The following is a 111,574-nucleotide window of genomic DNA, read 5'->3' as shown; positions in this document are numbered from 1 at the left end:
ATTTTTAATCATGAGTTTGTATCAATCCAACATCACAGGTTCTTATTTACCTTCCATCACCCTTTATTTATATCTCTCTTGTGACACAGTAAAACACCAGCTCCCATCAATACATGTATTCAATCCTACAATGCATACAAAATAGCTTCCAAATCATTACACCTATGTTACTGTGAAGACAATTTCTAAATTAGTTCAGAAGTTGCTTGCAGTTTTTTGGTTTTTGTCTTTATACATTATCTGATATATACAAGGTTGTAAATATTCTCTGCCTGTCATTTGTCTTTTCCCTTTGCTTATGGTGTATTTTGCTGTACAAAAATGCTTTAGTTTTACATTCTCAATGGTAGCAGTCCTTTAAGTCTGGATTTTTCATCCTAACTAGAAAGTCTTTTCACACATCCAGGCTACAGATGAATTCAACTCTTCAGTACGCTTCTGGTACTTGTATGAATTTAGACCTGTGATCAATTTGGAGTTTATTCTTTTGCATGATGTGAAGTATGAATCCAATTTTGCTTTTTTGTAAACGACTAACCAGGTATTCCTCAAGGTTATTCATTAAAAAGTCCATTTTTACCCCAGTGATTTGCCAACTATTATACACTACATTTCCCTCTGTATTTGGTAGTATTTCCGACTTTCTATTTTCTTCTGCTGTCTGACAATTCAAGAGCCAATACCAGAAAGTTATAATCATGGAAGCTTTTAAAAAAATTTTTAGTATAATTAACAGTGTTACATTAGTTGCAGCTGTACAATATAGTGATTCAACAATCACTCAAAAGTGTTCATCAATGAAAGTGTAGTCTTAACCTCCTTTATCTATTTTGCCCATCACCCCACCCACCTCCCCTCAGGTAACCATCAGTTTGTTCTATATATTTAAGAAGAGTCTTTTTTTCATTGTTTGTTTGTTAAATACCACATATGAGTGAAATCATATGGTATTTGTCTTTCACTTAGCATTATATCCTCCCTCCAGATCCATCCTTGTTGTCGCAAATGGCAAGGTCTAATTCTTTTTTTAATGGCTGAGTAATATTCCATTGCTGTACATATACCACATCTTCTTTACCCATTCATCTAAATTATGCAAACTTTTTAGAATGCTTTATTTTTAAATTTTTTAAGAGTTTATTTTTAAGTAATTTCTACACTCAACGTGGGGCTCGAACTTACCATCCCGAGATCGAGAATCGCATGCTTCACTGACTAAGCCAGCCAGGCACCCCTAGAATGCTTTACTATCTGGTAGGGTTAGCACACCCTCACAGTTTTTCTTTTTCAGAGCACTCCTAGGCATCCTGGCATGTTTATTTTTTTTCATTTGGACACTACTATCAACTTATGTATTTCCAAGAGGGAAAACAGTATCAGTATTTTTATTGGGTTTAAGCTGAATTTCTAAATTAGAGGAGCGGACACCCTTGAAATGTGCAACAACGCAGACATGGTCAAATCTCAGACAAAATGCTTCAAAGACAATGACACACAAGACATAGTAAGGGAAACAGGACCAATTCGAGAAACAGGAGCTCTGGACTCCCGGCTGGCTCAAGGTCAACATGGGCAGGGAAGGATTCCTCACTCAGGGTCCACGCCTCACAGGGCCTGACCAGCAGCCAGGGCATGGGAAGTTACACCACGCGGGACCACGCGGGCTCGGGTTGTGCAAAGTCCAGGGGCTTCTCACGCTTTTGCACACTGAAGTCGAACTTGTGGTGCCAGAGGACTTGGCCCAGAGCTGTCACCCCACAACAGGAAACTCCTTGACATCTCCTTTAAAACATTTTTGTGGGTCTCCTGGCTGATCTAGTGGGAAGAGCATGCGACTTTTGACCTTCAGGTCATGAGTTCAAGCCCCATATTGGGTGTAGAGATTACTAAAATAAATAAATTTTAAAAACCCTTTAAGATATTTTTGCTCATCCTGCACTCTCCTTCCAAAACTACATTTACTTCAAAATAGATAATAACGTTTAAAATTAGTTATTGGATAAACTCGGGCTTTTTCCTCCCTCCGAACCTTCTGGTAAACTGTTCCGCGGAAATGATGATTTAATAAATGAGAAACATTTTCACAGACCCTGCGACCGTCTCACACGAGCGTTTACCCAGAGCGGACCGGTCCCAGTCATCGTCCCCGCCCCACAGCGCACCCGCGGCGCAGAGCGTCCAGGGAGACCCCCAGACTCCAAGCGCTCCCTCGAGCACTACCAGCCACCGCACGCGAGCACGCCCGGGCCCCGCCCACCCCGAAAGATCGTGAGATCTGGCCCTTGAGGCTGGGCTATGCCTTTGCGCCTAGAGACTACGTTTCCCAGAAGAGACCGCGGCGACGGTCCGCTCGCGAGGCCGCCTCGGCGGTGCTTTGTGCGCCTGCGCCATCTTCCGGCTCCAGGCGGCGGGTCCGCCGATACCGAGGAGGAAACGCACCCCGGGCTGCGGAGAGCGCGGCCACGGTGGCACCTGAACCGGAGGAGGCGGCAGGTGAGGGGCTTTGGAGCTTGCCAGGCGCACCGGGGTCCCTGCGGGAGCGGGCGTCACGGCCGGGCGGATCTCCGGCCTGGGAAGAACCGGAACGTCTCGCCCCAGCGCCGGTCTGCGGCTTTCCGGGCTCTGGACTACATTTCCCATCGGCCTCCGCGGCGCGCGCTCCGTGAGCGCCCCCTTCCCGCGTCCAGGCTCATAGCCCCGGTCTATGGACCCCTTAGGTGGGTGTGAAGGGGTCCCCAACACCCAGAAATGCTGGTGGATGTTTTACACTCCTTCCTACGCGTGCTTTTTTTTTTTTTTTTTTGGGACAAAGTCTTGTTTCATAAGATTCTCAAAGACCTCAAAATATTTAGCACTACTAGTTCAGAAGCAGAGACTTAAATTTGAGAACATTTTAGATGATCTTGTAAAAGATCTGCGTCCAACAATGGGCAAATGGTTGAGTAAATCATGGGCCGCTCATGTAATAAAATATCATAAAGCTATTAAAGATAATGCTAAGGCAGTGGTCATAATAAAAACAATTCTGTTACATGTTAAAGAACGATCAATGGCTTCATTTACACATTACTTAGAATTAAATATTTGTAACATGCCAGACATTGTTCTAAGTTCCTTTACAGAATACTGCTCGTTTAATGGTGAAGTCACAAAGTTGTTAAACGATATCATTCTTAATTCTTCGATGTTTTGTTTTTCCATTTTTTTTAAGCCCATGTGCCAGTAGGTGGGTGGTTTGACCTCTTCTGCAGAATGTTCTCATGTTGTATAAACCGACCACTTATGAATATCCTTTTTTGTCAGTTAATGTTGCCCCACATCATTTTTGATAGTTGTTTGGTGTCCGTCATATGGCTGTGCCAGCAGTGATTCAACCACTTGCCTACTTGTGGACTCTTATGTACTAATTTTTGTTCTATTTTTCAGTGAATTTTGTGCACACAGCTTTGCTCACTGTTATGTCTCTGTGCAGGGGCACATTTATGTGATGATAATGGAGCCATCTAATTTGCCCGTTGCAACCACACCCCATTTGTTGACTCAAGGCAGGGTCCACAGAGTGGTGTCCACGAGGCCTTAGGTAGGGCTGTAAGGTTCTTTGTGAATTTGGAAGTTGAATAAGGAGCCAGGGAGGTGTTACATTATGGGCATGAGAGGGTTAAACGGTCTGTTTCTGAGAAGGCTTCACTCTGGTCTGGGCTGATGCCCATGGGGCAGGCTGTGCTCCCTGGCCTGAGGACAGCCTATCTTGTCCTTGGGTCACGATGTGGTCTTAGTCACTGGACCAGGACTGAGCATCCCCATCACGATCTGCATCAATAACCAGGTGGAATTCTCTGGATATTTGGGGGATGTGGGAGAGAAAGGGCCACTGGTTCCCTGTCTCGTTGCAGCAGCCAAACTATGTTTCCTAGAGTTGGGTAAGGGCCACAGTGTTCCAACTCTAGTTTTTGTGGGCAGTAGGGATAAAAAGGTGGGGAGTTGTAACCATGGTATTCTGGGAGCTGTAAGGCAAGTTTGGCCTCTCATGTTTGCTCTTTCCTCCCCTAGCGCTGCCATCTCAGGACTCTGCCCTTCCCCAAGAGAGGAACCAGGAGGAGGACCCATCAGCCCATGAAATTCTAAAAGTCATGTCCCTTGTGAGTTTTAAAATCATGTAAATATTTGCTTTGTTTATCTTGAAGCCTCCCACCTGGGTTTCATCCAAGAATCTGGTTCTCAGAGGTTCCCATTTTAGGGACTAAAAAGACCAGGCAGGTGGTACCCTCTCCCACTGCCCCGTCCACTCTGACCAATGCCCATGGGTTCATTCTGTATAGCATTCCATATCTTCTGATGGTGTGGTATTCTGCCAAGAGGCTAGATAGAGCAGAAATCCATTTCCTTGTAGAAAATGAAAACCAAGGTTTGATGAAATGGAGATGAATACTTATGAGGGATATGACATGGAAAAGCGCAGGAACAGGTGGTGGTTGGTCTCAATTTCAGTGTGAGGCACGATCTCTTGCATTGGGAGGGATCGGTGATTGGCTGTGTAATTGAGGTTTAGCTGGGTATCTGTGAGAGATTAGATGCCACAGTTAAGGTCGGGTTTGAGGTGGAACAGAGCATTTGAATGTGGGTCATCCTACAGGGGCTAATTCAACTTGAGAGCGAGAGAAGTGCAGAGGTGAGGGGTTTGTGAAGCACTAACCAGATGGATGGATTTTTCAGAATCTGGATAGTCAGAGCTTGGAAGAGCCTTCAGAGATCTGATCCAACCTCTGCATCCAAAATAAGAGAATGGTTGAGTCATTTTTTCACTTGATAGAAAATTGTACAGCCAATAAGAGTAATTTTCATTTAAGATTTTTCTCATAAGGAAGAATGCTTTGATGTGTTCTGACATAATGATGAACCCATGTCTTCAACTAATTCTCAGTGTATGTGAAAATCATATTTTCTAAGATAGAAAACATTTCTTTAATAAAACATTTGAAGATAAGTCTTATCGAAAATTGTTGGTTTTTTGTTGTTGTTGTTGTTGTTATTGTACAAAAGTAGAAATTATAGGTCTCTTGTTGCGAATTTATCATTTGCCAAGGATGGAGTAGGCAACGTGCTTTATTATACTGCTTGTCACAACTGGGGAAACTCCACTCGGCTGAATTTTAATTTTCCTCCCAGATCTATGGACAGAGCTTGGGTTTGTAGTAAAAAGGAATGTTCAAGAACATTTCGACACTGTTTTACTCACGCCCACCCTCTCTTGTCACCTGCTCACACTGGAGGCCTCCAGCCCCAGCCTTCTTTTTCACCAGAGCACGCCATTCCTGCAAAGACCTCCTTCGTCTCCTCTCATCCCACCAAGAAACGTTTCCTTGAAATATGCCGATAACATACCTGCCTGTTGTTTTAGGAGTCAGACTTGTTCAGGGATGTGGCCATAGTCTTCTCCCAAGAAGAATGGGAACAGCTGACACCTGCTCAGAGGGATTTGTACAGAGACGTGATGTTGGAAACCTATAGCAACCTGGTCTCACTGGGTAAGACGACCTGGTATATTAATCTGTGTGTTACCCTGGGCATATCTGTTCCTTTTCCATTTCCGGGTTCCTTTTGAGTGGTCAAAGAGCAGCTCCATGGGCTGACACTGCATCTCCCCCAACCCTCAGGTGACTGTCACATCTTTCTCTGGTCTCTCCTGCTCACTGACCAGGTCCTGGATCTGAATTCTGGGGCCCCACACCATAACCGGGTGGCGTGTTTTTTTCCACATGTCCAGGTCTTGCCATCTCCAAACCTGATGTGATCTCCTTCCTGGAGCAAGGCATGGAGCCCTGGATGGTAGAGAAAGCGGCGAGAGGAGGCCTGTGCCCAGGTGAGTGAGGCCTGTGTGGGAAGACAGAAGCCACCACAGAGAACCGTCTCGTGCATGGACGAGAAAACAGGACCTTTGAGGTAGAAAATTTTCCCTCCAAGATGCCAAACTCAGAGGTCAGGTCCCAGTTACCATCTTTCATAGCTTATCAGCAGCATTTCACAAAAGTGGTTGTTTCTTTCTTCCTGAGACATTTCTGTGTATTTGGGTCAGCACCGCCTCCTCCTTAAGCCATCTTCCGCCTCCTTTGATGGGATTTGCTCACTGTCTTTAAATGTTGGAGCCCTCCAGGGCTCAGTCTTGGGTTTCATCTTTCCCATTTTCACCCCCTAGGACCGCCTTAAGTACTCTTTGTACCTGTGTTGTCCGGTACGGAGCCACTGGCCCCATGTGGCCATTGTAATTTAAATTAGTTACAATTAAATACATTAAAAAGATCAGTAGCTCAGTTGCACTTGCCACATTTCAGAAGTTCAGTGGCCACTCTGTGGCTCGTGCCTCCTGTACTGGGCAGTGCAGGTGCCGAACATTTCCATCACCTTCCGCTTTTCCTTTAAACTCCAGATACTGATATCCAGCTGCCTTCTCATCCTGTCCACTTCAGTTCACTGGCGACTTCGAACTTAACAAGTCCAGAAAGGAGTCCTTGATCCTCCCTAACAATTTGCTCTTCCCTCTTTCTTCCACACGGGGAGCCTGCTTCTCCCTCTGCTGCTCCCCCTGCTTGTGCGCTCACTCTCTCTCTCTGACAAAAAATAAATAAAATCTTTAAAAAAAAATAAAAGGAGAGAAGATAAGTGCTGCTGTGTAGCCCAGAGTCTTCACAGGTTCTGGGGATAAGGACATGGGCGTCTTTGGGAGCCCGTTATTCTGCCAGCCACGCCCGTGATGTCATTTTTGCTTTTGTTTTTGTCCTTTTAGTCTGACAGCCTCTGTTTGTTTGTTGGAGGGGCTGAGTTTTATTTACTTCTTAGATGTGTGGGTTTACATCATAATCAAGATGACCTCCCCCTTTGACATCATAAATGAGTCTCCTGTGATTTTTTCCGAGTATATTTATGGTGCTGTTTGCGATCCCTGTGGAGTTTATCCTGAGTGCAAGATGTGATTTTACACTATTTCCAGGTGGTTATCCATTTATTCAAACAGCATCTGTTCACTAATTTTATCTTTTCTCCGCCGATCTGCAATAGGCACCTTTACCATCTACTCTGTTGCCTCTGCATCTGTTTTGGACTCTTGGTTCTGTCTCATTAATCTCTTTGTCTAACTCTGTGTCCGACACCATACTGTTTTAATTATTGAAGGTTTTAAATATCTGGTAGACTAGTTCCTCCTCATTCTTGTTTTTCAGAATTTTCCTGGCTATACTCATTTATTTGTCCATCTGAGCTTTAAAATGAGAATATCTGGTTTAAAAAAAATCATGTAATTATTTTTACTTGAGACCACAACAAATTTTCAGACTGAGGAGAAAACTTATTTTTTTATTGATTTTTATCTACTTAAGAAAATGATAGGCTTTTCCCTTCATTTATGTCTACCCCCTTTTATTTATGTGGATCTTGTACATTTCTTATTAGGTTTATTCTTAGATATTATATATTTATTGCTGTCATTGAAAATGGGGCCTTTTTCATCCCTATTATATCCCAACCCTTGTTTTTCATATATGGCAAAAGCCATTCATATCTTGAGATTTAATTTTGTAGTTAACCCAGCTTACTGAATTTTCTTATTATTTATAACAGTTTTTTATGTAATACTCTTGAGCTTTCCAAGTAGTCGTATCATCTGCAAGTGGTGATAATCTTTTTGCATTTTTATAGCTCTTGGGTTTTTTTCCTTTTGCCTGATTAGGAAACTGATTATGTAGTACCCCGAACAACATTAACGGGGGTAGTTTACCTCCTAATCTTGTTCTTGGCCTGAATAGGAATGTTTTTTGTGTCTTCTCAGGAAGCATAATTTCACATTTAGGAATGAAATAGAGATATTTTATTTGGTTAAAGCAGCAACCACGTTTTCATATTAAGTTTCCTTTTTGTAGTCTATGAAGTCTGGTATGAATAGATTTCCTAATGCTGAACTCCTAATACTGAATACAGAATCTAAACATTCAGATGTTGCATTTCTCAAGTCAGTTGTGGTAATTTGTATTTTTCCTGGAAAAATGCTCTTTTTAATTAAAAAAAAATCACTGTAAGATATACATAACAAAATTCACCTTTTTAGCCATTTTAGTGTTTCGTAAATTGGCATTTAGTATGTTCACAGTGTTGTGCAATATTACCATTATCTAGTTTCAGAATATTGTTATCACTGTGTGGTTTTTCACCCCTGTTTTCTGGCATACTGCTCTTCAAACCCTTGGAGTCCCTGAGGTAATAAGTCTTGTATGCTGATGCGATGACTGTGGCTGGGGGCTGCTGGATAGCTTCAGGATGGGGGCTGGTGGAGAGAGAAACCAATTACGAATTTAGAGGGTTGGAACTCTCAGCTCCATCCCCCAAACTCTGGAGGGACTGGCGGTTGACTGAATCACCAAAGGGCAGTGACTTAATCAATCTTGCCTGTGTAATGAAGCTTCCATAAAAAAAATCCCTCAAGTACAGGGTTTGGAGAGTTTCTGGGTTGGCGAACACGTGGAGGTGCTGGGAGGGTGGTGTTCCTGGAGAGGGTGTAGCATCTCCACACCCCTCCCCCTACATCTTGTCCTCTGCATTTCTTTCGTCTGACTGATACTGATATATCCTCTGTAGTAAACTGGTAATCTAGTAAGTAGACCGTTTTCCTGAATTCTGTAAGCCATTCTGTCAAATGATTGAACCCCAGAAGGGATTGTGGGAACCTCCAGTTTATTGGGGTGGGGGGTGAAGGGAGCAGAGGTAGTCTGTGGCCTGAGCCCTTAACCTGTGGGATCTGATGCTGTCTGCAGAAAGACATTATGAAAATTGACTTAAATCTGTAGGACACCCAATCAGTATCCAACAGAGTTGGAAAATTGCTTGGTGTGAGGGAGAAACCAACACACATTTTGTCACCAGAAGGGTCAGAAGGGAAGTAGGGATAGTGGAGTTTTGTTGAGAGGTGTGTTTAGTGTGTTTTTCCTAAGCACACCCCAGAGGAGAGCCCATACTCATTCAGTAGTCACTCCTCATGGCCCTCTCCCCCCAGCCCCTGGCAGCTGGTAATCTGCTTTCTGTCTCCGTGGAATTGCTTACTATGGCTATTTCACATAAATGGAATCATATAATATGTGGCCTTTGGAGTCTGGCTTCTTTCACTTAGCATGATGTCCTTAAGGTTAATCCATGTTGTAACATGTGACAGGATTTCCTTCCATTTTAAGGCACACAATTTTTTTATCCATTCATCTGTCAGTGGACATTTGGGTGGTTTCCACCTCTTGGCTATTGTGAATAAAGTTGCAGGAAACATGGGTGTGCGGGTGTCTCTTTCAGATTCTTCCAGTTCTTTGGGATATATAATCAAGTGGAATTGCTTTACCATATGGTAATTCTATTTTTAATTTTTTTAGAACTCTCCATACTGGGTTTTGTTGTTGTTTTGTTTTGTTTTTTAGTAATCTACACCTAACATGGGGCTTGAACTCATGACCCTGAGATCAAGTGTTGCATGCTCTTCCAAGTGAGCCAGCTAGGTGCCCCTGCATACTGTTTTCTTTCTTTCTTTCTTCCTTCCTTTTTTTTTTTTTTTTTTTTTTAACATTTATTTATTTATTTTTAGAGAGAGAAAGCTCATGTGAGAGCTGGTGGGAGGGGCAGAGTGAGACTCTTTCAAGCAGACTCCCTGCTGAGCAAGGAACCTCATGCAGGGCTTGATCTCGCAGCCCATGAGATCACGACCTGAGCCAAAATCCAAGAGTTGGACGCTTAACCAACTGAGCCACCCAGGCGCCCCTCCATACTGTGTCTGTAGTGATTGCACCATTTTACATTCCCACCATCAGGGCACAATGGTTCCAGTTTCTCCAAATCCTCATCAACACCTGTTGTTTTCTGTTTTGTTTTGTTTTGATAGTGGCCAACTTAATGGCTTTGCAGCATTATCTCATTAGAAGTTTGCTTTGCATTTCTCTAATGATTAGTGATGTTGAGGGTGTTTTCATATGCTTCTTGGCCATTTGTATACCTTCTTTGGAGAAATGTCTATTCAAGTCCTTTGCCAATTTTTTAATAAGGTAGTTTTTTTGTTGTTGAATTATAGGAGTTCTTTATATATCCTGGATAGTAACCCCTTATCAGATATATGATTTAGAAATATTTTCTCCTATTCTGAAGGTTTACTTTTTTTTCTTTTTTTACACTTTTTTGATTGTTTCCTTTGATGCACAAAAGTTTTTAAGTTTAACGTAGTCTCGTTTGTCAGTTTTTGCTTTTGTTGCCTGGGCCTTTAATGCCATATCTAAGAAATCATCGCCAAATGCAACGTCATGAAGTTTTCCCCCTGTGCTTTCTTCTAGGAACATAACATTTTTAGGTCTTACATTTAGGTCTTTAATCCATTTTGAGTTAATTTTTGTATATGGTGTAAGGTAAGGGTCCTGCTTCATTCTTTCGGATATCCAGTTTCTTCAGAACCATTTGTTAAAGCGACTGGCCTTTCCTCATTGTGTTATCTTGGCACCCTGTTGAATGCGTGGGGGTTATTTCTGGGCTCTCTGTTCTGTTCCAGTTGTCATAGGTCTGCCTTCCTGCCACTACCACACTGTTTTGATTACTGGGGCTTTGCAGCATGTTTTGAAATCGGGAAGTGTGAGACCTCCAACTTTGTTCTTTGTTTTCAAGATTATTTTGGCTGTTGGGATCCCTTGAGGCCCATATGAGGAAATAAAATATCTTGATGCTAAGACTATATGTAAGATTTTTAGACCTATTTCTTCGGTTATCCAAAGCAGTGACTTCTAATGCTAAATAATTAACTTTAAAATACTCTGCCAGTCCCTGGCAGGAAAACATTGAGTTAATACAGAAGACATCACTATTCTTGTTGCTATTTTGCAACTTTATAGGGAGTTGAACGGAAGCCAGAAGTCAGAAAATTACGCCTGTCAGTACCATTTCTGGATGCTTACAACACAGCGTATAATTAGGGGTGGCTTAATTTAGATGCGTGTAAAAGGGCTCGTGTAATAAACAATACTATACTGTGCCATAAATCAGTACAACTGTGTCAGGTGTCTGTGCGAGAGAAATGGAACAAGTGGTGGTCTGGAGAGAGGAGTGTTTTTAGTGGCATGTCCTTAGAGGCAGCCAGGGTTCTTCCCACATTGCCCAAAAAGCAAGTAATGTGCCTTACTACCAAATTTCCATTTGGGCAGAGTAAACTGTTCCCAAACTAGCCTTCTCTTTCTGCCAAGCTGGCTTTAAGTTCCATGTTCCACTGCAGTCTTTTGGTTGTCCTTTACAGGACGGCAGGCAGGTGTTGCTAACCGTTGAGTAGGTCAACCACCAGTTCACAGGTTGCCATCATGATGGCTGTATTTGGAATCTGGCTTACCAGAATGGACAGACCACAGTGAAGAGACCCAAAACCTTCCTTCTGAACAACCAAACATGGTGTCTGAAACAATGTCTGTACTTTGCGTCCTCTTCACGTAGTCTTGTTTTACAGCTTCATGTGGACGCACTGTGGTTCCACTACAAGGTTTTGAGATGACAGCGGCCTCATTCCCACAAAATCTGGTATTTCTTTCATAGACTCTTCATCATATTTTGTTGTCAAACTAATCTTTTATTCTAGTAGTTTGTGCTTAATACTTTCACAAATAACCAAGTGAATCATGTTGTGTGATATGCCACCATATGAAGCGGACCTGCTCCGGTAAGGTCTTCTTTGGTCATGTTTGCTACCCTTTTTTTTTTTTTTAAAAGATTTTATTTATTTATTTGTTTGTCAGAGAAAGAGTGAGCACAAGTGGGGTGGGGGGCAGCAGGCAGAGGAAGAAGCAGGCTCCCTCCTGAGCAAGGAGCCTGATGCAGGACTCAATCCTAGGACTCTGGGATCATGACCGGAGCCGAAGGCAGATGCTTAACTGACTGAGCCACTCAGGCACCCCCCGTCTACTACACTTTATAACCACATTCAGAAGCACCCATTTGCTTTCCCCATAGTTCTTTGCATTAAGCTGTAACCAATTCTTTATTAGTCAAATGGGATTGGTGGCTGTGGTTACAATAAAACAGGCCACTGCAACTGAAATCGTGTACTAAGTAAAATCAGGATCAAATACACCGCTCGACTTTTCCTTGCAGTTTGAATAGGCAGCAAAGAATGTTGCTCTCAAGAAGCCGCCCTCATTAAGTTGGGGCCCAATCCTCTAAACAAGGAACAGGGCCCTTCTTTTTCCAAGGTCACATTTAGGCAACGGAAAGTTCCAGGAGAGACTGGCTTAGTAGACACTGGGTCTAAGTCATGGTATTCAGTTGCACTTCAGAGCTAGAAAGCATCACAACAGAACAGCACAGCTGTGTTATTAAAACTTCCAGTGGACAGGTGAGACCAGCGCCTCCGTCCCACCACCTCCCCTGGCAAGCAGGTGCACCATCCTGTGCCTCTGGTCAGATGAAGATCCAGCCACCCTTCCCCATCGTTTTTAAAAATCCGCTTTATTGAGGCAGGATTTGTATTCAATAAAATGCGTGCATTTTAAGTACAATATTTTGATGAGTACGGACAAATGTATACACTTGTGTAACCATCGCCACAGACTAGAGAACATTTTCATCACCCTGAAAAGTTCCCTTATGCTCCTTCCCACACAATTGTTCATATACCCAGCCCCAGGCAACCAATGATTCCTTCTGTCACTCTAGATTATATTTGTGTTTTCTAGGGGTTCATAGAAACACTCATTTTTAAAAAACATGGTTCAGAGGTGATTCTGATCCACACTAACATTTTAGAACTACTCTTATAACCTCCCTCTGACTACTTCATCTCAATGTACGGTATTTCCACTGTCTGTTGTACTTACCCATTTTCTAATTGCCTAGCTGCATTCAAGAGCTTATAGGTGTAATCATGAGTCTAAGTTTTCTGGTTTTCATTATAGAAGTTCCTTTTTCTGGAAAAGGAAAAAAACACGTACTTGCTTTATTTCCCCCCAGTATTGGAGTCCAGGTGTGATACCAACGTACCGTCTCCAGAGCAGCACACTTATGAAATACAGTCGCCACGGTGGGAGATAATGGAAGGACTTACTAGTTGCGGTCTTGAGTGCTCAAGGTTCCAAGATGATTGGGAATGCAGAAGCCAGTTTGACAGACAGCAGGGAAATCCAGAGGGACATTTGAGTCAAGTGATCATCAGTCATGAAGAAATACCCACTTTAAACCAACAAGCATCATTTCCTTTTTATCAGAAGATTCATCCTGGAGAAAAACCCTATGAATATAACGAATGTAGAAAAGACTTCTGGCAGGAGGACTTCCTTATTAATCATCGAGGAATTCATGCCAATGAGAAACCCTATAAATGTAAGGAATGTGGCAAGGCCTTTAAATATGGCTCACGACTAATTCAACATGAGAATATTCATTCTGGCAAGAAACCCTATGAGTGTAATGAATGTGGAAAGGCCTTCAATTCCGGTTCAAATTTCATACAACATCAGAGAGTTCATACTGGTGAGAAACCTTACGAATGTAAGGATTGTGCAAAGGCCTTTAGTCGAAGCTCACAGCTGATCGAACATCAACGAATTCACACTGGTGAGAAACCCTATCAATGTAAGGAATGTGGCAAGGCCTTCAATAGGATCTCACATCTTAAAGTACATTATAGAATTCATACTGGTGAAAAACCCTATGCGTGCAAGGAATGTGGGAAGACCTTTAGTCATCGGTCCCAGCTGATTCAACATCAGACTATTCACACAGGCAAGAAACTCTATGAATGTAAGGAATGTGGGAAGGCCTTTAATCAAGGCTCAACTCTTATTAGACATCAGAGAATCCATACTGGTGAGAAACCCTATGAATGCAAGGCATGTGGGAAGGCCTTTAGGGTGAGCTCACAACTTAAGCAACACCAGAGAATTCACACTGGAGAGAAACCCTACCAATGTAGGGTATGCGGTAGGGCTTTCAAACGGGTCTCACATCTTACTGTACATTACAGAATTCATACGGGCGAGAAGCCATATGAGTGTAAGGAATGTGGGAAGGCCTTCAGTCATTGCTCACAACTGATTCAACATCAGGTAATTCATGCTGAGGAAAAGCCCTGTGAATATAAGGAATGTGGGAGGACTTTACGTCATGATTCAACTACTGTTCAACATCAGAGAATGCATAATAGAGAAACACAAGTGAATATAGTCAATGTGGAAAAGCCTTCCATCAGCACTTATCCTTTACTAATCATCAGAGAATTTATGTTAGCAAGCAACCGTCTGAATGGAAGTAATGGGGAGAGCCCATTAGCCTAGGCTAGTCACAACTTAGTCCTCCTATTTTGGAGAAAGACTTGAAGAATGTAATGCAAATGGGAACGCCTTCATTCAAGCTATTCTTTATCCTGAGTCATAAGATTCATAATGAAAAATGTTACGGATATAAATTGTTTAGACCATGATTATCAAAAAGGCAAGAAAAGAATTTTGTCTCTAACACATTACGGGATCCCATTTTCTAACCACACCATGACAATTTTAACAACAGCCAAAAGTTTTAATTTTCTTGGCAATCAAAAAGAAAACCCAACCAGATTACTCTTGGTTTCAACTTTTTTTTTTTTTTAAGTAGGCACCACGCCCAATGTGGGCCTCAAACTCACAACCTTGAGGTCAAGAGTCACATGCTCTACCAACTGAGCCAGCCGGGCACCCCATTGTTCTTGGGTTAATAAAGAAATAAATCCTGCAATTTATCATGCATGGTAATGAAAAAGAATGACGAGAGATTTACGTTCCAGGAGTTGTAGGATGTGGCTGAAGTTACTCAGAAGAATTTTTATGGCTTTTAAATGCATGCAGAGCATGAAAACCATAAAGATGATTCTCAAATGTATTAAATGTACTATTCAAGAAGCCAGAAAAGACAATACCAAACACGGAAGTGATGAAAGAACAAATTGATACAAAATAAAAAGAGAAAATAACGAAATTAGAAAGTGGTTATCTTACAATAATCTCAGCTTTTATTTCTTCCTGACCCAAGAATAAACAAAATTTAAGATAATGCTGCTCAATTTCCATGTTGTTTTAGATTATCTTTCATCACTTCTGTCACAAACAGAAGGGGCTGGTTGCCTACATAGCGGCCATACCTGATTCCCCTTCCTACTGGCAGCGTCTGTGTCTTGCCTTAGACTCTGAAGATGATCAGATGCTAACTTTGCAGCCTCTTCCGCAGCTCAGGGTGGCTCACATGTTCCAGGGTAAGGCCAGTATGTTCCGGGGATCTGCAGGGGCTTCTGGGAAAGATTTTCCTCATTCAGAAGAGAGAGATCTATTAGGAAGACTCCCTCTCCTCTCATCTGCTTTTAAACATTCTCCTATGAGAACATAATGCCTGGAGCTGTTGTGGCCATGTTGGAACCAAAAGGAGAACACCAAGGACCTCAGAGAAGCTGACCCAGAGCTACCAAGCCAATTCTGGAACTGTCTCTGTGAAGCCTCGTTATGTAAGAAAAATAAACCTTTATTGCTGAAATTACTTTTAGTTGGATATTTTGTAAACTTGTAGCCAAAATCATCCTAAATTATGTAACTTCAAATCTTATTTTACTATGATTGGTAAATGTCACCTGAAAAATAACTTTTTTGAATTTGACATTTCTCTTGGTGGCTAAATACAGGATTGATTTTTGTATATATTCTGTAATGTTGAAAAAGAATATATATTCTGCTTTTCTTGGGTACAAGAGTCTGTTTAAGCCAGTGGATTTTAATGATAAAATTCTCCAGGTTCTTATATAATTTGGCACACTGGATCAGAATTTCCTAAAACGAATTTTTTAAACCAAAATCTTGAATTTTCAGAGATTTTTACTTTTTAATTTACATTGCTTGATTTTCAAAGACCTACAACTTAACCCCTGTTGATCATACTTTTTATCGTTATATAATATCCTATTGTGCCAGGTGTAGGGGTTGACAAACTAAATCTGGCCTGCTGCCTGTTTTATAAATAAAGCTTTATTGGAACACAGCCATGCTCATTTATTTACACATCGTCTACTGCTTTTGCACTACAACAGCAGAACTGAGTGTTTGCAACAAAAACTATATCCATAAAGTCTATATTGACTGGCCCTTTAGATAAAAGGTTTGCCAACCCTGGCCTAGTGTAATCCTTTTGGCATTTTATTTCCATACTGGGTAACGCTACTAACGACTTGTCTTTGTTTACCTGGTATATTTTTGTTCATCCCTTTATTCTCAACCACCGTCATTTCAGTTATTTCTTAAAACTGAAAGAAAACATAGAGCTGATTTTTAAAGATTCAAAATACGAAATTTTTATAAAATTCACATTTTGGCATAATTCAGCTTCATCTCTTTCGTTTTACATTGTATGTCCTATTTGTGGTGTTTTGGTCTTTCCCTTTCCTTATGTTGGCTGATCATGTCCCCTTTTGCTAAATTGGAACTTCCGACTGTGCTTAGGGTAGTGGTTATCTCCCCGTTCGTAATCATTATTTGGGCAGAATGAGAGCAGTATTTTACTTTCTCATCCACCATTGATTTCCTTTGCCAGTCTCCTCCAAGAAGAGAGCACTCGTGCTTTCTCTTTCCTGCACAGCTTATTCTTTCACATTTCCTCCATTTCACTAACGTAATATAAACTTAATCCAAAGCTTTTAGTTTCGCCCTTACTTCATTTATTTGATGCTTAGATTACTTAGTGCCAGACCCACTGAGGATTTCCATTTAGGGGCGCCTGGGTGGCACAGCGGTTAAGCGTCTGCCTTCGGCTCAGGGCGTGATCCCAGCGTTATGGGATCAAGCCCCGCATCAGGCTCCTCTGCTATGAGCCTGCTTCTTCCTCTCCCACTCCCCCTGCTTGTGTTCCCTCTCTCGCTGGCTGTCTCTGTCTCTGTCGAATAAATAAATAAAATCTTAAAAAAAAAAAGATTTCCATTTAAATTTAAATATACTCATGTAGGGGAGCCTGGGTGGCTCAGTCAGTTAAGCATCTGCCTTCAGCTTAGGTCACGATCTCAGGGTCCTGGGACCAAGCCCCACATCGGGCTCCCTGCTCAGCGGGGAGTCTGCTTCTCCCTCTCTGCAAGCTCTCAAATAAAATCTTTAAAAAATTTTTTAAAAATACTCAGGGAAAGTAACATTCATTGCTGGCCGCTGTTTTCGTCTTTTTTTCTCTGTCTTGTGGTGACAGTTTTATTTCAAATGCTATTTGGTTAGACTATTTTATTGAGTAGTTCTAATTCTCAACAAATGGTATATACATGGTATTCTCTGAATCCTTATATGTCCAGAAAGATTTCTTAGACCCTCACAAATTATACTTCTGTTTGGTAGAACCTTCTTGGATTACAGTTTTGTCTCAGTAATCTGATTTTTCTTACCTCATGTAGGTGTATTTGTTTCCTTTTGCTGCAGTAACAAGTTAATAAAAACAACACATTTATCGTTGGGAGGTCAGAAGTCTGAAATAGGTCTCACTGGGCCAAAACCAAGGTGTTGATGGGGACGTGTTCTCTTCTGGAGACTGGGAGGGAACCACTTTTTTAGCTTCTAGAGGCTGCCTGCACTCCTCGGTGTGGCCCCTTTCCGTCCTCAATGCTGCCATAGCTTGTTGACTCTTTCTCACGTTGCATCGTTCTGATACTGATTCTTTGGCCTCTTTCACCTTTAAGGATCCTTGTGATTATACTGGGCTCCTGTGGACAATCCAGGATAATCTTAAATTCAGCTAATTAACAATCCTAAATCTACCTGCAACCTAATTCCCCTTTGCTACTAACAACAGGTTCCTGGGGTTAGGACAGAGACATCTTTGGGGGGGTGTCATTCTGCCTACCATAGTAACTGCTTCTGTCCTGGCATTTGGCAAGAGTTTCTAGCCTTAGGATTCAGGAACTTAAGTAGATATGCTTAGATAGTCCCATGTCTTTTTTCTTTAGCTCAAGAAAATTTTCTTCTAAATATTAATTAGGACTTCTCAATTCTTCTATTTAATTCCTATTTTGAAACATAAAAATTAATTAATTAATTAATTTATTTATTTAAGAGTGCAAGCCTGCACACAAAGTGCAAGCAGGGGAAGGAGGAGGGGAGGGAAAAGATGCAGGGGTCAATCTCATGACCCTGAGATCATGACCTGAGCTAAAGATGCTTAACCGACTGAGCCACCCAGGTGTCTCAATTAAAATTATAATCATGCAGGGCATGTAACATGGGAGGAGCAGAATTTGGGGGTGGGGGACATTTCAGAAGTCTGTCCATATTGCTCAGTATTTTCATGAACACTGGAAGGCTGGCACAAGATGAGGGAAGAAGAGAATTGCGACCTGTCCTTCCAGGAGGCAAGCCTGACCTTTCATATTTTTTTCTTCCCTCCTTGGTTCTGCCTTCTCAGGACTCACCCTTCCCCAGGAGAGGAACCTGGAGGAGGATTCAATGGTCCTTGCTATTCTGAAAGCCATGGCCTAGGTGAGTCATGCTTTCTTTCTCCTTCCTCAAATTGTGCTCATTTTATGTGAATGTAGGAAAATTTCCTGGGATTTCCTGCCCAAGTCTCCCCCATGCACAAAAGGCTCAAACAGCCCTAAGCTCTTGCTAAGAATCCCTCTCTCTCTGACCTGGGTTCATGTGTTCACATCTCCTATGGACTCAGTTTTCCAGGAGCAAGAAATGCGTTGCTTCAGTGAAACATGAAAGACCTATGTGAAATATGATTGAATGGACTAATCAGTGTTTAAAGGAACCACACATAATAATGCTTTAATGGTCATCTACAGACCAGGGTTTCCCAGCTAGACAAGATGGGCAGTGGTGGTGGTTGGTCTCTGCTGTGGTCTGAATGTGTTCCCCCAATTCATATGTGATGGTATTTGGAGGTGGGACCTTTACCTAAGTGACTAGGTCAGGATGAATGGGATTAGTGTCCCTATAAGAGTCTCCGGAGCCATCCCTTACCCTCTTCCACCACATGAGGATGTAATGTGAAGTTGGCCATCTGCAACCTGTGAGAGGGCCTTCACCAAAGCCCAGTCACGCTGCCACCTTGATCTTGGACTTCCAGCCTCCATAAACTGTAAGAAACAAACTGCTGTTGTAAATAAGCCACCCAAACTAGGGTACTTTGTTACAGCAAACAGAACAGATGAAGATGGGTCTCAGCCTCAGGATGTAATGATAGTGCTTTTTCAGACCTTTTGAATTGGGGGTGGCGTTGGGAATTTGGTTATAGAATCTGAGACATTGCCCAGCAGTCCCTCCAGATGGATGACCCAAGGTCATATCTGATGGTGAGCCACATGTGTGGGTAGAGGGCCACATCTGTGTGAGCCTGGATTATCCCCCATCAGCATTCTGTTGCTCTGGAACAAGGAAAAATCACACCTGGGGATGGGCTGGGTGAGAGTAGCCAGAGTGCATGAGGGGCCGAAAATCATAAACCAGCAGAGCTAGGAATGTCCCTAAAGATACCTCAAGTGACCCAAAGTAAGAGAAAGGTAGAGTCACTTAGTGCAGTGTCACGGGAAAGTGTGCAGCTAATAAAAGTCAATCTGTATTACGGAAGTTGACGTAGTGAGGAAAGGTGACATTCAGACAGTGATGAACACAACTCTCAGAATTCCTAACAGAGGCTCTCTTAACCATTTTGCAATGATTCCAGGAAAAAGAAAAGTCTCTAGCTCAGGATTTCTCAAGCTCACTACTGGTATTTTAGGCTTAGAATTCTTCGTTGTGCTGTCTTATACGTTGGTGAACGGTGAGCAGCATCTCTGGTCTCTGCCCACTAGGGGCTAGTAGCATCCCCTCTCCCAGGGGTGCTAACCAGAATGTCTGCAGGTGTCGCCAGCTGTCTTCCGGGGGTGCTGAATTGCCCCTAAGAACCATTTCTCTCGTTTGAATTTTCCTGAAACATTATGAAAGCATTCACACACTTAAAAAATATATCACTGTTTCCATAGTCACTGCCTAATTTCTGAACAGAAGGAATAAAGGCAATTCAGACATACTAAGAAGTTGTACATTGAACTTCCACAGTTTAATTTATTGGGAAACCACTGAACTTGAGTTCTTTTTGTTCCTTGAAGTATCTTTTGATGGACATGTCTCCCTTTATGAAGGAAGTTGTGCTGCTCTCAATAGAAATATCAAGTCCGGCCCTTCCCTTGAATTGCCACAATTTCCTTGCCATGCTCGCTGGCTTCAGCTCTGCAACGTCCTTTTCATCCTTCTGTTTTTCTAGTCCTAAATACTTACTTCAATGGCACACACTCTCAGTTTGTTGTTTCAAGGGTCAGTGATGTTTAGGGATGTGGCGAGTCTTCTCAGGTTGAGTGGGGCAGGCCGGACCCTGCTAGGATTTGTGCAGAGATGGAATGCTGGAGAACTTGAGCAGCTTCATCTCTAGGTAGGATGTTAGTGCCCCTGGAAGGCTGAAATGTGGCCACTGGAGTACCTGCTGCCTTCGGTGTGAATTTCTGAGGCGCCTTTCAAGACTCTTGAGGGGGTGTCTCCGATATGAATTCTGCATGAATTTGTGACTCTGCTGCATTTCTTCTTGGGTACACAGGTTTTTCAGTTTCCAAACCAAATGTGATCTCCTTACTGGAACAAGGGAAGGAACCCCGGTTGGCAGAAAGAGATGTGACAGGAAGCCCGTGTGAGGTGAGTGAAGGATGATTAAGAAGGGCAGCGGCGCTGTAGGTAATGGCCCAGAAGGTCCCATCAGAGTCCCTAATGGTCACAACAGGGCAGTACTCCCATCAGCGTGAGCTCCTGGAGGGGCCTCTCCCGTACTCACACACAGCACTCCCTGTGCCTGTCTCCATTCAAAGAGGAAGGCGCTTTCTTTGAAGGACAACTTTACCTACCCAGGGAACATTATTTCTTCCCAGTTTCTCCCCCATTCTTTTTTTAATAGTAGGATCATTATTTCCATCCAAAACTGTTTCTAAAAATAGTTTATTTTGGTTACTGCCCAGTCATTTTTCCTTTGACGTGTTTTTCCAGATTCAGCTTTTGTACATTCTTTTTGGGGCCCTTTCCTTTTTTAGAGAGGGACGGGAAGGGGCAGAGAGAGAGAGAGAGAGAGAGAATCTTAAGCAGGCTCCATGCCCAGGGTAGAGCCTGACACAGGGCTCGATCTCACCACCCTGAGATCATGACCTGGGCTGAAACTAAGAGTTGGATGTTAACCGACTGAGCCACCCAAGTGCCCCCACTCTCCTCTTTTCAGCCTCATCCCCACTGCCTCTGTAGTTTACCAATCTCGTTATTTTCCATTCTTTTTCTTCCAGTATTTCTTGTGTACAAATGAGCAGATACCTGTATATTTTCTTATATATCCTTTCTTATAGAAAAAGGGCCACATATTCTATATATTCTTTTGCACTTAGCTTTTTTCACCCAAGAATATATCTTGGAAATTCCTTATAATTTCAAGATTTTCTTTGCATTCTCGTATGCAGCTGCATAACACTCTGTGTCGACGTACCCTAGTTTATTGAACCACTCTCCTATATGTGGGTGTTTAGACTGTTGTCAGTAGTTTAGAATTATGGTCATGCTGTAACGAATAGTCTTGTGCATATGTATTTTCACGTTGTTGGAAGTATATCATCAGGATAGATTCCTAGATGTGGGATTTTGGTAGGCAAGACTCATGCTTTGTAAATATCATACTAGGAAATTGCCTAACAAGTATTCCCAAGGGCTGTTTCATTTTCTAGAGGATTTGTACCCTTGTTTGACTTACTGTACACTATTAATTAGGACTTAGACTCATGCAGTTAGCTTGTTAACTTGGACATTGCTGGCCAGCAGAAAAAATAGCAGAAAATGCTGATTTTCAGACTCAGTATGACATTAACCAGCTTTTGATGTATTTCAGCATCTCTTTGTGCTTGTGCGTTCATTTATCGACTTCTCCTTTGAAGCAGCTTTGCTGTCATGCCGGTTCTTTATTAAGGAGTTAAATAATTCTGACCAACCCTATGAATGCAAGCAATATGGGAAGGCCTTCCATCACTGTCCTGATCTTCCTCAACATCATAGAATTCACACGGGGAAAGACCCTATGCATGTGAAGAATGTGGAAAGGCCTTTAGTCCTGTTTCACTCTTTACCCAACATCAGAGAATTCATACTGGTGAGAAAACTTGCGAATATAAGGATTGTTAAAAAAAAAAAAAAGCTGTAATTGGCTCTCAAAACTTAATGTACATCATAGAGCTCATAGTGGGGGGGGGGGAATTCTATCAATATACTGAATGTGCAAAAGCTTTTAGTCACTTCTCATGAATTATTCAACATGAGAGAATTCATACTGGAGAAAAACCCTGACTGTAAGGAATACAGAAAGGCCTTTACAGGTATCCCACAACTTAATGAACATCAAATTATCCATACCAGTGAGAAGTCATATAAATGTAATGAACATGGAAAGGCCTTCAGTCATCATTCATATCTCCCTCAAATCAGAGGATCCATACTGGTGAGACACCTTATAAATATAAGGTTTGTAGGAAGGCCTTTATAAGCAGGGCTCACAACTTCATCATCACCAGAGAATTCAGACTAGTGAGAAACCATATAAATGTAATGAAAGTAATGAAAACTTTTAGTTGTATTTCACAATTTAATGAATATATTACCAACTATACTGGTGAGAACCCATATCAATGTACTGAATGTGGAAGAGCTTTTAGTCGCTTAACACTAGTTATTCAATGTCAGAAAGTTCATACTGGTGAAAAGCCCTATGTATGTAAGGAACGTGAGAAAGCCTTTGGTCAGTGTTCACAACTTAGTCAGCATCATTCTTTAGGTATGGAAGGCCTTCAGATACTTTCATCTTCCTCAACCTTACGGAATTCATGCTACAGAAAATTCCTATAAATAAGTGAAGGAAAGACTTCACTAGTTTTGTCTCTCAAGGAATGTTAAATAATTTATAATTATGTATAACCTTGTACAATGTGGAAATGCTTTTGGTTCAACTCATGTTACATTTAACAGTGGATTCAGACCATCACATTCATCACTAAAGGCCACATTAAAATGGTAATGTAGAGAAGTTCCCCGATACCACCTATCAATTATTATTTATTGGAAAATTCACACTGGAAAGCAACCATGTAAGTGGAGAAATTTTGGAAACCCATTACCTTAAGCTAACTCTAATTTACATAAAAGGATGCACATGGGAAAGTAACCCTTTAAATGCCATATATGTGGGAATTTCTTTAGGCGTGAGGATCCTTTATTATTTTTAAAGATTTTATTTATTTGACAGCACAAGCAGGGAAAGTGCCAGGGGGAGAGCAGGAAGCAGACCCCCGCTGCTGAGCAGGGAGCCCAATGGGGGGCTCGATCCCAGGACCCCAGGACCATGACCCGAGACAAAGGCAGCTTAACCGACTGAGCCACCCAGGTACCCCTAATTGTGAATAATTATGTGTGAAAGAGATTTCTAATACATGAACATTATTCCTTCCCAGTGTCATATTTTTATATTAATATACACTTTGACATGCTTACAAATGGTATACTAATTTAGTGTTTTTCAGTATTTATTCAATATTGTAATATAGTCCTTCCTTACAATTTTATGGATGCTAATGGGTATCATGGTATCTCATTGTGGTTTTAATCTGCATTTCCTTAATGACTAATGATACTGAGCGTGTTTTCATGGGCCTATTTGCCATTACTTAATCTTTAGTGAACTATCTGCTCAAATCTGTTACCCATTTATAAATTGGTTTGTCTGCCTTCTTTTGAGTTTTGAGTGTTCTGTATATATTCCAATACAAGTACCTATTTGCATATGCGATATGTAAATAATTTTCTCTAGGCTGTTGTCTTTTCATTATCTTAGTTGTGTTTTTTGAGGGGTAGAAATTCTTAATGTTTTTAAATAGGCTCCACACCCAGTGCAGAGCCTAACATGGGGCCTGAACCTGTGACCCTGAGATCAAGACCTGAACTGAGATCAAGAGTCAGACACTCAGCCAACTGAGCCACTCAGGCACCCCAGAAATCCTGAATTTTGATGAGGTTATATTTACATTTTTACAGTTTATGGTGAAATATCAAAGAAATCTTTGCCTAACCGAAGGTCACAAATACTTTCTCCTGGAAGTTTTGTAGTTTTAGGTTTTACATTTAGCTCTATTTAGGAGTTAATTTTTATATATGGTGCAAGAGAGAGATCAAAGTTGTTGTTTTCATATAAATATCCTGTTGTTCCAGCACTAATTGAAAAAACACTTTTCGTTCTCTAATGAATTGCCCTTCCTTTTTTCCCCCAAATCAGTGGACATGCATGTACTGATTTATTTCTGGACTCTGTCTCATTAATCTCTTTTTCTGTCTCTATGCCAATAATTGTCTTGGTTACTGTAGCTTTTGCATTTCCCTGTGAATTGTGGAATCAGCTTGTTGAATTCTATTTTAAAGCCTACAGGGATTTTGATTGAGATGGTGCTGAACATATAAATGAATTTTGGTGAGAAGTGATGTCTTAATAATGAGATTTCCAATGCATGAACGTAACATATCTATTTCTTCAATATTTCTCTCAACTGTGTTTTGTAGTTCTTAGTGTACAGATTAAGTACTTCATATTTTTGGTGCTATTAGTGGTATTTTAGTATCAATTTTGAATTTTTCAGTGCTAGTATATAGAAATGTGATTGGTTTTTATATACTCATAATGTTCAACCTTGCCAAACTCACTTAGCTCTAAAGTAACTTTCTGTATAATACATAGGACTTTCTACATGATCATGCCATCTACAAATAGTTTTACTGCTTCCTTTCCAATCTGCCTTCTGTTTTTTCCTCACCTTATTGCACTGGTGAAAACCTCCAGGACAATGTTTAATACAAGCAGTGAGAGCAGACTTCCTTGTCTTTTTCTTAATCTTAGGAGATAAGCATCCACAAATATGATGTTGGCTATACACTGTTTTAGTCGGCTTGAGCTGACTATAACAACATGCCTGACTGAGTGGCTTAAAAAACAAACGTTTCTCACAGTTGTGGAGTTGGTAAGTCCAAGATCAAGGTGCCAGCAGATGTGGTGTCTGATGAGCCAGGTCCTACGCTCTTTTGCTGTCTAAATCCATCTCCTCTTGTAGTAGGCCTTGGAGTTGTACATATGACTTTCTTGTTTCTCCTCCTATCAGCTAATCCATCCTGGATTCTCTGCTATCCATAGGCAATCCATTTCTCCCGTTCCTAGGGCTCTATCACCAGAGTATGTGGTGTGTATGTATATATGGGAATGAAATACACATTCATCTCAGGTCCTGAGTTTCATCTACTGAAACCCGGTTACACATTTCCAGCTTATGGTTCAAGCTACAGCTCAACTCTAAATGATTCCTTAATAAATGCATCACAAATGTGCTTCATTTCCTCTCTTTCTATCAACTTAAGTATCACCAAGATTCAAAACTAAAACTATATTCACTCTTAGACATCAAAACAACCAATTTAGGTCCTTCTAATGAAACTTTCTGGTTTGCGCAGATAATGGAAGCAAGTCTTAGTTCCTGCACTCAAAAGTAAAACTGAAAGTTTCTATACTTTTATTTTTTAAAAAGATTTTATTTGAGAGAGCGAGCATGCGAGAGAGCACAATCGGGGGAGCAGCAGAGGGAGAGGGAGAAGCAGGTTACCTGATGAGCAGGGAGCCCGACGTGGGGCTCGGTCCCCTGAGCCAAGGGCAGGTGCTTAATGACTGAGCCACCCAGGTGCCCCAAAAGTTTCTATACTTTTAAACAAACTCAGGAAAGAATTAACATAGCAAGCCTGGGAATGCTCTCCTTAGAAAGTCCTGCTTACAAAGTTGGCCCTCGATGTTCTCTAGCAACTTGGTTTTGGGGAGAATTCCTGCCATTCCTAGACTAAAAGTGTCTCCCTGCACCTACATTATTTGTGTGAATGTAGCTTATGCAAAATACCTATCATATAAGACTCTGGAATTTTAGCATGTGCTAAAATAGGCAGAGAGAACCTTTGTGACCAGCTTCCAATAAAACCCTTGGGCAGTGAATCTCTATTGCTGTCCAGCCAACATCTCATACATATGTTACAACTTTTGCCTATTAGAATTCAGCACATCCTGTGTGACGCTTGTACCTAGTTTCCTCCAGACTTTGCCCCATGAGCCTTTTCTCTTTGCCGATTTTGCTTTTTATCCTTTGCTAAAATAAATCTTAGCTGTTGTGCAGTAAAGAGTTTAATCTTTCCCAAAGAGATCTAGCCCTAGCCCTCGGCTCCTGGGAGGTAATCTGACTCCTTGAAATGTCATGCCTGATAAAAGTATCTCTGTTTGTGTAGGAAACTTGATCCACAGAGATAGTCAAACAATGTGATTGATTGGGGCTTTGTATCATCACATCAGTGTGACCTCCATAGGGCCTAGAGACTGAGGTGAGCCACATAAGCAACCCACCATATCTTTGACAGTGCCCCAATAAAGAGTGGATGCCTGAGGTCAGGTAACCTTCTCTGGATGGCCATATTCTGCATATCATCACATGCTGTTACTGGGAGGAATTTATACTTTCCATGACTCCACTGTTGTAGGACAAGTGGAAGCCTTGCATCTACAATTCTCCTGAACTCTGCCCCATCAGTCTCTTCACTTGGCTGATTTTAATATGTATCCTTTCATAAACGATAACCATGAGTAGAAGGTTTTTTAAATTAAGTTCTGAGTCCTTCTAGTGAATTATCAAACCTGAGGGTGATCTTGGGGATCCCTGAATGTACAATTTGTACCAGAAATGAGGGTGCTCTTCGGGACTACTCCCTAACTTTGCAGATGTGAGTGTAACTTTATGCTGAGTCCTGTGATGACTACTAGTGAGTCATCAAACCTGGAGGTCATCTTGGGGACCTGTAACACTTGGCCAGTTTTTAAAGAAGAATAAATGTTTGTTAGTGAATAACTGATCAATTAATACATCCATTTGGACAATCAGACAACTATACAGGTCATTTTACAATAAAGAAAAAGTAGTAGCAAAGAGTATGTTTCATAAAAATATAGAGCCTTATACAAGACCAAAGAAATAAGGATGAGCTGGTCAGGAACAGGATCAGGAGTTAAAAAGAACCTTACCAAAGATTAATGAAGAAAGACACACCTATAGTTTCTGAGGCTGTAGGCATTTATAAAGGTCGATATGAACGTTGGGTAATCGCAGAAGATGGCTAGTATTCCTGTAAGAACTCAAATTCAAGAAGCCTCAATTTCTGCATATGCTTCAAACATCTGAAAAGAGCATCTTTCATATCCTAAAGGGGCTGCCCTCTACAATCAGCTGGCCTGTGGTATTCATGGCTTACCCCTACCTGGTTCCTCTTATGCTTCTGGCATTGGGCCTCTCATCTCTTCTTTCCCTATCATGCAGGGCAGTTTCCCATCTAATAGTGAAACTACATCAGACTGATAAATGAAAGACCTATGAAAATAGTGAGAAAGAATTGGCCATGCTGTTGTTACTTAAGTGTTTTGACACAGCCACATTGTAATAAGGACAGAGGCCATTATAAAACAAGAAAAGTCTTGGTAAATATCTGGCAGATGGGATAAAGAAAGCTGCTCACCAGAGCCTCACCAAAGATTCCCAGTAGAACAGGAAGACACATCCAAGATCAGATGCTGAATTAAGGATTGGATGCACTTACCCACCCAAATCAAATACTGATAATTCTCCAACATCACAGTAACGTACAAGTCTCTTTGAGCAGGGTTCAGTAATGCCCATTCTTCCTTGGAGAAGCCAATGACCACATCTTTGAACTTCACTGATCCCTGAAATGACACACACTTTCTTAAAAGAGCCTAATTAAATAACAGGAAATTGGGAGGCATGGAAAGGTGATCAGAAATCTGTGTCTCTTAAGAGCAGCTTAGCTAAATCACTAAAGGGCAATACTGTGACATACTATCTGTTCATTAAAATTCGGGTGCAGAAAAATATTTAATGATAAGGGAAAAGTTCAAGATAAACAGGGTGATTAAAAAGAACTGAATACCTACCACAGTTGTTTCTAGAATCCTACATATGCATAATATGAACACACCCAGACTCTGCTGAAAGCCACTTGTGATCAATTCTACTTTAGGCAATCTAAAGCGGATTATGTTTAGTGGATCCCCAGGAAGACTATCAGGTTAATTTACTCTTTTTGCCAAAATGAAATGCAGTCTCCCTTTCCTTGAATCTGGGTTGGGCTTCCAACTTGCTTTAATCAACAGAATGTGACAGAAGCGACACCGTGCCAGCTCCAGGTCAGAAACTAAGAAGGCTGTTTTACCCTCATGGAAGCTCAGGGAAGGAGTCCAGCCATCCCACTGGAAAGGCCAGTAAGAGGCCAAATTAAGAGGGACAGGTTCTGAGACTACACAAAATAAAGAGATGGCCTGAAAGTCTTCCTTTCCAACAGTCCGTAGATACCGACGGACATATAGGACTTCCCGTTAGGTACCACACTTTGAATGAAGAGGCCATCTAGAGTATTCCAAGCCAGCAGGTATCAAATAACAGGTAAATCATTCCTATCCTGCCCAGTTTGAACTCCTCAGCCCCAGAAACATATGAAATAATAAAACGGTCCTTGCTCTAGCAACTACTACATTTTAGGTAGAGTTTGTTATGTAGCAACAAACGTTGAAGACATTTAAAAAGAAAACCTCTGGCCCCAAATGGTGTCACTTAGGCTAAGTCACCAAATCGGGGCTTAATAACTAACTTAAATGCACTTTCCTCCTCTCCCAGAAATGTAGTCTTGACCTGTCAGGCAGGAACTTTCTGGTCACCACCAGTAATCTGTCACATGGGCCCTCTATCCCCCAAAGGAAGAAGAGATAATCCACCTAATAAGACCTCCTGCCCTTCCCCCAAAGGAGGATGACCCTGCCTGGAACAACCCTTTCTTTTCCTTTGCTAATAACTTTCTCAACCCACCCCCCCTTCCAATAAAAACCTTCCATATTGTAGCGCTCCTCAGTGCTCCCTGTACTCGCTCGCTAGTTTGCTGCCAGATTCATGAATCGTTTAACAAGGTCAATTAGATCTTCAATCTCCTCGGTTGAATTTTGTTTTTCAACAGTGCCTCCGAAACTGGAGCGGACGTGTCCCCTCATCCGCCTCCATCCGAGCCTGCCACAGGAGCAAGGAGTTCCGTTCCACCTTCCGCTGCTTACGGAGAACGAGTCAGGGAAGGGCAGAGGATGCCGAGCTTATAGCTTAGTCTTCCTTTCCAACAGTCCGAGGCTTCGTTAAATCCTCACAACGATGGTTCACCGTGGTTTCAATCAGCTGTAACTGCCCCGCACGGTCCTCTCCACGTACACGTCCACCGCACCGTCTGCTTGGACCAGTATCACAGAAAGTCAACACTTAGGACATTTTACGGTACTGAACATGGAATGAAAGGATCTGAGCCCCGGCCGCCCCGCCCAAGCTTCATACCGGTCCTGGCAACACGCGGGGGTGGTGAAACCACCACCAAGCGAGGAGAAGTCATGCACCCCACCAAGGTCTCCCAGGTTCCGGGCCGACCGGAAGTATCCCTTCACAACCTGGCAACGCCCTCGTGCCGCGGTGGCTTCTGGGTGTCCTCTAAGCCGCGGTGTGCGCATGCGTGTTTCCACGGCCGTGGTCCCTGACTCAGGAACGCGCCGCGGTTCTGGCCAGCCAGAGGCTGACCTTCAGTAGTGAGGGGCTGATGTAGAGCCGGGAATGCCTGGGCTGGTAAACGAGCCAGAAGTCCTTATCCAAAAAAAGCGTGGTCTCCTCTCCCCGTGTCTCGGGGCTGGCATGGGTGGAAAGAAAAGTTTTCGCGGAGGAGAACGCGCGTGCGTACTGGCGACAGCAGAGGCGGGGCCTCGGGTCACTGCGTCTCCGGGGTGTGCGCTGGGAGGGAACACGCATGCGTGCGGTAGTGGGGTGGTGCGGGGGGTGTTGCTGCGCAGGCGGTGTTGCTGCGCAGGCGGTCGGAGTACCACGCAGTTGCTCGCAGGAGTGGTAGAGGAGTTCTGGAGTCGCAGGTAGGGCCTTCGGCGGCTGTGGGGCAGGCACTCTGGGGGACCGTCGGGGTGACGGGTACGGGTGGTTGCTGAGGGGTGTGGGACCGGGGGTCCACGCGCTGGGTGGCTCTCCGTGTGGCCGCGGAGGCGCCAGTGTGGGTGTTGCGGGGACCACTTTTGGAGCTCCAGAGACGCTGTGTCGCTCACCGTTCATCTTTCGGAGCTCCGGCTTGCTCCAGCGTAAGACGGGACACTAAATAGTGTCGTGAGGATTGAGTGCCTGAAACGGAACCTAGCCCCAAATAAGCAGGGGCCTGGTTGGAGTGGAATGGTTTCTTTTCTTTTTTTTTTTTTTTCCCCAGCCAGAGCTGGGTTTTCGGAATCAACCCTGGCGCTTCAATCTGTCGGATGAGGAAAACTAAATCTCTGTTTTATAGCAGTTGTGCTGGTTAAAGAGATGGCATGCGGAGGGCGCACTTTGGTTATGATAGTACGGCTGTTACTGTTACTAAAGGTGGGATAGACAGAGCCATGGGCGGGTGAAGCACGCGCCTGAACACCTGTGGAATGTGCGAGTTGTTGTCCTTGCAGCCACTGGAGCTCGCCGCTCCGTCAGATTCTGCCCCAGAGCTCCCTTCCGAATTTGGTATCAGGCCTAGACCCAGATTAGGTTGATCCTGTTTCTTTTTCTGACTTTCATGGGCCGGTTATACCAAAGTCCCTCAGTCATTAGTGTGTGGGTAATCATGTGTGGCCGTGCCTGTCTGTTCTGTCCCCAAGGATAGACGGTTTTATTTTTTAAAATGCTTTATTAAAATATGTGCAAACTAAGTGTATATCGTAATACGTCATTTTTTAAAGAAGCAAATTTAATTTTAATATTCTGATATATTACTTGCCTAATGTTAACCTTAAAAACAAAAATCAGTTATTTTACGGGCATTAAAAAAATTTTTTTTGTATGTTCCAGAAATAGCAAATACTCGCAATTAGGGATGTGCAAGCTAGGGCAAAATCACAGGCAAGTGATTTTCTCAAATTCTTTCATTAGCAATATCACAAGTTCATGTGGTAAGATGCCTGTTCCTTACACTTGGTTCAAAAAATCCTGCAGCAGAATAATGACCTTGGGAAAAGTGCCATTACCCTGCAGGTCCTGTCTCTCCTCAATATATTACTTGCCCTCCCTGGAGATTTTTTTTTCTCCAGCCCAGAAACTCTTCAGCAGTTCATACTCTTATGCCATGTCTAGCTTTACTGGTGGACTCTGGGTAGGCAGGCCAGTTTGCATTGTTGCCTAAAGTGTCCCGTGCCCTTCTTGAGCATTCATTATACCTTCAGAAAAGTTTCTTCAGCAAATCAAGTGGATACATTACTTATTAATTGAAAATAATTTGTGTACCTAATTTCTGTAAGGAAAATTGCTGTGAGAAACTTTTTTATACCTGGCTCAATCACTCTTTCATCCATATCTTTTTTTACTTTGATCGTTCCACTTCTCTAGAATAGAGGATAGAAGCAAAGGATAAAAAATGTGAAGACAAGAAGTACTAAAGAATTGAAATGGTTAAAAGACAAGATGAAAATGACTATCCCAGTGAACCTGGAGTCATTTCCTTGCAATAATGTAGGCTCAGTGATGCCAGGTGGGAGTGGTACCACGGCTGGGAGACACATCTGGCAGACTCTAAGGATTCTACCTTTTCCATTACCTCATGGTATTTAGTTGAAAGTTCATAGTCCTCCTGTGTCCTGTAATGACTAGACTACCACAGGATTGAATTTGATACTGGAAGCAGCATTTTATGAAGGACTTTGATACAAACTAAGCCTATACTAAGGTGGGAGGCCAGGATGATGGAGAGTCTAGAAATTATGTCTCATGAGAAGGGGTAGAAAAACCTGTGTATGTTTGCCTGGAGAGGAGAGAGTTGCAGAGCTATGTGGAAGTATGTCTCTGGTAAAAAGGAATTTAAATTGCTGTATTCTTCTATGAACTCTAGAAATAGAACCAGGTAGAAATAATAGAGTAGGGGGCGCCTGGGTGGCACAGTTGTTAAGCGTCTGCCTTCGGCTCAGGGCGTGATCCCAGCGTTCTGGGATTGAGCCCCACATAAGGCTTCTCCGCTAGGAGCCTGCTTCTTCCTCTCCCGCTCTCCCTGCTTGTGTTCCCTCTCTCGCTGGCTGTCTCTGTCTCTCAAATAAATAAATAAAATCTTTAAAAAGAAAAGAAATAATAGGGTAGCAAATTCTAACTAAAACACTTTTTTTTTTAGGGGCACCTGGGTGGCTCAGTCAGTTAATCATCTGCCTTCAGCTTAGGTTATGATCTCAGGGTCCTGGGATTGAGCCCTGAGTCAGGCTCCCTGCTCAGCGGGGATTCAGCCTCTCCTTCTGCCCCTCCCCCTGCTCATGCTTGCATGCTCGCTCTCAAACAAATAAATAAAATCTTTTAAAAAATGCTTTTTAAAATTAGTTAAAATTTTAAAATCAAGGTATAGTTGACAAACAATGTTATATTAGTTTTAGGTGTACAACATGGTAATTAAACAATTCTGTATGTCTGTAATGTTCACTACAATACGTATAGTTACCATCTGTTCATCATGCAAAGTTATTAGAATATTATTAACTATATTCCCTCTGCTGTACTTTTCATAGCTGACTAAAGTACTTTTAACAAATGGCAATCACAAAATTTTTAAATATTTTGAACTAAATGAAAATAAAACACAACTTTGGGGCACCTGGGTGGCTCAGTCGGTTAAGTGTCTGGCCTTTGGCTCAGGTCATGATCCCAGGGTCCTGGCATCAAGCCCCGCATCAGGCTCCCTGCTCAATGGAGAGCCTGCTTCTCCCTCTCTCTCTCTGAGAGCAAAGTAATCATCATCATTATAGCCATGTAATAACCTCATTGGGAGGCTTATTCAGTTTTGTGATTGCCATTTGTTAAAAGTACTTTAGTTATTTTTTTTAACCATTTGAAAGTTGCTGACATGATGCTCCTTTACCTAACCTAAGTATTTCAGTGTGAATTTCTTACATAACTACAGTGAAGTTATCAGGATCAGTTAATTCCCACTGATGTAGGGTCACCTGGGTGGCTCAGTCAGTTAAGCATCTGCCTTTGGCTCATGTCATGATCTCAGGGTCCTGTGATTGAGCCCCACATCAGACTCCCTGCTCGTTGGGGAGCCTGCTTCTCCCTCTCCCGGCCCTCCACCCCTGCTCATGCTCTCTCTCTCTCGCTATCTCTCTCAAATAAATAAATCTTTGAAAAAGCATTCACACTGATATAATTCTGTCCTCTAATCCTAGGTTGGTTATCCTCGTGATGTCTTTTATAACAAAAGAAAATTGAGTGTCATACATTGCATTGAAGTGTCATGTCTCTTTAGTCTTCTTTAATCTGAAACTGACATTTCCTCAGCCTTTGTATTTCATGACATCCCTCTTTTAAAAATGTTATTATGATGGGGCGCCTGGGTGGCTCTGTCAGTTGGGCATCCAACTCTTAATTTTTGCTCATGTCATGATCTTGGGGTTGTGGAATCAAGCCCCGCCTAGGGCTCTGTGCTCAGCGCAGAGTCTGCTTCTTCCTCTCCCTCTGCTCCTCCTCCTGCTTCCTCATATTCTCTCTCAAATAAAGAAATAAATAAAATGTTATTATGAAATAATTTTGAACTTAGAGAAAAGTTGCAAAAATGGTACAAAGCTCCCACATTCCCTTCATCCCGCTGCACCTGAAGTTAACATCTTGCATAACCATCACAAAACCATGAAGTTAACATTGATAAAATACTATTACTTCATCTCTGTCTCTTTTTTTTATTTTTTTATTTGTATTTATTTTTTTTTAAACTCTTTTTTTTTTTTTTTTTAAGATTTTATTTATTTATTTGACAGAGATAGAGACAGCCAGCGAGAGAGGGAACACAAGCAGGGGGAGTGGGAGAGGAAGAAGCAGGCTCATAGCGGAAGAGCCTGATGTGGGGCTTGATCCCATAACGCCGGGATCATGCCCTGAGCCGAAGGCAGACGCTTAACCGCTGTGCCACCCAGGCGCCCCTACTACTTCATCTCTTGACCTTATTCTCATTTGGCCAGCTTTCCCTGCTCCTGTATTTTGTTATTGTTGTTGTTCCAGGATCCAATCCACATTGCATTTAGTTGGTATGTCTCCCAAGTCTCCTCCAACTGATGACAGTGCCTTAGATCTTCTTTGTCTTTCATGACCTTGACACTTTTGGGAGTCTAGGCTAGTTATTTAATAAGAAGACTTTCAACTTTGGTATGTCTGATGTTTTCTCATGATTAGATTGAGGTGGTTCATTTTGGAAATGAATACCACAGAAGTCACGTGCCCTCCTGAGAGCATATCTGTCAGGCAGTACATGATGTCAACTGGGAGTGATTACTTTGATACCAGGGTTGAGGGGATGTCTGACAGGTTTCTCCATTGTGAAGTCATTATTTTAGTCCCTGTAATTAACAAGTATCTTGAGAGGAAGTACTCATAATTACTTGTTTTGCTCAAGGTGTCCCTGGTTTTGCTGCTAGGAGCACCCTCTCTTTGGTTCCTGTATGTTTTAGACATGCCCTGTTACTTATGAGTACTTTCTTACTTTCTGGCACCGTGAGATGATACAGGCACATTTTGTACTGACCTAGCCCTGGAGTCTCTATTTCTCATGGCATCCTAGGGTGTGTTTTATTTCCCTCCCTTCCTTCCTTCCTTCCTTCCTTCCTTCCTTCCTTCCTTCCTTCCTTGCTTCCCTCTTTCCCTTCCCTTTTTTTCCCTTCCTTCCCTTCCCTTGTTCCTTTGTTCCTTCATTCCTTGAGACTGGTGCTTAGAAACCAAAGGGTGGGGCTGAGTGTGCTTATTACTGCTTGCATGTTATTGTTTCTAGGCCCTATTAGGGGACAGATGAGATATCCTATCCTAAGGAATATCCTAATGTATACATTCATAGGCACAACTTTTTTTTTTTTTTTTTTGAGATTTGATGTCTGATCTTATTTATCTGTTACTCTTAGAAAATCTCATTATGGACGGGACTTAGAGATAGCCTCTGTCTCTTGGCAATCTGTTCCTGGTGTTTTTGTTTGGCTTCTTTCATTCTCTTGGCCAAAAGTTTAGCACATTCTGCAGCCTCTTCCTTTTTTCTTAGTATGCTGTTTCTTCAGAGCAACACACCAGCATTTGTTTTGCAGGACACATGGAGCAACAAGATGATGAATCTTGGGTGCTTTGATTCTAGGTTTCTTTCTTTCTTTCAGTGACATGCTGTAAAAAGAAAAAAATTATCGTATTCAGTGACATGCTGTAAAAAGAAAAAAATTATCTCCTTGTGTTTTTATTCTCACTATCCTAGAGGACCAGTGGTAATAATATAGTAGGCATACATTGACATTTTTATCCATGCTAATACACAACACACACACACACACACACACACACACACCCAGGGAGCATCTTTTTATTTCTTGCTCTTACAGAATAGATAGGTTTCTACAGTTGTTACTCTGCAGCTTGGTCTTGTCAGTCAGCTTTATCTCTTTCAGTCAATATAACGGAAACTCATTATTTTTATTTTTATTTTTATTTTTTTATTTTTTTATTTTTTTTTAAAGATTTTATTTATTTATTTGACAGAGATAGAGACAGCCAGCGAGAGAGGGAACACAAGCAGGGGGAGTGGGAGAGGAAGAAGCAGGCTCATAGCGGAGGAGCCTGATGTGGGGCTCGATCCCGTAACGCCGGGATCACGCCCTGAGCCGAAGGCAGACGCTTTAACCGCTGTGCCACCCAGGCGCCCCGGAAACTCATTATTTTTAATAGTTTCGTAAATGAGCTGGACTGTTGGACATAATGTCATCAACTCAAACAGACACTTTTATCGGTTGCTTCCAGCCAAATAGTTTGACAGTCAATGTCCTTGTACATGTGTATTTTTAAGTACTAGAGTCTTTAAGCCAAGATTGTCAACAGTGGGAGTATGTATGTTTAGTCACATTAATATATTTGTATGTTTATTTTCAGAGAGTGACTCAATATGGGAGAGCAAGGAATTATCTCTAAGGAAGGGTATAAAAGAGGAAACATTTCAACATGAAATAGTGATGAAAAGAACAAGCAATGCATGTAAAGAATATGCCAAACCTTCCTGCGCCAGTACGCGCCTTTTCATCCATCAGAAGATTCTTGAGGAGGAGTGCTGCCAGTGCCACGAGTGTGGGAAATCCTTTAGCCGTCGATCAACTCTCGTTCAACATCAGAGAATCCACACAGGAGAGAGACCCTATATATGTAGTAAGTGTGGTAAAACTTTCAATCAGAGGGCACACCTTAAGCAACATGAGAGGATTCACACAGGTGAGAGACCGTGTGAATGTCAGGAATGTAGGAAGACCTTCAGCCAGATGACTCATCTCACTCAGCACCAGAGTACACATACTAGAGAAAAGTCCCACGAGTGCCGTGCAGGTGGAAAGGCCTTCAGCCGTTCCTCAGCTCTGATTGATCACCAGAGAATTCATAGTGGGGAAAAACCCTACAAATGTAAGGACCGTGGCAGGGCCTTCACTCAAAGTGCACAGCTCATCAGACATCAGAAAATTCATTCCGGAGACAAACCCTACGAATGTAGTAAGTGTAAGAAGTCCTGCGTACGTCTCTCTTCCCTGATTGAGCATCGGAGAGTTCACACTGGAGAAAAACCGTATCAGTGCAAGGACTGCAAAAAGACCTTTTGCCGTATCATGCAACTTACCCTACACAGGAGAATTCACACTGGCGAGAAACCCTATGAATGTAAGGAATGTGGAAAAGCCTTTACCTGTAGGTCCCATTACGTCATTCATAGGAGGAGTCACACAGGAGAAAGACGTTACGAATGTCATGTGTGTGGGAAAACTTTTAGTAACCACTCTTGACTTGTCACGCACGATAGGACACATAGTGGAGTGAAGCCCTTTGGGTGCCATGCTTGTGGGAAGGCCTTTACTACTTCCTCATCACTTTGTCAGCATAAGAGGATTCATACTGGCGAGAAGCCCTCTGATTGCCCTGAATGTGGGAAGTCCTTTAGATGCAGATCTCAGCTTACTCGACATCAGCGAATCCATGTTGAGGAATATTAGTGAAAACTAACTGGGCTTGGAAATGTGAATATCTAGTTATTTAACAATCAGTCAAGATCTTGGTAACAAGTAGAATAAATGATGCGGATTCTCTTAAAAAAGTTTATTCACAGTGTCTCAAGTTCTCATTGTATGGATGGAATAGCAGTGAACCCACTTATGAAATTGTAGAGGAACAAAGGAAATCCATTTTAAGAGCAGGAAGTGAAACCACTACCCCATAACCTGGGCAGCTCTGGCCTCATGCCCCCACACAAGGCCTCCATTGTGCCATCAGTAATGAGCAGTAGTGCTGTATGAATGAAACTTCACTGGTCCTCAGTCTCTGTCACGTCACATCAAGTATTTTGAAACCAAGATCACAGTGCTTGTGTCCTAACTGCCAAAGAATAGGCAAGGAGACCATCTCTTGGCTTGCTTCTCTCCTAACAAGAAAGACATTATATCCTACCTACCACATTTACATGCAATGGGGAGCTCCCCTCAAATGGGAGGACGTTAGACATCACATAATATGAAAGAACAAGCAGCTAACACTTGATGCTTTGTATCCTAAAAATGGTGCCCAAATATGGTTCCAAATGTAGGTTTGGATTACCTAACCGTGGTGTCACTTGAACTTTCTCCCACACTTCCTGCAATTGCTGCATTTTAACGAGCTTGTCACTGTTTTCATTGCCCATGAACAAGAACAGAGAGAGGCAGAGACAGACACAGGGGCGTCCCCAGGGCTAGCTGTAAGAGGCGTCACAAGTAGATGTTAGGGATAAATATTCCTGAAGTGAACACACATGGGTTTTCTTTTCTTGAATTTCTCTCAACTGCATCTATAAAAACATTTGTAAATTACATGTGCCAATTTCAAGAAGAGTCAATACTCAATGGACTCACCAACCAAGCTAACGAGAGTATTGCCAGTAACTCAGAATCCACTGAGTGTCCTTGAAAGGCCATTCCTTTTTTAGCCTCAGTACCTCAGGTGACTAATTTACAAAGTTAGGTTACAGTTCTCTGGCTTTTCATTATTGTCTTATTACCTGTTAATGTAATCCTAAATGAAATGTTCTGGTTTTGAACTTGAAAGGGAATCATGCTCTGCATTCTTCTGTGACTTGAATCTGAAACTGATTTTGAGATTTACGTATGCATTAAATGAGGTTCCCCTTTTCCACAGCAGAGCCAGCCTGTACCAATGCACCAGCCATTGGCTCCATTCCTCTGTTGCTGAATACCTGGGTTGGTTGTTTCTCAGTCTTTGCTGTTCCAAAAAATCCACCGATAATCTCCATGTCTTCTGGGCCCATTTACAAGACCGTCTCCAGAGTAGAGTTCTGATAGTGGACTTCCGCATTCACCAAGTTTTCCAGGTCCTTGTGCTGCTATAGATGCTGTGTTCTTGGCAGTATTTCTGCAGTGGAAAGAGTTCCCAGGAATGGGTACATTCTAAGTCCATGTGGCCTCAGGTGACTGTAAGGCCTAGATGAAACCCAGCATGTTTTGTGGGCTGGTGCTCACTGTCCTCCTCAGATCTTTCTTAGACATTGCCTCACGTGCCATGAAAATAGATTAGTGAGTTACTACGTAACACCCTCAGTCTCATGATTTCAGTATCATGACACTGCCTTACTTTTTCTTAATGACAGGACTCTAAAATACCATGTGAGAGGGCACCTGGATGGCACAGTTGGTTGAGCATCTGACTCTTGGTTTCAGCTCAGGTTTGATCTCAGGGTCGTGAGATCGAGTCCTGCATTGGGCTTTGAGTTCAACGTGGAGTCTTCTTGGGTTTCTCTCTCTCCCTCTGCCCCTCTCCTCCATGCTTTCTATCTCTCAAATCTTCAAAAAAAAAATGCAAGTTATCAGGTGGTAGTCTAATTTAAATCTGTGTGACAGATAATTAGGTTTTACAGAATTCAAATTGCATATACAATTCCACAGTGTAGTGTGCAAAGTGGTACAAGAAAATGAAAGCTGTCTAGAGTTAACATCAAGAGGGGAGTAAGATCGATATTGAATGGTTTTGAAATCCAGAAAGGTTCTCAGAGAAATGTCACATGGGCTAGACTTTTAAAAATGAACAGGTGTTTTCAAAGACGAGTTGAGTAAATGCATTCAAGTCAGAGGGGAAAGGCCTGCAAACTCACTGGGCTTGTGAAAGTCAAGACCTGAGTTCTACTCTCCCAGTAAAAGTTAGATGTTACGTTCAACCGTGTCCGGCAGTGTGCCCTGCTTCCCTGCCTGCATTATTTTTCTCTCTAACCCTTATTTTACTCATTAAACCATTTAATATTTGTGTATCACTTAGTGCCAGAATGTAATCTCCATGAGGACAGGAAAGGTGACTTAGATGTTGTAGGTCATTAGTAGGTGAATAAATGAATGGAAGGCCTGGATTCATGACTGGATTCATTGACTTGATCTCTAGGTTTTATGCAGATCTGTTGAAACAGTCTCCTATTGCTATAAGCTTTAGGACTGTAATTGCTGTCAAACACATTCACACAGTGGTCCCATCTGCACTAATAATTTGGATTATCTTGGTAGCTTGTGTGATGTTCAGAGCATTCAGTGAAAAAGACTGAGATCATTGTTGTTGGAATAAGTACATCTGTCAGGATTCAGAGGGCCTAGAGAGCTTTCAGCCACAATGTGTAAAACTGGTCCTCATGGAGAAGCCCCACCTCTCTTAGGCCACCTCGTTGTTAGCCTGGCTAGTATCCCGAATATAGTTCTAATACTGCCCAGAGTTTGAGTTGTGGAAGGATAATAGGAAAGATATGATTGAGACTCAAGAATCATTAAAAGCATTCACTAGGACTTCTCATCCTAAGCAAGCAAGGAAATGTTTGTGGACATAGATTTGGAGGAGTTCACCCAAAGAAAGGAGATCAGACTTTTGGCTTACCAAAATATATTGACATGGATTAAATCAGGAGAGGTCATTACAGGTTCTGGAGTGACTGGTGTAGACATGTACTAGATAATATATGGGATAGTGAATGACATGACACATCCATTTCCATACTATCCTGACAGGACTTGAAAGGGTTCAGTGAATTACAGTGCTGGAGTGGGTGATCCAGGAAGATTTCTGTGGACCTTTGCATGAGGCAACCCTAGCAGACTCTTGAAAAAGCATGTTCACAGAGAATGGCACTGTTCTTGAGAGATCTTTGATCCCAGGAACTCCTTGGGTAACTTCACTACACAGGTATGATGCATGTTGGTGATGGATTTCACCCACGTAACAAATATAACCCCATCGCGCTCATACCTCCATGCTCAGGGAAGGCCGCTTTGCTGTTTTTTCCTTCTACATGCAATCAAGCACTGTGGGGGTTTTGTTTGTTTTGTTTTCTTTGGCCTCCTTCACTCAGTATTTTGAGAGGCATTGATTTTGTGTCTTTCAGCATTTATTCTTTGCTGAGTAGTAGTCTGTTCTGTTAATATAATTTGTTTATCCATTCTCCTGTTGGCAGACATTTGGGTAGTTTCTGGATGTTTTAATTATAAAGTTCTTGTGAACATTTTTTAAAGATTTTATTTGAGAGCGAGAGCGAGCACCAGTAAGTATATGGCATTTTATAAAGAGAATTGAAATTGGAACATGGAAGCTCCTTTCTCTTTCCCAGGGAAAAAACAGTAGAGATTCTCCATTTCTCACACTTGGTCATGAGGCTGAATCTCATACTTAAGACCTCTTCAGCATGAATGCATGCACTGCCTTAAATTTGAAGAAAAATTTACATACACAGCAGAAAGGGCAGAAATTGTAGGTGCACAACTTAATGAATGTCCACAAGGCAATCTATCCATGCAAGCAGCACTCTGAATAAAAACCAGAACATACCAGCACCCTTCAAATGTCCCCAGAACCCCTTCCAGACACCATCACCTCCCCTGGTGTAACCACTATCCCCCTGCTTCTCAATCATTATAAAATGCCATATACTGGCGAGAACTTTGACAGGACAAGTACATAACAAAACAAAGGTTATCTGTAATCTCATAACTCAGGGAGCTACTTTTCACATTTTAATTTAAAACTTAGATACATTTTTACCCCCTCATGTCTTTCACATTGTGTGAGCATGGAATTTGCAAAACTGGTGATCTATGTATATACACTCATTTAAACCTGATTTTTAAAAATAGTAATAAAAGGTGATTTTTAAAATAACATTTTGAAAAATGTGAAAGTATATATTTCTGCAACCATGAAGCACCTTGATGTTCGTTGGGTTGACGCAGCAGAAAAAAGTGTTCCGTGTGTTGGAGTTTGGTAAGCTTTCCAGATGGAGGCAGATGAGGTGGAATAGCACCTTTCTGTGGTTTTCAGAATCATGTTGTCTTGACTTTTTTGCTGCTTACCGCACTACCCCAAACCGTAGGAGCTAGAGCAGGAACCGTTTTTTATAAATTTCTCATGATTCTGTATGTGAAGCATTCATATTTTACTTGGGGGATGGGTATCTAACCTTTGGTCTATGTGGTTCCTGCCAGGAAGATGGCTTCTTCATTCACATGTCTGACACCAAGCCGGAGTGGTGAGATCATAATTATGGGGCTCCTAATTGCACCATCAGCTGCTGCTTCGGTCCTCTCCATGAAGTCCCAGCCCCTACCCTCACTGGCTTCTTCCTGTGGTCTGGACAGAACAGCTGGATTCCTTACAGGGTAGATCAGAGCTCCCAAGAGTGCAAAACAGAACTTGCCAGGCCTTTAATTGATCTAAACAGTGTTTTGTAGTTAACAGTTAATAGAGCTTGCATAACCTTTATCACATTATTCCCTACATATTTCATATTTTTAAATCCTATTTGCTTTTTTCCCACTCAGAAAACAGGGCAACAGCCTTTATATATATTTCTACTACACACGAGGCTCATTTTTTTTTTTTTAAGATTTTATTTATTTATTTAACACAGAGACAGCCAGTGAGAGGGGGAACACAAGCAGGGGGAGTGGGAGAGGAAGAAGCAGGCTCATAGCGGAGGAGGCTGATGCAGGGCTGGATCCCAGAACGCCGGGATCACGCCCTGAGCCGAAGGCAGACGCTTAACCGCTGTGCCACCCAGGCGCCCCACGAGGCTCATTTTTTAAAATTTAAATTCAATTAGCCAACATATAGTACATCATTAGTTTCAGATGTAGTGGTCAATAATTCATCAGTTGCGTACAACACCCAGTGCTCATCACATCATGTACCCTCCTTAATGCCCAACACCCAATTACCCTGTCCCCCCACCAACCTCCCCTCCAGCAGCCCTCAGTTTGTTTCCTATAGTTAAGAGTCTCATGGTCTGTCTTCCTCTCTGATTTCTTCCCATTCAGTTTTCCCTCCCTTCTTCTATGATCCTCTGTGCTGTTTCTTATATTCCGCATATGAGTGAAACCATTTGATAATTACCTTTCTCTGATTGACTTATTTTGCTCAGCATAATTCCCTCCAATTCCAGCCACGTCAACGTAAATGGTAAGTATTCATCCTTTCTGATGGCTGAGTAATATTCCATTGTATATATGGACCACATCTCCATCCATTCATCTGTTGATGGACATCTCCGCTCTTTCTATAGTTTGGCTGTTGTGGACATTGCTGCTATAAACATTGGGGTGCAGGTGCCCCTTTGGATCATTATATTTGTGTCTTTGGGATAAATACCTAGTAGTGCAATTGCTGGGTCGTAGGGTAGCTCTATTTTTAGCCAGAAGAATGTTGAAAAAGAAAACTAAAGCTGGTGGCATCACAATGCCGGACTCCAAGCTCTAATCATCAAGACAGTCTGGTACTGGCACAAGAACAGACACGTAGATCAATAATTCTATTTGTCTTTTCTAAATTTCAATTTCTGATCGTTCATTGCTATGGTACAGACACACAGTGGATGTTTGTATATTCCGTCTGTATCTTGCAATCGTGCTAAACTCAGTTGGTCTAGTTTGTTTTGGTTTTTGAACATTGGATAGGTTGTTCAACCTAAGATGATCCTGTGTTCTTCAAATAAAGGCATTTTTACTTTTTCTTGCCCATCTGGATGTCTTATTTTTCCTAGCCTTATTGCACCGGCTGAAACCTCTAGTACGGAAGTAAGTAGACGTGAGGGCAGACATCCTTGCTTTGCTCCTGATTTTAGGGGAAAAGCATCCAGGTTTTTTATCATTCTGTATCAAATTCGCTGGTTTTGAAAATGGTTTTTATCAAGTTGAGTAAGTTCTTTCTTGGTTTGCTCAGAGTCTTTATCTGGATTGGATGTTACATTTTGTGAAAAGCTTTTCTGCATCTATTGAAGTAATCATGGTTTTTAATTTTTTGAGTTTTTTTAACATGGTAAATTATTTTGCTTGATTTTCAGATATTTAAACAACCTTGCATTCCTTGGAGAAACCTTATGTGGTTGTGCTGTAAGGGTATGTACTTAATGTTACTGAATTGTACACCTAAAAATGACTAAAATGGTTAATATTATGTATATTTTACCACACACAAAAAAACCCCAAGCCCACTCCCCACCCCCCCACCCCCAAAAAAGAAGAGAAATCACACCTGCATTTGGTACCTCAGCAAGCCAAACAGAATCTCTTTCCTCGAGGGAAAATCTGCAGACCCAGCTGTTAGGGGGAAAGGAGCACATGTTCCTTCATGTTATGGGAAAGCCAGGTAAGCAATGAGTGGGCACCTTACACCAGGTAGCCTAGTTTTGAAGTGTCACCTTTTACTTTCCTTTTTTTTTTTTTTAAAGGATTTTATGTATGTATTTGACAGAGAGAGAGAGCAAATGGGGGAGGGGCAGAGGGAGAAGCCGACTCCCCACTGAGCAGGGAGCCTGACCTGAGCATGACCTGAGTCAAAGGCAGCTGCTTAGCCAACTGAGCCACCCAGGCACCCTGTGATTTTTAAATTATGAAAAATTACAATAAGATTAGTTGCCGTTTCTTCTCTCCTGTCTGGGTAGTAAGTAGGCCACTGCGCCTCCAGATTCTTAGTGTTTCATAAAGTCTGGTCCTTAGAGTGTTGTCTAAGGCGAGGCTGATGGCGTGTCCGTTAGCCCCACCTGACCTTACTGCATCCGTGTGGGTAGCTGCCACCATCGACAGATGCCGTCAGCCTTCACTTGGCTGAAACGTCAATGAATTGCACCCAGGCACTTCAGGGGAACCTCTGTAATTCAAAATCTCCGCTGAGCTAGTGGCTCTTTAGGGAAGGATAAAACTTCCCTGAAAAGGTGTCTGCCGTTCCTCCGAGTAAAACATGACGCCATGGGGGCGCCTGGGTGGCTCAGTCGTTAAGCGTCTGCCTTCGGCTCAGGGCGTGATCCCAGCGTTCTGGGATTGAGCCCCACATCAGGCTCCTGCGCTGGGAGCCTGCTTCTTCCTCTCCCACTCCCCCTGCTTGTGTTCTCTCTCTGGCTGTCTCTCTGGCTGTCAAATAAATAAAATCTTTAAACAAACAAACAAAAACCCAAAAAAACATGATGCCATGGGGACACCTGGGTGGCTCAGTCGTTAAGCGTCTGCCTTCGGCTCAGGGCGTGATCCCAGCGTTCTGGGATCGAGCCCCACATCAGGCTCCTCCACTGGGAGCCTGCTTCTTCCTCTCCCACTCCCCCTGCTGTGTTCCCTCTCTCTCTGGCTGTCTCTCTGGCTGTCAAATAAATAAAATCTTTAAAAAAACAAACAAAAAAAACCCAAAAAAACATGACGCCATGGCGAGGTTGGCTACACCCCTAAATAGAGTATTTCATTCAGCCAGCGAAGTCTTGCTTGCCAGTCATTCAGTCTAAATTGACTTGGAATGGGGACGTCAGGGAAAGAACCCCCAGGCCTGCCTGCCAGAACCTCAGCTTCCAGGGGAGCTGTTGTACGTGCTGCCCGTGTCCAGCAGGTGGCGATGTTGTACTGCAAAACAGCCACTGAGCGCTTCCTTTTAGCTAATGCGTTCTTTTTTCTTTCATTCTGGGGTTTCATTTTATTTTCTTTAGATCTCCGGGGAAGGGACAAAAATCATATCTCAGCGTGGGACAAGCTTTTTTGGTCCTTTGTGGGTATTTAGAGAATACACATAGAACACATAGATTTTTATTATTTTTTATTATTTCTTTTTCTTTCGAGTTTTTATTTAAATTCTAGTCAGTTAACATATAGTGTAATACTAGTTTCAGGAGTAGAAGTTAGTGATTCATCACTTACCTGTAACACCCAGTGCTCATCACAACACATGCTCTCCTTAATACCCATCGCCCATTTGATGTGGTTTTGGAATATAGGTGAGGTTCAGTGGGGTGGAGTCCGGAGGCCACAACCAAGAAAGAATTCTTGAGATGTCTTTGGTGCAAAATGGTGATTTACGAAAGCACGGGGACAGGACCTGTGGGCAGAAAGAGCTGCTGCTCTTTCTCAGAGGGGTGGCTGATGGTATACTAGGGGGTTGGGGGAAGTAAGGAAAAGGGAGGTTTCAGAAGGATTTTCACATGTTAAAGAAGACTCACAGGATGCCAGAGGCCTTGCCATTGTCAAGTTAAGGTTGTTCTTCCCTCTAGCAAGACATTGACAGTCGGGAACTTCCTGGAGGAACATCATGCTCTGCCCACTTCAAGTATCTGTCAATGGGCTGCAGGTTATAAAGACATTAAATTCTATTTACATTCCCTTCTGGAAGCTATTGCTAAGGCTTTTGTAAGTAAACTGAGGGGAGACTCTTGTCTTGTAGGATTGTGATCTCTATTAGTTAACTATTTGTTTTTCCTTTGCTGAGTTTTAGGGCAGCCCGGAGTGCCTGAGGAATGTCACATATATCCCATGGGGGGGGGGGGCGGGTGTCCACTTCTGCTTTGTCCTCAGCTTGCCTTCTGTTCCCTCATCACTTTTAGCCCATCATCCCCCGCCCACCTCTCCTCTAGCAACCCTCAGTTTGTTCTCTATAGTTGAGTTTGTTTTATAGTTTGCCTCTCTCTCTTCTTATTTTCCCCAATGTTCATCTGTTTTGTTTCTTAAATTTCACATAAGTGAAATCATGTGGTATTTATCTTTCTCTGACTGACTTATTTCACTTAGCATAGTACACTCTACCTCCATCCATGTCCTTGCAGATGGCAAGATTTCTTTCTTTTTGATGGCTGAGTTAATATTCCATGGTGTATATATACACCACATCTTCTTTATCCGTTCTTCAGCTGACGCATATTTGGGCTCTTTCTGATGAGGGAACGGAAGGCGAGCTGAGGACAAAGCAGAAGCTGATACCCTGCAACCCCCCCCCATGTATGCAACATTCCTCGGGCACTCCTGGCTGCCCTAAAGGACAAAGAAACAGTTAACCTATAGATACCACAATCTTGCAAGACTTGAGTCTCCTTCAGTTTACAAATGTCTTAGCAGTTTACAAGAACAAAGCTATCAGTAACCTAGCTTCCAGAAGGGAATGTATGTAGACACTTAAATTTCCTTACTACCTACAGCCCATTGACAAGTCCTTGAAAGAGGCACGGTGACATTCCTCTAGGAACTCAGCGGCCTCCGTGTTAATACTTTGCTAAGGGCAAAAGGCAGTCCTAGCCTGACCCCCTCCCCTCCCCCAAGATCCTGTAAATCTACTTTAATGGATAAAAATTCCTTTGGAAACTTCCTTTATCTCTAACCCCCCCCCCCCCGCCCAAGATACGTGTTTGCAATCATCCCCCAAGCATGTGGCCCACCGATATACATCTGAAGGGTCTCATGACTAAGGTTTTACTAGACAGTAATAAATGACCTTTTCCCAACAATAGCTAGCCCCCTCAAGGTCCTGGAAACCTTGCTTCCAAAATTCCTTAGAGACTCACGCTATCCCTAACCCCCTCCCAACTTGAGGGTATATAATGGGCCACTCCTCATGACCCCGGTGCAGCTCATTTTGCCCACGGGTCTTGTCCCCTTGTCCCCGTGCTTCAATAAAACCACCTTTTGCACCAAAGTCGTCTCAAGAATTCTTTCTTGGTCGTCGGCTCCGGACTCCACCCCACTGAACCTCACCTATATTCCACAACCTCATCATTTCCATAATCTGACTACTGTTGAGAACGCTGCAATAAACATCAGGGTGCATGTCCCCCTTCGAATTAGTTATTTTGCATCCTTTGGGTAAATACCTAGTAGTGCATTTGCTGGGCTGCAGGGTAGTTCTATTTTTAACTTTTTGAGGACCCTCCACACTGTTTTCCAGAGTGGCTCCACCAGTTTGCATTCCCACCAACAGTGTAAGAGGATTCCATTCCCCTTTCTCCTCATCTTTGCCAACATCTGTTGTTTCCTGTGTTAGAACACATCAATTTTTAAAATTCATCCATTCAACATCTATTTATTGAGTACCCAATTTGTCCCAGGAAGTGTTCTAAATAGAAATAAAACAAACACTGGAGCATACACTTAGCAAGAGTTAGACAATAAACAGATAAATTAGTCAATATATAACCTAACAAGTATAATGGCATTCCCAAAGCACGATGATAGGACATTATGCTAGATAGTGCTATTTTCTCATTATATACTAAAGCAAGATCACTTTAGCTGTCAATCCCCATTGCAAACATTGCTTACATCTTATCAGCTGAATTTGGGGACTTTTTCCTACAGAAATGCAGATCCAAGGAGTTTAACATGCATGCTGGGGTTTGGAGTAGCTGCCAGATTAGCTGTTCTTTGATGGGAGCTTGAAAAAGGGCAAGGAGTAAGGGTAAGAGAGAGTAGTCTGGATGGTGGAAGAAATGAGGAGGCATTTTTTTCTCCATTTCCAATACCCAGCACTGCCTCCTGCCGTGGGGCCACAGAAGAGGGCTTCTGAATCCAACCCAACTGTAAAAGTTTGGGTCCCTCCTCTGCCTAAGATTCCCCAGGACGCTCAACTTTTTGAATTTGCAGTTTTATACTTTCATCAAATTGAGAAAATTTTGGTCATTATTTCTTCAGTTTCTTTCTCCTCTGGTAACTCTCTGGTACTTTCAGGTAACTGTTTTTCATATTTTGTGCAGAGTTTCTATTTTAATCTGTAGAGTTGGCCCAGATAGTTCTAGTGAAAGATGCTAGAAGCTCTGGAGGGTAGACCAACATGTTGGGGAAGGAGAATGTAATGAATTCCAACCCAAATGCTTTGTGTAGTTCTCCAGTAACAAATGACAGTATACAATTCTCTGTGGTTCACATAGCCTCACGAATCTGAGACTCTCTGACCGCAGAAGTGAATGGCACTTACTTACCAGGCATCCACACTGCACCAACAGGAGGGTCAGTTGGCCAAGACTTGAGATAGAAGCATACTAAGAATTTGCTCAGTATTCAGGATTTTGAGCCCAACAACAGCACTTTTGTTCAAATTACTTGTGGCAATCAATAATTTTGACATTGCAATTATTTAAAAATTGACTAAAGAATGCTTTTTGACACAGACAGATGATCATATAATAGAGAAAAATGTTATGGAGATTGTATACTATATACTCCCATTTTTCTAAATTGTTTATTTAGGTATACAAATCTCAACCAGGGTGTGAAAGGAAAATAAATTTTTTAAAGATTTTGTTTATTTGAGAGAGAGAGAGAGAGAGAGAGCACAAGCAAGGGGAGGGGCAGAGGCCAAGGGAGAAGCAGGCTTCCCGCTGAGCAGGGAGCCTAATGCCGGACTTGATCCCAGGACCCTGGGGTCATGACCTGAGCTGAAGGCAGATGCTTAACAGACTGAGCCACCCAGGCGCCCCAGGAAAATATGTTTTTAGTGACATGCTACAAATGTTAATAGTGTTAGCAGCAGTTCTGAGTTGTGGGATTATGGATGGTATCTTTTCTCTATTTTTGATGAGGGAACAGAAGGCAAGCTGAGGACAAAGCAGAAGCTGACATCCCACAACCCCCCCCCCCCATGGGTTATATGTGACATTCCTCAGGCACTCCGGGCTGCCCTAAAACTCAGCAAAGGAAAAACAAATAGTTAACTAATAGAGATCACAATCCTACAAGACAAGAGTCTCCCCTCAGTTTACTTACAAAAGCCTTAGCAATAGCTTCCAGAAGGGAATGTAAATAGAATTAAATGTCTTTATAACCTGCAGCCCATTGACAGATACTTGAAGTGGGCAGAGCATGATGTTCCTCCAGGAAGTTCCCGACTGTCAATGTCTTGCTAGAGGGAAGAACAACCTTAACTTGACAATGGCAAGGCCTCTGGCATCCTGTGAGTCTTCTTTAACATGTGAAAATCCTTCTGAAACCTCCCTTTTCCTTACTTCCCCCAACCCCCTAGTATACCATCAGCCACCCCTCTGAGAAAGAGCAGCAGCTCTTTCTGCCCACAGGTCCTGTCCCTGTGTTTTCGTAAATCACCATTTTGCACCAAAGACATCTCAAGAATTCTTTCTTGGTCGTGGGCTCCGGACTTCACTCCCCTAAACCTCACCGATATTCCAAAACCACTCATTTTCACTCTTTTCTTCATTTCTCCAAAGCAAACCTCATTTCCTCCACTCTCTATTCCTCTGCCCTGGTTTGTTTCTCCATAGTCTTTTCCACCATTCCATACACTATTTATTTTACTCATTCATTTGTGTTCTCCATCCACTTAAAAGTCAGATCTCAAGACGCTAGGGAATTTTGTCTGTTTTTTTTTCCCTTTTGTATCCCTCTGCATGACTTTTTCTTCCAGTGCAGGCCTAATTCTACTGTTTTCTTAGTCCCCCATAGCAGGGACCGTTTCCACTGTCGGGGAGCAGGACGGTGTTCAAGCCCAGCAGTCTGGTTGCAGAGACGTCGTCTCATTCACTGCCTCTCAACAGTAAGGATAATGATGACGCGCCCGTTTGGCAGGAGAGTCATTTACTAATTTGCTGTCGTCACTTTGGGGATAGGACACGATCGGGATTCCCGAGCGCTGTTCTTACTGTCGCAAAACTTAGCGCAGGAAGAAAACCACGATCCCACTGCCAGCCTCGAAGGCCGCACTCGGAGCCACTCCACGCTCACACGGACACAGCATCGCCTCGAAAATCCGCACCTGAGCGCGCCCAGGGAGCAGGCGCAGCGCGGCCTTCAGGCAGCACCTGCCGCCAGGTAACTAGGGACGCTTCCGGTCTCCAGGCGAGGGGAGGCGGAGTGCGCTTTCTAGGCGCCTGCGCACACTGCCGCCCAGCTCTGCCACGCCCCTAACCCCTGGGCCACGCCCCTGAGTGCCGCGCTGTTCAATCGCAGGCACGCACGCTCCCGCGCTCGGGTTCCTCCCCCGGTCTTCTACAGCCCAAGGACACGCCCCCTCCATTAAGCCACTCCCCACCCCACCCCTCGTCCCTCGGGCTCCTCCCCCTTACACCGCCCCTCTCGGGAGATTCCTCGCCTGCGCGCTCGGAGCCCGGGCGTTGGCCCTTGCGGCCCTTCGGGTGAGAGCGGTGGTTTTCTGGCGGGGGCCGGTGGACTGTTCCCGCGGGTCGGCAGTCGGAGCCTGGGGGCCGGGCCGGGTAGGCGAGGCGGGCCGCCGTGACCCCGGCGGTGTAGTCCCCGATCGGACGCTGCCGCGGAGCCTTCCCTGAGCGGACTACATTTCCCAGAGGTCCGCGCGGCGCGGCGAGATCCTGAGGTTCGAGGGATCGCTGCGCGGAGCCGCAGCTTTTGCCTGCGGGGAGCCGCAGCTTTTGCCTGCGGGGTTGGGGGGCGGCCGGGGCGGGGCGAGTGCGGGGAGTGGGTGTGTGCGACAGGCTGGACCCGAGAGGCCTGCGAGCGAGCAGGGTATGTTGGCGGGAGTGTGAGAGAGTGAGAGAAGTGGTGTGCCTGTGCGTGGAAGGTGAGCTCGTGTGAGACGCTCCAGGAGAGACTGAGTGGAAGGTGTGTGTGTGAGTGTGAGATACCAGACATGTTGAAGGTGTGTGAGAAAGTGTGAGATGCCAGAGGTGGTGGGAGGTGTGTGTGTGTGAGAGAAAGTGTGAGCTGCCAGAGATATGGGATGTGTGTGTAAGATGTGGGACCTGTGTGTGTGAGAGAAAGTGTGAGATGCCAGAGGTGGTGGGAGGTGAGTGTGTGTGAGAGAAAGTGTGAGCTGCCAGAGATATGGGATGTGTGTGTAAGATGTGGGACCTGTGTGTGTGAGAGAAAGTGTGAGATGCCAGAGGTGGTGGGAGGTGAGTGTGTGTGAGAGAAAGTGTGAGCTGCCAGAGATAAGGGACGTGTGTGTGAGATGTGGGACCTGTGTGTGTGAGAGAAAGTGTGAGATGCCAGAGGTGGTGGGAGGTGTGTGTGTGTGAGAGAAAGTGTGAGCTGCCAGAGATATGGGATGTGTGTGTAAGATGTGGGACCTGTGTGTGTGAGAGAAAGTGTGAGATGCCAGAGATGGTGGGAGGTGTGTGTGTGTGAGAGAAAGTGTGAGCTTCCAGGGATGGTGGGAGGTGTATGTGCGTGAGAGAAAGTGTGAGATGCCAGAGATGTAGGAGGTGTGTGTGAGAGTGTGAGCTGCCAGAGACGGTGGGAGGTGTGTGTGTGAGAGACAGATGTCAGGAGCATGTTGGTGTGAGAATGGCAGACTGCAGTATGTATGTGTGTCCTATGAGGTGTCTGAGTGTGAGAGAGGGCACTTTGTATTTGGTGTGTGCGAGGCGTGGGGGAAGGGGGCGCAGCTACAATGTAAGACACCAGGATGTGTTTGTGTGGTGGTAAAAAAAACAAAAAACAAAAAAACCCAAACCCAGGCCCAATTTGGCACCGTTTAGGCCAAGTCCTCAGACAGGCAGTTAATACCCATCCTAAATGCAGTTTCAACCTACCCCGGAAATGGAGTTTTAACTGTCCAGTCAAGAATTTTCTCGAGGGCACCAATGAGGTAATCTCGTTGTCACATGGGCCTTCTCCATCCCCCAAAGGGAAGCTGAGGTCATCTGCATAAGACCCCTTACATTCCCACTAAGGGAAAGTTACCTTGTGTGAAACAGTCCTTTCCTTTCTTTTGCTAGTAACTTCTTGCCCCACCCTCCTTCCTGTAAAAATGTCTGGTACAACTTGGAGCGCCCCTCTACCTGCAGGATGGGATGTAGCCCTCTTCTTGAATTGATGACTAGACCCAGTTAGATCTTTAAATTTTCCTCTGTTGAATTTTGTTCTTGAACGATATCTATGTGTGACAGAAATCCAGGTGTCTTTGAAAGTGTCTGTTGAGAATGTGTGTGTGTGTATGTAGTGTGAGAGATCATCATGTTTGTGTGTGTGAGAAAGAGGAAAGCTAGTGACGTGGTTGTGTGTGAGACCAGAGTGAGCAGGACCGAGATCATGTGAACTGCAGATTGTCCCTTGAAGGCTTGCAGATACAGCTTCTGTTAGGTTGCGGAATGTGCTCGCCTGAGCAAGGCAGAGATGAGGGCACAGTGAGCCGTGTTATGTGTGAGAGAATAAGATTGGGGGTGTATGTGTGGTGTTTGTGTATCACCATGTGTGTTTGTATACAGGCCTCTCTGCGACCATAGTGTATGTGACTGCAGATGATGTGGCTTCCTTTGAGTGCTTGGGATTGTGTCCTCTGTGGTCAGGAAGCCGGTGAGATCTTGTGTCAGTGATCACGTGTCACGCTGCGTGCTTGTATCTGGCCCAGAGTGACTGATGTGTATGGGGAGACTACTTGGAAGGTTGATAACACTAGCTACTTGATGTGTGTTGGTTTTTGGTATTGTGTGTTGCAGAGGTCAGAATCCTAGAGTAGAATTCCCTGTTCCCAGTTCAAGAATTCCAGTAAAAAGCAATAGGTGGGGTGACTGACTAGAGCCCCTGACTGGAGCAGGAGATACCTTCAGTTCTGGGTGACAAAAGGGAGGGGAAATGAAGGGACTGAAGGCAGAGGTGAGAGTGAAGGCAGCAGAATCAGATGCTAAATTGGTCCATTGTCCATTGTCCCAGTGTGAGAGGCAGGCGAGTCCTATGGGGATTTGGGTGGAGAATGATAACCCTGGCTTCTGATGCATTAAGGAGTCAGATTTTCAAATTGTAGGCTGTGTCAAAGCATGAAGCAGAGATGCAGGAAGGGAAAGAGCCACCTTTCCTATTGCCTATAAAATAAGACCAAGAATGGGAAGGCAACTTTTAGAAAAGAGATTAAATTTAGGAACCCAAGCGTAAAGAGAAACAATTATAAGTTACAGTCCTCAGTGGCCATAGGTTGCCTAGAATATTCCAGTTATTTGGGCAGTGGAATCAAGGAAAGCTGGGAGGAAGAAGGGGAAGACAGAATTTTTAGGCTGATGATTCTGGGAGTGGAGAGCTGGCCTCATCTCACTCTCCTTTCTCTCCCTCCATGCCTGTCCTCCAGGACACTGCTGTTCTCCAAGAGAGAAGCCAGGAAGGAAAGCTGGAAATGACTGTTGAACTAGTGAAAGCCATATCCCAGGTTAGTTATTTCCATTCTCATCCGTGAAAGGCAGTCTTACTCTTTAGGACTTAGTAATCCCTCTTTTCTTTTGAAAATTCCCTGATTAACAACGGTGTTGACGGGCCTCATTTCCACTTCTCCCAGAGTGCACTAACTCAAACTGCCTGATGGGTAAGTAAAACTGAGTATGATGAGGCATAGAGCCTCCTCTGAGTCCCCTCTTCCCACTTCATTTTTAATAAAGTGTTGACTGAAAAGATTTGGTTTCTGTTATGTGAAATAGAGGTGTCTTGGTACCGGTGAGTTGGGTTCCAAGTAAAATGAGCATTTGCTGGCCCTCTCCTAGTTTTAGAAGAAGGAATCCTCCTTCTGTGGGGCGCCTGGGTAGCTCAGTCGTTAAGCGTCTGCCTTCGGCTCAGGTCTCGATCCCAGGGATCGAGCCCGGCATCGGGCTCCCTGCTCGGCGGGAAGCCTGTCTCTCCCTCTCCCACTCCCCCTGCTTGTGTTCCCTCTCTCGCTGTGTCTCTCTCTGTCAAATAAATAAAATCTTAAAAAAAAAAAAAAAAAAAAAAAAGAATCCTCCTCCTGGCTGAATTTTGTTCAGATCTCTGATTTTATCCTTAAGTTCTTAAATGTGTTTCTTTGTTTGCCTAAAAAACCTTATTCTAGTTAAGTTTTACAAATTTAAAAAATTTAAATAGGTGATATATATAGTATGAAGCTTAAGACCTAAAACCTCCCGTTTGCCTTTCAGTTCTTAGGAGACAGATATATCATTCAGGGTATCTATTCATACATAGATAGGTTTTTCCCTTCACAGCTTGTGTTTTTTTGGGTCCTGTTTAAGAAATCCATGTCTACCCCAGGATCTGTAGATTTGTTTTACCCCTCGTGGTTTTCTGATAAGTTTATATTTCATTTTTATGATTTTTTCTGTGAGGATAAGGTTCAAAGTTATATTAAATTTAATTTATGTTAAATTGTTGCATTAAATGTTTACCCTATCATAAGTGAGTCAAGGGTTCATTTTTCCCCCACTTGCCTCTCCAGTTGACCCAGTGGCATTTGTTGAATAATTTATCTCTTTCTTAACTGATTTGGAATGCTCCCTTCATCTTACACTTGATTCTGTTGCTAGACTACATTCAGTTTTGGGTTTTTTGGTTTTTGTGCATTTTTAAAAAGATATTTATTTACTTGAGAGAGAGAGAGAGGGAATGAGTGCGAGAGCAAGCCAGGAGATGAGCAGAGGGAGAGGGACAAGGAGATTCCTTGCTGAGCATAGAGCCCAGCTAGGGGCTTGATCCCATGGTCCCAAGATCAAGACCTAAGCTGAAATCAAGTGTTGGAGGCTCAACTGACTGAGCCACCCAGGTGCTCCAGACTACGTTCAGTTTTACTTGTATTTCTGTTTGTTTGTTTTTTTTTTTTAATTTTATTTATTTATTTATTTATTTATTTATTTATTTATTTGAGAGATAAAGGGAGTGCATGAGCAAGTGGGGAGGTACAGAGGGAGAGAGAGAGAATCTTAAACAGACTCCATGCAGAGCGGGGAGCTGGATGCAGGGCTTGATCTCAGAATGCTGAGATCATGACCTGAGCCAAAATCAAGAGTCAGGCCCTGAACTGACGGAGCCACTGAGGTGCCCCCTTGTATTTGTTTTTAATCTTATAATTTTAAAACCTACCTTTTGTGAAAGGAACTATGAATGTAAAGGAAGACCTTAGTTTTCCAGATGAGAAGTTCTCCATTCCAGATTTTTTTCCAAGTGGAAAACATGCTTTCATTATATGGATGGGAATCAAATGTCCACTTATTAATATTTAATTACACATTTTATATTAAAAATCACATTAAATTAATTTTAAAACATTGCCCTCCCCCCATCTCCCACTATCAGGGTTAATGAAATATTCAAAAAGAATACATGGATTTGGGCATCTGTGTCTTTCTCGGCATTAGAAACACTTTATGAATCATCTACCATAATTTTCCAGATACAGAACTTTTAGAATTTGTGTGTATGAGTTATTGAAATTTTATGTGATCATAAGAACCAATTTGCATACTGTTAAGATTTTTTTTTGTGCTTCATTTGTCCTATAGGAAAAGTTGGGGATCTCCACAATGTTACTACTTTATGTCTTAGTTGTTGTGATATTTAACTTCATACTCCTGAATAAAATGTTTGGAACACTATTCCCTAACTATTTTAGTTTTAGATATTACCTATTAACCTACTACTACAGATAATAAAGATTCTGTTCAGTAATAACCCCAAACAGACATACACTTTTCTTTTTTATCAACCTTCCAACATTATTTTATTACTGTTTCAGTTTTGGTCTGTTTAGGGTAGCTTGGTGTCTTTCACTAATTTCGGAAAATTTTCAACCACTATCTTTTCAAACCTTAGCTCAGACCCTTATCTCCTTCTAAAGTTACAATTACAAAGAGGGTAAATTTTTTTTACTCTGTGTATATTTATTTATGCTCTAATTCTCTTCAACTCTCTGATTTGCTGTTAAATCCATCATTGAATCTTAGCTTTCATTATTGCATTCTTAGTTTTAGAAGTCTGTTTGATCGTTTTATGTAGTTCCCTGTTTTCTGCCTAAGTCCACCATTTATTTATCCAGTCATTTATTTGTATTAGCATGGACTCGTGGTTATTTATTTTATACTTTAGGTTATAATCCAATACTACATTATTGTGGTGTTCAAATTATTCTAGCTTTGGTTATTAGGAGCTATTTTAGCAACTCCTGTGTCCCAGTAACATACCCCATCATTGTGGGATATTTTTTGTTTGTTGAACACCGACTTCGATACTGCATATCTAGGTTCATCCTGTATACTTTCTGTACCAGTCCTACAAAGAGCCATTTCTCCATGGTAGAGACAGTTTACTTTTGCCTCAGACACACAGCTATGCTAAGAACAGCTCAATCTTAGTCTAGTCAGGAGCTGAAATGATTAGAGGCAGGGCCTCAGTCCTTCTGAAAGCTGGGTTATTTCTGGTTCACCGTCAATTCTGGGGTATAGTCCTTTTTTTGGGTTCTCAACTGAAAGCCTGGGGTATTTATTTACCAGAACCTATCTTGGGCAGATTGTCGTAATCTGTGAATAGTCTAGATTAGCATTTATTACTGTTGTTTCTCTTCACATGTTATTCTTCAAAAGTCCTCAACTTGTCAGCTGTGAATATTTTATCAGTCTACTTCTGCTTGGGATCTCTGGATAAAATCTCACTGGGTATACTGACATTGGAGACCTTGGAAATAATTTATGGTATAAAACACATTTGGGGAAATTTTTGCCTTGTCTTTGGGCACTTACGGTATTTTATAATGTGGCAGGGCTAGTATTCTTCCCATTACTCATCTTTTCCAGAATTCTCATGACTATTCTTATAAGTTTATTTTTCTAGCAAATTTTAGAATCAAGCAGTTTTTTTTAAATAGCCTGCTGGTTATTTTAAAGTCATTTATTTAGTAGATACTTTTTGACCTTGTACACGCCAGGTGGTCTTTAGGTTCTGGCAGTGCAGCAAGAAATGTCAAAGACTGCCCTTTTGGGGCAGAGGGGGAAAATAGACATAAATAAATGAATTAGTATACATAAAATTAGAAAAGTGAAATGTGTAAGTCTTTATTTGGAGATACGTTTTCATTTTTCTTGGGTAGATTAACCTGGGAGTGGAATTTCTGGGTTGTATGGTAAATTCATATTTAACTGAAGAAATTGCTAAGCTGGGGTGCCTGGGTGGCTCAGTCGTTAAGCGTCTGCCTTCGGCTCAGGGCGTGATCCCGGAGTTCTGGGATCGAGCCTCACATCAGGCTCTTCTGCTGGGAGTCTGCTTCTTCCTCTCCCCCTCCCCCTGCTTGTGTTCCCTCTCTCGCTGGCTGTCTCCCTCTCTGTCAAATAAATAAAATCTTAAAAAAAAAAAAAAAGAAATTGCTAAGCTGTTTTTTCAAAGGGGCCATGCCACTTGACCTCCTCAGCAGCAGTGTATGAGGGTTCCCATTTTTCCATATCCTCTCTAAGTTTGTTGTCTGTTTTACTACTTTTATTTTATGGGGCGCCTGGGTGGCTCAGTCGGTTAAGCGCCTGCCTTTGGCTCAGGTCATGGTCTCAGGGTCCTGGGATTGAGTCCCATGTCGGGCTCCCTGCTCAGTTGGGGAGTTTGCTTCTCCCTCTCCCTCTGCTGCTCCCCCTGCTGTGCTCTCTCTCTCTGTCAAGTAAAATCTTTAAAAAAAATAATAATTTATTACTGTCTATTGGTTACATATAGATTTTTCAAGTAGATAAGGTTTTAAATTCATCTTTTCACAGTTTTTAGTTGCTCTGAAGCCTGAGCAGAGAATATAGCCTGAAAATTTTGGGGTTTAAAATTTGTTAATGCTTTTGTTGGCCTAGTATAAGATCAGTATTTGTTTACTGAATATTGGGGCATACCAGAAAGCTAAAAACTGCATTACCCAGACTTCTTTGCAAATAGGGTTCTTTTTTTTTTTTTTTTTTTTAAGATTTTATTTATTTATTTGACAAAGAGAGACAGCCAGCGAGAGAGGGAACACAAGCAGGGGGAGTGGGAGAGGAAGAAGCAGGCTCTTAGTGGAGGAGCCTGATGTGGGGCTTGATCCCAGAACGCTGGGATCACGCCCTGAGCAGAAAGCAGATGCTTAACCACTGCGCTACCCAGGCACCCCTGCAAATAGGGTTCTATATATGACTTATATATGCCAAGTAGAGGCTTCCAATGCAATGTGTGGAAGGCAGAAGTTAGCAACAGGAAGCAGTAGCTAAGTTCAGGGAAATAGGATTTTAAAGCCAACGTAGCAGCAGAGGGATTTGGTTTTTCTGGGGCAACTCTGGCAGAAGTTCCTACTGGTCGAATCCTAGCATGTTAGGCGCTTATCTGTGGGTGACACTGGAGAATGGGATTTTTTAAAAATACCATCTTGGTCTAATTGGGCTTTTCTCCTGATGTGTAGCTTTTGGTTGTGTAGCATGCAAACTTTGTTCTTTAGTCCTCCTGGAAATCCCATATATTGTCTGATACTTTGCAATAAATGTTTTTCTTCTTAAAAAAATAATTATAATCTCTTCAAATGCTATAAATTAGAATTTATTTAACCGAATATAAGATTACTGTAAAAAATAAGAACTAGACATACATGCATATAAAGATACTTATATAAACACTGGGAAAAGTCTGATGGTGTACATACCAAATAACTAGCCGTGAGTACCAGGATCACAAGCAATCAAATTTATTTTTCTGTGGGAATAACCACCTATTTCCTTACTAGTGACCAAATTATACTAAATATTGGGAAAAAAGTGACTACTTCTGCTTGCATTGGTAAATTCATGTGAATGAATTTGGTTTTATAAGAACATGTGAAGTGGGGGCGCCTGGGTGGCTCAGTCGTTAAGCGTCTGACTTCAGCCCAGGGCGTGATCCCAGAGTCCTGGGATCGAGTCCTACATCAGGCTCCTCCGCTGGGAGCCTGCTTCTTCCTCTCCCACTCTCCCTGCTTGTGTTCCTTCTCTCGCTCGCTGCCTCTCTCTCTGTCAAATAAATAAATAAAATCTTAAAAAAAAAAGTTGTTGTCTGATTCAATATGATACTATGTTAATGTGCCATAGAATGAGCACATTAAAAAAAAAAAAGAACATGTGAAATGATGGGTATCAGCCAAAATGGCAGCCTCAACTAGCTAGAAGGGGCAAACCAGAATTCAGGAAAACCAGTAGCTCACAGTGAATCTTAAAAAAAAAAAAATTAATACCAGGGTGCCTGGCTGGCTCAGTCAGAAGATCATGCAATTCTTGATCTTGGGGTCATGAGTTCAAGCCCCACGTTGGGTGTAGAGGTTAAAAATAAACAACAAAAGAAATATTTAATACCTTTATGTGAAAAATATACTAAACATTTTCTCAAAGGTGTGTATATCCTCTAAAGCCCCGTACATTGCATATCTTTGTATCATGCCTTTGTTCTAAACTTAAAGCGTTCACTGTCAAAAAGCAAATTAAGATGTTCTGTGTATAGCTTTGTCTTTTATATAGTCAGTTACCAATGTCATTGTACAAGGCACTGAGCATGAAGACTTTTCTTTTCCATGGAAATAGACAAATCTGAAGATGAAAAATGCCCATAATATTTTTAAATTTCTTACAACCTGCTAATGATTATAACTAGATGTTTATTTTTCTTTTAACACATTTAATTATTTAAGAAACTAAAAATTAGGGGCACCTGGGTGGCGCAGTTGATTAAGCATTCAACTCTTGGTTTCGGCTGAGGTCATAATCTCAGGGTAGTGAGATTGAGCCTTACGTCAGGCTCTACACTCAGCACAGAATCTGCTTAAGACTCTCTCTCCCTCTCCCTCTGCCTCTCCCCCACCCCGCTTAATAGCTCTCTTGCTCTCTCTATAATAAATAAATCTTTTTAAAAGTATTTTAAAAAGAAACTAAAAATTTTACTTATTCAGTTTCATTTTGATATTGTCTTAAATATATAGATTTGTTGTACTCAGACTCAGTATACAAATTGAATGTGTTGTAATCTTAACGCTGGGTTATTTCTCATGCTATTACCCAGTTTATGCTGGTATGGCATGTCATGCTAGTTCTTAATGAAATAGCATGAGAAAATTGCATTCTAATTATGTTCATTATTTTTACTGTGTTAGAAAAAAAATCAGCCCCATCAGTTCATTGCCCCTCCCTTCTGAAACTAGGATCTCATAGAGTACCATTTGGAAAATATCAATTTAGATAATCTTTTTTGTTTTTAAAGGTTCAACCACGAGTATAAGCCATTCCTTGAGGCTCTTATTTACTGCCCTGTGGCCACTTGTCCATATTTCCACATGTTGGGAAATAGGTTAGCATCCGTGCATACAGTGCAATTTAACACTTCAATAACTACTATTTTAGGTTGGAACTTCATATTGTAATGGCTTAATTTTTTTTCTCCTCCAAGGGCTATTTCTCACATAAAGTAGAAAGAATTTAAAGCTTCAGCTTGGAGTTATGCATGAAGATGAGCATTGGTTGATCAAGAGCTTATTTGTGTCATTTCAGGACTTGGTGACATTCAAGGATGTGGCAGTAGACTTTTCCCAGGAGGAATGGGAGTGGCTAAACCCTGCTCAGAGGAATTTGTACAAGAATATGATGCTGGAGAACTATCAGAACCTGGTGTCCCTGGGTAAGAATATTTTCCCCTCTGCATAATTTAGGATTACATCAGGGACTCTTTACATCTTTATTTATTATTAAAACTTATTTTTAAAAGATTTTATTTATTTGGGAGAGAGAGAATGATAGAATACAAGTGGGATGGAGGGGGAGAGAGAGAGGGAGAAGCAGATTCCCGGCTTGAGCTGGGAGCCTGACTCAGGGGCTCGATTCTGGGACCCTGAGATCATGACCTGAGCCAAAGGCAGATGCCCAACCATTTGAGCCACCCAGGTGCCCCGAAAAGATGTGTTTCATGTATGAGTGAACAGTGTATGCACAATGCTTCTCTGAGAAGCCCCTTTTATCCTGCTGGTGGTTCACTGAGCTTCTTGAAACTAAATGTATGTCTTTCATCAAATTTGAATAATTTTTGGCTTTATTTCTTCAAATAATTTTTTTCTTCTGTCTCTCCTGGTATTTCAATTACAAGTATTTGATATTATGTCCTAGGTAACTGAAGATCTGTTCATTATTTAAAATCTTTTTTCTTTGTATGTCAGATTACATAATTTCTATTGACCTAACTTGAAATTTACTTACTCTTTTTGTGTCTTCTTCAATGTCTTGTTAAGGCAATGTAGTGAATTTTTGAAAAAGGTTTATTTATTTGAGAGAGAGAGAGCACGAGTGGGAGGGGAGAGGGAGAGAGAATCTCAAGCAGACTCTGCACTGAGCATAGAGCCAGACGCGGGGCTTGGCCTACGACACTGAGATCAGGACCTGAGCCGAAACCAAGATGCTTAACCAGCTGCACCACCAAGCACCCCCAATGTATTGAATTTTTAAATTTCGGATACTTTCCACTTGGTTCTCTTTTTATAATTTCTGTTTTTCTGCTGAGAAATTCTAAGCATATTTTCCTTTACGTTTTTGGGTATGGATATAATAGCAGTTTTTAAACGCTGGTCTACTAATTCCAACATCCGTGTTATCATTGGTTAGCTCTTCATTAATTGCTTATTTTTCTGAGTGTGGTTCACTTTTTCCTCTTTCTACTTAGGTGTAATAATTTTGGATTTTATCTCAGACACTATAAATAATACATTGTAGAGGCTGTAGATTCTGTTATATTAATCTGTGAAGAGTTTTGTTTTGTCTTTTATTTTATTTTATTTTTTTTCCAAGGGAAAAACAATTTTATTAGGAATCAAAAAAATAGAAACTAGGGGCGTCTGGGTGGCTCAAGGGGCACCTGGGTGGCTCAGTCGTTAAGCATCTGCCTTTGGCTCAGGGCGTGATCCTGGCGTTCTGGGATCGAGCCCCACATCAGGCTCCTCCGCTGGGAGCCTGCTTCTTCCTCTCCCACTCCCCCTGCTTGTGTTCCCTCTCTCGCTGGCTGTCTCTCTCTCTGTCAAATGAATAAATAAAATCTTAAAAAAAAAAAATAGAAACTAAATGTGGACAGCATTTCCCCCCTTTTTTTATAAAATTTTTTTATTATGTTATGTTAGTCACCGTACAGTACATCCCAAGTTTTTGATGTAAAGTTCCATGATTCGTTACTTGTGTATAACACCCAGTGCACCATGCAATACGTGCCCTCCTTAATACCCATCTCTGGCCTATCCCAATACCCCACCCCCTCCCCTCTAAAGCCCTCAGTTTGTTTCCCAGAGTCCACAATCTCTCATGGTTCATTCCCCCTTCTTTTAAAGCAGGCAGTTAACTTGACTCAAACTCCAAACTCTGTCTCTAGGGGCTCTTTACAATGCATCACTTACTGGCTGTCTGATGATCCTGTGAAAATGCTGGGCAGAATTTCTTCCCCGAGTCCCTTAGAAAATTGTTTAACTTCTATAGAGTTGACTGTTGGCAGTCCCACTAGACTGCCAGAAGCTTTATGTAATCTGTCTCTAAAATGTGTTTTATCCTTTGATCTAATCATTCATGTTATGTCATTCCATCAGTATTAAGGAACTGACTTATAGTTCTGAAATACCCAAAACGTGGCCAGTTTTCATGTCTTTTTTTTTTTTTTGTATGCAGGTCTTTGCGTCTCTAAGCCATATGTGATCTCCTTATTGGAGCAAGGGAAAGAGCCTTGGGAGACGAAGACAGAGATGACAAGAAGCCTATTCCCAGGTGAGCGTGGGAGAATCAGGGGAATCCTTTCTAGATAATGGCTCAGCTATTTTCAAAGGTGACACTTTCTCCTTTCTTATGCTATTTAGAAACTCTTCTCAAGTCTTCCAAGCCTGAGGAGAAAATTAAAACTTTACTACTTAGCCTAGGCTCCCCAAATGTCTAGATATCTCTTCAATAACTAACTCATTTGGCAAAAATCTGTATCCAGCTCTTTCCCATCCCCTTTTTCCTTTTGCCATATAGACTTATATAAGCTTCTCTGTTTCTTAAATCTTAACTCCTAAATTAGGTGCTGCTTGAGAATCATAATCTGTCCCGCTGCTTTAAATCTTTCTTTGCTTTCCTGTTGCAAACAGGAAAGACCCAGACCTTACCAGGCCCTATGTAACCAGCTCCATCCTACTTCTCTTACCTTATCTTCTATGATTTTTTAGCTTTTTCACTCTACTTTAGTACAGAGTTTTCTAAACTATGCGAGGTACCCAGATATTCAAGTATGTTAAAGGTATGCCAACATACTGAATCTCTAAGCCTTGGGAGACCAGGTGAGGCCAGAGGCAGTCTGAATTCCAAGTTTGGTTGCTTATGATCACAGGTGGTATCTTCTTTTGTCTCTGTTTGCCTCACAAATGTTGATGGGTGCCTGACGGTACAGTTGAGAAGCACTGCTCTTACCCGTTGGTCACCTTTTCTGAACTCACCAAGCTCTTTACTGATTCAGGCTTTTGCACTTCCTGTTTTCTCTGCCAAGCATACCCTTCTCTTGGCTGTCTTTCCATGCTTGACTGTTGTCGGGTTTGGCCAGCAAACCCTGAGATGGCAAATGAAAAGATTATTCCAGAGACCTTCGTAGGAGAAAGGAGAGGGCCTGGGGACCAGATGCTCTAGTGGCGAAAGTTCCCGAGCCAGACTCTGCCTCCACCTTTATTGTGAATGTTATCAATACAACATGGGAGTAAGAAAAACAGGAAGGAATTTTGTGAAGCTGTAATAATCAGGACAGTGGTATAGCGAGTGACACGTGAATAGAACACGCTGTGCTTGTGAGGGACGTGCAGACAGGGCGTGCGTGGAGTATGTGACCTCCAAAGATAAACGTTTCTCCCAAGTCAAGCATTTACTCCCTGGATGAGTGCATTGAGCTGCAATGAGGTTCTGGCTGTTTTCAGCCCAGAAACCTTAAAGGGACCCAGTTTTCTCTATAGTCCTTTGCTTTTCAACTAGTTTCATCCAGGGAGACATGTGTTTATTAAATCTTATCTAGCCAGGCACTGTGAATTCCTACAGACTCTCAAGCCAGAGCTCAAAAATCATCTCATCAGAGGCCTTCTCTACCCATCTTCTGTAATGAACATTCCTTTATTCCAACCCAATTACTTTCTATCAAGGCACTGTTTATTTTCTTTGTAACACTCAGGAAAGCCTATAATTAACGTGTTTATGGTTTATATGTTTATTTTTCTGCCTCCCCTACTGATCTGAATGTTCACAAAGACAAGGGAATGTTGAGATCATACATAATAATTGTGCCTTTATGAAATTCTCCTTTCACTTCCATAACAGTATTTGATCTTTACATTTTGAGATGATTTGGATCCTAGACTTTCAGGGTTCTCCAAATAGCCAAATATTGGAAGATAAATTAACCCTGCTTAGACATGCTTTATACTTCGGTTGTATAGGAATCTACTACCTGCCTTAAATAGGGAAATAGAGGAACTTTCCTGATAAGAAGTAATAATTGGCCTTGTGAAGAATAGGTAGGTAGAAGGAAGCGGGATGAAGCCTATACATTTGGTGGGATATTGAGTCGTAGTGTAGATTTAACTATTATTAAGTGAGTAAGATATCTCAGCTATTGTGTTGAGAAAAGCCAAAAAGCTAAGGGACAACCATGGTTCCCTGTGGGAGGTTGGGGTGTTGAAGACTATCTTCATGGGAGGAATCCATGATGTATCTAGCTTTCTGTTTTTCTGTCTAATATTCCTCCCCTCAGTCGTCTATGTAAGAAAAACCATAGGTAATTGGTTCATTGAACTCTCATGGCCTCAATTCTAGAATTACTGAAGCCTGAGTCTTACGAAGGAAAGAAGGAAGTAGGAAGGGGTAGGAAGCTTGTTAACACTACAGAGTCCTTCTTAACTGCTTTAGTAGATTTGATCTCTTCCATCTCTGAACTTTTATACTAGTTTTACTTTTTACCACATGGGCTCTCACTTGATATTTCCTATTTTCCTCTCAAATTACTTTCTTTGTTGGTCTGGCCTTTCTAATTACTGTCTATACGCCTAAGGAACAGCTGGTCTTTTATTACATTAGTGTCCGTAACACTTAACACATAGTAGAAAACTGCTTTAGGGAGCGTCGGATTAGTCTGTAATTTGCTATGGATAAGATAGGAAAGGAAAGCACTTTCTCTTGCCCTTTCTTGATACCAGCCTTTTCCCTGAAGTTTTCTCTCAGTATCATCTCTTCAATGCAAATTTCTGTATGTATTTATTGAGATGCCTTAAATATGCCTGAGTTTCTGTGATATATGTTAAGTGACTTGGTAGCAGTGTTTAAAGCATATTATTCCTTCCCTGAAGCTTATATTCTAGCTCACAAGGCAAGAAAGGCATTTTAAGTGGCAGTAAAAAGAACTTAATTAATAATAGTAATACCTACCTATATACCATTGTCAAATTAGTTTTTTCAAAAAGACTTATGGCAAAACCCCATTAAGATGTGGCCTGGGCCTACACTCTTCGTAGGCTGGTAAAAATGAGCAGATGAATGGAAAAATGCCTTACTATGCAGCCTGAAGTTCAGGGATCTCTGAGAAATAAGGAGTTCACTGTCCTAAAACATGTAGCAGTGGTACATATAAACACTATTTTCTGGTTATGAAAAGATGAGTCTAGAAGTTTACCTAAACCCCAAGGGAAGTCGTGAAGCTTACGGTATTTGTGGTTGCTGGGGATCTGTAGAGATTTTTGATCAGCAGTAGTTATGTGATGATATTGATATTTAAACAACAGTAAGCTACCAGTATATGCAAGTCAACCAGAAGTGGGGAAGAATAGAGGAATGGTGTTTAATTTGTATAGTCTGTTATGTTAATACAGGATAAAGTGAAAGAAAATATTACTACTGTAGTCTACTTCTCTAGGACCTCATTATCTGACATTTAATTCTCTTAATCACCTTTTCCATGTTTCCCTGAGCTCTGAAATCCACTTGCATATTTTTCAGTTGATGTGCTGGTGCATAATAGATTTTGTGGGATTCACTATTTTTGAGTCACCTTGTCCACATTAAATATTTCCTTTGTCCATGATAAAGGAAGCACTTGCTTTTTTGGTATCTTCCAGATTCGGGATCTATATATGAGACACAAGAATTATCTCTGAAGCACTTCATGTATGATGATGTTTTAATAGAGAGAATTACAGGCTATGGACTTGAGTGTTCCACTTTCAGAGAAAATTGGAAATGTGAAGATCTTTTTGAGAGGCAGTTGGTAAGTCAAGAGACATTTATCAGGCAAGAAGTAACCACTCATAATAAAACCCTTACTAAGGAGATAGGTCACAACTATAACAAATCTGGGGAATTTATCCATCTAGGCAGTGTAGAAGAAAATATTTATAATCAAAAGTCAGATAAAAAAAGCTTTTCCCAGAATTCTGTGGTAGTAAAACACAAGAAAGTCTATGCAGGAAAGAAAGTTTTTAAGTGTAACGAATGTGAGAAAACCTTTACCCACAGTTCCTCCCTTACTGTTCATCAGAGAATTCATACTGGTGAAAAACCATATGAATGTAAAGAATGTGGGAAAGCCTTCAACCAGAGTCAGCACCTTGTGCAACATCACAGAATACATACAGGAGAGAAACTCTTTGAATGTAAAGAATGTAGGAAAGCCTTCAGCCAAAATGTGCACCTTATTCAACATCAAAGAATTCATACTGGAGAAAAACCATATAAGTGTATGGAATGTAGAAAAGCCTTCAGCCAACCTGCACACCTTGCTCAGCACCAGAGAATTCATACTGGGGAGAAGCCCTATGAGTGTAAGGAATGTGGGAAAGCCTTCAGTGACGGCTCGTCCTTTGCCCGACATCAGAGGTGTCACACTGGCAAAAGACCCTATGAATGCATTGAATGTGAGAAAGCCTTCAGGCAGAATACATCCCTTATCCGTCACTGGAGGTATTATCACACTGGGGAGAAACCTTTTGATTGCATCGATTGTGGGAAAGCCTTCAGTGATCACATAGGCCTTATTCAGCATAGGAGAATTCATACTGGAGAGAAACCATATAAATGTAAAGTGTGTGGAAAATCCTTCAGTTATGGCTCATCCCTTACTGTCCATCAGAGAATTCACACAGGAGAGAAACCTTATGAATGTGTTGTCTGCGGGAAAGCCTTCAGCCATCATGCTTCACTCACGCAGCACCAAAGAGTACATTCTGGAGAGAAACCTTACGATTGCAAGGAATGTGGGAAAGCCTTTAGACAGAGTATACACCTTGCTAGTCATTTGAGAATTCATACTGGTGAAAAACCCTATGAATGTAAAGAATGTGGGAAAGCTTTTAGCATCAGTTCACAGCTAGCTACTCATCAGAGAATTCATACTGGAGAGAAACCTTATGAATGTGAGGAATGTGGTAAAGCCTTCAGCCAGAGGGCACACCTTGTCCAACATCATAAAATTCATACAGGAGAGAAACCTTATGAGTGTAACGAATGTGGGAAAGCCTTCAGCCAGACTACCCGCCTTATTCAACATCAGAGAGTTCATACTGGAGAGAAGCCCTATAAATGTAGCGAATGTGGAAAGGCTTTTAGTGACAGCTCATCTCGTTCCCAGCATCGGACACTCCACACCGGCCAAAGGCCCTATGAGTGTGTTGAATGTGAGAAGGCATTTAGAACAAAGTCATCCCTTATCTGTCATCAAAGATGTCATACTGGGGAGAAACCTTATGAATGTAGTGTGTGTGGTAAAGCCTTTAGCCATCGTCAGTCCCTTACTGTTCATCAGAGAATTCATTCTGGAGAAAAACCGTATGAATGTCAGGAATGTGGGAAAACCTTTAGCCAGATTGGACACCTTAATCTACATAGAAGAATTCACACCGGAGAGAGATCATATGAATGTAAGGAATGTGGAAAAGTCTTCAGACAAAGTGCGCACCTTACTCACCATCAGAAAGTTCATGCTGCTGAGTCATCTCAGGCATCCAGCTCTTCCTCATCCCATATGTCACCAAGCCCCGTGGATATATCTGCTAGATATTTTTGGAATTCATCCACTTCTTTGAATTCTCACTGTCCTACTCCAAAACACACTCATTTTACCTGGACTGTTCCAATATAAAAACTGGTCTTACATCCTGTTTTATTCCTTTCAGGTTCATTCTTCACATTACTGGCATGGTGGTCTTTTAAACGTGTAAATGTAATTAAACTCCTCTCCTCTTAAAACCCTGATTATGAAAATTTAAACTATTCGATGCATATAAAGTGCTTAGCATAGTGCCTGACCCAGACTAAGTGCTTGGTAAATGTTAAGTCAGTATCATTCAGAATCTGTTCAAAATTATTTTTAAAGAGTGAACTCTGGAAAGCAGTATATCAGTACTAGGAGATTATACTAATTTTGGAACTGAAACTACATCTTAAGATGGATAATGGGGATTAGCATGTTAGTATTTTTAGTTTGACATCAGAATAACATAGTGGCTTTCTCGTGACTCCAAGGCTGTATGCCTTTGTTGGTGCAGAAATTTAGTGTGACCTGGGACATAGAATATGTTTTAGGAAGTATCGAAAGCTCTGGATAAGACTGAAACAAAATAATTAGAATTAACCCAGGAATGTAAGACTATAGTTAATCAAAGACAGAAAAGAAAAATTCCTTAATATTTAAAACTGAAGCAATAGAGAACTTGAATAGTCTAGCCCTGTTTTAAGACACCTGGGTTCACAGATTAGTTCTAAATTTCCAAGGAACCACTAATTAAATTGTTGTAGAGTATAGAAAAACTATTTAAAACGTAATACTTTGAAGCATTTGGAATACTTTCATGAGGCTAATTCAGTCCTGATATCAACCCCCCTCCCCCAAAATGAAATGATAGATTCATTTACTTACGGTTCTATATAGAAAGGAAATTTTATTAATCTTTATTGAAGGAGAACAGAGGTTCTGAATAAATGGAGATCCATACATGTTTTTAGATGGAAGTCTCAATACTGTAAAGATGTCTCCATTCACTGTTCCAGCCATGATAACTGTAGGATATTTTTACGTTGACAGTTTTGTTCTGAAAATCACATAGAGTGGTAAGTAGGCAAGCATAGGAAATTTTTGGAAAAGATCATATACCCATGAATTCAGTGTATTGTAAAAGTAGTATTTTTTTATGTTTCTTTTTATTTATTTTTAAGTAATCTCTATAGTCAGGGCTTGAACTCAACCCAAGATCAGGAGTCGCGTGCTCCTCTGACCGCGCCAGCCAGGCGCCCCACTGAAATGGTATTTTTGATCTATCAGTGGGGGAGATGGATTATTTAAATGGTGTTTGACAGTTAGTTATCCAGCTGGAAGGAAAGTCAGAGCCACATTTTACTCCTTACAAAGAAGTTCCCTGAATATGGATTAAAGATGCAATAGGAAACACAAAATTCTAGAAGAGAATATAGAACATTTCTATCCGTTTGAGTTCAGGAAGACTTGGTAAGCTGAACACAGAGTCCAGAAGCCATGAAGAGAGAGTAACAGGAAGGAGCACATGAAAGATTTAAACCATTTGCATGATATAAGGCACTATGCAAAGTTAGAAGGCACATGACAGGCTGGGAGATATTTTAAACATATACATATTATGACGGATATAGCCCTTCTAAAAAGTGCTGTTGAAAAGCAGCAAGGATAAGTAAGATACAGTCTGAAAATCACACCAACAAGCAACTCGCAGATGCGGAACGTGAAATTGTCAAATAAAATAGAGGAAGTTCCTAACTGCAGCAATGATCGGATAAATTGAAATTTTAAAAAGCCCTTGCCACCAACATAAATCAGCACAAATTCTGTGGATAATATCCAGTACTGTTGCAGATGTGAGAAATATATTTTTATACATTTGGAGGATAAATTGGTTAAAAGCCATTTTATTTTTTTTTATTTTATTTTTTTAAGATTTTTAAAATTTATTTATTTGACAGAGATAGAGACAGCCAGCGAGAGAGGGAACACAAGCAGGGGGAGTGGGAGAGGAAGAAGTAGGCTCATAGCAGAGGAGCCTAATGTGGGGCTCGATCCCATAACACTGGGATCACGCCCTGAGCCGAAGGCAGACGCTTAACCGCTGTGCCACCCAGGCGCCCCTAAAAGCCATTTTAGAAGCTAATGTGTTACCTGTCAACATTTTAAATGTGACTAATCACTTTGCTGTGATTCTAAATCTAGGAATTTATCTTCTTGAAAAGCACAAGTGCAGAAATATAGTTGCATAAGCACATTTATTATAGAATTGCAGGGGCGCCTGGGTGGCATGGCGGTTGAGCGTCTGCCTTCGGCTCAGGGCGTGATCCCAGCGTTACGGGATCGAGCCCCACATCAGGCTCCTCCGCTGTGGGCCTGCTTCTTCCTCTCCCACTCCCCTGCTGTGTTCCCTCTCTCGCTGGCTGTCTCTATCTGTGTTAAATAAATAAATAAATAAATCTTTAAAAAAAAATTAAAAAAAAAAAAGAATTGCAAGAAATTTGGAGCAGCTTAAATGTCTAGCACTAGTAAACTAATCAGTTAAATTATAGAAAATCCAGTAGATTACACAGTCACTGAAAAGAATGAGGTGGATTTTCATACTCACAGAAAGACATCTTATAATTTACTAATTGAGGGAAATATTTTCATAATTATAATATGATTGCATGGTTATAAATACCAAAAATTTATAAAATTAAAATTATGAAAATACATACATATCAGATATTTGTTTTTGTCTACAATACAAATTGAAACCAGGCACACAGAAATACAGATTTTTTTCCCGGGGCTGCTCTGACCTCATTCCGTGAGATTTTGTGTTGCCAGTTGTTCCTGGTTCACGTTAATCCAATCAGAAACTCTGTCCTTGGGACATAGGAGGAAGTTGTGAATGAGTCATCCTTTGGCCACAACTTCAGGCTATACTGCCTACGTTTCTGCTGCTCTGCTCACTAGAGCTGACCAGTTTATTCTTTCCAACTTGTATCCGCCTAGTATCTTGTTTTCATTTAAAATTTAGATTAAGTTCTTTTGCCGTCAACCAAAGAAACCTAACCAATACAGAAGTTGGTATCCTTGAATGAATTTCAGGCAAAACATCCTGAGAAAATGTGGGTTATTATTAAAGATTGGTTATTGGATGAAACGGAGCAAAGGATTATAAGGCTTCTCTTTGTGTTCTGTGCCGGCAAGGAGCATGCTTTGATAGCAACAGTGCAACAGCTAATCAGCTGTGGTCGGGATCATTTTTGGACCAATCAAAAGGCCAAGAAATGCCAGTCCGAGGGGTTTGTATGATGCTTGTTCATAATGGAATTGGAGAATATAATGCAAAAGCAATAATGACTTTAAAAAATTTTTGCTTTAAAGGATAGACTAGAACACCAGCCATTTTTTAACATGGTTAAAAGACTCTTCCTTGTAGCTCTTTGATTGCTAAATATGAAAGAATGAGCTACAATGCCAAGTGAATTCACAATTCTGGCAGATTTCTTAAGTAAATTGTTTGACATTAAGGGGCATTTGGTATCCTGGTTATTGGAATGATGATTTGTGGGAGAATTTGGGGATTTTAAAACTCTTAAGCCCGTAAGAAACCGTATCAACTAATTATCCTTCGCCTGAGATAGCTGTGGATGAAGGTTAGAGGTTAGCCTATTTCCCTTTTAGCTCACCCACACTGTGGCTTCATTGATTTAGAAAAGAAAGAAAATCTGATTCTAAAGCGGCCTAGAGGTTGATATCAGAAAAGAGGTTAGGGAAGGGTGGGAGACTCCGCAAAGTATCGTTTATATCAGAATCTAGAAGATGGCTGCAAAGACGGGTTTTCATAGTGCTTGACCTCAGATATTAGAAAAAAATTCTGAACTGGGCTGAATTTATGGTATACACGTAGGGTATTACATATTTGATGTGCTAATTTGTGCAGTTTATTGCTTTTCTCATAATTTTCTGGGTAGATAAGTGCAAATCTCTTAAGTCCTGACTGAAACTGAACGATATTTAAAGCACAGAAATGACCTTGCCTGATACACAGGAAGGAACTGGAACATTGGGGATGCTGAATTTGCTTTCTCATGTCTGAGTTTCTCACTTACCTTGTCATTAGGCTCCCTGAGACAGGGCCAAAATGCCTTTCTTTGAACCTGTGCCATGAGGAAAGCATCACTATCTTCCGAGAGTACTTGCCAACCTTAAGATGTCTGGCTTGCTGGGAAGGGGGACTGCGCTTAGAAAGCGATTTCTGATCTCTAGCAGGTGTAGCAGCCCAGGGAATGCGGAGCCCTCGCAATAACTCCCCAGAAGCAAAGCAGTTGGTTTAGTGGTGCAGTTGGGCAGGTTCATTCTGGCTTGCAAGAGCTAATTGTTATATTTTTAGAAGTTTTGTGAACTTGGTTGTTAAAAGGTAGATACGTATGTGTGTTTATGTGTGTGTAGAAATATATACGTGTAAATTCATGTCTGTACTGGATAATATATAACATGTATGTATTGTATACAAATGTTTATAGGTTATAGTCTAAATTTTTATTATAACCAGTAAGTTATATTAAAAACAGACAATAGTTTGGAAACTGAGTTTTGAGCATTTACTTACCATATTTTATTTACGACTAACACTGGTAGGGGGGACATACCACATAATAGTTGCTGCTGTGCACCTCTTTCCAGCTCTGCGCTCGGTGTCAACATGTTGGTGGCTTTAACTCAAGTCTGATGGGAGTATTTAACAGTATACTCTACAGATCGAGGCTGGTCGATTTTAAAAGTTGACAGGGAAAATGTTAGGAATTCAGGTTAAACTTAAAAATGTGCCATGTCTGTACATTGTGAACTGCGCAAAAAGTAGAGGAAATATTCTTCCAGTATTCAAAAGCTATTATTTATCAAAGAGCTCAGTCCTGTCATTGACACGAGCGAAGTTCTGACCTATGTCCTCATCTCGTTTCACTTTGATCTTACTCTTTAACGTAAATGAAAATATCAACCAACATTGTCAGAATTATACCCATTTGTCAATTTTAAGCATGGTAAAGGTCAACAAAGGCATCCTAAGAGAATCAACTGCTATACAGAATTGACAATCCAAGAGTATTATATTTTGCTATCATTTGTAAATAGGTACTACACATCTGTAAAACTACAATAAACTTACTACACACAGTATACACACACTTCTTTACCTTGGGAAGCTTCACGTCAAACTTCACGTCAACCCAGCATACCACTGATGCCTGACAGATTGCTGACTGTGATTACCAGCAGGTCTACAAATGAGATCAGTAGTCAAACACTGAAGTTTACTTTGTTATTTGTCTAAAAACACTTCATGTCTGGTCACGGAGGCCTCAGTCCAGTTATCACCCATGCTAGAAACTGCCTGTCACCATGTTCCCAGATCTGGGTGTATGGACAGGAGGCTGGGTACTCCCGAGGAAAACCTTCCTATTACACCACTATGACCTTTACTCCTAGGATCCCCAAAAGAATTGCAGCCATTTACCAAGGTAAGTGCATCCTAAGGAAAAGGAAATAGCATTTCAGGAAGAATTCTAGGTTACAAGGACATGTACTGCAGTCATTCTGGAGGATTACGGGGCAGTTCTTGCCCTGGTCCAGCTCAGAGTGGGCCCTATGAGATCCTGTGCCAGTCATTTGCCTTTTCGCTCTAAGATCCTTTTTCTGCTTTATCCCCTGCTCTACACTCTATTGCATATGTTTAAGCTCTGCAGGTGATGTTTCCCAGAGTCCTTTGACAGCTGGTTTTCTGTCTGGTTTACTAAGTGGGAAGCATTAGCAATATACCAGAAGGTGAGAGTTGGGGAGAAGTCAGCGTATTTCTCTCTCACTTGCTCTGCTTTGGGTGGTGACTATGGTGATAGCTACATCGCCTCTGTCCTGCCTTCCTCCAGTCACCCCTAATAATGGTCTGCCCTCCTGCTAGGGACGTCCCTATGGATCTGTCTAGCTCCTCTAGGTGGCCCTGGTTCCTGGCTGTGATAATATCCCCTCCACCCTTTGGCCTTCAAGCTCCAGGTTGGTAACTGCTCTCCCATTACTGATCTGAGTAGCCTCCCTGTTCTTCCTCTCACCTCTCCCAGCACCTTTGTTATTAAATTAGTTCCCTGTGTTAAATTCCCTCTACTGAACCCCATGGTGTGTGTGTTTCCTGACTAAAGCTTGGTAGACAAACTCAAAACTAGTTATTCCTCCTTGGTTTGGTAACAGTCACCCCAGCCTGAATCACATCCCAAGACAACACTGGGAACTGCCACCTTAGTGAGTTCCCTGTGTGCCCAGTGGTTGGGAGGCATATTGAAGAGCAAGTGTCTACTCCTTGCCCTCCCCATCACTAAGAAGTAGATACACTAAGTACACTATAAAGAGCAGTACTTCAGCATAGGGTTTCAGACAAAGCACACTACCAGTTTACTCAGCATAACAGTTTTTAGTTAGGGACTATCATGTGGAACAAATTTGACTTGCATGCCACGTGTAGAACCCAAATATTGTGCTTTTTAATGCATACAATAAGCAAGAGGTATGTTTTGTATCACTTTTAGCCTATATTTTGCCTACATATTTTTCTTTTTTCTGTGACGTGACTACTCGCAAGCAGAAACGTACAAGATAACCTCAAGCCCCCCAAAAGGTTGAAACACTGAGGGGGAGCAGAAAGAGGAATGTTCTTCCTGAAAAAATGACTCCTTGGCACCACAACCCACTGTCTTCTGTTTCCACTTGAGCAAGTACGATGAATCTTCATCAGGTTACATTTTATGTGTTAACTGTATTTTTTGCTCGCAATATTTTTTACTCTTGTAAACTTGTGTTCACTGTTCAGTTGATCTCTTTTTCTATCTGCAAAAATTGAGTACTTAGGGTTGGGATGTAAAAGCGTCATCATTTTTACATTATAGTGGGAATCTTTTTTTTCTTTTTTTTTTCATTTAAACAGGCTTTCACTTAGTGGCACTTTTATCAGGAATGGATTAAAAATCCTACAGAAAGGGTAGGTGTGTGCTGAAGGACTCGCAGTAAAACTTTTGGTTCTTTATCTCATGCTTCTGGGTTCTGGTGATACAGAGGTTTGTTTTTAGCACCAAATGGAGGAATTCTTCTGTTAGGCAAATGGTAATGGTATCATTAAATCAGAAGCTGAATGCCACCGGAGCTTTTTAAGCTCTTGTCATTAGGAGAGCAGATTTTTTAAAATGAAGGGAAAAAATACAGTGGTTGTTTTTATAAAGTTAAAAAGGCAGGGATGGGGTGGGGGTTTCTCTACAATAGTTACTGGAAATACATTATGTTTGGGTCATTTCCTTGTACTAATTGCCATGTCTGGGTATAATGTCCCATGTTCAAAATTGATAGTTTTTCTCTCCCAATTCTGAGTTATGCTTGTGTAAAGGTTTTAGTCCTGGGAGAAAGTCTTCCAGTCAGGGACAACAATGGGTGCAGTGAAGGCCAAATGACCTCTGTCTGTTCCATACGTCTCATGCCACTAGAGGGATAAAAAAGCCACAGTGATTGATCCTGACAGGCAAGAATAAATAGAATATTGAGGCTTGGGAGGATTATGGACGGTCCACTTCCTTGAACTATCATGCACAATGGTAAACAGTAAGTGGAAATAAATGGAAGACACTTGAAATACCACCCAGGCCTTTGATGGTTTGAGTCAGATTATCCCTGACTAACTGAGATGTTGGTCAAGCCTAGGAGAAGTATGGCATTATATAAAGTAGAAGAGAAGTCCTACACACCAATTTTTTAGAAAGAAAAGCGACAGGTTATATTCTCTACCCATGGTTTTCTATTTGCTGGTTCATAATTAAGCTCCCTCCCCAGCCAGTCCCCTTCTTTTTAATTAAAGTGGTTTAAATTCAGTTCTATGTCGGTGAGGGCTTTACAACTTTATTTTTAATGAGAAAATATTTACATACAGATGTTAAGTGTAAAATTTCATGAGTTTTTAAAAACTAGCACAGTAGAACATACTCACTTTAAGTGTAGAATTCTAATTTGGACAAATTCATACAGTCCTGTAACTACTACGACCAAGATACAAAAGACCTTTGTTGTGCGTCTCCTCCTCCTGCCCCAGCCCCTGACTACCACTCATCTCTTTTCTGTCTTAAATGATATACAAAATGTCAAATAAATGTAACAGCGTGCAGCCTCTCCGATCTGTGATGGTGAGTGTAACAACAGCATTACGCCCCTGCTGTGGGTAAGTGAGGTTATTCATTGAGCGGAACGAGGCTTTCAGCTCGAGGTATCCAGAAAGCTCTGGAAGTCTCTTACAAGACTGGCCCTAAACACGTAAATTAGGAAAAACATCAGTTAACTCAGATAACGATGAAGGTTACGCGGCATTTTGAATGGTCACGAGGTGCGTGGCATATGTGACTGCGAGTCTGGGCAGCGATCTGTGAGAGTGTCAGGTGGGAACTCGCCCCGACGAGAGTTCAGGTGCAGGACCCACAAGCGCAGGGGGAGTGGCATCTGGAGAACGGGTGTCCAGGGACTCGGGGACCCACCTGGGGTCAAAAGTGCGCAGCGAATCGGACGCGAAGGCACGCCGTGCTCACACGCCCCCAGTAGAACCACACTGTGGACACCGGCAAGGCCCAGCGCAGCCCTTCGCCGCGCGCGTCCCCGCACTCGGCCGGCGGGGACACCCGTGGGACGCCCACCCGGGGAGCGCGCCGCCTGCCGCTGCCCAGCGCCTCCCTCGTCAGCCCTGCGGCCCCGCCCCTCCCCGCGGCCCCGCCCCTCGCCGTCAGCCCCGCCCCCTCCGTGGAATTGCGCCTGTGCGAATCCGAACCCAGCGCCGACTCCCAGAAGCCCGTGGGGCGCCGTCTGTCCGTCGGAGGCCTGTACTTCCGGCCAGATTTGGGCCGGGCGTCGACTGCTACCCGGAGGCCGCCGTCCCGAAAAGCCGGAAGCGGCCGGCCGGGAGACGAGACGACGGACGCTGCGTAGGCCCAGGGAGGGCCGGCGCTTTGCGGCCTGCGTTCAGCTCAGTCCCGCCGCAGCCCTGGCCGGGACTACGCTTCCCAGGGGGCGTTGCGGTGGCCGCACACGCCCACTTCCGGCGGCGGCCCGCGGCCCGGGTTCGTGCGGCCGGCCGGGTCGGGGGCTCCGCGGCCGCGGTGGCCGCGGGGCGGGGCGGCGCGGGGCGGGGCGGGGCCCGCTGGACTCCGGGCGTGCCCGCGGAGGGTGGGGGGAGCGAGCGCGCGCGCCGCGCGGACATGCAGGGGGCGGCGAGTGCGGGCAGGGGCGCGGGGGCCCGCGGGCGGGGGTCCCCGCCGCGGCGAGGCGCTCCCCGCACAAAGCCCGGGGCGGGCCGAGGCCGGAGTGCGGGGACGCCGGCTGCCTTCACCCGCCCTGCCCGGGGAAGGCCGCGCGCAAGGAATGGGCCCCCATCCAGAGGCCAACGAGGAACGGTGACCGCGGGGCCTGAGAACCGAGGTGAGAGTGACAGGTGGTCGGGCCTGGTGGACCGGGACGAATTCACCCCCACAGAGTGCGGGGAGGGTGAGGTCTTGGGGCAAAAGGACCTCTCGGGCCCATGTGCTGGTGAATGGTTGTCCTAGGCTCTGAGGCTGGTAGATCCCAGGAATCCAAAGGTTTGGAAGTTTGCCCTGAGTCCGAGCATTAAGCAGCGGTGCAGGGAGGGACCATGACTTGCCCAGGGTCAGCCCGACCCCACACCATCCTAATTCATGCTCCCAGAGAGAGGAAATCCCTCTCCTTCCGTGGCAGTCCCTAGGTAGAGTGACAGTCGTATTCAGATCAGTCCCTTCAAAATTGGTCTCATCCGTTCGAGCCCGAGCATTTGATTCTCCAACCTGTTGAAGCCCTTTCCGATTTATGGTTTGTAGTTAAGAGCAGGAAGGGACCGTTCGTTTCCAGGCTGGTGATTAGGAGCGAAGTGCAGTCTCGGTCTCCAGCGACTCCTTTCTCTTCCCCCAGCTCTTCCTTCCAGGGCCACTGCCCTTCTCCAGGAGAGGAGGCATAAGCAGGAGGCAGCAGGGACAAGAACAGAACTGAAAGTCATGTCTCAGGTGAGTTGGCATTTCCACTCTCCTCTCTGAAATGCAGTTTTGCTTTTCAGGACTTAATAATGTTTATTTTCTTTTAAAAGTTTTCAGTTTAAGAGACCTGTCCTGGGAGCTGATTCCCATTTTCTCACATTCTGGTGAGTGATGGGCTACAGGGGTAGCCCAGGGCCTCCCTCCCTGCTTCCTCTTCATTCCATTCAGTGTTCATTCTTCATTGGTGAAGTGATTCAGCCCCTCGCTGTGCCACTTTTCTCCGAGGGACTCTGATGGAGCTGAAAGGTACTCCTTGGGGCAAGTGCTGTACCTGGTTTGTTTAGTATCCGCTTGGTACCAGTCCCTGGAGAAACAGATGGCTAAGCCCCAGTCCCTGCTCTCAAGGAGCTCACAGCCTGTTGGTGGAAAGTGACGGAAGCAAACAAGGTTTGCTCGAGTGCAGGTGAGAGCCGACTAAAGGAGCTCTTTGCCTCTAGCTGCCTGTGATGGAAGGGCAGGGGATCTTCCCCGAGGAGGTGATTTTGGAGCCATGTTTTGAAGGGAGAGGGGATGTTTGGCAGGCAGAAGAGGGAAGGGCAGCACTGGTGCAGTGTGAAGGGCTGCCTTTTTCTCACTTGATTGGGTGGTGTCTTAAAATGCTAACAAATAGTTTTGTTTGTTTCTGTCCTCTGTCTCATAAATATGATGCCGGCTCGTAAATATATGAACCAGGTTCCGGTTGTCCCACCCAGGCTACTTTTAAGCAAGTTAACAGATGCACTGCCCAGTCCTCGGTCTTTTTTGACTATCATTGGCATTTGAAGGAGGTCGGGTTGGCAGACTTTTACTGTAAAGGGCTAAATAGTAGATATTTTAGGCTTTGCAGGCCGTAAGGTCTCTGCCGCAGCTGCTCCACTCTGCCTTCTAGAACTAAAGCAGCCACAGACAACAGGTAAATGAATGGACAGGGTTGTGTTCCAATAAAACTTTATTTACAAAAACAGGTGGCTGCCAACTCTTGAAATAGCTCATCCCTTGCTCTCCAGTGGGACCCTCTTTTCCCTTGACTTTTCCCTTGACTCATCCGGCCTTCCTCCCACCTTCCTGACTTCTCAGTTTTCACTGCTGGTTCCTCCTCATTTCTCAGACCCACAACTGTCAGTGTGCTTCAGGGTGATGTTCTTGGGTCTTTTCTTGTCTGTCTGCACACGTTCCCCTGAGGAGGTTGGCCTGTTCTCATCTGTAACAACTAGCCACAGGCAGGCTTCTCCCAAATTCACCTTTCCAGCTCCAACCCCCCCTCTGAGCTCCAGGCCTGTGCGTCCAACTGGACGACTCCTCTTGCATGTTCAATAGGTAACTCAGACCTAACACATTCACGGCTCAATTCTGAGGTTCCCCCCAACCTGGCAGCTCCCCCAGTTGTCTCTGTCTCAGACTGTGGCAGTTTCATCCTGTCAGTTACTCAGGCCAGAAACCTCTGCGTCATTCTTGTTTCCTCTCTTTCACTACTGCCCATGTTTGCCTCGTGGCAAATCCTGTCAGCACTATTTGCATGTTGTCTTCGTAACCTGATGATTATCGTTATGCCTAGTGCCTCCGTCGCTGCCTCCGTGCTTGTTATCTTACTCTCGGGCCGTCGACTCTGCTTCCGTGACCTCCTGCTTCTGCATACGCTTCTGCAGTCGCATCCCGGTGCTGCAGCCAGGCAGGGTCTGTTCTAACTGCTGGGTCCCGCTCTGCTCAGAACCTTCCATGGCTTCCCCGAATCCTTCATGTGTGACAGTGCCCTACCTGACCTGGCCCTTTGGACCTCTGACATTCTCCATCCTCCTCCATCACTCACTTTGCTTCCTCAAAAATGGCCTTCTCATTTTCCCGATCCTTCTGTCTAGAGCTTCAAAGACTCCCACCCGAATTCCTCACATCTCCTTCTTTGCTTTACGCCTTTTTTAAACTCTTAGCACATTTCAACGTACTGTATATTTACTTCATATATCTGGTTTTCTGCTCCAGGTTCACTTGACACAGGCAGGGGTTTTGGGCCGTTTCACCCTTAGTGCCTGATTCAGAAAACACTTGGTGGAGGAATGTGTAAGCTTCTTTTGTAGCCAGTGTTTTGCTATTTAACATGGTATTATAATAATCACTCTTATACCTGGAAATGTGCTTTATCCCTGATTATTTCCTATGAATACATTCCTAGAAGTTTTTCTTACTTTGTGGATTAAAGTTAATTAAACTGACATGAAATCAGAATACTTTAAGAGTTGTATTTAGATGGAACAGCAATAGAGCCTCAAAAGCTAGAATTTATGGTGTTAAAAAGAGTAGACTCAGGGGCGCCTGGGTGGCTCAGTCATTAAGCATCTGCCTTCGGCTCGGGGCGTGATCCTGGAGTCCTGGGATCGAGCCCCATATCAGGCTCCTCTGCTGAGAGCCTGCTTCTTCCTCTCCCACTCCCCCTGCTTGTGTTCCCTCTCTCGGTGGCTGTCTCTCTCTCTCTGTCAAATAAATAACTAAAATCTTAAAAAAAAAAAAAAAAAAGAAAGAAAGTAGACTTCACCCAAAAAGAAAAAAATTACCAATTTTTCATTCATGTGCCTTAAAAATTAAGTGAGTTGAACTGAACCAGAAAAAATCCCTCTTTAATGCATTTTTTCTTAGAAAAGGCTTTCATTCATTTTTTTCCGGTGGATTATTAATACAAAGTATTTTTGTGTAAGGATAGAATTGCTTTTGTTTTCTGTTTGTGTGTATTTAATCTCTCTCTCTCATCTTTATTAAGAGTGAGACCAGCAGATCAAATTCTTATATTGGATGTGCCATTCATTATGTTTTCTCTCTGGTGTAGTGTGACGTTTTGAAACCCTTTTGGAAATCCACACTCGTCCACACTAACGATGGGAATAAGAATAGGATGTGCACAGTTGAGAGTGTTTTGCATGCCCTTGAATAAAGCAGGTTGATCGGACATGAGTTGGAGAAAATTTGTTCTATCTGAAAGCCATGTTGCCCAGTGGATCCTGTTTCAGGGTGAAGGGATAGCAAGCATCATGGCTGTTGTTGGACTGGAACCTTGTAGTAGAGACGTGCTAGTGTCATGCTCACAGGTGTGAACAAAGGAGCCAGGCTGCCTGGGTTCCGATGCTAGCGTTAGCATTTAATCACTGTGTCACCTCAAGGCAACTTAAATGACCACATTTTCTTCATCTGTAAAAATGGGGATGATAATGGTACTGGCTTAATATGGTTCTTTTAAGGATTAATTAAGTGAATGCACATAAAGTGCCTAGAAAAACGTAAAGGGGCCTGGCACATAGTGGGATCTCAGTGAGTGTTAGCTGTCAGCATCCTCGTGTCATTGTCGTCTAGAAACTTACGGGCCAGCCCCTCAGGAGATGCACAGTAACAACAACATGGGGTGTGGGACAGGGCTTGGCAGACTGGCCTAATCTGACCTGCCGCTGCTTTTTGTATAGCTCATGAGCTACAGATGGTATTTACATTTCCCAGTGATTGAAACAGATGAAAAACAGTATGTTATATCCTGTGAAACTGACGTCAGTTTGCCTTTGGTGCCATCAATGAGGTCTCCTTGGAGCACGGCACACACGTGGTTTAGCTGTGGTCCGTGGCGGCTTTCGTGCTGCAAGAGCAGGGTTGAGGCATTGTGGCAGAGGCTGTCTGGCCTCCAAAGCCGAAAATATTTGCCCTCTGGCCTTTTACAAGAAGACTGCTGACGTCTGATGTAGGGGTTAAGGGTGTGGACTGTGGAGCCAGACTGCCCAGTCCAGAATCTTGGCTCTGCAGTTGACTGTGTGACCTTGGGCAGGTTACAGCTCTGTGTTTTCTCATCTATAAAGTGGGAGCAGTGCCAGTGCCAAGTCTCAGGGTCGTGGGGTTGAACAGCTTATATGTATGTATATAGCATGGTGTCTGGAATATCGTGATAGCGCTGTGAGCGGTAATTGTTACTGTTCACGGTACAAGACGTTTGCTAGCTCCTTGAGTCTGTCCGGGCTGCTATCACAGACCACCACGGACTGCGCGGCTTTACACAACAGACATTTATTTCTCACAGTTCTGGAGGCTGGGAAGAACCAAGATTATGGTGTTGGCAGAGTGTATGTGGTGGCTGATGTGGACCCGCTTCCTGTCCCCCTTTCATAGCTGACACCCTCTCTCCGTGTCCTCATGTGGGGGAAGGAGCTAAGGAGCTTGGGGGGGCGTAGTCTGTCTCTTTTATAAGGACACGAAGACTCTTAAAGAGGATTCACCCTTATGACCAAAGGGCCTCCCAAAAGGCCCCACCTCCAAATGCTATCACACTGGGCGTTAGGATTCCAGTGTATGGATTTTGGGGGGACACAAACATTCAGATCATAGTACTAACAGAAGTCATTGAATCTTTTTTTTTTTTTTAAGCAGTTGCTTTTCTTTTCTTTTTTCTTTTTTTAAGGATTTTATTTGTTTATTTGAGAGAGAGTGCACACGAGCGGGGGAGGGGCGCGGGGGTGGGTAGTCTGAAGGAGCAGAGGGGGAAGCAGGCTCCATCCCAGGGCCCTGGGGTCATGACCTGAGCTGAAGGCAGACTCTTAGCCGACTGAGCCACCCAGGTGCCCCCAGAAGTCATTGATTCTATACCTAAAGGGCAGTCTGTACAAACTGAGAAAATGTCTTACTTGGACGGTTACACATACACTGTTAATGCTACGTGCCTCTGGAACATAGGAGTAGAGAGCTAGAGAAGGGGGCATTTGTTACTAAGGAAAAAAAAAAATCAGACCCCTCAAAAAACCAGTTGCCAAGTATAAGAGAATATTGGAACTTAGACTCTTCTGTGTAGTAGGGGCCCCAAATTCCATTTCCATATTCTTGTTTATTCCGTTTTCTTGCCAATGACAAAATAGTAACAAATCCAAGAAAATTGGGCATCATTTTCTCTTGCGCCAACAGACTTAACAAAGTTATTGTAAAGATGCTGGAAAGATATTATAGATTTAAAAAAGGTATTGTAATTTGTATACAATTTATGTACTATATTTTAAATAATATTTCCTTTAGTAAAGACTATCCGAAAAGATTTTGAATATCAGAAAAAAATAAGTCCAAGACTTGCCAGGCAAGGAGCACGTATTTAGAACTGTAAGGCTGGAATCTGTGAAAAACTGGCTTTTAGAATCAGGTCAGAATAAAAACACAGAAGTAGCATGTGTCTGAACACCTATACCTTTGAACACAGTTGAAAATATTTGCATTGAAATGGGTTTTTTGGGGGGGCATCTGGCTGGTTCCGTCAGAAGAGCATACAACTCTTGATCTCGGGGTCGTGAGTTCAAGCCCCACATTGGGTATAGAGATTATGTGAATAAATAAATGTTAAAAAGAAAAAAAAAGAAATGGTTGTGTTTTGTTTGTTTGTTTTTAAGCACTTTATTGAGGTATGATTGACATGTAGGAAGCTGCACGTTTTTAATGTGCACAATTAAATGAGTTTGAGGAAAAGTATATACTCGTGAAACCGTCACCACCATCAAAGCCATAAACTTATTCATCACCTTCCAAATTTTCCTCCTCCTATTATTATTATTATTAGCAAGACTATTTAACATAAGATCTAGCCTCTTAGCAGCTTTTAAGGAGATAATAGCACATTGTTAGCTATGGGCATGATGCTGTACGTTACTCGTCCTGCGTAACTGAACTTTGTTCCCTTTGACCGTCACCTGCACATTTCTTCCTCCCCCCGCCGCCGGCAGCCGCCCTTGGACTCTCTGCTTCTGGAAGCGTGACTGCTTTAGCTTTCACATACAAGTGAGATTGTGCAGTATTTGTTTTTCTGTGTCTGGCTTATTCCACTTAGCATCTGCATTGAAATGTTTGAGTTTCAGTCTACTGGAAGATCCCCCTGTGTCCTACACAGTTTTCAAAATCTGAAGGCATTTAACTGCTGGTGCAGGTGGCTGTGGGCGGCCCAGGGAGCTGGAGCCGAGCCTTCCCAGCAGAGTGAGCGCTCTTGCTGCGGACTCCGCCCGCACAGCAGTTACTCTGCTCTCCTGGCCGCTGCTCCAACTTGACGCCGTTAGTGAGAGCTGACCAGCGTTGTTCGAGACTAGCTCGCTCAGGTAGGCCTGTGGGCACGTCTTTTGCCCAGGGCTCACACTAAGCAGTTCTTAGCTGTTTCCTGCAGGTACTCACAGGTAGTTTCTGTGGCGTGGGGCCCTTCCGTCTCCCATGTAGGAGATTTATGTGTCAAGAGTTTCCTGTCTTCACACAAATCAAGATATATTTACAGAACCCTCTTGACTCGTCTTTACACAATTTGGTGAAAAATACCTTCAGAATTCGTGCAGGTTAGAGAGCACATGATAGCATATGATTCAGCAGACACGGAACCTCAGAGGGCCTTTGTTTCCGGTAGAATTACGTGAAGCTGTAAGCGGGCGTTCAGCTGCTGGCCAGCAGCACGGTCGCTGACGTTCACGTGGCACGTTCAGGGCGCCTTGCCCGTTCCAAGTGCTGAGCACGTGCTGCGTTGTTCAGCCACGACCCGTGAGGTTTTGTTGATTTTTCCGAGACAGAGAGGCTAAGTAGCTAGCTGAGATCGCAGCCCTGGCGTGTGCTGCAGTCTGCGTCCAGGCTCTGCGGGTAGTCGGACTGTCCTGCTTCCTGATTTCAGTATATACTTTTACAATCCCAGGGCTGCTGGTCCTTTCAATATAGAGGGCAGCTACTGGTGAGCTCTCCGGGGTCAGAATTTGGATTAGATCTATGTTTCAAATACTTTGGAAGTATCAGAATTGGTGGACCTGGAATCATACAAATACGCTACATAAGAATCCCAGCGGGTGAGACAGGCAACGTGCTCACTGTTGCGTCTGTGTTCACGGCTCCTCCTCGGCAGCCCCCAGCTTCTCTGACACGGCACCCTGATCCTGAAAGGTGTTTTGTAGTATTTTCCATTCTTGTTCAACACTCATCTTTATTTCAGAAATAAAGATTTTGTTAGGTTTTTTAAACTGTTATTAACGCGAATGCCTAATGTCTAATGAGCACTGACAGTGAAATCGAAATCCTTAGAACCCACTTTGAGGTTTAGTCTTCTGTGCCTTTGGAGGTTCCTCTTCAGGTCGCTTTCCCCATCCTTGTGCTGATCCAGGCCACTCGTGTGTCCTCATCGGAAAATGCTCGGGTACCTGTTGCGCGTGGAACAGTCGAACCTCCATTATTTATTGTTCTGAACTGATGGCAGATGTTTCTCTTGTGTGTACAGCTGCATGAAACTGCCATTTCTCCAGGGGCAGGGGCTAGCTTTGCATTTTTCTCTTTTCTCTGGATGTTATTCCTTGTATGCATAGTCTCACACCCAAAATGAGAAGGAGCTAATCCTTAGACCCCTGTATGGGTCTGCTCGGGCAGCCGTATCAACATACAGCAGACCAGGGGCTTAAACAACAGACACTTGCTTTCCCAGTCTGTTCTGGAGGCTGGAAGTCGGAGGTCAGGGTGCTGGCAGCATTGGCTTCCCCGGAGTCTTCTCCCTGGCTTGCCGATGGCCGCCCTGTCACTGTGTCCCCACACGTTCTTCCCTCTGTGCACTCGCATTCCTGGTGTCTCTTCCTCTTCTAAGGACGCTAGTCAGATTGGATGAGGGCCCGACCACATGACTTCATTTAACTTTTAATCACCTCTTTCAAGGTCCTGTTGCCAAAACTAATCCCATTCTGAGGTACTACGTGTTAGACTTCAACGTATGAATTTGGGGGACACATTTCAGTCCATAACAACCCCCAGTCTAGGGGGGGCATGAGCACTGACTGAGCAAGAATGTGGTTTTGTCCTTTCAGAGCTTGGTGACATTTGGGGATGTGGCCATAGATTTCTCCCGAGAGGAGTGGGAGTGGCTGAACTCTGCCCAGAGGACTCTGCACAGAGATGTGATGTTGGAGAACTACAGGAACCTGGTCTCGCTGGGTAAGGGGCCCCCCACCCCAGTTCTCCTACCTCTCCCCTGCCTGCTGCTGTGGCTCAGAGTCCTTTACTCCTTTAGCACCAGGCCCTGCACTGCCACTCTTTCATCAGGCTGGGGGGGCCGCATCTCAAGTCTGCACAGACCCACAGCGTGACCACCTCCTATTGCTTCTTGTGTACTTAGGACTTTGCGTTTCTAAGCCCGATATGATCTCCTCGCTGGAACAGAGGAAAGAGCCCTGGATGGTGAAGAGAAAGTTGACAAGAGGCCGGTGCCCAGGTGAGCATGGGAGGCCTAGCTGGGGGGAAGGCCCTGCGGGTCACAGCTCAGGACCTCAGCCATGTAGGATCATCAGCAGACTCTCCCCGAGCCCCCAGGCCTGGAGGGAAAACTGAGGCCTCTTCAGCACGGGCTCCCCAGACGTTCATCCTCCCTAATCTCCTCTCCACCTTTGCTCCCCTCCCTCTGAACATGCCTTCTTTCCCCTCTGGATCCCGTTTTTCTCCCTGGCTCCTTCTCAGACCCTTTGTCATTCAAGCTTACATAATCTTGCCTGTTCTTTAAACAGTCCTTGACTGATACTGATGTTGTTGTTGTTATCTTATTTCTCTTTGATTAAATGACTGTATCATGCGTAGGCTTATTTCACTGACTTATTGTCGGTTTGGTAAGGCCGTCAGATGCGGGTTGGTGGATGAGTGTAAGCTATTGAAGAGTTAACCATGTCACCGGGGAAGTCGGGCATATCTATACGGAGCTTAAGTGAAGTAGAAACTGCTATGTATGGTAAGTATAAATAGGGCCCGAAGAGGAAGAAGAAAAATCACTCCCAGTTTCAAGCCAGAGAAACAAGAACGAGAGTAGAGCCTTTAGCAGAAACGTTAGAATTACAAGGAAGAGACCAGAAGGCCAGGAGTTGGGTCTGGGCGGGGCCATTATGGATTTGGGTGCCAGGGGCTCTCCCAGTGCAGACAAGACCGGACAGTGGGGTGACTGGCTCTCAGAAGAAGAGAACGCAGATTCTGATTTGACAGATTTACAGATATTGTGATGATATTTCTATCATTTGGAAATATAGTGATTTCAACTACAGCATTATTTCTGGAACAAAAAAATCAATGAAGTAAGACTAGGGATCAGAATTATAGACTTCTGGGGCGCCTGGGTGGCACAGCGGTTAAGCGTCTGCCTTCGGCTCAGGGCGTGATCCCGGCGTTATGGGATCGAGCCCCACGTCAGGCTCCTCCGCTGGGAGCCTGCTTCTTCCTCTCCCACTCCCCCTGCTTGTGTTCCCTCTCTCGCTGGCTGTCTCTGTCTCTGTCAAATAAATAAATAAAATCTTTAAAAAAAAAAAAAAAGAATTATAGACTTCTTTTGGAGGTTACTACAAGAGAAAATGGCAACAATTTCTAAAGAATTGAGAATCTCCTAAAACCTCTTTGTCGAACTCATACTTTGAGGAAAGGCCTTGCATTGACAGAGCAGGACAGGCCGCTGACAGATGGAACTTCGACAGCTCTCGAGGATTGTCGTAGGGTACGGGAGAGCTGTGAAACTTCTCCGTGTAACGTACTAAATCACGTGCTCTGAATGAGTTTCATGAAGCTAAATAGCTTCCTTCTGTCCGTCCTTCATCTCTTGCCAAGATTCTAGTTCATTATGAAGACTTGCACTTTTAAGGCTGGGATTTGAACTTTTGTTAGTTGGCATTATAATAAAAGATGCATTATTAAAAAGAGAGAGAGAAGGAATTTTTGCTGGAAAAATGGAGAAAGAGTCAAAGTCAGTTTTACTTAATAATGTTGAAATAAGCATCATATAGCAATTTTCTTCTTTAGTCTGCCCTCCCTCCTTGTTTCTATTAGCCACATTTCATCTTCGATTTCAGTGAGAAAGCTCATACTGTATTCTTTAGGGCGAAAGCTACACAAATATGGGAATGTAGGGTTGGCTAGTCATAAAAAAGCTTTCAAAACGGTATGGTTTTTTGAGGATTTTAATTCCTCTGATTACATTTTGGAAGTTTTCTTCATATTAATACATAATAGAGAAAACGTTCTTTCTTAATATCTTTCAGATTTGAAGACCATGCAGGAGACCAAGGAGTTACCCGCGAAGAAGGACATCTCTAAAGAAAAGTTACCCCCAGCCCTGATAACGGAGAGACTCACAGACTACAGTCTGGAATGCTCCATGTTAGGGGAAAACTGGGATTATGGTGCTCTGTTTGGGAGGCAGCCGGTAAGTGAGGCAAATTCCAGTCAAGACACAGTATCCTTCCAAAAGACACCCTTCTGGAGGGGAGAGACCATGACCACAGGGAGCTGGGGAGAAGTGTCTGTGCGAGTGTGGTGCCTCCCATAGACAGAGCGTCCCGCCGGAAGGCAGAGCACGCAGTCTCGAGGCACACTAGAAGAGGGGGACAGTCCAGCTGTAATGAATCCCACACAAGTCTCTTAATCAAACGTTCAATGTGATGACGTGAGAAGACTTTGAGCAGGATCTCAACCCGCCCCCTCATCCAAGATTAGAGGGAAGCCCTGCAGACGTGTCGAGTTGTGCGTGTTGAAGGTGGGGAAACCTTTAATCTGCGTTAGGAAATTCCTACTGTGTGTAAGGTCCTTTTCTCCTGCAAAATTACAGATTCTCCATGGCAGAAACAGATTCTCCTCTATTTTCTCTGTTTATTCCCCCACATGTAGACAGTAGGACTAGGCCCATTCGTTATGTGACCTGGGTCACGCAGAACCTAAGTGAGAATTCTCACACCTTTTGCCTCTTTCACACTCCTCCCCCGAGCCTTTGTAGGTTCGTGGGCACGTTTGATCAAAAAGTGTGTTTGTACCATTTCAGGGCTTGGTGACCATCACGAATATGGCTGTGGACTTCTCCCAGCAACTGGACCCAGCTCAGAAGAGTTTCTGTAAGAATGTGGTATGGGAAAACCGTGGTGACCTGGGGTCAGTAGGTAAGGATGTCCCTCTCCTAAATCTGAACCTATCTTCAGAAACTGCCACTTTCATTCCTCAGGTTTTGTTTTCTGCTTTGTTTTAAGATTGTTTATATATTTATTTGAGAGAGACTGAGAACGAGAGAGAGCACGGGCAGGGGGAGGGGCAGAGAGAGAGGGAGAAGCAGACTCCCCGCTGAGCAGGGAGCCCGATGCAGGACTCAATCCCAGGATCATGACCTGAGCCGAAGGCAGACACTTCACAGACTGAGCCACTCAGGCGCCCCCATTCGTCAGTTTTGAATTGTGAAGGTCAGGGAGGGGCCTTCTGAAGTGTTGGGCTAAATTTCTGTCATGATTTCTAAGATGAGAATTTGACATTTGTAGAGTTGAAAGTTGGTATCTTTGTTATGCTTGAAGCATTGTCTTCAGTGTCTTTTAGATACTGCTCACTTTTCTTTCTGCTTCTTCCTCTAATAAAATACTTTTCTATCAAAACCAAGGAGCTGGTTCTCAATTTAAGAATGTCAAGTGTGTGACCGAACCCCATATCTGCCCATATGCAGGACCCTGTGTTTCTAAGCCAGATTTGGTTTCGCTGCTGGAGCACGGGAAGGAGCCCTGGATGGTGGAAAGAGAGGTGACAAGGGGCCTGTTCTCAGGTGAGTGTGGCGGGCCCGGGGGGGTGGGGAGTGCCACTGTAGGTGAGAGCAGAACGTTCACCAGAGGCCGAGTCTTCACGCATGTACAGGAGAAGATGCGCAGGACTTTACCAAGCCCTCCAGGTCTAGAGAGAACATGGAGGTCTGGGGTTTCAAAATTATTCTCTTTCCTCCTTCTTTGCTGCCTTCTCTCGAGTGATTGCTCATTCCCTGTAATGTTCTTCCTGTTCTTGGCCACTCTTGTCTGCTCAGTTCCTTACATGACCCTGTCCTGACCCCGATGTACTTTTGAGCTGTTTTTCGTGATCACATGGCCCACTCATTTCATTACTCATCCATTCCTGTTAGAACCACGTATTGAAAGTTATTTGAGGGAGCCGTTGTGCTTGGCACTGGCAGGTACTTGGAGAAGAAGGGAATTTACACGTATGTTGTCATTGTAAATGGTCACTCCAGTGGAAAGGATGAAACATGTTTATGGATGAACTGGCTGAAGTAGAGTTTGCACAATTTCCAGGAGGGTACTGCAGAGGCGAAGGAGAGGATTGATTTCCGGTAGCTTCCTTGTTTGAGTCAGACAGGGAGAGCAGAAGTTGGACTGCAAGGAGATATAAGTGGAGAATCTCGTCCTCTTTTGTGTGTGTGTGTGTGGGGGGGTTCTCTTCCTCTTTTGATACATAAAGGAAAGAAGAAATTTCTTTAGAAAATAATGGTTTATAGAAAATGTAATCCTGTCGCCTGTTTGGAAGCAGAATGTAAAACCATGACCCATAACCACAGTATGTTAACAGAGCAAGTGTAGACTTGCTCAAGTTGTGAAAACACCTGTTTTTCATGTAGTTGGACTTATAGTGTGTACTCCGTCATGCACAGAGATGTTTTTCACATGCATTCTGTATCATATATCCCATTGCTCATTGAGCTTACTTCACATTTTTGGTATTTGCAACAGGTATCTTTATGGAAGTGAAAACTGTACCTTCTTGGGATTGCTACATCCCTGGATATGAACATCTTTTAGGCTCTGAACGTTTTGTTTGCTTTCAGCAACTCTAGCAGTGCTTAGATGACTTGATGTATGGGATTAATTGCATCCTGCCAGCACGAGGTATTTTGATGAAAATATCTGCTTATTATTTAGTGAAAGATTATACCCTGAAGTTATTTTTTTTTAATTGTGAAAGAGATTGAATGTTGTTTCTACATTTGTTTATTCTCTTTATCCTTTTGTTACATGTACCTCGTTTATATTCATTTCTCTATCCATGTCTTAAAAGCTTTCTTTACATTTCCGGTGATTTTTTTATATCAACATACTAATTCTTTGATGTATTGTTTCACACTTTTTCACCTATGGTGGTAAGAGTTTAATTAGATCTTTTAAAATTGTGATATGTAAGAACTCTAGCATTTTATGTAGTCTAGTACATTACTTCTTTTATGGGTTCTCCTTCCATTTTTGTCTGCAGAAACTTGATATATGTCGTCCTACTTCATTGTTTTAATGGATGTCTAGTATTGCAATAAATGAATATGAATTTACTTCACCGATTTACCTTAACAGGGCATTTGAACACTTAGGTCTTTCCCAGTTTTTACCTGTAATGAACCGTGGTCCAGTTTATACTAATCTCTTTGCATGATCAAAGTATACATTTAAAAAAAAATATATAGGGTATACCACGAACAATATATGAGCATACCTGTTTCTAGACATCTTCATCAATAGTGAGTATTTTATATTTTTTAAACTTTTGCCAAGCTCCTGGGTGAAAATGGATGTTTTATTTAATTTGCATTTCTCGGAGTACTCATAATGTTGATAAATACGCAATTTAAATCTATGTAGAGTTCATATTCTGTTAATGGTGTCTTTGTACTCATCACCCATCTTTCTCTTGGGTCTTCCTTCCTCGCATCCGTACTGTATGACTATAAATGCCGTCTCAAAATATGATAGATGTTGTTCCCACTTTGCAGCAGCCTGTACGTTTGCAGGCTGTTTCTTCTCACGGTACAGTGGTTTGAGTTGGGTGCTGTCTTTACAGACACATTCACCTGGTTGACCTCTTGTGTCACTAATAGTTCTTTCTTTTTACTTATTCCCATTTGTACCACATCACAAATTTGGTCTTGTTTCTATTGCTTGTTTAATCTTTTCCTGCTCTCTTCCTATCTGTGAACAAACACAGGATGGCTTTCCATTTATTTGTATCTTCTTAATTTCATTCAGCAATGTTTTGCAGTTTTCAGCATACAGTCTTGTACCTCTTTGGGTAGATGTATTTGTAAATAGCTTATGCTTTTAATGCTGTCCTTCGTGGAATTGTTTTCATAATTTCCTTTTCAGATTGTTCATTCCTAGTGTGTAGAACTTACAACTGATTTGTGTGTGTTGTGGTCTTGTGTCTTGTAATTTTGATGAATTGATTTATTAGCTCTAATGCTTTTCTGGTGGATTCTTTAGGGTTTTCTGTATGTGGGATCATGTCATCTTCAAATAACAGTTTTACTTCTTCCTTCCTAACTAGCATGCCTTTTATTTCTATTTCTAACTGCTTCGGCTAGAACGTCTAGTACACTGTTGTGTAGAAGTTGCAAAAAGGGCATCCTTGTCCTATTACTGTTCTAAGAAGGAAAACTTTAAGTGTTTAGATATCATTAAAAAAGACTATTTTCCCTTTTTTAAGATCATCTTTTTCCGAACATTTGATTCTCTGCATCCTCTCCCCAATACCACTTTCATCTCTCTGTATTTATTGGGATATAACTGTACGTGCGCAAATTTTTGGTGCATGCTCAGTGATTCAGCAAAAGGACCTCAGGCTATACAGTTCTCCCTGTAAGCATTAGAGTCTGACATAAGACAAATGCTTGTTCAGTAGCATGTATGATGTGATTAAATGTAATGGCAGCACTCACCATTTTTATAAGAACAGTTGTTTCGAACTAAGAAATTAAACTTCAAGGTCCTATTCATTAATATATGGCCAGAGAAGTGTCAGGCCTATGAAAGCACACAGGTAAATGTAAAAATGATTTTATGTGTTTGCTGAGCCTCAGCTATCAGTTGGTAATGTGGGTTTTGTTGAAATTAATCAAATAAGATGTGGTTAGCAGAAACCTTATTTTCTGGTTGTAGGGGAATGAGCAGGTTTCAGATAATCTTGAAAGATGTTAGTGAATACTTTTTCTTTTTTGTGCTTTGGTGTGCTTCCTGGAACAGCTTTCATGATGTGATGACTGCTCTGGCATTGAAGCAAGACAGGGCGGGAGAGAGGTGAAAGGCAATAAGTGTCAGAATAGTTAGGTGGTGTGATTGCAGAACATTTTCCCAGTTCCTTTCCCCTAATACATAACTGATTCCACATTTATTTAATTCTTTTCTGGCTCACCTCTCGTAGGCTCCTGTATAAAGTCACGCTGGGGCGTACGTACACTGTAGACCGCCTTTGACGTGTTTCAGAGCCTCATAGTTTATGCGGTTTAATTAGGGTTTATGTCACCAATTAGTGAATTCATTCACAATTTTCCTTTTAGCAAATTCCTTTTTTTCTAGCACACAATAAACGAAATATTTGTTTTCTTGATACCTTTCAGGCCAGCGATCTATACATGAGACCCAGGAATTCTTTCCGAAACAAGATTCATTCGCTGAAGTAACAGATAGAACTTCAAACATGAATTTGGAGTGTTCCACTTTCAGAGAAAATTGGGGTTCTGAGAGTGTGTTTGAAAGGAAGCTGGTAGGTCAGGAGACACAGTTCAGGCAAGAGACAATCACTCATAACAAAACCCTCTCGAAGGAAAGGGAACGTACTTTTAATAAATCTGGAAGATGGTTTCATTTGGACATTTCAGAAGAGAGAGTTCATAATCGTGATTCAGTTAAGAAAAATTTTCCCAAAACTTCAGTGGCAATAAAACATACAGGAATTTATGCAGGAAAAAAACTTTTCAAATGTAACGAATGTAAGAAAACTTTTACCCAGAGCTCATCCCTTACTGTTCATCAGAGAATTCATACTGGAGAGAAACCCTATAAATGTAATGACTGTGGCAAGGCCTTCAGTGACGGCTCGTCCTTTGCTAGACATCAGCGATGTCACACTGGCAAGAAGCCTTATGAATGTATTGAATGTGGGAAAGCTTTCATACAGAACACGTCCCTTATCCGTCACTGGAGGTATTACCACACTGGGGAGAAACCCTTTGATTGCATCGATTGTGGGAAAGCCTTCAGTGATCACATAGGCCTTAATCAACATAGGAGAATTCATACTGGAGAGAAACCCTACAAATGTGATGTATGTGACAAATCCTTCAGATATGGCTCATCCCTTACTGTCCATCAAAGGATTCATACTGGAGAAAAACCATATGAATGTGATGTTTGCAGAAAAGCCTTCAGCCATCATGCTTCACTCACCCAACATCAAAGAGTGCATTCTGGAGAAAAGCCTTTTAAATGTAAAGAATGTGGGAAAGCTTTTAGGCAGAACATACACCTTGCTAGTCATTTGAGGATCCATACTGGAGAGAAACCCTTCGAATGTGGGGAATGTGGTAAATCCTTCAGCATCAGTTCACAGCTGGCTACTCATCAGAGAATTCATACTGGAGAGAAGCCCTATGAATGTAAGGTTTGCAGTAAAGCATTCACCCAGAAGGCTCACCTTGCACAGCATCAGAAAACTCATACGGGAGAGAAACCATATGAGTGTAAGGAATGTGGTAAAGCCTTTAGCCAAACTACACACCTTATTCAACATCAGAGGGTTCACACTGGAGAGAAGCCCTATAAATGTATTGAATGTGGGAAGGCCTTTGGTGATAACTCCTCCTGTACTCAACATCAGAGACTCCACACTGGCCAGAGACCTTATGAATGTATTGAATGTGGGAAGGCCTTCAAGACAAAGTCATCGCTTATCTGTCATCGCAGGAGTCATACTGGGGAGAAACCTTACGAATGTAGCGCATGTGGCAAAGCCTTTAGTCATCGTCAGTCCCTTAGTGTCCATCAGAGAATCCATTCTGGAAAGAAACCGTATGAATGCAAAGAATGTAGGAAAACCTTCATCCAAATCGGACACCTTAATCAGCATAAAAGAGTCCACACTGGAGAGAGATCCTATAACTATAAGAAAAGCAGAAAAGTCTTCAGGCAAGCCGCACACCTTGCCCATCAGAGAATCCATAATGGAGAGTCATCGGCACGCTCCTCTTTGCCTTCCACATCAAATCCTGTGGATCTGCTGCCCAGGTTTCTCTGGGGAGCGTCCTCACTCCCATCGCCATAGTTTCAACATTGTTATTTCAGCTGGACTCCTCCATTAGTGAGAAAACTGGTCCCTCTGTTGGGTTGGTTCTGTTGTCCTTCATGAGTTTGTTTTTCACACTGCAGTCAGATTGACTTTTTTTTTTTTTTAAGTGTAAATACAGTTCATTCACTTTTTATGTAAAAAATTGTGTTGAGATCCTTTAAATGGGTTAATACGTAAGATGTGCGTAGCACAGTGCCTGGTCCAGACCAGGTGTTGAGCAAAACGTTATTTTGGGACATTGAAGAGTTACCACAGTCAGGTCTGAACAAAAATGATGCATAGAAGGCGGCCAGGAGAAACCAGTTGAGATCAGGAACAGGAGTTCAAGGTAATCAGTGAGGTTTTGCCAATGGTGGTTTAAAACTTGTTTCCATAATGTTGAGTTAGAATTGTGGCTTTCATCTCATCTGCATAAACGTAAGGCGATGTGATTTTATCGGTGAGAGAATTCAGCTTTACTACACATCTGACAACAGTCTTAGGACGTGTGTAGAGAACATGCGTCAGTAGGCCTCTTGGAACAGAAGAACTGAAACAGAAAAAATGTAAGATTTATATGCATAAAGTTAAAACTACTGACGTGTTATTCAATAATTAGAAAATTTGGAAAGATTTGCTCTACGTAAAATCACTTAGGCTTATGAAGGAACTCTCTTCAACCTCTGAGGAGCTGTCAGCCTTGAGGTGAACCATTCTAAAGTAGGTGTCAGCAAACTAACCCAATGACCAAAGTCTCGCTGGTTTTCCATGATCTAAATTAAAAAAATAATTTTTTAAATGGTCGAACCAGTGAAAAGAACATTTTGTGACAACATGAAAGTTACATTAAATTTAAATTTTAGCATCTGCAAATCAAGTTTTATTGGCAAATAGCCACGCTCGTTTGCTCCCATTTTCCTGTGGCCGCTTTCACTCCACAGTGGCACGGTTGGGTAACTGCAGCAGAGCCAACATGGCCCGCAGAGCCTCAAGTGTTGCTCTGTCCTTTTACGAAGAGGTTTGCCAACCCCTGCTCTGGCACAGAGAAGAATATAAAAGGTTCTAATTACTTCTAAGTGTGTGATACAACCCTCACTTCAAAAACAAGACAAAGTACAAGGCAACTTATGAATAGAGGTGAAAGGGAATTACTAAACTACTGAAATATGAAAATATAGCAGAAGAGGAGAAATACATTTTTTCTAGATGAAATACTCAATACTGTTAATGTGTTAGTAAATTGTCATTCACAACAGAGTCCCAGTAGCATATGTTTACTTTGACAGTTTTAGTTGAAATTACACAAGGAAAGATAATTTGGCAAGCAAAGCAGGACATTTTTGAAATAGGTTTCTTTGCATTTCAGATTTTGGTATGTAGTAAGACTGGTTTTTCATTATTGGGGAAGTGATGTCTTGACAGTTGCTTATCCATCCTCTTCAAAAAAAGAAAGAAAGAAACACACATACCTTACAGAGAAATATGCAATTGTATTTAACATTTCTAATTATGAAATGATAGGTAAGAAGCAAACATAGAAAGAGAAAGGCTTTACTAAGTAGGATGTGGGGTCCTTGAAGACATGAGGAAGAGAGTAAGTTGTCCTGTACAAAGATTTAAAACTCCAGCCTGGTGGAAGGCGCCAAAACGATAAAAAAGACAGTCGACAAAGTGATACAAGTTATATGAAAAAACACGTCATTTGTGAACAAAGTGCCATTACACATACAAAGCCGTGGGGAAAATTGGCAGTGCCTCCCGACAGGCGTGTTGGTGAAGAATTCAAATGAATAGAGAAAATGGGTTAACTTCTTAGCCTCGCTAATCAGGAAATTACAAATTAAACTTTCTTGGCTTTCCGATGGATTAAAATCTACTGGATAATATCCGGTACTGGCATCAGGGTGGGAAAACAGATACTTGATCATTAGCTGTGTAAATTTGTCTCCTTTTTGGGTGGCAACATAGTATGACCTATCAACATTATAAATATGCATTCCTTTTGAAACAGTAATCCTAGATCTGGGAATTATGTCCCATTGGAATAAATAGATGTAAATAATGTTTATTGCAAAATTGTTGTAATTATGACAAATAGGATTTCAGTGTCCTGCCAAGCAGGGTCATTAAATTGTGATTATTCAACACTGTATTGTCTGGTTAGTAGAAGGGGGCTAAATTCTATGTATGCTTCTGTGGAGAGTGTCCGTCCACAGTATATTAAATGAGATACGTGACTTGGAAAACCTAATGTGTAAAATCTTGTAGTCATAGCGTCAAAATTAATATTAAATCTGTATATGTGTGTGTGTGTGTATGTATGTGCATGTGTGTATATATACATATTTTTTCGGTATATACGTGGAAATCTGTTGTCTTTAACACACACTTTTCCTAGCTCTTTGTTGAAACGTTCACTCTCTCCATTCTGTAGCGTTCCACAGTCACACATGGTCCAGTTAAGCCAATGAGATTTTTCATTCTTTGTATGTTGATTGGAGACAGAGGGGCAGGAGCAGGGCCAACATTCAGCCCTGCGTATGGCACGATGGATGTTTTCTTTTATTCATTGTGATTGGTTGGGGCCCTTTTGGAACCAGCTGCTAAGAGTGTGAACGTCACTCCTGGGCTGAAGTACTGTCGTAGGCGAGTCATGCTCTGGCAGCAGCGTGAAGATTTCTGCATCCCTACCCACCACTCTGATCCACCAAACCTTTCCCGCTTCCTCACATCCTGGTTTGATTCTTTAAATCTGTGAGGTACTTGATATTCTTCCAATATTGAACTTCTGATTTTAAGTTAAAGTCTGCGTTTGTTCTCAACCAAAGAAAGTCCCCATGGCAACTGATACTAGAGAATGATTAGCAAAGGATAGAGAAGTGGAGGATTGATTATTTTTTTTTTTAAGGATTTTATTTATTTATTTATTTGACAGAGATAGAGACAGCCAGCGAGAGAGGGAACACAAGTAGAGGGAGTGGGAGAGGAAGAAGCAGGCTCATAGCGGAGGAGCCTGATGTGGGGCTCGATCCCATAACGCCAGGATCACGCCCTGAGCCGAAGGCAGACGCTTAACCGCTGTGCCACCCAGGCGCCCCTGGAGGATTGATTATTGAATGAGATAGATCAAAAGACAGAAACTTTTAATTCTATCAGTATTAGGAAAGGCTATTCTTTTTTTTTTTTTTTTTTTTTTAGTTTTGTTTTAGTTCCAGTATAGTTAACATACGTGTAATACTAGTTTCAGGTGTACAGTACAGTGAGTCGGCACTTGCATACATCAGCCAGTCCTCATCACAACAAGTGCCCTCCTTCCTCCCCATCACCTACGCCCCCAGCCCTGCCCCCCTCCACTCCAGTAATCGTCAGTTTGTTCTCAGTAATTGAGAGTGTTTCTTGCACTGGATGTTTTTTCCTGTTTTGTCAAAGGTTAGTTGCCCAAAGAGCCGAGGGTCCATTTCTGGGGTCTCTATTCTGTTCCATTGGTCTATGTGTCTGTTTTTGTGCCAGTACCATGCTGCCTTTGGCTTCTGTCTTTCCCCTTTGCTCGTTTGTTTTGATTCTTAAATTCCACGTGAGTGAAATCATACAGTGTTTGTCTTTCTCTGACTTATTTCACCTAGCATAATACTCTCTAGCTCTGTCTGTGTCATTGCAAATGGCAAGGTTTCATTCTTTTTGTGGCTGACTATTCCATTGTATATATATATATATACACCATATCTTTATCCATTCGTCTATCGATGGACACTTAGGCTGCTTCCATAATTTGGCTATTGTTAATAATGCTGCTATAAATATAGGTGTGCATATATCCCTAGAAAAGGCTATTTTAAAAATATTTATTTGGGGGGTAGCACAAGCAGGAGGAAGGGCAGAGGGAGAACCAGACTCCCCACTGAGCAGGGAGCCCGATATGGGGCTTTATCCCAGGACCATGGGATCATGACCTGAGCCAATGGCAGATGCTTAATTCACTGAGCCAACCAGGCACCCTGAAAAGGGCTATTCTTGATACAACAGGATTATAAGCCATAGCATGTTAGGGACTAGATAGCTCTTACCAACAACTAAAGGCAATGAGGACTCCTAGTTCCAAATGCATGTGTGATACTTGTTTATAATGAAATTAGATAACTAAAAGGCCACTTGAAATTCTGGCCTTAAGCAAAAATTGAAGTTCTGTTTATGATTCTGTCGAGAATCATCTTACTCTAACTGTAGGGCTGCAGGTGCTGGAAGCCAAATGCAACAGTGCATCCAGTTAGTTGCTGAGCTATGCTTTTTGCTGAATTCCCAACCTTGCCACTTCTTTTAAATGAAATTCAAGTCTGAGCAAAGCTCTGAATCTACATTATTGAAATGGGGCTATCATGAAGGATTCAATCATCTTAGAAAACTTCACTCTCTCAAACCTTAAGAAACCTCCCTACTAATTCTTGTCATACCTCCCATGGGACAGAAAACTCTTTTAAAATTGAGTCTGCTCCCCTAGTCCCACCATTAGGGTTTGGTTGGTAAACAAAATCTGATTTTAATATGACTTATAGTTTGAAACAAAGAGTAATCTCACCCTGCAATATTTAATATCCTTTACTAATGATACCATCAAAACTGTAGGTGATATTTTTGGAAATGTATTCTGAGGATTAGAAGTGACTTGCATGACACATGTGGACGTGAAAGAATTCCGGAGTTTATAATGCTGCCTGGGTCATGTATGTCCACACCCCTGACTCATCTATTGCAAGGTCCCCTGTCAGGGTCGGTAGCCTTTGCATGTTCTTTGGACATGAAGCACTAGCATCTTCCCATTTCCCTCAAGTCTCCTCCTTTAGGTACTGGGACTTCTCGTGAGAGATTGCATTGGAAAGTTTTGAGGGGGCATCTGGGTGGCACAGTCGGTTAAGCCTCTGACTCCGTGTCAGCTCAGGTCCTAATCGTGCAGTCTTGGGATTGAGCCCTGCATCAGGCTACATGCTCAGCATGGCGTCTGCTTGAGACTCCCTCTCCCCCTGCCCCTCCCGCCTGCACACTCTCTCTCAAATAAACAGATAAATTTTTTAAAGAAATGTTACTGAACTATGGCATGTGTCGTAGCTGAATTACAGGGTAATGGTTAACCACAGGAAGAAAGTGAAATGGTCATAATAAACCACAGAACTCCAAGGATGTTCTGACAACCTGCTATTTCCACTGTGTTTAATAATTGGTCCTCAGGGTTGAAACTGCATTAGGGTTTTGTTTTAATTAAATACATTTCATGGCATGGCCGCCAAGTGACACATTGATCTGTGTTGATAGTAAAGGGTCTGAGCACTCTTGAGTGATTGTAATTAAAATCGCTATGAACATTTCCACTGGAATTCCTAAAAGACTTTCATTTAGTGAGGGCTTATAGGGGAATTATTATCTGGTTTAGCTTATAGCAGGTCCAGTTACTAGAAACCCATAATATGATTATTTTTCAAGGTCATGGGTATTTGTTAATATCTGTGTTACGACTAGATGCCCACCAAAAGTTTGTGCCTCTTTTTTATTGTCTGGAATTGATTCTGGAATGTGACGATCCAGGCACATCCTGCATTACTCAGCCACTATTGCTTCTAGTTATGGCTATTAGACTAATTTTCTTCAATGTGGTTTGAATAGCAGTATGTCAGTTGGGGCTTTGTTAATAAGACGACGTACTGTCCAGCTGGAAGAGGAATCTTGATAATACTGAATGGCAAAACTGCAGGAAGGAAGAACGCTGGGCCCCTAAACCGCTATTTGGAGGAAAGCCATCAGTCACCCAGGAGCACCAGCAATGGATTATTCTGTGAGTGAGAAATAAACTTGTATGTGTTAAGGTAATGCACTTAGGTTTTGATCGTAGTAGCTACTGTAATTCTAATCCACGTGGTATCTTTGACTACTGATGGGATCCCTGCTGTAACTCACGGCATCATAGAGTAAGAGTTGTGGTGGTAAGATAGTTCGCTATTGTGTAACAAATGACCCTAAAGCATAGTGGCTTAGAGCAAACGTATTTATCATCTCACCGTTTCTTTGGGAAAGGAATCCAGGCACGGCGTAGCTGGGAGTCTCAGCTCCCACAAGGCTGTAGGCAAGTCGTGGGCCAGTGCTGCAGTCATCTCAAGGCTTTATTGGAGGGGAATCATCTTCCGAACGTGCTTATTTAAAATGTTGGCTGGGTTGGGGTCCTTGCTGCGTTTTGGCTGGACACGTCCATTTTCCCCACATGGGCAGCTCACAGCATGGCAGCTGGCTTCCTTGAAAGTGAGCAGGCACGAGAGGGTACCTAAGGTGGAAACCAAAGTCCTTTTGTAACCTAATATTACTAGTGATGTCGCTTCTTTTTGTATTCGGTGAATTAGAAGTGCTCATGAGGTCCAGCTCATTTCCAAGGGGAGAGGATTACAAAAGGGTATGAATAACAGGAGGCAAGGTCATTGGGAGCCATCCCAACGGCTGTCTACCACAGTCTGCTCTGGCCGACTCCTTGACCCATGTCCTTTCACTTGAAAAACACACTCATCCTGCTTCCAAGACCCTCCCAAAGTCTCATCTCATTATAGCACCGGCTCAAAGCTAAGAATCTTGTCCTCTGAATTAGGTTTGGGGGCTGATGAGGCTAACGAGGTGCAGTTTCTTAAGGACAGTTCCTCTTGATCTACGGACCTCTGGAAGTAAGACATTATCGGCTGCCCCCCACTCCTCTTCTCCTGCAGGCAACACAGTGAAATCACTGGAGCATAGAAGTCGGAAATCTGGCCAGAAAAAACGTGTGGAAATTCCTTGATTAGGACTCGAGGCCTGGGACTAATTCACAGTCTGAACTCTCAGTTCTGCCATGTGTTTGCAACTCGGTAGTTTTCTAATCTTGCTTACTGGCATTTGAATTTTGGGAATCCAGTGGTCTCTATTTTGTATTTCCTGCCCCAGTATATCTACTGAGCTAATTCTCTTGAAAACTGTGTGAACTTTCTGTGAATCCCATTGGGTTTCACCCCATGGCACAAAAGCCACAGCCGTGTGTCATTAAATAGCACTCTGAGATACCAGTTTTGATTTTTCCGAGGTTCCAACAGATTTTACAGTCATACTCTTTTCTCTCTAGACCAGTTCCCGAGCAGTGCCCTGGACTTTATCTTTGCTTGGATGCCATTTCTTGATTTTAGCGTCATCTGCCATCTATGGAAGCTACAGATATTCAAAACCATCAAGTCCTGGCTTCTTGCTAATAGTCTTTCCCTCGGTTTAGCGCTCTCCTTTGCATGTTTCTATAAGCAGCAAGAAAAAAAAAAAAACAGGCAGCATTTTCAACACGTTGGTGAAAGTCTCCTCAGATCACCCAGTTCTACTCTCCACATTAGTTGCAAATAGTAGGGTTGCTACACTCTCTGTCACGACATAACAAGAACCCTCTTCTCTTCGGTTTCTAATAAGGCTCTTCCTCATGTTTTAAAAAAGACTTCCCAGCACTTAAAGTTCAAAATTTCTGGCTAATCTTTTATTTACGCAAGTATTGGACAAACTCCAGGCATCCCAGCTAAGGCTGAAAGACCTCAATAAAATAAGGCTTCAGCTACTACCTGTCTCTGGGGAGGCAGGGTTTGGCGATTGAGCTCAGCCAAGTGAACCACTTACCAAAATGTGTTAAAGAGCAACTGGACATATGCAGTGAGACAAGAATGGAGAAAACCAATAAGGTGCAGAAGACTGAAGATTAACAGAACCAGAAGCTCTATCTTTGAAAAGATGCAGAATGCATCCAAGCCTCTGAAGAAAGAAAGGAGGCTTTTTTTTTTAAAACCAACTGAACAACATCATCAACAACAACAAAAAGATAAGAGAAAAATGCAGAATAGAAAAGAGCAATGACTTAAGACATGGTAGAGAATTGAACACTCAACTATATGGTTATTAAATCTGAAATCTAAATGAAGGGGATAAACCCTTTGAGAAATACATAACTCCATGAGGAAACATAGGGAATATTACTTTTTTAAGATTTATTTATTTTAGAGAGAGAGAGCAAGTGGGCAGAGGCAGAGAAGAGAACCTCAAGCAAACTCCCCAATGAGTGAAGAGCCCTGCTCGGGGCTTGATCCAAGAACCCTGAGATCATGACCTGAGCCAAAATCAAGAGTCGGATGCTTAACTGACTGAGCCACTCAGGTGCCCCAATATAGAGAATATTAAATCAAGGCAAAAGTTTGTCAAAGACCTCTTACCCTAGAAGAATCCTGTTCAGATGGCTTTGAAGGCAAACTCTACCAAACTACCAAGAAATGGTTCATTCCTATCTTACAAAAATTATTTCAAGAAATGGAAAAAAGAGTAAAAGCTCATTTTATAAAGTTCATATAATCTTATCTCTGAAATAAGAACAACATATGATAATGAAAAGGTCTGTTTCACGTATGAACGTGACTGTTAAAATTTTACCTAATTAGCTGACTATATTCACCAGCTTCTTAAAAATTAACTATCATGATCAAATAGTGTGTTTTCCCACAAAATGAAGGACGGCTCCACATTAGGAAATCTTATCAATCAGTCTTTCACCACATTAATAGAATACAAGAGAAAAATTATATGATTACCTTAATGTAGAAAAGTGTCAGTTAAATAGACCACAACTAAACATTATACAAAACAGTATAATTACATTAAGCACAATAGTACCTAATGCTCTCACTTTGATATTAAGAATAGGACAGGTACAGCCAGTATTGCTGCTATGGACTAACATGGTACTGAAGGTCCAGCCATCCTCTAAGGAAAGAAGAAATTAAGACGTACTGATAGAAAAAGAGTAGATATGATTGTCATTATTGGTAGGTACGAGGATCTACAACTAGAACATGGAAGAGTGTTAGCAAGAGTGCCAGATTGACAGTCAACTTACATAATCAATCTTTTGTTTCCCCTTTATGCCATCTTTGGTTTTAATTGAGATTTAAAAAAAATATTTATTTATTTGACAGAGAGAGAGAGAGCAGCAGAGGGAGAGGGAGAAGCAGACTCCCTGCTGAGCAGGGAGCCCGACACGGGGCTTGATCCCAGGACCCCAGGATCATGACCCGAGCTGAAAGCAGATAGTTAACCAACTGAGCCACCCAGGCGCCCTTAATTGAGACTTTTATATTATTCTGTTTTCTTTCCTCTCTTGGGTGTTCTTTTCCCTCTGGCTCCCTTCAAGATTTTATCTTTGATCTTACGCATCTTGAATACGATATGCCTAGGTGTGTGTGTGTGTGTGTGTGTGTGTGTGTGTGTGTGTATTTGTATATATTTGTCCTGCATGGTATTCTCTGTGCTTCCTGGATCTGTGACTTGGTGTCTGTCACTTTAACTTTGGAAACCCTCAGCCATTAATACTTCAAATATTTCTTTTCCTTTCTTCTACTGGTATTACAATTATGCATACTTTACACCTTTTGTAATTGTCCCATAGTTCTTGGATTTCTGGGTGTTTTTTTTTTTTTTCATTCTTTGTTTCTCTTTGTATCTCAGTTTGGAAATTTTCTCTTGACATATCCTCAGACTCACTCATTCTCTCCCCAGCTGTGTCTGGTCTATTAATGAGCCCATCAAAGGCAGTCTTTATTTCTGGTACAGCGCTTTAACTTTCTAGCATTTCCTTTTGGTCCTTTCTTAGAGCTTCCATCTCTCTGCTTATGTTATCCCTCTGTTTTTGCATGATGTAAGTTTTTGCACTTTTCCCATTAGTCACCTTAACATATTAATCACATTTATTTTACATTCCCAGGATAATTCCAAAATGTGCCATGTCTGAATCTGGTTCTAATGCTTGCTTTGTTTCCTCAGACTGTTTTTTTTCTTGTGCATGCCTAGTAATTTTTTGTTGAAAGCTGGACATGATGTACTAGGTACTAGGAACTAATTAGACTTTTAGTGTAAGGTTTTATGTTAATTTGGCTAGGCTTCTGTCTAATGTATGCTGTAGCTGTTGGTCCCAGAGGCTTTGGTTTTCTTTAATTTTTTTGCTTTTTTATTCCCTGATATCTTTGGGTTTTCCTAAGAAGTCTTTCTTACACAGAGTTGTGTCTTGCAGCTTGTTGTAATCTGCTCTTCTTACACTAAAGCCCTGTGTTGTAGTCAAATATTGGGAAGGGGAACTATTGTATAATCATTATGATTAAATCTCAGCTTTTCAATGGGCTTGAGTCCTTGGGCTGTGACCTTCAGAAGTGCTTCTTAGCCCTTACTGAGCCAGGAAGGCTAGAAGGGCTGGAGCTGCTCAATTGCCCTTCCTCCCCGTCCAAAAAGGCTCTGGTATGTAGTTTTCCTAAGAGTGCACAACTTTGTTACGGAGAATATTCTGAGTGTACTCTGAAATGTTTCCTCTTCCCCTCTCCCTGGCCCAACCTAAGGAGTTTCCCCTCACCCCTATCTTTAGAGTTAGAACATGGTGGAGTTCCTGGAGGTAAGATTCATGGAAATGTGGCCAAGATTCGGCCCCCAGGAGTTTTTAACTCACAAGCTAGTCCATGCTGAGCCTCCAGTTCACCAAAATTACCAGTTAAGAGTTGGGATCAGATTACGGCTCCAGTACTTTCTGCTTCAGGTAAGCTCATACTTGCCATGATATTCTGTATTAGCCTGTCTCTCCAGATTCTTGGGTGTGGTTTCATTTGTGACTTCGTTTCTCTGATGGATCTAAAAAAAAGTTGATTTTCAGTTTGAGTGTTTTTTTTGTGAAGATGTGAATGAAGGTTTCCAAGCTCTTTATACATTACTTCTAAAATGGAAAGTATCGCTATAGCTTTTATCTGATTCTAACCACAAAGTATCAGAAACACAAGATTCCACATACAATTTCCTAGAGATGACATTCTCATAGCTAGAATTCACTTCGTGACGGGGCCCACCAAGTCAGGGAGATGCAACCTGGAAATCCAGCTCCAGGTGGGGCTGTGCTGCTTGGGGGGTGACGTGTGGTGGGCCAGTCTCAGCACACTCAAGCTATGTGTCTTCGTGGGGCTCTTAGTCTCGCAAGGCGAGAGAAAACGGGCGAGGGGCGTAGACTCCATCAGAGAAAGGACTGAGCATGAACTAAGGACACACACACACTGAGCATGAACTAAGACAGGGCACACACACTGTCTCTCTCTCTCTCTCTCTCTCTCGGAAAGTCACAAATCACGCAAGTGCACAAAAGCAACACCCATCTTCACTCACCTCCTAACCCTAAAGCACAGCCTGTGGGCCCTAAGCCCCGCCCACTTTCCACGCGCCTGCTCCCCTCCTGCAGTCCTATAGGCGCAGGGAGACTCAGGCCTCCGCGCTGGGCGCCTCATGGCTGCGCCTGCGCATTCGGAGCCTGGCGGGGGCTCCCAGAATCCGTGGTCAGCACGCTTCGGGGAGGCGGCCTGTACTTGGGGCAACCAAAGCCGGGGCTGAGAGTTTTCTGGGCGGCTCTATTCCGCGCCAGCGGGTCTCTACACAGCAGCGGTCCCCAGCCCGCAGTGGTGGGAAACTAAGCCCCGTAGCGTGCCGCCCCGTCTGGACTACCCTCCCCAGGGGCCGTTGCGGCGGAGGACACGCCCACTTCCGGCGGGGACCGGGAGGGCGGGTGAGGGCAGGCGGGCGGCTGCTGAGGAGAAAGCCGGTCCGCGCAGGAGCTGGCTGCTGACGGTCTGATAGGGAGGTGCGGCCGCGCGCGTCAGGCAGCCCGTGGGCGGCGGGTCGTGCGGGAACGGATGACTGCGCGAGGCCGGGCTCCGGACAGCCTCCCGAGGGAGGCCAGCCCTGCGCACTCCCGCCGCCGCCGCGAACCCGGCGCTCGCCCGGTTGGGGCCGTGAGGCTGGAGGGGCGGACCGGGGCTGAGTGCACAGGTAGGGGTGACAGGTGGCTGGGGCACGGCGGCGCGTGTGCCAGAGGAGGGCGTCCCCGGCCGCGGGGGCCGGTGGACCCAGGAGTCCAGAGTCGGGGAGTCCCTGGGGCGGGAGCGTGAGGCTGACCTGTCCAGAGAGTCGGGGGGCGGTGTCCCTGGGGCCGGAGCGTGAGGCTGAAGTGTCCAGAGAGTCGGGGGGAGCGTCTCTGGGCCCGGAGTGTGAGGCTCACCTGTCCAGAGAGTCGGGAGGAGCGTCCCTGGTCCCGGAGCGTGAGGCTGACCTGTCCAGGAGTCGGGGGGGGGGGGTGTCCCTGGGCCCGGAGTGTGAGGTTGACCCGTCCAGGGAGTTGGGGGGAGGAGGGTCCCCGGTGCCAGAGTGTAAGGTTGACCTGCAGAGTCCCTTGACCGGGTCTAAGGCCCTGGCCCCCAGGTCATTGTGGGATGGGGCTTGCTGGTTAGGGGATGTTCCCAGCCTCCTCTGGAAATGGAGAGGGATCCCGGCCTTTCCAGGTGGAGGTCACAGAACTCTTCCCATTGCTGCCTGGCACCTCTCTGTTGCACCCCTCTCCCAGCCACCAGAGTTGAGGAGAGACAGAGTGGGAAGAAGCTCTGCTCACAGCCATACTGTTCTTTGCTGTTTTTGCTGAGTAACACCAAATATCGTGTAAATATATCACATCACGAAGTGGAAACTACCTCCTTTTTACAGATAGGACACTGAAGCATGCAGAGGACAAGTAATCGCTAGTGAGTGGAGGAGCCAGGATTCAGATGCGGAACTGGCTGATTCCAGAGTCCCCTCTGTACTGACTCTCATGTAATGCCCTCTGCCAACTGCTTGAGGTCAGTATCCTTAACCACTTGGGACAGCTGAAAAAGTGACTCTGAGAGGGTAAATAACCTCAAGGGTTGAGATCCCAAAACCACCACTGAGTAAGTTTCTGTTTCTCAAACTCTGACTGAAGAAACTTGGCTTAGAGTGGGCAAGGGACTTCTTTAAAACTATACTTTGTCACAAAGCAAAATGGGACTGTTGATGGGGTTTTTTTTGGTCCAGTCTCTGTAAGCCACATGGACTCTTTGTTGTAACAGAGGTCATACTTCCCTTCCGGAGGAGATGGCTTTTTCCAAGTGTTGATAATGAATGGGTGGCTTTGAGAGAGGAGGAGCTTGTGTTCAGCCTGAAAACCCAGAGCAGAGAAGAACCCCAGCTGTAAATTATAGGTGTCCCCGTGAGTGCCTGGACTGTGAGGGGATATTAGAGTGGGAGTGGGGGAGTGAGAATAGAGGGAGCTGAAGGGAGGAAAGAGTTTCTTGGCAGTAATTATTAGGGCTACTCAGCTTCTCGGTACTCCTTTCTCCTCTCCCAGCTCTGCCCTCTCAGGATAAAGCCCTTCTCCTAATGAGGAGCCAGGAGGAGGAGGTGGTGATGGGAGTTGAACTTCTTAAAGCCACATCCCTGGTGAGTTAGAGTTCCCTCTTTCCTTCTTAAAATACAGTCTTGCTTTCCAGGATTTGGTAGTGTTTGTTTCCTTCTGAAGATTGTCTGCTTAAGTGTTCCACACTGGGACCTGTTTCCTATTTCCTCCCTTTCTAATGTGTGATGGGGCCACAGAGTAGACTCAAATAACACAGTGCCCTCTCAGAGCTTCCTTTTCTTTCATTTAGTCTTCATTTAAGAAATGAGCCACTCTGAGCTCTTCCATGTGCTGTTTTTTCATAAGTATATGACAACACAGAAGTATAGTCCTTAGAGAAAATTTGAGAGCCATGATCTGCCTACTTCATAAGTAGCCATCCTGGCTTTCAGAGAGCTTTTTTTCTTTTCTTTCTTTTTTTTTTTTTTAAGATTTTAATTTATTTATTTGACAGAGAGACAGCCAGCGAGAGAGGGAACACAAGCAGGGGGAGTGGGAGATGAAGAAGCAGGCTCCCAGTGGAAGAGCCTGTTGTGGGGCTCGATCCCAAGACCCTGGGATCACGCCCTGAGCCGAAGGCAGATACTTAATGACTGAGCCACCCAGGCACCCCTTTCAGAGAGCTTATAATCTGATGAAGTGAAAAGGCAGCGAACATTTATTTATGCAAAACGATCAGTGCTGTAGGTGTAGACTAGACTCCCTCCAGAGTAGTGGGGAAGGACCATTCATAGGCCATATGAATACCTTTGGGTGGGTTAGAAAAAGGTGTCCTTGCCTCGAGTGGTGAAGCTCTGTGACAGGCCACAATCTAGCAAGAGGAGATCTATTTTTACCTCCTTTTTGCCTCCCTGGTGAGAGATCCTTGAATGGCATATGGCCTGCACAATCATACTTACTGTTGGAGGGAGGAGGGGTTGGGAGGTGTGATTCCTGAGTTGTATCTTGAAGGAAGAGGAAGAGATCTGCAGGCATAGGTGAGATGGCTGGCATTTGGGCCAGAGTATTCAAAGGTTTCCCCTCCCCACTTGACTTGGAACCGTGAGCATCTTAAAATGCCAGGGAATGTTCTATATCCTTTTTTCTTTCTAGGATGAATACCATAATCTATGTAATCAGCCCCTTGTTCCATAGCTAAATTATTGCCAATGTTTTATTATTTAACAGAGCTTATTGCAGTGATCATCTTTGTTGTTGAATTTTTGTCCTCATCCCTGATTATTTTCTTGGACTAAATTCCTAATTTTTCATTTCTTGTGGATTAGAGTTTCTCAAATTTTACTCCAGAGCATTTTTAATTTTAATATTTTTATGATCAATAGTAGATTTAAGAACTATAATTCATGTTCTGATTAAAGTGAACTGCTAAACGAGTGTCATTAGCAAATTTTATGGTAAGAAATTATAAAATTTGATGAATAAACTTAAAAACTTATCAAAAAATAACAGGATAGTAAAATTGTCTTTATTTTATGTAAAAGACACATTGAGCAACTTATATCAAAGCAAAACACCTTTTCTGATCAGATACAATGCCACAAAACATGTACTACTAATGGAACTTGTTTCCTAAGCATTTAAACATCTTAGATGTAAGCAGTGTTGTTATTTGTGAGAGGAAAATATTTGAAGAGTGGCAGAGTATGGTATAAAGATTAATAACATGACTGTAGCACCAGACTGCATGGGTACAAATTCCAGCTCCACTATATACTAGATAGATCACCTTAATTTCAGTTTCCTCAACCATAAAATGGGAATAATACCAGTATCTAATATATAGTACTGTTGTGAGCACTAATGAGTTAATGTATTTAAGTATTTAGAAAAGTACCTGGCACATGATAAGCACTAGATAAACATTAGCTTTATATGCTGTTATTTGCCTGAATAGCTACTGTTTGCCTCTGTGCCCTTGTAGTGCTTCATACAATATATATAATACCCACGTGGTGTACACACTGTATCATATATGTGAAAAACCCACAGTATGATGTTTGATGCACAAGAAACCCTAAACATCAGGAGGCTTTTTATATCCAATGGAATACTAATTTTAAAACTAGTAATAATTTACACTGAATTTGAGAGCGTCCTTGGTCTGAGTAATATGGACTGAGTTCACTTTACCCTGTCTTTCCCACTGAAAGGTGCTGTAGAACCAGAACAGCATGCCCGGAGCAGCATTTTGAAGTCTCTAAAAAGCAAATAGTAGCAGGCTGATTGGGGAAGAAACCCAAAATGTGATGTGTTTACCTTTTTTTTTTTTTCCTCCCAATATGTCCTAGCATGGATTCAGCAACGCACAAAACCCAGAAGGGGGTTTTGGCATGGATAAAAAGAACTGCAGGAGAAAACCTAGTTCAGTCTCAAGAAGTAGGAAGGGGATCTAATGCTCAGAGAGGGTGGATGGAAATCTGCCTTAAAAAACAAGTTCTCTGTTTTCTCGTGCCCTGAGATAGTAGCAGTGGGGTCTGCAGAAGTCTAAAACTCTGAAGGAGGAGAAATTTTCTCTATTATTGAAGAAGCTATGTTCCCCAGAGGGTGGAGTAAATTCTTACTGCCCCTTTTTTCCCCCCTGCTTTTCTTCTTTCCTTTCTTGGCCCCAGGGGTGGGTACAGTGAGCATAGGTGCACAGTAGAGTAGAATCAATAAGCCCCAGTTATTTGGCCAGGGAACTGAAAAGGGGAACCCCTAAGAGATAGAAAACACTGGAGAGACCACAGAGAAGGAGGAGCTTTGGGAGTCAACCATATGAAGTTGTTTATGAACTCCTGGGCTCACTCTAAGTTGCTCATGCATGTATCTGGCCCTGGAGAGCATACCATAGTCTATGAGAAGTGGACTCCAGGATAGATCGCTGGCCACCGAGTAGTACACAAGTAGGACAGAGGGGAATAGCACTTCGTAGACTTTGGAAATGGAGCCTGAACAAAGTATAAACATTCTCCATATAATTTAAACAAGGCATAGAGTCTCCTGACATCCAGAATGTCAAGGGTACTACCTAAAATTACTCAGCTAATGAAAAACTAGGGAAATTTCAATTCAGGGAAAAGAGAATCACCAGGTACCAACATTGATGTGACGTATATGTTGGAATTATCTGATAAAGATTTTAAAGCAGCTGTAACAAAAATACTCCCAACAA

The 111,574-nt window shown here is 42.8% G+C and overlaps 3 protein-coding genes, 2 long non-coding RNA genes and 1 pseudogene across 7 annotated transcripts; 4 read left to right on the top strand and 2 right to left on the bottom strand.

Annotated features, from left to right (window-relative positions):
* Positions 1–2,227: 2,227 nt before the first annotated feature.
* On the top strand, positions 2,228–41,406 carry ZNF582 (zinc finger protein 582). The gene is given in 8 exon segments (XM_044380625.3): positions 2,228–2,493; positions 5,399–5,525; positions 5,765–5,860; positions 12,994–14,107; positions 22,100–22,184; positions 22,701–22,790; positions 25,867–25,869; positions 36,307–41,406. Coding segments are annotated over 8 exon segments (2,631 nt in total). The 5' UTR covers positions 2,228–2,295; the 3' UTR covers positions 37,225–41,406.
* LOC113248550 (solute carrier family 25 member 36-like) lies at positions 11,950–12,431 on the bottom strand (annotated as a pseudogene).
* On the bottom strand, positions 25,623–29,929 carry LOC130544087 (uncharacterized). Its single transcript, XR_008960048.1, has 2 exons — positions 29,525–29,929; positions 25,623–29,420 (listed from the first exon to the last, which is right to left on the bottom strand). It is a non-coding gene; the product is annotated as an uncharacterized LOC130544087 (long non-coding RNA).
* Positions 41,407–50,549: 9,143 nt separating the features above from the next.
* LOC113248542 (zinc finger protein 471) lies at positions 50,550–70,072 on the top strand. Of its 3 annotated transcripts, XM_057313924.1 has the most exons (6): positions 50,550–50,621; positions 53,525–53,602; positions 60,690–60,816; positions 62,835–62,930; positions 66,287–66,435; positions 66,706–70,072. In XM_057313924.1, exons 2-6 carry the CDS (start codon positions 53,570–53,572, stop codon positions 68,302–68,304), a joined length of 2,004 nt encoding a protein of 667 aa, XP_057169907.1. In that variant the 5' UTR covers positions 50,550–50,621; positions 53,525–53,569; the 3' UTR covers positions 68,305–70,072. The 3 variants fall into 3 exon arrangements, with proteins under 3 accessions (XP_057169907.1, XP_044236555.1, XP_048080044.1); XM_044380620.3 differs by having other exon boundaries at positions 66,287–70,072; XM_048224087.2 differs by having other exon boundaries at positions 50,569–50,818; positions 66,287–70,072.
* Positions 70,073–77,450: 7,378 nt separating this feature from the next.
* Positions 77,451–97,381, top strand: ZFP28 (ZFP28 zinc finger protein). Its single transcript, XM_057313923.1, has 8 exons — positions 77,451–77,676; positions 78,181–78,272; positions 86,093–86,219; positions 86,401–86,496; positions 88,295–88,458; positions 89,071–89,185; positions 89,734–89,829; positions 93,430–97,381. Exons 1-8 carry the CDS (start codon positions 77,457–77,459, stop codon positions 95,130–95,132), a joined length of 2,613 nt encoding a protein of 870 aa, XP_057169906.1. The 5' UTR covers positions 77,451–77,456; the 3' UTR covers positions 95,133–97,381.
* A 9,374-nt stretch (positions 97,382–106,755) lies between these two features.
* LOC130541839 (uncharacterized) lies at positions 106,756–111,574 on the top strand. The gene is made up of 3 exons (XR_008960049.1): positions 106,756–107,006; positions 107,715–107,848; positions 108,376–111,574. It is a non-coding gene; the product is annotated as an uncharacterized LOC130541839 (long non-coding RNA).

The sequence above is a fragment of the Ursus arctos genome, unplaced genomic scaffold (genome assembly GCF_023065955.2).
Source record: "Ursus arctos isolate Adak ecotype North America unplaced genomic scaffold, UrsArc2.0 scaffold_19, whole genome shotgun sequence".
Taxonomy (NCBI): domain Eukaryota; kingdom Metazoa; phylum Chordata; class Mammalia; order Carnivora; family Ursidae; genus Ursus; species Ursus arctos.
Note: the sequence above shows the minus strand (reverse complement) of the source record. Positions and strands in the feature narration are given on the sequence as shown.

Excerpts from the sequence above, each read along its gene's own strand:
- LOC113248542 (XM_044380620.3), top strand. The coding sequence starts at position 53,570 with ATGACTGTTGAACTAGTGAAAGCCATATCCCAG. Across the intron at positions 60,817-62,834 it reads TCAGAACCTGGTGTCCCTGG|GTCTTTGCGTCTCTAAGCCA; the intron begins GTAAGAATATTT and ends TTTTGTATGCAG. Across the intron at positions 62,931-66,286 it reads GACAAGAAGCCTATTCCCAG|ATTCGGGATCTATATATGAG; the intron begins GTGAGCGTGGGA and ends GGTATCTTCCAG.
- ZFP28 (XM_057313923.1), top strand. The coding sequence starts at position 77,457 with ATGCAGGGGGCGGCGAGTGCGGGCAGGGGCGCGGGGGCCCGCGGGCGG. Across the intron at positions 86,220-86,400 it reads CAGGAACCTGGTCTCGCTGG|GACTTTGCGTTTCTAAGCCC; the intron begins GTAAGGGGCCCC and ends TTGTGTACTTAG. Across the intron at positions 86,497-88,294 it reads GACAAGAGGCCGGTGCCCAG|ATTTGAAGACCATGCAGGAG; the intron begins GTGAGCATGGGA and ends AATATCTTTCAG.